This window comes from Castanea sativa, chromosome 2 (genome assembly GCF_040712315.1).
Source record: "Castanea sativa cultivar Marrone di Chiusa Pesio chromosome 2, ASM4071231v1".
Lineage (NCBI taxonomy): Eukaryota > Viridiplantae > Streptophyta > Magnoliopsida > Fagales > Fagaceae > Castanea > Castanea sativa.
Window position 1 is genome coordinate 36573447 of NC_134014.1, and position 144179 is coordinate 36717625.

The 144179-nt window shown below is 36.9% G+C and overlaps 6 protein-coding genes and 1 long non-coding RNA gene across 16 annotated transcripts; 1 reads left to right on the plus strand and 6 right to left on the minus strand.

Moving 5' to 3' along the window:
- Nucleotides 1–26674: 26674 nt before the first annotated feature.
- Nucleotides 26675–31169, plus strand: LOC142626098 (transcription factor bHLH110-like). Of its 6 annotated transcripts, none has more exons than XR_012842451.1 (7): nt 26675–27093; nt 27700–28354; nt 29263–29388; nt 29492–29557; nt 29757–29797; nt 30133–30192; nt 30558–30635. XR_012842451.1 is itself a non-coding variant. In XM_075799876.1 (7 exons), exons 1-7 carry the CDS (start codon nt 26969–26971, stop codon nt 30660–30662), a joined length of 1203 nt encoding a protein of 400 aa, XP_075655991.1. In that variant the 5' UTR covers nt 26679–26968; the 3' UTR covers nt 30663–31167. The 6 variants fall into 6 exon arrangements, 4 of the variants coding, with proteins under 4 accessions (XP_075655993.1, XP_075655994.1, XP_075655992.1 ...); XM_075799876.1 differs by having other exon boundaries at nt 26679–27093; nt 29732–29797; nt 30558–31167; XM_075799878.1 differs by lacking the exon at nt 29757–29797 and having other exon boundaries at nt 30558–31169.
- A 150-nt stretch (nt 31170–31319) lies between these two features.
- LOC142625812 (phosphatidylinositol/phosphatidylcholine transfer protein SFH12-like) lies at nt 31320–39718 on the minus strand. Of its 2 annotated transcripts, none has more exons than XM_075799537.1 (13): nt 39465–39718; nt 38913–39012; nt 38451–38717; nt 38077–38154; nt 37880–37981; nt 37752–37801; nt 37499–37598; nt 37284–37379; nt 36996–37100; nt 34373–34496; nt 33124–33518; nt 31654–31731; nt 31320–31553 (listed from the first exon to the last, which is right to left on the minus strand). In XM_075799537.1, exons 1-13 carry the CDS (start codon nt 39473–39475, stop codon nt 31542–31544), a joined length of 1518 nt encoding a protein of 505 aa, XP_075655652.1. In that variant the 5' UTR covers nt 39476–39718; the 3' UTR covers nt 31320–31541. The 2 variants fall into 2 exon arrangements, with proteins under 2 accessions (XP_075655652.1, XP_075655651.1); XM_075799536.1 differs by having other exon boundaries at nt 33124–33521.
- Nucleotides 39719–46720: 7002 nt separating this feature from the next.
- Nucleotides 46721–51800, minus strand: LOC142624511 (thioredoxin domain-containing protein PLP3B-like). Its single transcript, XM_075798097.1, has 9 exons — nt 51580–51800; nt 51294–51415; nt 48262–48336; nt 48131–48178; nt 47884–48026; nt 47689–47761; nt 47458–47519; nt 47082–47179; nt 46721–47011 (listed from the first exon to the last, which is right to left on the minus strand). The coding sequence occupies exons 2-9, from the start codon at nt 51375–51377 to the stop codon at nt 46902–46904; spliced, it is 693 nt and encodes a 230-aa protein (XP_075654212.1). The 5' UTR covers nt 51378–51415; nt 51580–51800; the 3' UTR covers nt 46721–46901.
- Nucleotides 51801–55845: 4045 nt separating this feature from the next.
- Nucleotides 55846–61118, minus strand: LOC142624510 (disease resistance RPP13-like protein 4). 3 transcript variants are annotated; one of them, XM_075798095.1, is made up of 3 exons: nt 61046–61118; nt 60883–60955; nt 55846–58540 (listed from the first exon to the last, which is right to left on the minus strand). In XM_075798095.1, exon 3 carries the CDS (start codon nt 58530–58532, stop codon nt 55989–55991), a length of 2544 nt encoding a protein of 847 aa, XP_075654210.1. In that variant the 5' UTR covers nt 58533–58540; nt 60883–60955; nt 61046–61118; the 3' UTR covers nt 55846–55988. The 3 variants fall into 3 exon arrangements, with proteins under 3 accessions (XP_075654210.1, XP_075654209.1, XP_075654211.1); XM_075798094.1 differs by having other exon boundaries at nt 61054–61117; XM_075798096.1 differs by having other exon boundaries at nt 55846–58535; nt 61046–61085.
- Nucleotides 61119–67005: 5887 nt separating this feature from the next.
- Nucleotides 67006–69267, minus strand: LOC142626397 (uncharacterized). The gene is made up of 3 exons (XR_012842499.1): nt 69141–69267; nt 68142–68209; nt 67006–67301 (listed from the first exon to the last, which is right to left on the minus strand). It is a non-coding gene; the product is annotated as an uncharacterized LOC142626397 (long non-coding RNA).
- Nucleotides 69268–85759: 16492 nt separating this feature from the next.
- Nucleotides 85760–90590, minus strand: LOC142624471 (AAA-ATPase At2g18193-like). The gene is made up of 2 exons (XM_075798042.1): nt 89482–90590; nt 85760–86397 (listed from the first exon to the last, which is right to left on the minus strand). Exons 1-2 carry the CDS (start codon nt 90454–90456, stop codon nt 85843–85845), a joined length of 1530 nt encoding a protein of 509 aa, XP_075654157.1. The 5' UTR covers nt 90457–90590; the 3' UTR covers nt 85760–85842.
- Nucleotides 90591–126383: 35793 nt separating this feature from the next.
- Nucleotides 126384–130748, minus strand: LOC142624472 (AAA-ATPase At5g17760-like). Of its 2 annotated transcripts, none has more exons than XM_075798044.1 (3): nt 130578–130748; nt 129370–130418; nt 126384–127067 (listed from the first exon to the last, which is right to left on the minus strand). In XM_075798044.1, the coding sequence occupies exons 2-3, from the start codon at nt 130348–130350 to the stop codon at nt 126564–126566; spliced, it is 1485 nt and encodes a 494-aa protein (XP_075654159.1). In that variant the 5' UTR covers nt 130351–130418; nt 130578–130748; the 3' UTR covers nt 126384–126563. The 2 variants fall into 2 exon arrangements, with proteins under 2 accessions (XP_075654159.1, XP_075654158.1); XM_075798043.1 differs by having other exon boundaries at nt 126384–127058; nt 130578–130717.
- Nucleotides 130749–144179: the final 13431 nt, after the last annotated feature.

Sequence of the window (144179 nt, forward strand, 5' to 3'; positions counted from 1 at the left end):
ATATTATTTCACTCACTTGACACTTCAAACTTTGATTTGCTTGACCAAGATCTTCACAACAACAAACTTTTAGCTGTTTCTTCATTGGTAATGGTGACTCAAATGATTACAACTCAAAAGAACAAGATACATGGAAATTGATACGATTACAATTTAAACTTTGACAAGAAATTTGCCAACACTAAAATAAACCTTACAAAAATTAAAGTTATTGATGTTAAATTCAAATTAATATGGTCTTTGGGATTAAAAATCATTTCTGCAAAAGTTTGGGAGGAAGAGTTTTGTTTTAGAAACTTTGAGGAAGGTTTGTATAATTTACTGTAAAATTATTTAAGCAACTTAATCAATAGAGCTTATGCATAAGTTAAGATCATTCAAGAAATTAACAAACTAAGCTTGAACCTAAGAATTGTGTGGGTTTTTAAGTAAAAACTAGATTAAGTTAAGTTAATCAACCACCTTAGTTGGATCCTTTTTCCTTTTTAAAAAAATCATCTTAATAGGGTTTGTGAATAAGCTTGAGCATATTTGGAATTCAATTAACAAAGTTTGATTGTTTCTCCAAAAAAAAAAAAAAAGTTTGATCAAAATGACTAAGCTCCATCTTGAGCTTGAGAACTCAAGATAGATTGCAAAGTAATAACAAAAGTAAACAAATCAAGTTTGAACACGTTAATGCTTTATCTGACCTTATTTGACTTATTTATAACCCTACAATTATGGAATATGTAATTCTTTTATAAGTAAATAGTGAGGGAAGAGGGAGGTGAGATTCGAATCACAAACATCAAACACCACGTAGATGGAGAACCAAATACTACTAAGTTATTACTATTAAATGATCAATTTAATAAGGTTAGAGCTTGATTATGAATTTTACTATTAATGATCAATTTACTCTTTGGTGTCATTTAATATGACATATTTTTGGCCATATTTTATTTTCTATTTTTTATTTTTTCCATTTGAAATTAAATTAAATTAATTGGGGTATTTGATATTCATTATTATTATTATTATTATCCTATGGGATAAACTTTGATAGTTAATTTGATGTCTTCATATCATACTCGGGAATGATCATGAATGAGTTAAAAATAATAAGTCAATATAGAGGGACATAATTTTTATCATAATGTTTTTTACAATTTGATGAAGTGAATGATTTTGAGTGGTAGACAATATTTTTATAAGTACCCACCACTTAAAATTAAAATCAGTCACTTCAATAAATTGAGAAAAGAGTTACCTTGTTGCTACTATAAATATATATTTTTAAATAAGTTGTGTTGTGTTAAAGAAAAGGAGGACAAATGGATGCGTGGATGAGCATTAATCCATGGGTGGAGCTAGCTAAAGTTTGGCAGCAAGAAGATGAGACAGTGTGGGCAAAACAGATGGATTGGAATTGGAATATAACCTAAGAAGACAGCATATGCTTTGACAAAATAAGCCTTTGCTTGTCATTCAATCCATTCAACCCTCCTTGATCTCGTACGTGAATGTGTCAAAGTGGAGACATTCGATCTGTACGCACTTTTCCGCCACAAGCAAGCGGCGCACCACGTAGTTGAGGCCGGTTACTTTTGTTTCCTTGCCTCATCACTCACGATTCATGAGTTTCCTATTTTTTTATTCTTGCAACTGTGGATATATAATTGTTGTTCACAACTTGTTCTCCTAACTAAGTCTTGACTTATATGAAATAAAAATAAAAAAGTAAAAAAAAGTTTTGACTAATGTTCTATTATGGAGATAAGGAGAAAAAATATAAAAAATTCATATATCATGTCAAGGTAAGGTTCCTGTTTGCTTAGGTATTTTAATTAACAAATCTTCTTTTTATCATATGTGTACTATTTGTAATTGTTTTCATCATTTATTCCTTAAAATTGTACAAAATAAAAGTTACGAAAAAAAAAATTAAGTGGAGTAATACTTAACTTTTTAATGTTTTTAATAAAGACGTATCAGATTCAAATTCTCTGTCTCTCTCTTCTAAAAAAAAAAAAAATCTCCATCTCCCAATTATCATATTACCATAAAGAAGATCTAAATTTATTATATTTAATGGCAGCTTTTAGGGTTACTTCAAATAATGTGAGAATTGGGAATTATATATGTGTCACTAACAAGACTTATGAATATAAATCACTGAATCTCTTAGCTAGCTTGAGTGGTGTGCTATTTCAATTCAATCTTCTTCTTACGAGAGAGCTTGAGTTCAAATTTCTTTTTCTCTCCTAATAATTGCGCTGTATAGAAAATAATATAAGTAAATAAGTAATACTGTAATACTTAGTGGAAAACATAAATGTTTGGAATTCCAGCTCATCATTTCCTTTTCATTCTATTTTTAGAATACATTGTTGCAGGAAAACCCTTTCTTTTTTGTATATATCACATGGGAAGTATGGATATTCTTGTATATATATATATATATATATCACACGGAAAGTATGCAAAATGACATACAATTGACCATGACTTATAAGAATATTGTTTTAAACAAGTTGTATATATGTGCATGCATTACATAAGTATGAGAAGTTTGTGCCTCGTGTCTAAAACTCCAAATTTTGCAAAGTTTAGAAAATGTAATTGGTGGTCAGCCTTACTATAATGTGCTTATATAAGAATATTTGTTTAAACTAATCAAATTACAAATGGCACTTTTCAATATATTATGATTATAATCCAAATGATAAAAAGTAACTTATTTTTCTTAAAACCTAAAATCATTTACTTATTTTATTGACACGTGAGCATGATTTTGATTGCAATATTGAAAATAATAAGAAGAATACACAGTATATATTAGGAGCTCTCTTGTACTCATCTGTAGTCTGTAGATGTGTGGTCTACACTTACATTTCTTAAAATAGTATAACTTATAGCTGAATAATTAAGTTTAAATCATTACATTAATTGTTTTTTGTAGGATTAAATCATTGTATTTATATAATTGAAATAGGATTCTTCTGTCCACTTTTCACCATTTGCTAAATTGTCATTATTATTGTTCTGTCCACTTTTCACTATTTGCTAAATTACGGTAACTTTTGAAACTCTTTCGCATCTAAACAATTAATTATTTTGAAGCAATGATGGTTTGTGTATAAGTTTTTTGTATTTTTTGAGAAGATGGTCTGTGTATAAATTTTTTTTTTTGAAAGAGAGCTTCAATCTATATGGCGTCTGCTTCTGATGATAGTTCTTTATCATTAGATCAAGACACCAGTTAATTTTTTATGTAGACGGGAATTGAACCCAAATTTCTTATTCAAAATATCAAAGACTTTACCAGTTGAGTTAATTAAAATCCACAAGTTGATATCTCTTCTTAAGTTCATTGATGCCTTTAATATAGTAACAAAACTTTAGTTTAGGTATTTATTAATTAGAAGATATTTTCTTTCGTATTTTATGGGAGGCCATAGGTGTGATCTAATTGGTTTTTTTTTTTTTTTATAAATTTTTTTTAACATTTCTTTAGACCAAAATTTTTTTTGAGAAGATCTTTAGACCAACTTAATTCTTGAAAGGAAGCTAACTGTAGCATTTCTTAATTTAAACTTTTAATCTTTATTCTATATATATATACACACATACATATTACCATTTTAAAAAAATCATTATAAATAATATTTTTAAAAAAATATGAAGGCAGGGGGACCAACTTTAAATTTTTGTTATCTATACCATAAAAAAATTATAAAATACTTAAAAAAGAAAAGAGAAAAAAGAAGAAGAAAAAAGGCCAGGGGACCATACCGATCCATAATCGCTCGTATTAACCATGGATAATAATGAAAGTTGCGAGCCCAATCTATGAATAGTTTCCGTTAACCAAATAGATAGATCATTAACGCCGCTCAGGCAATCATCTGACTTTTGTAGTTAAATTATCAGATGTGGTTGTTTTGATTTTTGATACGAATCTTATCACCAATCAAAAAAAGAAAAAAAAAAAAAAGGGGAAGGAAAGTCAAAGATATGGCGTTAAACGAACTTTTAAGTTGTAGGACAATAATTAATACCTACCTATGGCTATACAGCAATTACATTTCACTTTACGCAAACTTAAACAAATTTTTAAATTTTTTTTTAAACTTGACGCTGAACTAGGAGATATTGTTCACATGGCAGTGGACGAGAAGCAAGCCATAATGAAGTCTTTATTGACTGAGCCGTTACGATTGGACAAAGTAAAGAGAGTAATGGCTCAGAGACCTCCATATCTTGGCATTAAGTGTCAGAGGCGTTACCCAGATAGAGAATTAAACCACCATTAATGGTGATTCCAACAGCTAAGAGAGCGGAAGCCTATATAAGGCACATCCAGCCAAATGTAAGGGACATCATTAGAATAATACTCCCATTAGCAAGAATTTTCCATTATTTCTCTCTCATTCTAACTTAACCATCGGAGGCTTGCTGGCTGGCACCACGCCGATGACCTATCTATTACATTTTCTTATTGCCTTACAGGTTATGTCGGAATCATTTGGACAATCCTAAACTACTGATGATTTTGGTATCATCAATTTGGCGTCATCTATGAGGACAACTATCTTTTTCCTAATCCTAAGGACAGATACTTTGCCCTACCTTTGTTGTCACCCAGATGGAGTCCAGTATGTAACTAGAGTCAGCCACCTTGGCACTGCAAGTCCAAGCTCTCATGGCCAGTGTAGAAGAACTAACGAAACAAAACCAGGAGATGAGACAACGTTTGCAACAGAAAGAAAACCTCTCACCAAGAAGAATAAAAAACAATAGGAACGAGGATGAAGCGCAAGACCCAAAAGGAAGCCAAGGGAGAGTCGGCTTGAGGAGAACAGAGTGGTCCGACAAGGCAAGCAACGACCTCCTGAGGAACATGAGGAAAGAGATGGACAAGATCAAGAATGCAATGAAAGGGAAAATGACAAAGAATTTAGATGGGATGGTGAGAAGAACAGATTCCTCGTTAAAGTCGTCCAATGTCCCCTCCCACCAAAATTTCGGCTTCCACAACTAGAATTGTATGATGGGTTGAAGGACCCACTTGAGCACATCACCACCTTTAAGATGACCTTGAGCCTACAACAAACCCCGGATGAAATAGTGTGTCAATCCTTCCCAACCACCCTCAAGGGAGCAGCCTGGGTGTGGTTCAGTAAGTTGGCACAATCTTCTATTGATGATTTTGATAAGCTTAGTAGCCTATTCGTGTGTCACTTCGTAGGGGAGGGGCAGCGCCAGAAAAGATCAGCAGGTCATGTATTGACGATTAGACAAGGAGAAGGAGAATCCTTGAAATTATACGTGAAGCGGTTTAACAGAGAAGTGCTGGAAGTGGACGAAGCCGAGGACCAGGTACAATTAATGACGTTCAAGGTTGGGCTAAGATCTAAAGAGTTCATCGTGGCACTTGCTAAGAGTCCTCTAGCATCAATGACGGATTTGCTTATTGATGTAGGACACAATTTACTGTTTATTTATTGTAATTTATTATTTTTGGTATTTTTATGTAAAAACGTTATTTTAGATTTAGGTGATTTATTTCCTTGTTTTTAGGTGCATATAATGCTTTTTAGGTCAAATTTGATTCTTGATATGGCAAGGTATCAATTAGAAGTTATTTTAGAATATATTTTCTTGTCTGTCAAGTTTTATGGAGTCCTTAAATAGACTCTGAAGACTGTAAACGTTTTTCATCATATTATTGAATAAAAATCGGAAAAGGTGAGGTTTTGCTCTTCTTTTGGTTCTTCAAGAACTGTGAACTTATCAGGGATTCTTCCTTGTGGCGTTCAAACTTTATACCTTCGGTTCGTGATTCTTTATAATCATTGGGTCAAGGTCAACTTATACCTTTGGTTCGCGTTTCGATTATAAACGTTGGGTCAGGGTCTCTATCAAAAATCTGAATTTTAGCTTTCTTGGGCAAGTATTCCAATATTTTTGTTGGGTCTCAAAGCGTGTCGATTGAGGTTCGCATCATTTATAAAATCTCAGAAGTACATGAATGCGAAGGACGTTTTGACAGCGATAGAGGTGGGAGGACCTCGGACATCCAAGGCAGGCTCTCAAGATGACTAGAAAGGGCAGAAGAGGGAAAGGAAAGATCACCCGCCCAACAATGACAAGGGTAAGCGAGGGATGACAAGGCTCGAAAAATGTTAAACTTCACAACCTTGGTAATGCCCATTGACCAAATCTTGAAGCAGATTAAGGATAACCATTAACTCAGGTGGCTGAAGCCATTGAGTTGATCATCCAATGCCCGAAACAAGATAAAATTGCCACTTCTACCGAGACCACAGACATTACACTGACGAGTGCAGAGACCTTAAAGAACAGATAGAAGAGTTGATCCAAAAAGGAAAATTGCAAAAGTTCATCAAGAAAAACACATATGGACGACCAAAGCAGGAAGACTGAACCAAGTCAGAAAAAAGCCCAAAGACAATGATAAGTCACGAAAGCAACCAAAAAGTGCCATAGGAGAGATAAGGATGATCAACGGTGGTTCGACGACGGGGGTTGTTTCAAATCCCTCAAGAAGTCATAGCAAAGAAAGGTCAACAACGTCCACATGATACCCCGACGATACACTGGAAAAGAGAAGCAATAGACATGATTTTCTCAAAAGAAGAGGCCAGAGGGGTGAAGCAACCGCATGACGACCCCTTGATCATTATGCTAATGATAGAAGGATTTAACACTAGAAGAATTTTAGTAGACAATGGAAGTTTCGCCGACATCATTTACCTGACCGCCTTCCAACAGTTGAAAGTAGACCCAAGCAGGCTTTGTCCATTCAAATCTCCACTCGTTAGTTTGAATGGGGATATGGTTTAACCAAAAGGAATAGTAACCTTGATAGTCACAGTAGGCACGTACCCTAGAAAATAACGAGCCAACTCAATTTCCTGGTGGTAGATTATCCCTCGTCCTACAATGTCATCATTGGACGACCAACTCTTAACCGTTGGAAAGCTGCGACCTCAACATACTATTTAAAGGTAAAATTCCCTACAGAAAATGGGGTAGGAGTGATCAAAGGGGACCAAGTTCTGGCTCGTGAATGTTATCAAGAAGTATTGGCATAAAAAGAGAACAACACGTGGATGATTGAAAAAAAGAGCCCAGAGACGGTGGAAACATTTGAGACAGTTGAACTGGTGGAAGGGGAGCCTACGAAGGTGACAAACATAGGACCCAACCTTGATCTTGATATGAAAAAAGGTATAGTGGAGTTCCTAAAAAGAAACCTAGATGTGTTCGCGTGGAGCCATGAGGACATGCTCGGCATTTTAGAGGACGTCATTCAACACCGGCTAAATGTGGATCCAAAGAAAAAGCTCATCCAGCAAAGAAGAAGAGTCTTTGTGCCCGAGAGGAACAAGGTCATCATGGACGAAGTCAATAAGCTCTTGGTTGCCAAATTCATCTGAAATGTGTATTGCTCGGAGTGGCTGGCCAATGTCGTCATGGTAAAGAAAGCCAACGGGAAATGGAAGATGTGTGTGGATTTCACGGGTCTGAACCAGGCCTGCCCAAAGGACAGTTTCCCCTTGCCATGAATTGACTAGCTTGTTGATTCTATAGCGGGACACAAGCTCCTAACATTTATGTATGCGTTATCAAGGTACAACCAGATCCAGATGTCAGAAGAAGATCAAGAGAAGACGCCCTTCATCACCAGTCAAGGACTCTACTATTACAGGGTCATGCCATTCAGATTGAAGAACGTAAGAGCTATTTATCAAAGGTTGGTGAACCAAATGTTTAGTAAACAAATTGGGAGAAACATGGAGGTGTACGTGGATGATATGTTCGTCAAGAGCAAGGAAGCAGAAAGTTATTTAGACGACCTCGAGGAAACCTTCAAAACCTTAAGACGATACCAAATGAGGTTGAACCCAAAAAAATGTGCATTTGAAGTTTCTTCAGGAAAGTTCCTCGGCTTCATGGTGTCACAAAGAGGAATAGAAGCTAACTTGGAGAAAGTGAAAGCCATACTAGAAATGACCTCACCTAAAAACGTCAAGGAGGTACAAAAGTTGACAGGGAGAGTGGCGGCCTTCAATCGTTTCGTTTCAAGAGCGATGGACAAATGTCTCCCCTTCTTCAAAACTTTGAAACAGGCCTTCACATGGACCGACGAACGCGAGGTGGCATTTTAGAAGCTAAAGCGTTATCTGAGTAACCTGCCACTGTTAAGCTCGTCTAAAGAAGGCAACGAACTATTCCTATACTTGATCTTCTCTGCCACAACAGTGAGCGCGACCCTAATTTGGGAGGAATCAAGGATCCAACGCCTCGTATACTACGTTAGCCAAGCTTTCTAGGGAGTAGAGGGTAAATATCCACGCATTGAGAACATTACTTTCGCTCTAATTGTTGCTTCTCGGAAGCTGTGTCCTTACTTCCAGGAAAATCCAATCCTCATTGTGACGGACCAACCCATCAATAAAGCGATGAACAAACCAGAAGCAGCGGGCCGAATGATACAATGGGCGGGCCAACTAAGCCAATTCGACATCAAATACAGACCCCGAACGGCCATAAAAGCCTAGGTTTTAGTGGACTTCATTGCCGAGTTCACTATGCCTGAGGAGACGAGCAAGTCGGAGTTATGGATGGTATAAAGTGACAGATCATCGACAAAAGGAATGGGCGAAGTCGGAGTCGTCATAACCTTGTCTGAAGGGGACATCCTGAAGTATGGGGTCCAACTCCAGTTCTCGATCACCAACAACAATGCAGAGTAAGAAGCCATACTGACAAGGCTCAGGTTAGCCAAAAATATGGAAGCCATAAGCGTGAGTGACTCCAAGTTAGTAATTGGACAAATCAAAGTGGATTATGAAGTGAAGGAGCAGAGAATGCAAAATTACTTGAAGCTGACGAAAAAACTTACCAGGGACATAGAACAGGTAGAATTTGCACAACTCCCACGAAGTTTAAACATAGAAGCGGATGAAGTAGCGAGACAGGCATCGTCAGAAGCCGGAGACAATCCGCTGGGAATAATAATAGAGGTACATAAATTCCCTAGCATCGAGGAATTCCATACGTTTGCAATACAAGGGGGCACGAGCTGGACAACACCCATCGCGTCTTACTTGAATGACGGTCACCTGCCTTTAGATCCGGACGAGGCAAGAAGGGTAAAGAAGTAGGCTACCAGATTCACACTACTCAATGACGTGCTTTACAAAAGGGGATTCTCCCTCCCTTACTTAAGGTGCGTTGACCAGAATGAAGCAAGATACATCTTAGAAGAAGTCCATGAAGGTATTTGCGGAGATTACTCAGGGTCGAGGTCCTTGATATCGAAGATCACTAGGGCAGACTATTTTTGGCCAACAATGCAGAAGGAAGCAAAGTACTTCATTAAAAAATGTGACAAATGCCAAAGGTATGAGAATGTCCAGAGAACTCCAGGAGAGAAGATGACGGTCATAACCTCCTTATGGCCATTTGCACAATGGGGAATCGACATAATGGGTCTCTTACTCCAAGGTAAAAAATTGGTAAAATTTTTACTTGTAGTAATTGATTACTTTACAAAATGGGTGGAGGCAGAGGCTCTAGCAACAATGCAAAAGGAAGCGAAGGACTTAGTCAAGAAATGTGACAAATGCTAAAGGTATGGGAATGTCCAGAGAACTCTAGGAGAGAAGATGATGGTCATAACCTCCTAATGGCCATTTGCATAATGGGGAATTGACATAATGGGTCCCCTACCCCAAGGTAAAAAATAGGTAAAATTTTTACTTGTAGTAATTGATTACTTTACAAAATGGGTGGAGGCAGAGGCTCTAGCAACAATCACAGAGGCAAAGATACAGAACTTCGTGTGGAAGAACATTGTTTGCAGGTTCTACATACCAAGGACGATCATATTAGATAATGGCAGGCAGTTTGACAGCTAGGCGTTCTGATCCTTCTACTTAGGACTAGGAATCAGAAACCACTTCTCATCACTTGGGAACCCCTAGGCTAACAGATAGATAGAAGTAACCAATTGAACCTTGCTCAAAACCATCAAAGTTTGACTGAAGGGGGCAAAGGGTGCATGGCTTGAAGAATTAGAAAGTGTCTTTTAGGCCTACAGAACCACGACCAGAACTCCAACAGGAAAAACGCCATTCAACCTTACCTACGGTACGGAAGTTGTGATCCTTGTCGAGGTTGGAATCACCAGCATAAGGAGGGAGTTTTTCAACGAAGAAACCAATGATGATCAATTGAGGATGAATCTAGATTGCCTGGACGAGATCAGAGATGAAGCGTCCAAGAGAATGGCGACATACCAACGAAAGATGGCGGGGTACTATGACCAGAGAGTAAAACTCAAGAGATTCAACATAAGAGACCTCGTCTTACGAAAATTTATGCCCGCGACAAGGAATCCAACTCATTGAAAGTTGGGGCCAACTTGAGAAGGCCCTTATAAAGTCACTCACTACTCAAGACAAGGAAGCTCCCACTTGGAATCCATGGACGACAACAAATTACTGCGGCCATGGAATGTAGAACACCTTAAGAGGTATCATCAGTAGGAGTGTATTCATTTGTAATCATTGACAAGTTCTTGTTTCGCTTTAAAAGCAGTTCAATAAAGGAATTATTCAAGTCATAAGCTTCCACAAGAGCACTAACAACTGACGAGGCTAGTGATATAAATCCTTTAAAGGATATAAGTTACATGACGAGATCGGTGATATAAATCCTTCAAAGGATATAAATCACATGATGAAGCCGGTGATATAAATCCATCCAAGGATATAAATCACATGACGAGCCCAGTGATGTAAATCCTTTAAAGGATATAAATTACACGACGAGGCCAGTGATGTAAATCCTTCAAAGGATATGGATCACATGACAAGGCCAGTAATACCAATCCTTCAAAGGGTGTAAATCACGTGAGAAGTGCAAAGCAAACACACATCGCGAAATCTAGATAGTATGTAGATAGCACAATAAACTACGAGCCTAACAGCCACTCAAGCATTAAAATTCTCTTTTAAAAGGAAAACGACTAGCGAAATCGAGAGAAACAGAATGTGCCATTACTTAGTTACCTGAACAAATAAAAAGCAATGTTCAAAACAAGAAGCATGCATGAAGATAGTGTTCAGAAGCACAAAGCCCCAAAACAAATAGGGCACCCAAAGCATAAACTGTTTAGAAACAAAAGCATAAAGCCTTAAAACAGATAGGGCACCAAAAAAAAAAAAAAAGAGGAAAAAGAGAAATTTTTAACAAGTCTTGCAGAAAATTTAAGCAACAGTGTCGTTCGAACAATCACCAGCTCCCCTGTCCATGTCACCTTCGGGAACAGCCTTTCTAACAATATTTGCTTCTTCAGCCTCCATTTCCTTGTCCACAGCTTCAAAGTCCAGATTTTCTAAGTCTACTCCAGGATTGTGCCAGATAGCTCCTCAGCAACTTAAAACCCTTGAAGTACCAGCTAAGAAGGACGCCGTTGTACTCGTCAATGAGTTGGAAAGCTTGCACTGCCTCATCTCCAGCTATAGAAGCCTCACACTTGGCCACTTGGAGTTGCTTGTCTTTTTGTTTTGTCAGCAACTTCTCCACCTTAAGATTGTTAGTCAAAGTTTTAATCTGCTCCTTCATTTGGTTCTCACTGTCCATTGTCGCTATCAACTTCTTCCTCAGCGTGGAACTTTCAGCTTCCAAAATGTCAACCTTAGAGTTGGCCATAACGACCCTCTCCTCGGTGGTCAGATACTCAGTGGTAAGGTGGATTGCCTATCCCAAGACCTAAAAAAAAAAGGATGAGCAGAATAGGAATTGTTTCAAGAAACCAAGAAAACTGTGACGAGAACAAGTTTGGGTAGAAAAGTACCTGGACGAGTTTATGAATGTGACGACTCACCATCTTGTGAGAGGGAAAAACACTCAAACTCTTCAACTTGTCAGGGTTGACGACATTGTGGGCCCTCCCCATGGTAGTGGCAGCGTCGTTCCAAACGTTGGAATCAATCTTACTCTTTCCTTTATCGCTGCCATGAGCTCTCTTTGGATGAGGAGTAATCTCCTCAATAGAAACAGCAAGTGAAGCAGCCTTGGGGTCAGGCACAATGGGAGTGGACACTGTAGTCTCGACGACCTCCTTCGTCACCTGGGGTCGCTTCTGGTCGATGCTAGATAGGGGCTCATTCTTCCTAGCCCTCAGCTTGGCGTATAGTTCTTGGTTGAACTTTTTCGTCATCTCTGCAAGGAACTCCATAAATAGGATGTTAGCAATAAATTCAAAAAAAAAAAAGGGGTATGCCAACACCAAAAACTTACTTTTCTTTTCATTGGCTATTGCTCGCAAGATGTAAGGAGAAGGTTCAGGACCCAAGAAATGATAGGCCAAAGTCCTAGGATCGATCAGTTCGTTGAAATCGTCAATGGTCCTTGTGTACTCTGAAGCGTTCTTGATGCGAATTTCTTACCTACTCTTGGCTGCGAAGAAAGGAAAAGAATATGCGTTAAGATTAGACGAAACAAAGGTAAGCCATTTCAAAAAAAGAAATGAAAGAATACGCACCAAGCTTGGGTGTCCCTCACCTATGCAGCAATCTAGGGACGTCTCCTCAAAGATCGTTCGAGAGGATCTCCCAACCATCCGTAGATATGAAGAAGTATCAAAACTTCCAATAATGAAATGATGAGGGGAGACTAGTGATAAGATGGGCCTTCCTATCCCAAGGCACTAGTTTGTAGTATCAAAACTCTTTTGACTCTTTTAAACTGTACAAATACAGAACTTCGTCCATCCAAATCATATCTCCCTCTATTAATATCATTTAGATCTCCATGCAACTAATAACGATCCTCCAGGAGTTCGGCATAAATTTCCCAGGCACTATGCCTAGGTAGTGAAGGAGCTCCATTACAAAGGGATGGACGGGGAATATGAGGCCACTCAAAAAGGCAGCCTCATAAAAACACATCTCCCCAAGATTGAAAGCACAAGCCTTTTTGCTTGAACAAGGAAGATGAATCCTGGTCTCGTCAGGGATTTGAAATCTATCCCTAAACCTGAAAAGAGTGTCCTCGTCCAAAGAGCACACCTCCTTAAGGGCATGAAAAGCCCTCAACACAGGGTGGCTTGAGCTTGGAGAGAGGAGGAAGCACAAAAATGAAGAAAACGTAGAAATGAGGAAGAAAACAAAAGTAAAGGAAGGGGAAGAAAGAGAAAAACATTTAAAGGCTTCTCCAAAAACAGAGACGCGGGAAAACCAAATGCCTCGTCGAGGAATGTGCCCACGTCCAGCCAATCAAAATGCGACACGTGGCCACCAAGCGTGCAGCGTTGTCACGTCATCATAAATGCAATTGAAACGGAACCCAAGGGCGACCTTTCATATTCCTTAGATCGTCAAGAGGCCTAACGACCATGGAATGGGGGGCAACTAATGAACCAGGTGGTATTGTTCGTCCAGACATGGCAATGGACGAGGAGCAAGCCATAAATGAAGCCTTTATTGACTGAGCCATTACGATTGGACGAAGTAAATAGGGTAACAGCTCAGAGGTCTCCATATCTCGGCATTAAGTGTCGGAGGCGTTACCTAGACAGGGAATTAAACCACCATTAGTGATGATTCCAATGGCTAGGAAGCCTATATAAGGCACATCCAAACAAAGGTAAGGGCCATCATTAAAAATAATACTCCCATCAGCAAGAATTTTCCATTATTTCTCTCTCATTCTAACTTTACCATCGAAGGCTCACCGGCTTGCACCACTCTGGTGACCTATCTATTACATTTTCTTATTACCTTGCAGGTTACGCCGGAATCATTGGGACGATCCTAAACTATTGACAAATTTTGGCATCATCACTTGATAAATCTAATAATATAATATGAGAATTTAAATCTTAAACTTTTTCATTGAAAATACTTGAAATGCAAAATGTAAGACCAGCTGCAAATCTCTTGGGCTCGACATGAAATTCTATAGTCATGTGTATAAAGTGAAAACAGAAATATTATAACATACCTAGTTAAAGGCCTGTGTGTTGCACGGTTTTATCATAAACTTGTAGAATATATATTTTCATATATAGGAAATGTTTTATTTATTTATTATTATTTAGCTAAATGCTAATTTCTTGAGATTTAGGGGAAGGAGTAGCACATATCTTCAGGGTAGGGTGCATCCTGTGAAACTTCAATCATAAAACACCAGGTCCCTGTAATATAAGTATGCAATCCATAACAGTTCTCAAAGCTAAAAAAAGTACTATTATTAAATTTAATGATATACAAAATAATAGAAAATTTAATGATTGCTAAAAAAAATCAAATTGTTATGAACAATTTATCATCAAATTTATATTAAGATGTGCTTAATAATAAGCTAAAAAAAAGATTCTTCTCTAAATCAAAATTGTGAGGATGAAAGCAACATTTCACTATTGAACCCTTGTCATAACATGTACAAAAAAAGAAAAAAAAAGAAAAAAAAAATCATGTCTAAGCATATTTAATGATTGATTCTCAAATCATAACTATATAAATTGGATAAAACTAAAGGAAATTAGGTTAAAGAAAAAACAAAAATACATAAAACATATTCAATTTGAAGGAAAAAAATAGATTAAACAGATGATTCACTCATCCAAATTTGTTCTTTTAAAAGTATTAATTAATAGTATGTTACTATTTTAAGTCTTAAGTTACACCTAAATCATCATTTTTTATGAGTAATAAACTTTATTAATAATGTAGATTATTAATAACTAAACTAAATACAAAAGATTATTGACAAAATGGAAGTGATTCCATAAAATCTGTAAGGGAAAAATTACAACTTACTCACTTGTAGTTTGACTGAAATTTAAATTTCCTACCTGTACTTTAAAATTTGGCACTTTACTCATTTGAGGTTTAACCGAAATTTAAGTTGCCTATTTGTGGTTTAAAATCCCATGATACAAGTATTCTGCTAAATTCTCTTTGATCTTATTTGATATTGTATTTTTATGTTTTTTGTGTTTTGGGAGGAAAGAGACATAAAAGTGGAGCAAAATTACATATTTAGCCATGTTTTTAACAAAGGTGAGTTACGAAACTTTAATTGAGCTAATCTTAGGTGGGTAAAGTGTCAAATTTAAAACCATATGTGGGTAAGTTGTACTTTTCCCAATCTATAAGGAGTGTTGCTATTTGTAAGACCCCACACAATGGGACCTATGTTATGAACCATAAAAATATGACCCAGACACAACTATACATTGTGTGGGTCTTTTTTGAAAATGTTGGGCTTGGCCGCCTGCTGCTGCACTAGGCCCAAAATTTTCTAGATTAGGGAATTGGGACCGGTCCAATAGCAACCCTCCTTGGTCCGGCTTGTGTGCAAACGATGCCCCTGTTAACTAGGCTTTGATCACATGCCCATGATAGGCAAAACTGTTACATTAACTACGGCAGATAGATACAATAAAGACAATAATGGAAATTCTTTTGCGATTCAGACAAAAGTGAGTAAGAGCATCTGTAGCAGATGTTGCAAAAAAAATGTCATTTTGACACACCAAAAGCTTACTTTATTATTTTATCACATCATTTTACAATATTCCATTTATCAGATGTTCTATATTTTTACCACTTCATTTAAATATTATTTCTTAATTCTTTTTAATTCTTATTTTATTCTTTCTTTATTATTTGTTCCTAATGGTAATATTTGTTCATTAACAGTCATATTTTCAAAAATTCTTATTCTATAACGGTAACATTTTCAAACAATCCTCTTAATTCAACTGTCATATATATATATATATATATATATCCATATTTTCTTAAGCATTTAAAAAAAAAAAAAACCTCAGAACTTGGGGACTTCAAAACAAAAAACCTTGAAACCTGTCACCTTAAACAAAAAAAAAAAAAAAAAAAAAATTATAAAGGTAAGTGCTACTCTTCTTTTTTTCTTTTTTCTTTTTTGTGGAAGACAAACAAAAATTTATAAAAAGAAAGGGAAAAAAAGTCTGACAAATGTCTAGAACAACAACCTAATTTGCAGATGATAGTTTCCAAATCCCATTAAGTCTTAGATTGCCGCATATAGGGTCCGTTTGGATAGAACTTATTGCTGAAAACTGAAAACTGAAAACACTGTAGTAAAATAATTTTAAAATATGTGAATAGTACCGCGGGACCCATTTTTAATGAAAAAGTGGCTGAAAAGTGAAATTTGTGGGTCCGTGAACAGTGCACGGATGCACTGTTCACGGATGACTGGTCAACATCTGCGGCTTGAAAAAAAAAAAAAAAAAAAAAAAGCTTGAAACGCAAAACGCAAAACGCAGCCCTGAATCCAAACGCCCTCATAGAGGCAGTGCACACAAAATGAATCTATAAAGCCTAGTCTATATTGTAACCAATTAAAGAGATCAAAGGTTTGAAGCAGGTGCATGTATATAACCTTCCATACCAAAACCCACGCCCAATTTACATTGTAATAACCTTCCATACCACTCTTCCATAACTGCATAATATTTAATGACCTGCCTGGATATCTCACCATGCAATACCCACATTCTTAACAGAGGATCCAAGTTATGCTTATAAACAAATGTATTATATCCACAACAAAAGTAGAAAACATCTGAAGCTGGAATTAACATTTTACTGGAAGCACACATGCTAAAATTGTTGTATGCAGGCACAATTCACAACTCTATACCCCTAAAGCTCTAGCTCTTATAAAAAACGAAATCAAACTTTCCCCCAAATGCTCCATTACATTCAAAAGAGAGAGAAAAGAGAGAGAAAAAAAAATCCTCATAAATACTTAACAAATTGGAAACTAACCCATTTCCCCCAAAACAAATTCCTTCCTTTTCCTCAAACTTTCCTTAAACCAAACAAAAACCTTATATCATAATAGAAGTAGAGACAAATACATAACACAGCACACAGGACACAATACCTAGAGAATCACAGAGAAGACGGAGAACTTACCTGGAATTTGTGATAGAACAGAGAGGAGAAAGCGAACAAAAGGCCCACGCAATCGCTGTACGAGATAGAACAGAGAGGAGAGAGCGAACAAAAGGGGAAAAAATGGGTGAAGGAGATTTTATAGCTCAGAGGTATTGGAATTTGTGAGATGGTAGAGAGTTTTTCGGTGGTGGCTCATGATTTATGAATGGGAAGTGAATAGAGCAAAAGGGAAGAGGGAAGAAGAAACAATATGGGAGAGTGGAGATGGAGGTGGTGAATCTATGGCTGAAGGAGAAGATGAAAGAGATATTTTAATTGGGATGAGAGAGAAGATGAATAAAAATAATAATAAACCATATGCCATTGTTTGTCTGTACAGTGGTAAAATTGTGAGGGTACTGTAGCATGTTGTAAAAATTTGAGACATTTAGCACATTTGATAAATGAAGTTTTTTGGTGTTTGGTGTGCCAAATGTGCCAAATATTTGGCATTTGGCACATTTGGCACATCTGCTGTGGATGCTCTAATGGGTTTTGATAAGGAATGCCCGTTTTATGAAACAGCAACAAAGGGTAGGTATTGAATGAACAACAATAAGTTTATTAAAAGAAATAAATGCCAGTCTGCCATATCGAGTTACGTTGCCGAATCTAAGTCAAGAAGGGGAATCACCTCTTCAACACGACTAATCTCTCTAAAAAGAGAAATTAACTGCTTTGAATGAGTGGGCCTGAATGACTTGTGTTTAGAGAGGTCTTTCGTCGTTACCAGAGAACATGGGTCGGAGAGGGAGAGGGAGATCAACCTACTCGGTGCATGCCTACTACTCTATTCTCTCTGTTTTTTACTCTTCTTTCTATTCCTTAGTTCTTTCCTTCCTTTCTCTTCGTTTTTTACTCTTCTTTCTATTCTCTCTAATTCTTTTTTTCCTTTTTCTTGGTTTTTTAACTCTTAGTGTTTTTTCTTAGTTCTAGTGATTATCCTCCCCCTCGAGGTTTTCCTTTGCTGTGCATAGCGAGGGCTCTTTATATAGTGCTAGTCGTGCCTAGCTTTTACCATTTTTGCCCTTAACCGTTTTTTGTCTGGTGCGGGTGTCCTTACTAACCATTATTGATTAGTCAGTCACCCAACCAGCGCTGGCCGCGCCACTCCACCTCACTAGATAAAGAAAACTCTTTTGTTTGTTTGCTTGCCGTGGCACCCCTACCTGCCACGGTGTAAGTACTCTCTTCCTCTTTGTCCCTCATGACATGCACCTAGTGGGTCCAACTCAACTTTGCCTCTTTTGGGTGGTATGTCATCCCAGCAGGACACTGCCTCCAAAAAAGCTTGAGCAAGAAACAGAAAAATGAGTTTTTCCCCCTCCCCACTGCCAAATCATGCCCTTTTACCTCTGACACATGACCCACCATTTTCTGTATTGGCTAGGTACAGGCTGGTGGTATCTGGGCTTTGTGCGTGCCTTACTTCCATGCTCGTCCAAATTTTGCCCACTGCTCATGTGTTTGCCGCGGTCTGAAGGCCCATATGCCCATTTTGCCCGTTTGTCTTTGGCTTTTTATGGCATGGGCTGCTTCCTCTGACTTTTCATTTATGGCTTGCCTTTTTAGGGGCTGGGTCTTGCCCGATTGTGGGCTGTTCCGTGCTTTTATTCTTAGCCTTGTTATTTGCTTTTTGCCACATCATTTATGCCTGCCGTGAAGTTTGCTTGACTAAGGACTGCTGGGCCTCTTCAGGCTTTATTGTTCATTCCTTCTCTGATGGCCCAATAAACTCATTGGGCCCCTTTACTACTTGCGGGCTCCTTCGTCCCGCCTACTTCCCTTTGGGCATCCTTGGTCCTTTTACTTTCTTGGGACATCCTCGGCCCTTTCCAATTCTATGCTTCCCATGAGCCTTTACTAACTCTTTGGGCTTCCTCGGCCCAAGTGCTTCATACTTCATCTTTGGAGCTCATGAATTCTTCATTGCCTCTTACTCTCTTTACTTACATTGTTTTGGGCCTGCTGTGACAGCTATGACACATTCTCACTTTTTGACATCCATACTGTCCATGAGTTTGCTATTTCTTTCTTCCGGGCATTCTTAGGCCCATTAACTTTTTTAAGGTCCATTTGTTTGCTTTATGGACCCATGATCTATTATTCCTGCCACTTGGGCCTAATGAAATTTCCATCCTACTCTTTTCTGCCTATGTCATTGGGCTTTCCCTCTTGCTGGGCTTCTAAAAGAAAAATGAGCATCTACATACATCAATTCTTAAAACACACATGTTTATCAATTAATGACTTTAAATACAAGATTAGTCCGTAAATTTTAGTGCGATGACGTGGTCAAACTAAAAATGTTCCGTAAGGACTAAAAAAAAATCGTGATAATATCAATTACTTTTTAAGTTTTTAGGGACTACAAACGATAGTTTTAAACTTTAGAGAAGTACTAAAATCACTTTGGCCTAAATAAAAAAGATACTTTTAAAAGTATGAAAATAAATAAATAAATGAAGCCTAGGCAATCACACTCTTATTGAACGCAATATATTTGAACACAATATATTTGAATTTTGACAGAACTATAAATAAATAAACATTCATCAGTCAATTTTTTTTTTCCTTTTTTGGCTTTAAAAAAAATGACCGAGAAGAAAGATTAAGAAATTAAATAAGAAAATAAAAATAATAAATTTAGCATGAAGGAAGAAAATTACAATTTATTGATAGTAGGCATAAGTTGAGCTCTCCAATCATCGTTTGTTGGTGCAGTGGGTTCAGTTTTTATAGCTTTTTTGTGACCAATATTCTCCTCCATCATTCTAAACCACTAAAAACAACCATAGCTATCTTTTAAAAGAAGAGTTTTCAAGACAGAAAAAGAAAAACCAGAATAGTAATAAAGACCTAATGTGTTATGGAAGAATCCAAAAATCGCCAGGGAATACACAGAAACCTTGCTTACAGCTTTCTTTAGATTTTCGCCCTGTAATTTTTCTTATGTTCTTCGACCGAAATGGGGTTTGACCCCTTTCTTCTTGTTGTTGTTCTGGAAAGAGATAGAGAGGAAGTTGAAGAGTTCACGGTATTGGAATAAGATTATGAAAATGCTATTTGAATGTTTTGAGGTTTGGCACTTTGCTTTTGTGTTGAAACTAAAATTATATTACACTACACCTGCGTTGCTGCAATTTAAAATGCATTAGACATTTTTTTAGTGTAATAATTAAAAAATAAGAAGAATTAGATTACACTATGTCTACGTTGCTGCAGTTCAAGGTGCATTATACCTCTCTTTTTTAGTGTATTATATGTTGTTGCAATTTAAGATAGATTAGATTTTTTTTTTAGATGAAGAATTTGGATTGTAATCAAATTAAGATTTTTATCAACATAGAAATTATAAGAGAAGAAAAATTATATATATAATTTTAAATCTAAAAATCTAATTTTTTTTTTGCAATATGGTAAAGTTATTTAGCGTAACCATAATGTCTAAGCTTAACTTTTATTATATAGTATAAATAATATATTAAACAATAACCTTGGTACTTTCGGTAACTTTTGTGTGCAGGGAATATAATATGGAACACGTGTACCGTATGTCTCATTCTACATGTGGATTCCTTTGTCAATTCAGTTTTTCCATCCTCCAAATGAAATAAAATGTTAATTTTTTTGATAAATTGTAAGTGGGAACAGGGAATTCAAACCTTCAATGTCTTAATTAAAAATATTGAAGCTTGTCATTTTACTTAGAGGTCATTGACATGAAATAAAATATTATAACTCCATTATAATAGTTCAAAAAGCTAGCTCTTACTAGAAGATGATGTTTGTAAAAATATTGTCTTAAATCTTGAATGTTTTCTCAAATATGATTATTCATTATAATATTAATGGTTTAGATTTATGTTTAGAACTAAAAGTTTTATTTATTTATTATTTTTTAAGTTTTACAAGTTTAATAAAACACTTCAATTAACATATTAAATTATGAAAAATATATTATTTGTGGGGAGTAAAGGACCCAAGCAGACATTTGGGCCTTTGGGCTCTAGCAAGGAGAGCCGAACTGCTCTTGAGCTAAGGATTTGTTAGTACTGCGAATCGGCCCATACGCCAAGGGTCCGAGGATACAGCCGATGGTGAGTTCCTCCTCGGACAAATCCAAGAGAAGTCGGAGATTTACTACGAAGGTCAAGGCAGAATTCTGGAAAGACTGTTGGTTAGAAGGGGGAAACCCTGAACCTTCTAGATACACCGGTGTTAGAAAAATACCAAGAGCAAAGGCTGCCACCTCCACATTAAAGACTCTGCACCTACCTCCCTGGCCGCATTAATGGGGAAGTGACCCCTGAACAGTAGAACTGAAACTTCTGGTCACTATTCAAAGGCACTAAGAAAAGAAATATCTAGAGGAGGTTTGAGCAACATGTGGATAAAGTATCAGAAAAAAAAGTATTTAAGGGGGGTGAATGTTAAAGAAAATGGGGGTCGGTAACTAAGAAAGAAAGGGAATTGTAACATTTAAGAAAGAAAGGGAAATAATACAGAAATAATCCTCGGCTCACGTCCGAGGAGGTCCATTGGCAATTATCATTCGTTATTTACAAGTGTTTGCACACCAAAGCCTGTCATCAAGTTCTCAGTACCTTTAATCTAGATTTCAAGCCCACGCTCTACAATTTTATTGTTTAAGGCTCATTGGGCCCGAGCTCCTAAATTTATTTGGGTCCAGGTGCAATTATGAACTTATATTATTATTTTACAAAATCTATATAAAAGTTTTGTAATTTTATTAACATTACTTATTACAGCTGTTTTTGCAACATTTTTCTAAAAATTAAAATTGATAAAATCCCACTTACAATTGATTATGTTACAAGAAAAATTATATGGATTAGTGATATTATCAATTGAAAATGAAAAGTTAAAAAACTATAATTCAAAAATTAATCCATAATTTTAATATGAAAAGCGAGAAGAATGAATTTTCATATTAAAAAAGATTAAAAACAATAATCCAACCTAAACCGTTGGACTCTTTGCAATATACACAATAAACTTCGGAACATTGCAATTAATATTTTACTTCAATGTTAAATTGCAATGTTCATCTAACATCTAAAATAGTGTACAAATTGATAATTTATTGGGCGATTATCCAACATAAATTGTAAGAACCTTAGAAATGTGCACATAAATAATGAGAGTATTCGCAAAGTCTAAAGACTCTAAACTATAAGAGCATTTACATTGTACACAACAATTAAAATCTGATATTTCAGATTTTAATTTGGATGGTTGTGGATATAGTAATTATTCTCAAATTAATATGTTATTTGATAGGATATTAGAAACCTTTATTCAATGACTTAATGAGAGCACATCATTAGAGCAAGAAATCAAGGGTTTTCTCCAACCACAATGTTTGCCCAAACAACATGCATTCCTATTGAGATTTGATCAATTGTAATGGGTTGGGTTGGTTTCTATATATGTAATCGGTTGAGTTGGGTTGTAATTTCTCAACCTTGGGTTGAAAAAACTTTCTAACCCAACTCAACCCTATCTATGCACATCTTCACCATCTATAAGTAAGTAGTATCTAGATAAACCATACATATCCATTTGAAGTAGCGTTTGATCAGCTATGAATTCCTATCCGAAAGTTAAAGTTTCTGATCAATCAATCTCTTAATGTCCCTCAAACTCTAAATAAATCCTTAGTATTACAATTGCTGTCAAAGTAAGAGCAAATTAATGCGCTCAAGAAGAAGAAAAAGCTGATGAGACATTTTTAGTTACATCTTGAGCTTTTTTTGAGGAGTTGCATCTTGAATCTTGAGCTTGGTTGCAATGATTGAAGCAGATAATAATTCCTCCCTATCAACCTAAAATTTTAATAATGTACTACATGTTTAAAGCTGTCGAATCATATATATATATATAATGCATCCATCGTGGATCCAAATCGTCGCTATGTATATATGCAAGTGGATTAGATAGAACAAGAGACTTTCACTTTGTAATTTTAAATTCTCTGCAACTTATAACATGTGTGCAAATGGCATCTTGGGATCCCAATGTTGTTGCAATAATTACGTAATTTAGCACATTTTAAATTTATAACTAGATAGAGAAAACCATATATTATTTGCTCCACGGCATAAGAACTGAAGTACGAAAACTTGAACCAATACCAACACCAGTACCCAACTATATTGGTATCCCATTCATCTGATAGAAAATGTGCTTAGAATAAACACATAAATTGTAAACAAAGAGTAGTCAGACTTTATTAAACAAGTGTTATCTTTAGAATAAAAATGGAGGGAGAGAAAAAGGTCGGCAAAATCAGCAAGCTGGATGAATAAAAACAGGCTGAAAAGAAACATCGATTTGAACTCTGGAGGTGGCGACAAAATTGCCCATAATCTTTATTGCACTTTCTCCCATAATTTTTATTCTCTGATGTTAAGTTTTGTGGGGCTGATGTGATTATAATAAGTCTTTCTATAATTAGTGAAAGACAGCTCGGTCTATATAATTAATCAAATGTAATAATAATTCAGCACTATCTCTCACTCATATTAAAACTTATGGCGCTGACTGGTGTCTTCCTCGTATACCATATATATACTATTCTTTTGGATGCATTATAAGATAACGATTTGTGTCAATGGTGAATCCACTTTGCTCCACAATGCTAAGCCCCTAAATTCAGAAAGTCATAGAATTCGATTCATGTATGCTAAAAAAGAATTTGCATGTCAACAAATGTGCTTCCAAATAGGTCAGAGTCAATTGAATTTACGTAAGATTCATATTACTTTATTTCAAATTCATTATACTAAGAACTTGTATGGAATTTTCACGAATTTCTAAACCTGTGAGAAACGAAAAATAGAGAAAACACACGTCAAAAAAAAAATAATCACACGCATAAGACAGTATCTACGTAGTTCTGTAATTTGCCTACGTCCACGGAGTTGCAGAGATTTCACTATTATCAGGGAAAAATACAAAGTGAGGCTACAATCTTTTTTTTCCCTCTCTCTCATGCACATTGACAACAACAAACCCTGATCACAAAAACAACGTTTTCTACATCTTGCGCACAGAATTCACAATGAGCTACAAAATAGACCAAAAAATTTACTGCCCAAGCCTCCGCTCCATGGATTAAGCTTCAGAAAATCTTCTATTAAAAACCACGCAACATTATTTGGTTCGGGTTGGATCGTCAACCAGATTAACACACAACTAGGCTCCACAAAACCCAACAGAACTATAATCTTGTTTATACTATAGTGCAAGTGATCCTACTTAGTAGTGTAAGTAACCCTATAGTCCCTAACTATGTTACAAATATCCCTAATTATACGATCTAAGTAATATAACTCAAGGGTGAATCTAGGTCTAGTTCAATGCATATAAGGTTAAATGGGTTTATTGCAATTAATAGTAGTTTAATACATAAAGAATTCAAAAGTAAAGATGTAGTTGTTTGGAGTTCTCTATGATCATGAGTATATACCTTTAAGATTGAACACATTAATTATTTTGTATTCCTGATTTTCTTTTTTCTTTTTGTCTTTACTTAAGCATAATATTTCCTTATTGTAAAATGATATCAAAACTGTATCTCGCTTTACCTCTATGACCATCTTTAATCCCTAGATCTAGCTCTCTACTCTCATCATCCCTATCAACCACTATTATAGGCTTAATCTTGATTTATTGCTTGTCATGGATGACATCCTAAAAAGCTTGTTTAGACCTTTTAGTTAATTATTCAGTGGGTTATTTAAGTATTTACCAAATTAGCCAATTGTGTGCTTACAGTTAGCCACAACCACAACAAAAACCAAGTTTGAAAAAATAAAGTAATAAACGATAGGAGCATGCAAATTTAGTGACAAAGTGTAAAACAATGGAAGATGACTCTGAAAAAAAAAATCCGAGAGTAACCTACCTCAATAATGGTAATTCTCTAGAGGAAAAAAAGTTGCAATTTTAGTTCAAATCCTTTGATCTTAGACACTACCCAGTAGTGGAACTTACTGCTATGACCTACAACAGTTTTAAAACTTCTGAACTCTTCATATATGTTCATGAGAAGAACTTCTATGGACTCCAAGTACTCTTCTTGAAGATTTGAATACCACAGTGACACTAGTATTTAAAGGGAGAGATTTCCTCCTACTCTTTTAAGAAAAAGAACTGAAGTCCTACTTCAAATAGAGAAAGAAAAACAGATTAACTAGGGAAAGAAAAATAACAAAAAATCATAATTCAACTAAGAAAAACAACATAAACTAACAAAATTTTGTCATAACTGATCTACATATCACCGCTATTGTCTTTCTTTTAGGTAGTGGTTTGAGGTTTTCTGCAGTGGATGTAATTTTGTTGTGTTCTTTCATAGAATCAAAAGTATACCTCGTATTTTCTAATTGCTTAAATGGGTTCTTTAGAAGGGGATATGGCACTCATACAACTGAATTCTAATCTTTATGAATCAATGCGTTAGATATATAGAACCAGGTTTGGTAGGACAGTTTTTGTAATCCTACGTACTTGGTGTTTGCATTTAGAGAAAATAATATCTGATCCTCTAATTAATCTGTTTATGGAATTTCCCGCTTAACATTATTTAAGTATTAATCATCTTACTAGAATTGGCATTAACAAATCGAATTCAGTGGGAATGCTTGTATTTCTATTTACATGGCATACCTTCAATATAACAGGTATCGCTATAAATGCAACATCCATTCCAGAAAAAGATTAATATATGTATGACCCCCTTCCTTGATTTAGGAGCAAACCTTTTCTGTATGATGATGCTCCTAAATCTAGGTTAGGTAGTTCGTACAAGTTCCCAAATGATGTTTTGAGATGGGCAAAGCACGTGTATCCACTTCATGTGTAATCCACACCCAATGGCTAAGAAATATCTTATTTAGACCCTATAAATGCTTATGAGGCGGATTAATATGATTAATTCAACAAGTTATTCCACATAGATATTCGAACACAATAATTAATTTAACCACAGTAATCTATAACATAACCAAAAGCAAAAATAGTAAAAACAGTAAATATGCACTTAGATTTTGATGACAAAGTGAATCCAATTCCTTAGAGAATTTACTAAAAGAAACTGTTACAATAATCTACTTACAAAACTTTTGAACCTAGACTCATAATTATAATCTCTACAAATGTTGCCTCTCCACCTTAGTGATTTTAGAATCTTTAGAATTATTCTTCATGAATCTCCTCCACAAAACAAACCTTGCTCACAATCTAGATTTCAATTATCTCGCTTGAGCGGAGTGTCACATGAACTTTAATATTTCCTTAGACCGAAATTATGCTATTCTTCAGATACTTCAATCAGCTTGTAGATACTTCTAACCTAACTCAAATGCATCAATTTCAACCCTCTTTGACACTAGTTTTATCAAATTGATGTTGCCAACATTTAAAACCTAACAGGCTCTAGCTAGTACTAAATGTACGGCCCTTTAAAAATGTGAGGGAGAATAAGTGAATAACCTTGTTCACCGTAATTGTTTTTCTTTTACTTTGGGCCTCTATTCTGAAATATATAATGTATATGTCACGGAGGAATTAACAACTTATACTAACTTTTGTGGCAGAGTGCGCAAAACCCATCCTCCAATATAATGTGAAAGATTTAGGGTTTCAAGAACAAGTTAAACTGCGTAAAGTTTCCTATACATAAGAAGAGAGTCTCTTATCGAGAGAGAGAGAGAGAGAGAGAGAGAGAGAGAGAGGCGTTTATCTTTGTTCTCCTTTATTTGGAAAGCAACTTTAAGCTTAGAAGAGTAGAGAGAATATTATCAAGTGATAGTTGATAACGCTAAAAGCGAGTGTGGATACCAAGAGCTGCAGTTTTTCACTAGAGCTAGTTTTTCCATATACTCATCTTGGGAATTTCAAGTCTTAAATACTAAAATATAATGGACTCTGCAAATTTTCATCATCAGCATCAGCTCCAAGAACAGTTGGCTGAGTATTTTACTTCAGCAGCCCAATCTGGCTATAAAGCTTCTACAACCCATGACTGGATCCCAAGCATCGTTTTGTAAGTACCTCTATCTCTATATCTTCAATGCGTGGTTTAACTTCTCCTGAAATAAATCCATGCAGATTTAAGTGTCCAAACTTTATACTATATTCGTCCTGACCATACAAGTGGTCTTGGTTTTTCTTACCACTAGGGAGAAAAAGAAGAAAAAGAAAAGAAAAGAAAGCAGTCAATCTTTTCTGATGTGTTCAGTATTACCTAAAAGAAGTATATATGATGATTACTCGTGGCAATATATATATATATATACACACACACACATATATAACTGGTTGCTGAAAATAGTGATCGAAGGAAGAAGATGAAATTGGTGTTGAATAGTTATAGTAATTAGACCTTTTCTTATGATAAAGAAAAAACTACTTCTCAATAAAGTTAATTCCTTAAGAATATGTGAGTCAATATGTGTACGATTTTCAAAATTCAATTTATTGGTTTCTTCTTAGCTTAGGCACTTTGCTAGACAAAGTTGGTTGCATGGGGTCTGGGAGTTTATCTTGGTTTGAAATTCTTGAGTCCTTGGATTAATATGAAGATGTTGCTCTTCAAAAATTCTCTATAATTACAGTCACTAGTTCCTTACTTTCTTAAATAATTGTGCAGAAATAATGGTAGTAACTACAACAGCTATCTAACTGAAAGCATCCCAAATTCACGGGAAATGTGGCCTAAGTGTACCATCAATGAGCAGCTTCTTAGACCTAGCATGAATGAAGACTCAAGTTTTTCTAATGCAAGAAGTACCCAACAATCAGCCGATGAATTTCTCTTTGCAAAAATCAAAGAGGAGACGCCAGACACTTTCCCCAAATTGAGTGAAATGATATGCAATCCCTCTAGTTCAGAAGAATCACATTCACTCTCCATAAGAAATGAGTTGCAATGTTCTCCTAATAATCTATGGCTCAGCAACTTCTCCTCTGGTCGCCAAATTATTGGACAACCTTCTGCAGGAGATTTGTACTCTAATACTCAGAACCCTGCAAGTTTTGGAGGTGTAGCTGGATCCAGCAGATGTAACTTCAGCCATGTTTTTCCAAGTACTAATTCATCACTCTCAGATTTGTCATCTTCATTAATTTCATCAAGTTCTTTGGGCTTGAGCCTGCAGACTTTGGATCTTTTGACATCTACCAATTATGGTGGGAGTTTTAGCCAATCTTCACATGATATTTTTGGCATTCGTCGAGATAGGATGTCTCTTAGCCCTGATCACATGCAAGAACTTGCGGATAGTCCATCAAACAGCTACAACAAAGTGAGTATCTTATTCTTCTTGGTGGGGAATCGGTTCTTTTCTTTTAACTTTCTAGCTTATTTGCTTATTTATGAATTTTTAAAACTTCATTTTTTTTTCTAGATTAACTATACTTTAACAAACTTTTCACAAAAAAGCTACATGTGATTTTTTGCTTATGTGAGTAAAATTTTCATAATCTTCTTCACAATTGCACAATAGAAAAATAAGGAAATAATAATGGACTAGAGGTTTAGATCCTAAAGAGAGAATGCATTTGAGTGAAGTTGGAAATTTCTTGCAGTATATCTTGAAATGTCTTATAGATTTTCACTCTCAATTGTTGATGAATTTATTGTGTCATTTTTTTTTCTATTGAAACATGACATTTTCGTAGCAAAAGCTTACTATTATAGCGTATAGTTACTAAATCCAATATAGATATAATCAACAATGTTAGTATTACCAAAAACCTTATTTTAAGGAAATCAATTAATAGAGTACCCTAAGAAATTTAGAGGATTTGAATCCTTATAATTTAATTGGTTAACATTTCATTGTGTGCCCATGACATCTAGGATTCAAATTCCACTTGTAATTATTATATAGTTTGGAAAAAATATATACTTAGCAAAGAACTTGAAATGTTGTTTTGATTTCATTTCTCATCCATTAAAAAAGGAAAAAAAAAAAGACACTTGGTGAAGAAAATTTGGAAGGAGAGATAGATGGTGATAACGATTTTGTATCATTTGATTAGCGGGAGGGACTCTGCAACTTTTTTTGTGTTCAGTTTTTTACTTTTCTTTCCCCTTAATTTTCTACACGTGGAAGATTCTTTTCAGCTTTATATATACATTCTAGACTTCAACAGCATTATTCTCATTGCCATGATCCAAAAATTAAACTTTTCTCTTCAATTTTAAAAGACAACAGCTTTCATGAATGGAGTTACAAGAAAGAAGAGGGCTAGTAGTGTTTCTGAGGCAAAAGAGTCGCATGCAGTAGCTAAGAAGTCGCAGTCAGGATCACGATGCTCATGCCCACCACTGAAGGTGAATAATATTTTATAACATACCCATCAAATCTTCAGGTTATTAAAGTTTGCTCCATTTTATAATCTTGTGCTATCGTGGAATTGGCTTTGCCTTGCATTAGGTACGAAAGGAGAAACTAGGAGACAGAATTGCAGCTCTTCAGAGATTGGTAGCACCTTTTGGCAAGGTACTATATATATATATTTCTCTTCATCAGAAAGGTACTATATATATTCTAAGTTCATTCTTCATCAGAACCCACTAATGTATTTATAAATATAAAGAAACACAATATAATATCTTTTCGGCCATGCTTTCTATAAACTGTTTTTAACATTTTGAATCGATATGGAGGTTGCAGACTGATACAGCCTCTGTATTAACAGAAGCTATTGGGTACATTCAATTCCTTCATGACCAAGTCCAGGTGATTACTTTTTCACTTCCCAACGTTTGATCTCTTCTGAATCATTTATATGATCTTGTCAAGGAGAAAGTAATGGGGTTGGAAAGGCTAGGGTTGTGTGGTGTCTAGGGTTACACTACAAATGCAGCTATATAAAGAAACAAAGGTGGGAATAGAATACCCATGAATCTAGGTTAAAGCCCTATAAAAGAGTGTTACCCTTTTAGCCAATTTTTTTTTTTACCCTTTTACTACAATAAAGTACTTACACATAATAAAAAAATGCACACACACACAAGCTGCATTAAAGAACATGCTGGTCTTCTTGGAACTCAAATAAGTTTTAATCTCTGCAGACATTGAGCATGCCTTATATGAAAATATCGCACAGCAAGCCCAATAGAGCCATGCAAACGGTAAGATATTCTTGTGGCCACACACACACACACATATATACACACACAGCCCCCCCCCCCCCGTGATAGACCAGCAGATTCTGTATTTAAATGTTATTTCCACACTTTAGCCCTTGAACAAGGACGCTAAAATGAATAAGAGCTTATAGGATTCTAATAAGGCTCACATCATTTACAATTTCCATAAAAGAATAATGTTTGTTACACATGTACTATTGTTACACACAAAGTTACATTTGTAAATTTTTCAAAAATTGAAATCATGACACGATTTCAATTTTAAAAACTATTCAATAGCTTGTGTACACTGGTCATTTTCCTTTGAAAAATCAATTAGCATAATTTATAATTGTTAATGATGACAGGGTTTGAGCGATAAGGATGGAACAGAATTAGAGCGAGATCTTAAAAGTAGAGGACTGTGCCTTTTGCCCCTATCTTATGCATCATATGTTAGTGGTTATGAGTAAAAGGCTTTGGACACCACGTTCATTGATAAAGGAGATAGTTTGAATTGAAGGTTGTGATTCAAGAAGAATAATAATGAAATTATGAGACATGCTTAACATAAGCTCAAGTAATTATTCAGTACTTTAGGAGTATGATATGATACTCTTTTCTTTCACATAATAAGGAGCTTCACTAATTAAATTCATAATGAGATTTACCCTTTATGTGAACGGAAAGAGTACTACATCACTATACCTTCGAAGTACTTAATAATTTTCTCATAAGCGTGTACCTACAGGCTAGTGTCATGGACCAAATGCTCACCAGCGTTTTTTTGGAACTCCACTAGTGACGTTTTTGGCTCCATTCATTGCGCACTAGTCAACCTTCATAAATGAGAAAATGTTTCCTTTATCCTTTTATTTTATTTTTAATGTCAACCTCCATATATGAGAAATGTTCATGTTTAGTGGAGTGGAATTGCTCTTCTTGTTAAACACCACACTCTCTCTGTGTTTTGCTATTCCGAAATCTTAAATCTTCGTCACTGCTTCTTGGCTCCTTATTACGGAGCATAGGCATTGAGAGGAACACTTGTGATAGGCTCAAGTGACCTACCTGAGCGATTCTCTCTTTGGTCGTCCTACACACCTATGGACAATATATTAAAAATTGAAGTTCAAATGGTTGTTTCACAATTAAAGTATAATAATGGGACACACAAATTTGTTTAAAATATATATGATCGTGATAGGACTAGGATGGAAGTTTATACATGAAAGCTTTTGATAAATTATATATTTTGTAATAGAATATTAAGAGTATATTTGGTTTGGGTGGCTCTGGAGAACTGAACATCACCCATCTTGAGCACCTTTAGGCATCCAGCATTTCTTCCTTCACCACCCGAACTGCATTACATGCCAGAGTTTGAAAATTAGGTAACTCCATCTTAAACTTAATGCCGATGAACAAAATTAAAATACCAATGTTATGGTCTTCTTAACATACCAAATTCTTCTTCTTCTTCTTCTTCTTGTCAAGATAAGCTTGAAGCTCTTCTTGTTGGGCAAGTGACTGCTCTAAAGCCTGAAAAACCAATAATCATCAATATGGAATGGAAACCCTCAACATTATTAGGTATTATTTAGTATCAATTGCCTAGCATCATCATGGCCATAGTTAGGATACATTAATTAATAGAGAAACTTAGGTACAATTCCTTAAGTATTGTACATTGATTCTCCAATTAAACTCAAACATATAGCTGCATTAATGACCAACAAAGCACAAACATTATGTTATCTATTTCAAGAACAATTAAATTCAATGCAATTATGTATCTACCCGTACTTTTTAATAATATGAATAATTTGTAAAAGTTATTGAAAAGAGGGACATTATTTACACACAACATTCATATTTTTTATTTATTGATGTGCACATTTAAAACATGAAATGAGTGATGAGTATAGACAACATACAATAAGGAGAGTGTAAGAATCAATTCCCTTAAAACAACCAGCAAGCATGCCATCCAAAGAAAGAGACAGTCAATACATGTGACTACCAAGTGTTAGACCATTAATACCTTAGATACATGATATGCTGAACAAAATATTCCTTGATGTTCAGTTTGGGAGCGTTGTCACACAAGATGTATGGCATGAGAAAGAAGCAAATGAAAACTAAAAACAAATCAATTTAATCCTGGCTGCTAGAACTTGTCGTGTACTCATGTTGCAATATTTTTTTACAAACTCCATTGTTTTGGCAAGCATTCCCCAAACAGATATAACTCACCTTCTAAACAAATTAATTTGTCAACTTGGTGGCAGCAATAAATTTTCATGTAGGAATATTTTTAAATAACGCCTATGACTACTAAAACAAAAAGAAAACTGTGTCTTACTTGTATTCACTCCTGAAAAGTCTTGAAGAGGTGGAATTTTTTTTTTTAAAAACCATTTTGGCAACTCTTTCAATGCCCAAATGATAGGGTGCAGTTTATATTGAGAAGGATGAATAAAGATTAAAAAACGACTTAAGCACCATTTGGTCAGTGCCACAAAAAGTACTTAATTGCTTTTAAAATACGAAAATTAGAATCATATGAGATTGTTTGGTTGTGCACTAACGAGATATTATTTTGAACCTGGACATCAAAAAGATTGATTTCAAGCTAAACAAAAACTATTTGTTTTGAAAAGGAAAACACATACCATCTTAAGCTTTTACATGATGACCCTTGATCCAGCAACCACTACTAAAGTTACCACCCATACTTTTAACTGTTTTTACTTTATAGAAAAAAGGAAGAAGATGCCCCTTTTGAAAGGTCAATACACCAAAAGCCTAAGCATAGAGAACATGATTATCATGCAGCTTAAAGCTTATATTTTCCCCCATTTTAGGCTAGCTTTTACTGCTGTTTTTAATTATTTAATAGCAAGGAAATTCACAGAAACCAACAATGTGTACCTTCCTGGTTGCCCCAAGCTCTTGCTCCAATGCATCAACCCGGCATATAGCAGCATTCAGCATTTCTTCCTTCTCTGCTGGCATGGCAGCAGGTTTCATGCTCAAAACATTCGCTTTCTCTTCCAATTCAGCCATGCGTTTCAAGACAGACATGAAATCAGAGACAGAGATGGCAGGCTCAGGAAGCTGGTGCGAAGGCGCCTGGCCTTTAAACATTGTGTCGACACAGTACATAGGACTGTAGTAGATAGTGGCATCAGTGAGCTTCTTTGGCATGTTACGTGTCATTCTAACCATGGTGAAAATGCCCAAGACAATGGCCATTAGACCAGCAAAAAATTTAGAGACGAACCCTTCAGTACCCTTGCAAGCATCATGCATGGCAAAACAATCTGCTGCTGAAGTTGCAGGAAATTTATCATATATATTATTTTTATTTAAACATAATATAACACGTATTAATTGGACTTAAAAAGTGAAAGAAAAAGAATAGATTTAAGCTAGCTAGACATTGTTTCTTTCATAAGGTAAGCATATGACCCTAAAAAATTAATACAATCATGGATATAATCTATCAGACAATGGTACATGGATATACAATTGTAACATACCACTTATAGAGGAAATCCCTATCAGGAAAAACCTTCATATTGTGACTTCTTAAGAAAAAAACGATAGAATGTTAATAAAGCATTGGTAAGATTATATTAGCAACATCATCCTTTTTTTCCTTTTATCAAGCAATTGGACAAAATGGTTGTACAGAATTATAATGCTCTTCCTGACCATTATTAGGCTGATTAGTGGAACAAAACAATTGCAACATAATCCAATGCTTCTTCTAAGCCTCAATTCTTAGATTGTATGTACTTCTTAGCTAAAATATTGTAACATACTGTAAAACCATCCAATATGCAGATACTAGATCAGTTCACAACATTGTAAATACTCAAGTTAGAAGGAGGAGGATGCTGAACACACCAAGTCCAGCTGCACCCTCCCCCTTCCTTCTTAAATGATCCCAGAAGCAATTCACGTCTCCATATAGATGTAGGGAATTGATTTGCCATTCCTTTTTTTATTTCTTATTGCAATTCTAGAACTAACCATGTCAGGTAAATAAAAAAGGCAAGCCTAATAGTAATTTTCAGATATCTGCAATTACTTCAGCACCCTTCATGACATAGATTAGAGCCAGTAAATATTATAAACAACAGTATGTATGCAACTATAAATGTAGGTGATGTACCTTTTGAGAGGGAAACTCTGTCATTATCTACCATCTTTTGCCAAGTCGAATCCACACCTTTATCAACCATTGGGGCTAAGTCTTCCAACATGTAGGCTTCTTGGTAATTTTTTGTAATGGAAAGCTGTGGTGTGTATTGTACAAAAAGTTAAAACTGTCACATTGACAAAAGAGAGGGATACAAAGGAACAAGGAAAAAGAAAGGAGAAAAAGGAGGGGAGGAGGGGGGAAGTAAGTATAATTTTTAAAAACAGAAGCTAATGGTCCGTTTGGATTGAAGGGAAGGAAGGGGGAGTAGAGTAGAGTTGGCCCAAAATTAGCTTATTTTCAACCAACTCTACTCTACTCCCCCTCCTTTCCCCTCAATCCAAACAAGCCTTAAGAGAATGTTCGACTTTCAAAACCTTATAGTGTCTCATGTTGCACGAAGTGCCATAGCTAAATTTACAGAAAATTTTGTCCAACAACTAAAAGACTTCTCAATGAAAAAAAAAAAAAAAAAATTGGATAATGGGTACAACTTAATAACCTATCACAGAAATCCTTAAGATAAGTTGTTGGATGAGTTTTGGCTCTAAGAAAATTGAGTTCATTAGAAACTCTTCTATTTAAGAATGCAACCTTGAGATGACCATAAATAAGTGCCATCAATGAAAGGAGAGAGCAATGCAATGGTAATTACAATAATGAGAAGATATAAAGCAAATTTATCTCGTGCAATGAAAATCTGGAATTCTATTGGTGCTAATATCCAAGACAACTTCAAAAACTAGAAGTTGGAATGCTCAAAATCTCTCTAAATATCAGTGTGTTCTAAAATTGCAAAAGAACAAATCCATTTGCAGATTACATAAAAGGAAAATTATACAAATTACCAACAAAGATGTCATCTTTGGAAAAATATTGAAGGAAAGGAGCTGGGGATGCTTGCAGCTATAGATCTAAGTGCTAAGGCTTTGAATTACAATCATGTACAAATAATGTGCTTTTTTATTTTTTCATAGTTACCCGTCTTGAGAATCTTAAGAATTATATTTACTTTATGTTTTTTTTTTTTTGAGAAGACTTATTTTATGTAAGCGTAAGCAATGCAGTAGTTTCCTCTGTTTCTTAGTGATATTAATTAGGTGTAAAATATATTGTTTATGAACAACTTTACTTGACTATCTTTAGTTGTATTCATTATTTGGTTGATTATAATAAATATAGTAGATACATTTCAGTTGTAAATAAAACCCATAGATTAATTGATAATATCATTAGGGAGCTACTAAAAGGAGAATTAGCAGGATTATTTGAATTTTTGATAGGCAAGCCTTTGTTTTGCTGCAACATTTAACCAAATGCAAAGGTAGCTACTAATTAAACGCACTATAAGGGCATAGATTACATTGTTTTTTTATAATATATATATATATATATATATATATATATATATATATATATATATATATATATAAACACTTGATTTGGTTTACAGTTTGGTACTAATGGGCTCTATTTATCTAAGCAGGTTCTCCTTAAAAATTAGTGGAGACAGTGAAGATTCAACATTAAAAGAGGACAGAAGGAAGAAAAGTCATACAGGCGATTTCTAAAAAAGAAGAGCAGTAGTTCAAGAAAAGTTTCAGGATAAAATTGAGATGTGGATTCTTTTTCATGAAATAGATTTAAGAGAACTTGGTTGTAGCGATCTTGTGGGGGAAAATGTTGCTGATTAATAACATGGTTATGCTTTTCTAAGTATTTTTTTCCCTAAATTTTATTCAAATGTCTTATAGCTGCTGTAATGCAGGTTGTGAAAATGTTGATAATTGTAACTCATTTTCATCTTAAACGATGGTTTTTTCATAGATCATTTTCATTTTGAAAAATTACATGAAATTAGCTACAAGATCCAATCAAGTTTCCATCTGACATGGCAGCACAGGAAATGTAACTAAAAGATTAGTATAAAATTAATTACAATGAAAGTAAATTAAATAAAAGAACTTGCGCATAAAGCAGGTTATAGTCTAGTTATTAAATTGAAGGTACTTAGTGGGGCCTCTGTGCTTTGGAACTTCCTATACATCTGTAACCCATAGATAAAAACTTTAGAGTGCATGTGCATCAAAACACAAATAAAATGAAGTGAAATTTCATTCATTTCAGATCCCCCAACACCTAGGTATGAAGACAAACAACAGATTCCACTGGGTGAGTGGCATTTTGAGTCTAGTGTCATAACAGGAACAAAAGGAGTACTGGCCTTCTCTGGGCCATGCATCCATGTAGAAAAAGTGGTGTGAAAAAACCTGCCATTAGAGAATCCAACTTGGACCTCACACTACCAATATAAACTCCTCGCTTCTACATTTAGCCTCACTGGCATCATCAAACAAATGTATGCCAGTGGCAGAAAAACTGTTTGCCAGATGCCTTAAGCCACTCTTGCTCTAGCTGCTGACACAGACAATTTTTTTTACTGACATTATTTTTGTTTTGTAACGTGAACTGAGGGGGAAGGGGGGGGGGGGGGTGTTGAACCTCAGTTCCCAGGCACCACAAGTGGTGTTAGAACCACTGTTTTATCCCTCAAACCCCTATTTACAAGATTAAACAAGAAATCTGCTATACTTACTTTTTTATGGCTAAGAGAGATATGCTCCGTTGAAAGTCTAGAAGGGAAAGATCGCATGTCATGTACATCTTGAGCTGCGTCCATGCCAGAAGAAAAGTTAAGTCCCTGAAAATGATATATAAAATAAATTAGGGAGTTATCATTGACGAGAAGGACCAAAAGCCATTGGAAAGCTAAAATACTTCAGAGAACAGAGATAATCTAGCACCAATAATATGATAATTATAGAGGCCTATCAACAAAGAAAAAAGAAGAACAAAAGAATTATGTTAAAAGATCAAGAAAGACCTTAAGGTACACTGTCTCATCCTCAGAAATTGTCTTCTCATCAGCAAATTGATTGTCAAGTTTCGTTGTACATTTGTGATCACCATTTTGAACCATCTGCAAGTCCATATTTTGAAAAAAAGAAAAGGGTTACTAATTCCATTGTAAACTATACAAAGAAATTAATCAAATTGTAAGTAACAGGAAAAAATGAAAAAGAGATTTTTGTTGGTCACCCTCAAGATCTCTGGGTCCTTCCATGGGCCCTTATCAGAACGCATGCAGCCACCTTTATCAGCACAGGTACAAGTGCCTCCTAGAAACTCAGGCAACTCACTGATGCAACAAAACAAATAAATTATTTCTAGTACAAAAAGGAAACCCAAAAAAAAAAAGAATCAAAGAAATATTCACTCAATTAGAATAAGAGTAAAATCAGGAAACAAGATGAGATAGAAGTGCAAAATAGATTACCCATTAAAAACTTACCTAGCATCAATTATTTCAAGCAACTTGCTCTGGAATTTATTGCCTAGAACCTGGTGGATAGTACCATTTACTGATTAGTATATTCCCTAGATCAAAACAAGCAGATTAAGCATATGATGTATCCTTACATGGATCTTGGCTGTAGTCTGAGGATCAAGGAACGACTTTACAGTGCTCCACAACATTCTAAATCCAGCACCAGCATTGATGATGAACATGCGATTCAAGGTCTGCAGTGAGGACAACAACTCACATGGCATCAAGATTCGTGCCATCCACAGTATAAAGACAAGATTTATAGACAAACAAATCAGAAAGAAATTACCTCAGGATAATTGTCACCATCAATCTTCTGAAGGCTCATAAGAAGTTCCCTGGCAGCTTTGTTTAAATTTTTCAGTCCCTGTGGCATTGATACAAAACTAATATAGTTTCTGTAAAATTTTCTATATCTCATTATTTTTGCTTTACGAGATTGGGTTTGTTGGGGGAGGAGGGGGCACCCAAAGCAATTCAAATTCACTAAAAGACTTTCTAGCACACTATGTGCAGTGTGAACACTTTCAACTTTTGGCACCTTTTAAAGAGTGACATAGTCATTTTTCCAAAGATCCATGATGATTACATTTTAGTTTATATTTTTATGCAAGATTACAGTTATCTAATTTTCCCATAGTAGTGATTATTGCTCTCACATACCACTCCTTGCACATCCAGGATGGTTGTACTTTGATCAATGTGCTTCTTTGCTGCAATTGAACAAGCTGGGAATTTTTCGGCAAATGTCTTCTCAAACTCCTTTACGTGGTATTTCAAATATCGTTCCATGGTTGTGACTTGCAGCAGCTTGGTAGGATCTACTTGGCCCAATCTCTCGATGTAAACAGGTCGTCCTTCCTTATCCACTCCATGATTCCCATGCGGATAGTATTCCAGGACTTCATTGACTTCCTTAAATTCAAATTCCTTTAAAAAAAGGAGCAAGAAGAAAAAAGAAAAAGAAAAGAAGGAAAAGCAGCTAAGCAAGAGGGGCACACTGTTGGGAAATTAAAATCCTTCAAAGACAAAAGGAAAGAATAATAGAGAAAAAGGGAAAGCAAAGAAATAATATGAAATTTTAAAGCATTTCTAGCCCCGGCCACCCATTTCTGCAATAAATACCTCCATAATAGTGTCAGCACCATATTCCTTCCTCCACTGGAGCATGTCGGACCACATTTGCTTTGTTTTCTCCACGTCAAATTTCCTGGCCTTCAAGAATCTGTAGTATCAAAGGAAAAGTTTTCAAATTACTTGACAAAATAATAAAATGAAAATTTTGTAGTTTACTAAAAAAGAAGTACAGTAATTATGTTCATATCCTCTTTCACAGAATCAATCTTCATAAACTGTGCAACACATGCTACTACCCAAATTACCATCAGTTGTACTCAAACATTAACTAAAGTTTTTAATCTTCTAGCAACAGTTTCAATTAATTTCAGGGCATTAACGTAAGTGTGAGCTTAAAAAGAAAAAGACATAAGGAAACTTTTCTAATCTGATAGAAATACACACACACACACACACACACAATCTGTATGACTGTATCCTACTTTTCCATTAAGAGAACAGTTTCCCTTTTTCTATGCTTTTTTATAAACAGGTTAATTTATCCAAGGCCAATTTCATCCACAAAATGGAAAGAAGAGGAAAAAAAAAAAGAAAAGTAACCTGAGCATCATATGATAATCATCGTGCTTTGCAGGCAGTAGCTCCTCCAATATAAGTGCTTGACGGAAAGCATCCACGGACTGCAACTCCTCTGCATCATGTACGTCCTCAATTTCAACAGATATCACTTTGCTACTTCTCCTACCCTTTCTTGTCAAAGAATTCCTGAACTTGGCAGAGGCGTTGATTGCTTTCTTCTTCAAAGCCGCAATTCTATTCTTCTTCTCATGGTCCAAGTTCTCAGCATCAGATCTTTCAATGGCTGTATGTAAACAAGTGATCATGATATATATATATATATATAAACATCACATATGACTTAGCATAAAGTGTAAAAAAATAAAATAAAATAAAAGGGTTTTCCTATCATTGCTATTTTCATTGGGAGCATACCAAAGCATATTAATCTAACATGTTTTTGTGCAAATTTATTAGAATTTCATATACTCATTACTATTCTTCAGCAGATACATACCCGTTTTTTTTTTACAATAAGTCTAGAGACAATATTTTTCACAATTGACGACATGACCTTGATAAAATTATTGATTGTTCCCAAAGTTTAAACTATTAAAAAATGATGAATTTAATAATTTAAATTCCTCTTAGTAAATGGTACCCAACACATAGGAATTTTTTTAAAACAGGAGGTAAGAAGAAGACATGGTTTCAACCTAGGATCTCCTACCCTAATACAATAATAAATTACTAATTGTTTCAAAAGTTTAAACTATTAAAATAGGTCACATCAACAATTGTGAAAAATATTATATTCGCAACATTTATTTATTTAAGGTCAATAATGTGCAATCATGGGAACTAGACAAAGTATTAACGCTAAAAAAGACTGAGATACATATGTAAAGATTGAATAGAATTGGATAACCTGGTTTGGGAGAAATTGTTCCAGACATGGTGACACTCATTTTGGTAATTTGTGTGATCGGCTTTGATAGATGGCAAAAAAAAAAAAATAATAATAATAAATAAAAAAAACAAAAACAAATCAACCGCTCATGCCAGAACACCTAAGCTTCTCGCCAAAATGCCTGCACATTTTAGATTTTACACATTTCCAAACCCATAATTTTTATCAGCAAAAAATAAATACCAAAAAGAGAGAAGTTAAAATCCGAAACCCAAAATTTACAGGGAGAGAGAGAAAAAATAATTTACCTTTGAATAAGGAAAGGGAGGGTTTGTGGGGGAAGGGAAAAATAAGTAAAAAAGCGTAAAAGAAGAGAAGTAATTGTGAGGATGTGAACGTCCATAGAAATTTGCGGAGAGAAAGAGAGAGAGAGGGAGAATATGCTCTCTCGACCGAGTCTCAACTTCAACGCCATTTGGTTGTAATCTAAAAATTGGTATGAGATATACAGAGAGAGAAGTACCGACATGCGAGGCCGTTCCATTCAAATCCTAACGGATCTAACAGCCCCTTCAACGTCTCTATTCTGTTTCCCGCCCAAATTCTGTCTCTTCTGTTATTATATTTCTTTTAATTGAATTATTAGAAAGTTTATATTATGAGAATTCACAAAATTAATTATACTTTAAAAATGTCAAAAATACCTCTAATTTAATTTAATAATTCTTATTCTTAAATATAAAAAATAGGATTAAAATTGTTATCCAACAAAATTCAAAAAAAAAAAAAAACTAAGAAACTTTTATCCTGAAAATTAGCATACTCTCTATTTATATATATTTCACACACATTTAACACTTTTTTTTCCTTAAAAACTAGCACACACTAAACTTGGCATTTTACTCCATTTTAGTTTCTTAAAAATTTTATCTAATATAACCTCACTAATAATAGATAAATTAAAATTGAAGAATTATATTAAACTCAAATTAAAATAAAAAGAGCTTCATTGCACGTGCAAAGTGTGTATGATGAGACTAGTATGTATTATGTATTATTTAGTAAGTTACAAAACTCATTAAAAATGTCATGTGACTATAAGTATATGTGTATGAATTTTTTTTAACCACCATATAGTGGGATACAGGGACGGAGTTAGAATTTTGAGTTAAGGGGAGCGGTTTTACTATTGGTTGTGTACAACGATTTCAACTTTTGACTCTGCTACTACTTAGTTGTTGAGATTTTTTTTTTTTTTTGTTGGTTAGAACAAAATTATTTTTGTTTAGAATTTTTTAAAGGGCAGGGTTGTTTATTTTAAATAAAATTGGTTAATTGAGCTTAATTTTTTTTTTTTAGTTTTACTATTTGTATTTTTTGTTATTGAGCTTTTTTTTTTTTTTTTGGGCTTGTATGTTTTGTTTTAGATTTTAGATCTATAAATTTTTTTTTCATGGTCACTAAAATAAGAAAAATATTAGCGCTACAAATTTTTTTTTTTAAATTATTGATGTGATAAGTAGTTACTAGTACGTAAAAAAATGATGTGAGTGGTAAGTCCATGTGCGAACCAAAAAGAATTTGATACCAAAACAGTTAAATGTTGTAAAAAAGTTTGTGAGTATAGCATTACTCTTAAAAAAATCAATGATATTGTTTTAGGAAAAAAATGTAATTTTATAGAACAAAATTGTCAAAATTAATACACATATATATAATAATATATTTATAAAAAAATTGGGGGGGGGGGGGGGGGGGAATGCCAAAGGTAGCTATGTCCCTGGTAGGTTACATAAAAATTCTTGTAATTCAAGTCGGCATAAAAACCTTTTCCTAATTGAATTAAGGGTAAATTTTGGATATTTTTTAATTTTACATTTTGAGGATAAAAAGAAGATATATTAACCTAAAAATAAGCTTTTCCTTTTTAGGTATGATTTTATATTAAAAGTGACTTTTTGTTTTTGTTTAATTTAGATTATATACTTAATACTTAAAATAACATTTTCAATTTTCATATAATTCTTGGTTATATAGTAAAAGAAGGTCGGATCACTAAAAAATTACTTCGGATTTTGTGAATGTTTGTAGAATATTTTTTCTATTTTGGTTGTAATTTAAATATATTTGATTTGAATGGTTGTAAATTAACTTTTTCTATAGGTTGTGTTAAATTGCACTAATTTGGGCATAAAATATAGTGGCTAGCTAGTTTTAAATTTGGATAATTTTTATTCTAAACTGAGTATGATCTAGAATCGAACTCAACTCAACTCATTGTCAAGTAAGACACTTTTTAACATATTTAATTCTTGTTTAGTCATCTCACATATTACCAATATTTGCGTTGTCAATTTGTCATGCCATTAGTTATAGACTTCATCATGATTCTAACATGATGAGTTAAAGCACTAGTATTGGTGATGCTAAAAAGCTATATTGCTATTTTTAGCTTATAGCACCACCAAATACAAAAATCAAGCTCCATTGATGGAGCTATAGCCAAAATTTCTGCCTTCTTTGCTACGGTGCACAACTATCTTTAGTTGTGCACTGTAGCTCAAAAATTTTTTTTTTAAATTTTTTTTTATTTCGCATTCACATTGCTTTAATTATTTTAGAGCATCTACATTGATAGAGCTAAAAATTTAGCTATTTGGCATCTACAAAAGTCATTTTATTTATTTTACCTCTTCACACTTAACGTCAATAGATCTATATTTTTAGCTATTTGATTAAAATAATATAAATAACTCATTAGAATAATAATAAAAACATCTGCCACAAACTTCAATAACCAACCATGCACAACTACCTCCACCATCAGCCACCACCACACCCACAACAACCACCACCACCACCAGTCCATAGCAAGAAAAAAACAACAACCAAGTAGCCTGATCTACCCACACAACCACCACCACCACAACCACAGCAGCCTAAAGCAGAGGAAAAAAAAAGGGGGTAATTACACATAACCCACCTGTGGTTTGGGCGAAAATCACTTTGCCTAGCTGTGGTTTGAAAAGTGTTACTTAACTCACCTGAATTTGGAATTGAGCTCGAGAACTAATTCTTTGAAATTTTGAGGGTTTGTAAGTAAGGGAGTGACCAAGTAGTGTAAGTGAGTGAACCTGAGTAACCCGCTGAGTCAAGAGTGATCTCGGTGACTCGAAATGAGCCGGAGACAACTCGATCACATTTGGAACCGCACTTGAAGTGGTTGTTAAAGATGTGGTCACATGGGTCCAATGAAAAGTCTCGTGAACTTAGATAAGAACCAGGTACAATGGACTTTGGGTTGAGACCATTTTTCAAATCTTTGAGAACCTTAATATTTGCTGGGTCTGTTGTTGAATCTAAAAGGAAGAAACGTTGGGAAAAAGCTAACATTAGAAGAAATAATGAGAGATCATAGATAGCACCATTGCACATGGCCATAGCTTTTTTGAGCTTTGAAGATGTTTGTAGATCTGAGTGTTGAAGAAGAGAGAGAGAAGTATAAAGGAAGAGAGATTGAGATTGATTGTATTTGTACGGTGAGGTTGATAGATTTTTCAGGATATAAACAAGTTATGAGGGAGGTGGATTTTTCTTTTTTTGAAAGATCCAGGGAAGGTTTCAAAACCCTCCCTTTTTGATCTTGTCTCTCTTGCATTTTTGTGCTATTTTTTGTTTTGGAAGGAGAGGAACATAAAATTTGAGCAAAAATACTTATTTACCCCTAATTTGAACAGAGGTGGGTTACAAAAAACAAACGAAACATATCTCAGGTGGGCTAAGTAACACTTTTCAAATCACGAGTAGGCAAAGTGATTTCGGGCCAAACCACAAGTGAGTTTAGTGTAATTACCACAAAAAAAAAACCAAGCAGCCTGAGATGGGTCTACGGCATGGGTTGGCAGCATGGGCAAGATAGGTTTGCGGCGTGGGTCAGCGGCGTGGGCGAGATGGGTTAGAGCTGTCGTTACCGTTGACAAGAAGTAGGATCCGCTGGTGTAGGTGTTGTTGTTCCGTACGTCGCCAAGCGGAGTTGCCAGAATGTCGAAGACTTAGTCGTTTGCCGTTGTGTCGAGTCTCAAGTTGCTCATTCATCGAGTCGTCCATGTTTGTGCCTCCACCGAAAAGAATTTGAGGGAAAAGTAAGAGAGAAAGCTCTGAGAAAAGAAAAGAGCAAAGAAAATGAAAGAGTAGAGAAAATGAGAGAGACAAATGAACAAATATGAAAGGAAAGGAAGAGAAAAAAAATAAAGAAAAGAAATCGTTAATATAATTAAAGTAGTGTGAACGCAGAATAAATTATTTATTTATTTATTTTATTTTACCTTTAAGATATAGCGCACAATTATCTTCCTTTGAGCTACAGTGCACAGCTATCTTTAGCACTGTAGCAAAGAAGCCAAAGAATTTGGCTATAGCTCCACTAATGGAGCTTTATTTTTGCATTTGGTGGTGCTAAAAATAGCAATAGAGCTTTATAGCACTACCAATGCTAGTGCTCTTAGTGATTTTTTTTTTCTTTCTTCTTTTCTTTATCTTTTTCTCTTTCTTTCCTTTCATCGCTGTTGATCCGTCTCCCTCATTTTCTCTACTCTTTCATTTTCTTTGCTCTTTTCTTTTCTCAAAACTTTCTCTCTTTCTTCTCAAAATTTTCCCTTAAATTCTTTTCGGTGGAGGCACAGACATGGACGACGTGGTGAATGAGCAACCCGAGACTCGACACGATAGCAAACAACTAAGTCCTCGACATTCCAATGACTCCACCTGGTGACGTATGGAACAACAATGCCTACATCGGCAGATCCTACTTCTCGTTGACGGTAATGATGGCTTTGACCTATCTTGCCTACGCTGCCGACCCATGCCGAAGACCCATCTCGGTTTTTTTTTTTTTTTTTTTTTCCTACTGTGGGCTACTATGGTGGCGGTGGTGGTAGTTGTGTGGGTAGATCGGGCTGCTTGGTTGCTTTTATTTTATTTTATTTTATTTTATTTTAATTTTTTTTTTCCTATTGTGGATTGGTGGTGTTGGTTGTGGCTTGATGGTGGAGGTGGTTATGGTTGGTTACTGAAGTTTGTAGTGGATGTTTTTATTATTATTCTAATAAGTTATTTGTATTATTTTAATCAAATAGCTAAAAATATAGATCCATTAATGTTGGGTGTGAAGAAGTAAAATAGATAAAGTAACTTTTGTAGGTGCCAAATAGCTAAATTTTTAACTCCACCAAAGTAGATGCTCTTATAAACTCAATTCTAACATGAAAAGGATACTAAGTAAGGCACAAAGTTGATCAAATTGAGTCCTACCGATGATTGATGGAAAGGTTTTATGGGTTAAATCAAGGATAGTAAAATCCTGTTTTTAAATGAAGAGAAAAGAAAAAAAAATGATAGGGAATTTCTATTAGGGATGCATAGATTGGATTGGATCGAAATGAGGAATTCTTTCAACTCAACCCACCATGGTGGGTTAAAAAAAACTCCAACCAAACCCACATGGATCGAGTTGGACCCATACAAGTTGGACAAATTATTTATTTTAATTACTATTACTAATATTAAATGAAGAATTAGAACACCACTACAAATAAGTGCAACTTTATAACCAAATAATCCAAAGCATAATACCAAATCAACACAAATTATATGAGGAAAACTTAGGGTTTGAATTTTATTTAGGAAGAGAGGTAAAAAAGTAAATAACAAAATTGTATAATATTTTTTTAAATTTTAAATATATATTAAATATACGTGAGTTAGGTCAGGTTAGATGGATTTACGAGTCTTATGACCTAAACCTAACCTGACCTATTGTAAAAACAAATTTCACAACCCAACCTAACCCACCAACCCCTAAAACCTGACCTAACCCAATGTTTTGGGTTGGATCAGGTATGTTTTGATAGGTGGGCTATACACCCCTAATTTCTATGCTAAATAATCATTAGATTCCAAAGAAAGTGATTCCGAGTTTCTTGCTACTCGAATGAGATTCTAATTGTTTCGGGAAAGTTCTCATAGGATTGTGCGATCCTACAATTTGGACTGCAGTTTTAAGTTTGAACAACTGTGGCATGCGTAGAGAAAATAAGGTAGTCTAGATAGGAATCTCAATCAATTCATCAATAGAACCATAATAATTAGAATCTATCACCAATAAACTTATTCCTGTCTTGGGGGGACTCTCAAACCATCAATATGGGCTTTAGATAAAGTTGCATTACTTGCCATCGAGTTGTTTAGTCAGTCAGACAAACAAGGCATTTCTGGAATGGTAACCTAGGGTTTGATTCCAGATATTTGGTTTTGTGCAAAATTGGTGCCTCATTTCTCCATAGGGGCTCAACAATTGATATAAATGGCCAAAGTGCCTAGTGAGTAATCATTGTGCAAAAAGAACATGCTGGAATAAATTCACATGAAGCGGAAGTGAATACAACAACACAAGCATGCATTTAAAAAGCATCTCAAATTCTCTCAATATCTAGGATCCTTCCCCCACCCCAGGCCTTCCCAAGTGACTTGAACTAAGAATCCAGATAGAAAATTTGCAGTTCTTCCATTTTTCAGTCAGAATCAGAATCAGGATTCAAAGAGGATCTCACTGTCCTGCGCCTATTTTCATGATTACCATCATCCTCCGCATCTGCATCTTCTTTCTTCTCAATAAGAATACCTGTACAATGATAGTTGAGAGAATATTGTGACAAGCTAAGAAATGCAAAACACACTGGACAAAGCATTACCTTTCTTTATTAGTAGGGCCTCAAGCGTCTTTGTGGAAAAATCATCTTTTCCTCCCAGATCTTGAAACCCAACCAGCCTATCTACTGCAATTCCTTTTCTGAAAGTAAACATTGTGACAATAATCAAATGATGCAAAAAAAATGCAGCATAATCTAAAGGTCATGAAATAAACATGAGGCATATCAGCACTGATAACCTTAGGCTAATGATCAAGTTATGCTTGTCTGGGCTACATCCAGGCAAATACCACCAATTATATGTCATTATCATTATAAAATTAAAAAACAAAAGAAGTCCAGAATCTTATGAGAGCTCTCTTTTCACAACTTCCAACTTCTTTTGGTAACAATTAAAGGACAACAAATATGGCCTTACCTGAAAAGAATGACACATGGCAAAGTCTTGACTCCTAGTTTAGCAACAAAGAAGGGTGCATTCTGCATTTCATTTTCAATAATGCTTTCAATTTCATCTTGAATGATCAAAGTTTAGCAATAAATGAATCCCCAAATTCTGATATTGAAATCAGATATGCTCAAATTGAGTAAAATACCAAAAGATTTATCTATTGAATCATATTAACTGAAAAAACTCATGTATACTGACCTCCGCATCCAACTTGATGAACTTTGTATCAACATGCCTTAGTGCAAGGGTTTTCAAATGCTTATCCACAATCCTAACAAAATCCATTTGACATTAACACCAAAAATTTGGTAATTCAGACATTCATGTGTGTACATGAGAGAGAGAGAGAGAGAGAGAGAGAGAGAGAGAATAAGATTAAAGTAAATGCTTTACTTGCAGCGATAAAACTCCTGATGGTAGAAATGACAAATCACTTTTTCACTACCAGTAACTTCACCCAAGAAATCCCCCTCAGTAACCTCCCTGTATTCTCCATGCCCTTGCTTCTTTAATGCTTCTCGCTTCTCAGCTTCTTTCTATTCAAATAAATCCTATCATAAATATAGAATGCTTACTCCAAATCTATACATCATAATGCATCTAGGTCAGTTTAGGGGGAAAATAAATTCAACATTCTAACCTTGAGAGATGCAATCCTATCAGCATGCAATTTTTCCAGCTCGGGATCCTAATATCACCCAATACAAGTACACCTTTAAATAGAAACAATTGCATTAATATGCTAAATGCATGAATTACTATATAACTTACGTCCATCAGCTCATCAAGGTCGACCTCCTGGTTGACAGAACTTGATGCCTGTGACTTCCCTTGAGCAAGCAATTCCTGTAAGATTATTTAAGTACACATGAGACAACATAACAATTGGCAACCGAAGCTATGTTGCTCGCTAACTGTAAGAATCAAACACTACATTCTTAAATCATGTTATTAGTCATTCTAAATCACAAGGAAAGTATTATTTAACCTGGCAAACACATTTTTTAGATTAACTAAACTACTTATAGCCCACTTCAACCAGAAACAATGATAGCACATTGAAATGTTAAAAAACCCGAATGGATAGATATACTTCTTGACTTATGAGGACCGCATAAAGATCTTTACATTCTGCTAAGCAACGGTATAATATAGGGTGACATACAAAAAGTCCAAAGGAATCAATTTTTCAAAAAAAAAAAAAAAAGTGGGCATTTTATTTAAAGACTAAAATCTAACATTGCAATCGGAAACAGACGCTTAGAAAGAAAAGTAGCATTCTTGTGTTTCCAATGGAGCATCAAGGATTCACTTGCTTCTTAAATTCTAGATTGAAAAGCTATTAACAGAGAATTGGTGAGCTAGACAGGGAAAGCTAAGATTTTTATACAACTCCCTTAATCGCTTGAGAGTAGTTTTAGATCAATTGATTTCTGAGAATCAAAATAGCTTTGTGGGTGGAAGACAAATCCTTGACTCGGTTCTCATTGCGAATGAGTGTGTGGATAGTCGTGGGAAGAGTAGGGTCCCTGGAGTCATTTGTAAGCTCGATATGGAGAAAGCCTACGATCATGTGAATTGGGAGGCTTTGTTGTATTTGCTGAACAGGATGGGTTTTGGAGTGAAGTGGTGTAAGTGGATCCGTTCTTGTATATCCACAATTCAGTTCTCTGTTTTGATTAATGGGTCCCCAGCTGATTTCTTTGGTAGCTCAAGGGGTTTAAGACAGGGGGATCCGCTATCTCCTATGCTATTTTTGATCTTGATGGAGGTGCTTAGTAGGATGTTGAGAAGAATGGAGGGAGCTGGCTTGATCCGTGGTTTTAATTTTGAGGGTAGGAGGGATGGTGGGGAACGTGTTTCACATCTATTATTTGCAGATGATACTATACTCTTTTGTGATGCAAATGTGGAGCAAATTCTTCATATTCGGTTGTTGCTCCTTAGTTTTCAGGCGGTAACAGGTTTGAAGGTCAATGTGCATAAGAGCGAAATGGTTCCTATAGGGGAGGTTGGTGATGTGCATGCTCTGGCAGATATATTGGGCTGCAGAGTTGGATCTTTACCTATGTTGTATCTTGGCATGCCGCTGGGGGCTCCTCACAACTCCCCTTCAATTTGGAACACAATTTTGGAAAGTATTAACCGGAAATTATCTGGATGGAAGAAGTTGTACTTGTCTAAGGGGGGTCGTTTGATATTACTCAAGAGTACGCTTTCTAGTCTTCCGACTTACTTTCTATCGTTGTTCTCTATTCCTACTCATGTGGCTAATAAAATTGAAAAGATGCAAAGGGATTTCCTGTGGGGAGATAGCAAGATTCACTTGGTAGGATGGGACAAAGTTTGTGCGCCTATAGCCAATGGTGGCTTAGGGATAAGGAAACTCACTACCTTTAATAAGGCTCTATTGGGGAAATGGTTGTGGCGGTTTGGTAAGGAAGAGGGTCGTTTATGGAGGCGGGTAGTAGCTTCAAAATATGGGGAAGAGTGGGGGGGATGGACCTCAAGCTTGGGTAGGAGCTCATGGGTGTGGTTTGTGGAGAAGCATCCGTATGGGTTGGGAGGATTTCAGGTAAATTGTCAATTTGTGGTTGGGTTGGGGAATAGGGTGAGGTTTTGGCGGGATGGGTGATATGGGGATCAACCTTTTCGAGTTGGCTTTTCCTAGGCTGTATGGCATTGCCATTGATAAGGAGGCTTCTGTTGAAGCTTCTTTGCATAGGCAGGGGGCGGAGGATAGAAGATCTTGGAATGTTCGGTTTAGTAGATTTTTTAATGATTGGGAGATGGATGAAGGGCTGCAGTTTCTTCGTATGTTGGGTGCTATAATCCCTCCTATGGATGTTGGTGACCGGATGAGCTGGAAATTGAAGCGTAATGGGGCTTTTGACATCCGGTCGTACTATTACAAATTAAGAAATTCTCCTTCAACTATCTTTCCTTGGAAAGCTATTTGGAGAGTTAAGGCCCTAGGCAAGTTTCTTTTTTTGTTTGGTGCATAACTTGGAATAAGATCCTAACGGGTGACAATCTGAGATTGAGGAGATTGGTTTTTGTGGATTGGTGCATTATGTGCCGCCATGGTGGAGAGACGGTAGATCACCTTCTTCTTCATTGTGAGGTGGCCTATCGGTTATGGAGCTTTGTTTTTATAACTTTTGGCTTGGCTTGGGTTGGGTTATGCCTAGTTCGGTTCCAGACTTGCTTTTTGGATGGTGGAATTGGTTGGGGAAGCATTCGTCTCAGATCTGGAATTTAGTCCCGTTGTGCATCCTTTGGTGTATTTGGAAGGAGCGGAACCGGAGAACTTTTGAGGATTTAGATAGCTCTAGGGATCAGTTGCTTGCTTCTTTTTGTGGAACTCTATTTGATTGGTCTCGGGCATGGAGACTCACGTCTAGTGATTCCCTCCCTTCTTTTCTTTGTTCCCTTCTCTTTTTGTAATTTCTCTGTTGTTTGGTTTTCTCTCTTGTTTCTCTTTGTTTTCTTTTTCTTGTATTTTTGGGTTGCTATGTGTTTTTCAGGCATAGAGTAACCTTCGTATATATATCATTCTTACTTATCAAAAAAAATTATTTTGGGAACTTTAAGTTCTAACAGACTTAATTCCCATAATTGTAAAACAATAAAGATACCTGATGCTTTTACTTAATTATGAGAATTCAAAAATTTCTAGCCTGATGAAATAAATCTGTCCCAAAAAAGTACAAATACAAATACAACAATAACAGAACAAAGATGGATCTGATGATAAAAAAAATTGCAAGGTGAATTGAAGAGGAGAACACACACACACACACCTTTTGGTAATCACGAGCAGCGGCGGCCATAACATTTCCAAATGCTAAGTTACTCAGAGTCGATTTCACTGCATCCGGATCCATCTCGCTAATTTTTTATTTTTCTCTCTCTCTCTCTCTTTCTGAAAGATTTTTAAAAAGCATATCAGAATTGAGATCAGAGAAGTATGAGATCTTAGCATTATAAACATATTTTTGGAAATTGTTTTGAACGGAACTATATGAAATTAAAATTAAAAAAAAAAAAAGTTAAGAACTTTAGAGATCTGGAAATGGAAGACTCTACCTTTTAGAGTTGGTGAAACGGTTTTTTTCTTTCTCCCAGGGGCTTCTTCTTCAGCTTCACTGCTTTCAAATTTCAAAGAAGAGAGAGAACTGAGAATTGGGAATTGGGAACCTGTAAACCACAACCACCCAAAAAACAAAACGGTGCGTTTTTTTTTTTTTTTTTTTTTGTGGAGAAATTTCGGTATACTGACTGAGGGGGGAATTGAGAAAAACAAAACCTGGGTCTGGGCCGAAGTTTGAACCATTTCAACATAATGTAAAGGCCGAGGATCAGGCCTAGGGTTTCCCTATCTTGGATTTGGAAAATTTTATTTAGAGAGAAAATAATGAAATAATAAAGTCAAGTGACACAACATATTTCACAATAGATTTGCAAGATTGTTTGAGCTCTTTAAGGTGGTAATTTGTTAAGGGTAGATAATAAAGTAGTTTTAGTGGCGGGTTCATATTATAATCAATGATAATTTGTCAACTCAGCATTTGTGAAATTTATTATAAATGGTTCTGCCAAAGTTGTTCATATACAGAAACCAAGAACCGAGCCTTATACTTGTTAAGCACAACATCCCACAAACAATCTTGGTACGATTGATGGAAATAGAATCTGTGAGGCAATTCACAATTTGCTCCAATACTAATGGGCTTGGTCTGCGATCAAATGCTATAAAAGATTTGTGCCCCCTCATCCTTCATCAATTAGTTGTTGGATGGATTGGTAAGGCACGAGGTCCGACAAGCGGTATTAGAGCCCGGTCATAGATTCGAGTCATTGGAGCCGCATTGTGAGGGAGGGATTGTGAGGCAATTCACAATTTGCTCCAATACTAATGGGCTTGGTCTGCGATCAAATGCTATAAAAGATTTGTGCCCCCTCATCCTTCACCAATTGGTCGTTGGATGAATTGGTAAGGCACACGGTTCAACAAATCAATGTAGAAGATTAATAGGTTATAGACTAAAAGTAAGGTAGAACTGAAAATTATAAACTCAAAGGTGATGATGGAATTATATTTATATCATCCAAGAAGTTTAAAAATGGTCATGAAATGATGTGGGATTCCTTAATCCTCATTGTGAGACCGAAAATGCAAGAAATACAAGTCATACAACACTCTGGGAGTACAATAATAACATTCTTTCTTCTATCATATAATAATAGATCACATTAACAATAAAACTCATCATCCATTTGAGAGAAAGGAGTACAACATTATTGTACTTTGAAACTATGCAATAATTTTCCAAGAATCCATATTTGATCACGCATATCAAGCCATTGAGAGTAACCATTAATCAACTACCTCATTGAATACCATTAGCCCAGACAAATAGTCGGCCTTACCAATATCCATTAACACAATTTCCTTGTTAAATAGAAACAGCCTGAGAGCAGTTTGAGAGCAGTTTAATGCCTACATAAGCCAATGTCATTATTTATTTATGATAGGAAGACTCTTTCTAGCTTAACGATTAGTATGTAAGTAATGTAACTTCACAAGAAAGAACACATTTGTGCTGCCATGATTTATTTGTAACAATATATAGAAACTAAGAGTCTTTATTGAATGGCATCAATTACTGAATATATATAATTTCCATGTTTATATATAACTGTTAGGATTTGTGCCCTTAAATTCTATTGTATGATGCTATGTATAACATTATGTATGACTTAATGTCGTGTTTAATAAAGTTGTTTTATTATTATCTAAAATAATGGTAACATGAATATTAGGACATTATTATATAGTCCATGAGATGCATAGTATGTGATTTATGTGAAAAGTCACAAAGATATAAATCACAAGTTCTTTGTAAACTCAGAATTTATAGTTCGTAATCGGTGATGAAATTGGGCATTTCATTTGCGAAGACTATAACGTATCAACTAAGATGATTTGTCTTGATCATGGAAGTGGAGAATTCTAGTTGATATGTTAATATGTTTTAAGAGTTAAGACATATTGAACTGGACCGCTGTGAGATTTATTATTTTCCTAACGACTGTCAAATGAATAATAAATCTCACGACTTTTATTTGCATAAACTCTTAATCCTGAGAGAATAATGGACCTGATTATGAGGTGTAAGTTGCTTTGATATATTAGGAGTGAGATCTAAAGTAACGGTCAAAACCTCAGTATGTTGGGTAGCCACATTTAGTTTTGATGGGATATATATTCTCAAGATGGAATTCATAATCTCTTAACAGAGATATAAAATATTCTTTTGAGATAAGTTTAATGGGTTCAGTTATTCAGAGTGTTAGGCCTAACCACTTTGGTAAGAAATTACTAAAGTATATATTTATGAAATTGGATTTCATAAATATATAATGAATAACTTTAAAAGGATTAAACCGGGTACTCAAGGATAAGATGCAGTAATTTAAAAAGTGGCAGTCTACATTTATGACTTTGTATTACTACGAATATTTTATGAAGGGGTTGCATGTATAATAAAGTCTTGGGATATAATTTATTAATAAGGTCTATAATGCAATTATATTTATATAATGGTATCAAATATAATTAATGGTAACTTTGGACTTGTCAAGAGTTGACAGAAAAGCCCAAGGCCCATTGGAGCTAGTGTCTTATTGGTCCTTTTTAGTCCTACTCCAAGCTACACACTAAAACCCAATTAGAAAGGCTCAATAGGCCAGTCCAATTAAATAATCAGTTAGTTATAAAGGGAGAAACATATAAAATTTTTATAAAGGATATAAAAAACGGTGTGTATGTGAGAGTGAGACATACTTTCATTCTCCCTTTAAAAACTGATTGAGAGACCACACATCTTGGGCGTAAAGTGGAATTGGAATGAAGATTAAAAGTGTTCCCAAGTGCTTCTAATCTTTATTTTGAATTTCTCCACATCAAGATACGCTATATTGTTCTTAAATTCTGAAATTTACATAGTACACGTTATCAATCATGAATGAAATAGATCCTTATTTGTTACTTTTGCTATGTGTTTTGTATGAGATACAAAGCCAGTTTTTCCAATAATAACTAGCCGCAAACTTATGCGTTGCGCATGATAATTATTTTTATGGTGATTTTATTAAATTTTTTTAGACAATTTAAACTAATTTAATAAAGAGTAATGTATTTTGTAATTATATTTTCATTTATTATAAGAATAATCATAAATGTAATATAGGAACAATTATAAATCATAAATTTAATAATTTTTGTTGTACTAAAATTAAAAAAATACAATTTTTCTCAGAAATTCAAAAAGCAAGTGAATGAAAATATTTATTTTTTAATAAAATTTATTTATAACATTTTGTGAATCATTAAAAAGAATATAAAATTTGAAAATTATTATTTTTAGTTTTAAATAAACTTTCTCAAACTTATTTTTTCTGCATAATCTATATATGCATTGTTATAAAATAATAATAATAATAATTAAAGTAGATAATTTTTGTTTAACCAACTTTTACTTTTCTCTAAATAAATAACATTATAGAGTGATTCTAATACAATTATTAAGAGTACTTTGTCCATCACAAATAATTAAAAAATAAACAAAAATTATTTAAGTCTCATAGTTTAACATCTAAATTGAGCACTATAAAAATCATGCTATCAAATTACAATAACTACTAAATTAAATTATCAAAATCATGCTATGTAGTAGAATTATATTATATTTTTATATGCTATATTTAATCCTTTAAAACGCAATAGGATAACATTTAACAATTAAAGAGAGAGGGAAAAAAAAAACAACAATTAAAAAAAAAAAAAACTATGTCACATTAACCTAAAGTAGATTAAAGAATATACAAAATTATCAACCTAAAACGAAGATGCAAGAAAAATAAAAAATAAAAATCGACCCAAAAATTGTGTGTGTGTGTGTGAGAGAGAGAGAGAGAGAGAGAGAGAGAGAGAGAGAACCTTTTTTTTGTAAGGGAAAACTATGCATAGAATGAAAGTGATAGTGATAAATTTATAATAACAGGGTGTGGATAAGAAGAAACAAAAATAGAGAAAAATGAAGGGAAAGATGAAGAATGATATTAATGTAGAGGATAGTGGGGAGATGAGAAGGTGAGGGAAGAAGAAAAGTTGGAGAAGTAATGGGGAGATGAAAAGGTAAAGGAAGGAGAAAGGTTGGAGAATTATATATATGAAATAAAAAAAAATATTAAAAATAATTATAAGAGAAAATGAAAAGAAAAAAGATAATGACGTGGATGCTGACATGTCTCAACGTGAACGTAACAGCATTAAACGCTCTACGTTTCAGCTTTTAGTAGTAATATAGAATATAAATATAGATAAGAAACAAGAATTTTACAATGGCATGAGAAACAAGAATTTTACGATGGCATGATAAATAATAAGAAAAATTACATCAAATTTATTCCTCCTCGCGTTTGTCATTGTTTTAGTTTTTGTGCTCCTCTTCCTTCCAAACACCCCCTCTAAACCCAAAATCATCAACCGGGAAAGATCCCAACTCCGGACACCAACTCACATTCACAACTCTTAAAGAAGGCGTAACTTGTTGCAGCTTCGACCATTCCACTGCCAAATTTGAGAGAGATTCCAACATCAAAGCCTCAATCTTCCAGACAGTATTATCATCCCCCCAAAATCTCCGATTCATCTCTGCAATATCACCAGAGGAGATTGAAAGAAACTTTAAGAAAGGAAGTGATATGGGGTTGAGCCACATTGGACTCATCCTTCCTGGATAGAATTTGAGACACAGCTCATGGAGTTGCTGTGGAGGAAAGAGTTTATCGACCTTGGTAATCAGGTCACTACCATGATTATCAAAGCAACTCATTGACAAATATTGCAGTTCTTGGAGATTTATCAATGCATTGACCTCATTGTCTCCAATCTCATCAGCCCGAGTTACTTGTAAACCCAATGTCCTGAGTTTAGTCAAATTTCTTAATTCACCAATGCGACAACCTTCTAATTTACTTGATCTGGCAGGTCTAAAGCCCAACAATACCTCAAGGTTTGAAAGCCTTCCCAAGCCTTTGGGCAAGAATTCAAGTGAACCGCAATGGCTTACATCTAAAACCTTGAGCTTCTTAAAAGTCACAACATAAGATGGAAGCATTTTCAAATTTTGACAATAACTCACATCCAAAATTTGAAGGTGGCTGATCTTCTCAAGTGAAGGTGGGAGTTGAATCAGTGGATGAGTGTTGCTTAAACTGAGGTAGGTTAGGTGCTGAAGGGAACCAATCTGATTCAATGTACCTGAGAGAGATGCTTCAAAGATTGATCTGGAAACATCCAATACCCGCAAGTACCGAGACTCGTGAACTTTTTTGGCCATGCTTGATGCAACCTTGTTTACTTCAGCAGTCTTATTTGTGGACAACAATGCCCGCAACTTTTGATTGGCAATGAGGTGCTTTGGGCCTAAATCGTTTTTGATCCCCAAATGACGACAACTTGAACCATTTTCATTATAGAATGCATCATCTTCTGCAACTTTTAGCACCAAATCACGAACCATATCATGAATTGTGCAATTATATATAGTCCCATTGTAAGTCTTATCAACAACCTCAATCAAACAACGATTTGTTAAACCTGAGAAACAATCTTCCCCTGCTTCAGTTGTTGATCTGCCACCCCTCGATGGGACAAAACCTTCTCCAATCCACCAACGGACTAATTGATCTTTGCCTATGACACAATCCTCTGGGAAAATAGAGAAACAAAGGAAGCATGACTTCAGATAAGATGGGAGCTCATCATAGCTCAATTGTAGTGTAGCCCTCAATCCACTCTCAGAATCATCTTCAGCTAATTCATTGCGGAAATGGTCTGAAATCCGCTTCCAATCAAAATATCGATGCGGTTTACAAAGCATCATTCCTCCAACTACCTTAATTGCTAATGGAAGACCCTTGCACTTCACTACAATCTCCTTCCCAATATTCTCTAGCTCGGGGATACATTCACCACCACTGGCTGCAAATGCAATCTTTCGAAAGAGCAACCAGCTATGAGACTCACTAAGGCATGTAGGCCTATGAATTTTGTCCTCCTTTACTCCCATCTTTCGTACGACTTTCTCATTTCTTGAAGTAATAATAACAGTGCTTCCATTTCCTTTAGGTAATCCTTCCAAAATTCTTTGCCACCAAGCAACATCCTCGCTCCACACATCATCCATCACAATCAAATATCTCTTCCCTATGAGATATTGGTTTATTTTTCTCAGCAATTCACCTCGATCATCTCCCAAACTTGCATCTCCCAGGTTCCTCAACATGCTTCTCATAATTTGTTCTTCAGTAAAAGTTTGGGAAACAGAAACCCACATTCTTCTTTCAAAGTGCGCCTCTACTTCTCGATCATTGTAAACTTCATGAGCAATGGTGGTTTTTCCCAGTCCACCCATACCAACCACTCCAATTCCCAGTATGCCGTCATCTGCATTAAATACCCAATCTTTTATCTTTCTTTTGTCACCTTCCAAACCTACCACTTGTGTATGATCATACACAGGAGAGCTCCATCTGGGAAACAAGTCATTTTGGTCTGGTTGGTTCAAAATTGATGGTCCAAGATAGGTTACAATGTCTTTCTTGATTTCGATAATTTTCTCATTGATTTCTTTAAGGCGCTTTCCAGTCTGATACTGGAATGGCAGTTTTTTAGGATAGATGCACATAAACCAACCAGTGGAAAAGGGGTCATTATCCCCCAACTGAAGTTGGCAATCTGCTAGTATGTCTTCAGCTTCAAAAATCAGTTCTCGCAAATGGACCATGATAGAACGAAGGACTTGCTTCTTCCTTTTGAGCCTGTCAGCATCTTTGAGGAAGCTTTGCATTGATATGAGTTCACTCTGTAATTTTTCAAACTGATCTCTGAATTCAACCAAAACGCGGCTCTCTTCTGAAAGAGCTTTAAGCAGGTTATCCAAGAAAACGGATACTACTGCATCCACCATATCCTTGCCTTGAAAATATTTTGAAGAAAATTAATTAGGAAGAAAAAAAGAACTCTTCAATATTTAACAAAAATACTATTGCGAGAATCATTAAAGAATGAAGAAATCAAGAAATGCAATCATGACTACTAAGAAAATTGCCTCACATGGGAGCCCTTTCCTATAGGAAACAATGATAGAGTCAAGATTTTCTCCCTATGTCTGTAATTAAATATATTGATTTTATTTTATTTTGAATATAGAATTTCATATTACAAACCAATACCTTGTTACAAACTTTCTTGACAAATTTGTATATTTTGAAACCAGTGTATCATCCCCCATCATCAATACCATCATAAACAATAAATTTAATCACAAACACTTTGAAACATAAACCCATACTTTTACTAAAGAGACAACTTAATATGAATTTCCTACTAATTAATAAACACTATAATTAGACTTGTCACTATTTAAACCTATAAAATCTAAAAATTTCATTATTTAAAATTAATTAATAGAGGTCCTAGAATAATCACTTTTTAGGAACTAAATAAAGTATGAGACAAAACCTCTTAATTATAATTTTTTGTCAAACTAGCAAACAAATTCAACCCAATAAGTTTCTCGAAAAAAAAAAAAATTCAACCCAATACAAGATTTAAGGTTTAAATCATTTTTCACCTAGCTCCACAGTCTTTTCTTTTTCCACTTATTCTCTCTCTCTCTCTCTCTCTCTCTCTCCAACAGATGAACTGTAGAAGGGTGTGAGAATAAGCCGACAGGGTGTCTTAAGTAATAAGTAATGGGGAAAGTGGTTATTTGTTTGAACAACAAGGTTCAAGAGAAGTTTTTTTTTTTTTTTTTTTAATTTAAAAAAAGAATCATTTGTTTTGTTTTAGGGACCACTTTTGCTATATAAAAACATGTTCTTCATTATTCTTTTTTATTTGATCAGTCTATAGATTCTTAAAATTGCAAGGAGTTCTTTCTTCTTTTTTTTTTTTTTAAATTGCTTTTGTAATTGACACAATAATTTCTCAACAAGTGCAATTGAAAAAAAAAAAGAAGATAAAAAGAAGGAAACAATTACTCCCTAATACTTTACATATACCTCAGAACTTTTTAAAATTTCAACTTGCAACTATGTCACTCTGCCTCTGCTGGAAAATATTGACAATATATTGAAATGTTATTAGATAACCATTGCCTAAAGCTGAATGGTTGAAGCTGATACAGCATCCAGGAGCTACTCCAAAGCATATTTCATAATTCGGCTAAATTCCAAAAACAAATTCTCAATAAAGGGTAGATTACTTAAATGGGATTATAGGATGTCCCTAATCCATTTTGTAGAAGAATTTTGGAAAGCAGGAATTACTTGTTTTACGATAGCAGCTTTTCTAAAATAAATTGGAAGCAAGTAATAGAGTTATGCTTAATTAGAAGGCACATGGATGTGGAGTTACAACGGACTACTACAAACTCAAAGGGCATGCGATAAATTAGCACTTGTTCAGAAAAGCGTATGTTGATGGTAAAGAGAATTTTAATTAACTCCAATCACAGAATCACTATCCTAATGGTATGAATTTACAGCGTACAGGCTGTTTAAGTGAAGCTAGTAAGGACCATAATGTTAGGTATACACATGTGAGTAAGGTCCCACAATAAATAATGATGAGAAGAATGAGCAGTTAATATAACATAATTGAGCTAGGAGGTGGCAATTGAGCTAAATGAGTAGTTAAACCTTAGGTATCTCTATTAGAAACACTAGGAGATGTCAATTGAGCTGAATTGTATTACTTGATTAGTTTATATATTCTGCTGTAATTTAGGCGGCTAAGCTGCTGGTGTTCTGTAAGTAGTGATCCTCGTTTGAATAAATTTTAAAGCATTTTTGCACCAGAGCTTATGTCTAAGAAGTAAATGGTTGAGCTAGCTTCTATTGTTACTCCTAAATACTCTTTTGTGCTGTGGAATCTCTATTTTACTTGAAACGGTTTCATGGATAAGATTTTATTTTCTGGATTCAACAGTTTATAGACTACCATGTCATTTAATATCCAATAAGAACCATGAAATGGATACATTTCCCCGAACAAACCGATGTGCACTAAGAATCTTCTTTCCTATTAACAAATTGCCCGAACCCAATAGCCAAGACTCAAAAATAACTAGACAAATAATTTAAAGTCTTCATGCCATATGTATAGATCTGAGTTTCTAAATCAGTAACCGCAATTCATACAAATGAAATGAAACCGTAAAAATACAAGTTGGTAGAGACTATTAAACATTTAACTAAGAAAACAACAAAAAGGAAAAGAATGAAGCTCAAGTAATTGGGTATGTTAAAACTTACAATTGGTTTGTTCACAGGTTAAATTCTTCTACAATGATGCAGCCCAGTGTTGATGAAACCAAGTGAGTTTATCCTGCAAGAGTTGGAACCAAGCAATCGGAATGAATCAGAATAAACCATAATCTATCATTTATAACATATCTGAAATTTATGAGACACTTACAAATGAACCTTGTAAGAGAAGATCAGACAAGTTTTTCCTATTTCTCTTGAAGAAGTCCAGGAACTCTCAATTTGGTTAAAGACAAAGTCATATGAAAATTTTATGGAACAATTTGGGAGCTGAATTTACGTAAACATCCTTCTATTATGTGATCCAATGATAATGCTACCACTTGACAACATAAGGACATTTAAGGAAATATGTTCGTCAACTCCACGGTCGGTCAACTATAAGCATTTAAAAAATATATATATATAAATATATAAAAAGGTGGTGCTTTTTTTCCACGCGGTTTGATAGCCCAGAAGGATGGAAACTTCGTTGAGTACTATACTTTTTTCTGGTCAGTCTCTTCCACTCGTTCTTCGAAATTGCTAAAGCCATTTCATCGATAAATTCTCATCCGGGGCAGACAATTTTCCTTTCTTTACATACGACTTCTCATCAACCAAACACGGCTGACACTAAATTTAACTCTTCAAAGTAAAAATTAAAAAAAAAAAAAAATACTTACATAAAGAAGTAGATGTTTGGTAAAAATGATGTAACTGTAAATAGAGGCCACGTCGTCATGTCTTGTGATGGAAATATTACACAAAATAATAAAAGAAGGACAAGTTTAACACAAAAGATAAATAGAAAATAGATAATTGGATGCACAAAATTGTTATCCTTAGACAATATTTAACTCCACACTATAGTTGCTGCAGGATTATCACAAACTCCTTTCCAAAATACAATTAAGTTGTTGGGTTTTATAAATAGCAACTTTGGAGAACACCAAAGAACACCCATAGAATTTCTTATGTTTCTTAGAAACTAACTTTTTTAGGAGAGAAAAGAGGAAGTAGTGATTATCAAGTGAATATAAGCCATTATTTAATACCCATAGAGTTATATATCATCAAAAAACACATATGGAGAGTTAAAACATTTCATAAAACCGTTCACAATGCTTGAAATATTTTCAAATATTCAAAACAGTTACCAGAAAATTTTACAGAAATTTTAGTTTTACGAGTCTCGACTAATCAAGAGGAATCGAGAATCGATCGAAGGCCTTTTTTTTCAATCGATCGAATAGGAATCAAACAACAATTGAGTCAGGCAAAAGCTCCAAGATCATTTTCCTTATCACTTCAATTGATCGAGCAAAAGTTTCAATCAATCGAATATATTGAATTTCGAATTTTCACTTAGAAAATTCCAGGACTTGAATTATACTTTGTCAACTTTATGAAACAATATTCTTCAAAAATCAAAAATCATAATTACAATCTATCCATGAATATACTTATATACTAGGTTGTAATAATATATGTCTCACTTGATTGATATTCTATCGTGCATAAATAAAGATGTCTTTCCACTTAAACATTTCCTTAGTGTAATTGTCTCAAGAAATCAACAGAGTTATGGTGGCTTGGTGCGTAAACCTTAACTTTTATGTGTAGAAATTAGAAACAACACACACATGAGAATATTCACAACACATTTAGAAGTTCACCGTTGTTAGTAGTATTATGGCATTGTGCTCTTCCCGATTTAGTGAACATTTACAAGAGAAAGCCATTTTACTCTTACTAGAAGCAACACCACTTCTATGTTCACAAATGTGAAATTCCTTCTTATGTCTCTGTGTGGGTTCTTTATTTTTTATTTTTAAAACAGCACACAGACCCAAGTAGAAATAAAGATCCTAGGCCTAATGCTTAAGTTTAAGGGACTGGGCTTGGTTCACCGTAGCTAAGTTGGGCTGATTTCGAACCAAGTTGTGCACAAAACGTGGATCCTACAATATATACATATTAACACATAGAAAATATATACATATTGCATGGTAAGGAACAGTAAAGAATGATATAAGTAAAAAAGTAATGAAATAAAACGTTAGGGATTCTCAGGATAAAAAATGCTTCATTATTTTCTTAAGTTAATACATTATGCTCTTATTGTGCTAGTATATGCTACAAAGGTTCAAATAAGTTCAAGAATCACAGACTTAGATAGCTTTTTAGGCTTCTAAGACTTGTGAAATTTGAATCCCTTTGAATCTAAGTGTATTCTCTAGTGGCTGTTTCGGGATCCTGGACGGTGTTTTTCGTCTCTTCTCCCCTTTTGAATTCTAAAGAAGTTTTCTAAAGGATCTTTTCCCTCTAATTCATTATTGCTGAATGATTTTCACTATTGGCTCCCCCTCTTTTTATAGTGCCATCTTAGGGTTTTTAGTGTACCATTGATTTCCTCCATTTGTTGCCTTGGATACCAAAACTAATGTTGCGTTAGCAACATTGGTGGCTGATCCCTTCCTTATTTTTTCACTATTTTCCTCTTTTGAGATTCCCTCTCCAAAAGCCCCTAGCTGACTTTCTTGTTCTGAGAAGTCCTAAAAGGTTAACTTCTAATCTTTCTTTTCCCAAAACTTCTAGATACCACTTTTCAAGCCCATTTTTTGGCTGTACCTTTGGTCATTTTCTCTAAATAGGTAGATTCCTTTCTATCAGGTCGAAAGATCCTTAGCCACGTTCCCTCATGGTCCATCTCCCTAGGTTCCTTGAGGTACCAGACTTTTTTTCATGAGTTGCTAGTTCCCAAGTCTTCTACCCCTTTTTTGCATCATGGGGTGGCTAATAGGACACATCTGCTCTCGTTCTTTGTGTTCTTGGGCATGCTCCCTTGAGCTGTCTTAATTCCAACCTGGCCCTGCTGCATATCCTAAGAATCCCAGGCTTCTAGGAATCCCCAGGTATCCTAGTTTAGCTTTCTCTCTAGGTTCTCTAGCGATTTTCTCCTTTAAGGGTTGGGCTAAGCTTTTTTTTTTTTTTGACCCCCTTTCTACTGACTTTTAATAAATTTTGGGCCTTACCCTTTCCTTCAAAGCCCAAATGGTTCTTAGATTTTTATTTTTGTATTGCTTTGGGCTTTGATACAATATTGTGATATTTTGAACCTCAACATTTAACCCCCGAGCTTGTGGGTTGCCTGCAGCCCACGCGTGAGTAGACGAGACTCTTCATTTTTGCAAGGATCTCCACTTGTTGTCCCAGTCAACTTTGGGATCCCTTCTCTTCGCCTCTTAGGATCCTGCTCCTTCACGTTATCCTCTAGTGACTTGATTTTTCATGTATCCGACTTCTTTTGTAACTCCCAATTTTTCCACAGAATGTGGCAATTAAGTGTCTGGGTAAACTTCCTCTTCCACTTTTTACGTTTCCCATAACTACCATTAATAACTAACAATAATTTTTTTCTTATAAAATTGAATATTGGCAATTGGCGCGTCTTTCTATACTTCATCTTCTTTAAATTTTCTCTAAACCATTATTGCAGTCACTTCAAGCTATCCTTACACTTCTAGAGATATTTCCCCACTCACTATTTTCTTGCTACTCTTTCCTTTGTCACCCTTTTCTATTCTACACTCCCTTAACCTTTTTGTTACACCATCTTTCCATGGCTTTTTCCTCTTCCTCACGAAAAGAGAGAGCGTTCTCCCATTCCTTCTGAAGGCGAGGGTTCTTCAGCAGGGTCGGCGCAGGGCGAGGTACAGGAATTTGTGGATCGCCCAGCCTTCCCTTTACGGGATCCCTAGTACACTCCTAGTCTATTTTTTCCTCAAGTGTCCCATGGTGAGGCTCCTCCTTCCCCATATACCTGGGTGTTTTCTGGTCAGCTTGGGTTTGCTAGTTCTGCTTAGATTCCAAATCCAAGGAAGATTTTGGACCTTTAAATCAAGCAAGGATCTCGCGAGGCAATTCCTATCTTTTCGATTTTGTCCAGGGGAAGATTATTGGTTGGTCCAGTTAAGTGAATAAAGAACTTTCTGATAGTGAATTTGTTAGCTGTTTTGAGCGCACCAAGATCTTGAAGTCAGTAGCGATTTCTGTGAATCTTGAAGGTTCAGGGACGCTAAAGGCCTTAGACATTTGGTGCGTCGTTGGTGTCCCTCTCTTCACACGTTCTTCTTTTTCGTTGGTGAGCTCACCATTACTTTGGAAGATGTGGTTAATAACTTTCTCCTCCCAGTGTTTGGCGATGAAAATCCCTTTGATATCAGCCTCTCTGGTGAGAATCTCAAGGTTGAGGATAAGCTTTTCAGTCATTTTGGTGGACGTACTATTTCTTCTGGGGGCAAACTACCTAGAATGGGCAAGTGGGTAGGAACCCTTTCTCAAGAAAAGGACAAGATGGTTAGGCAAGTCGGGTTCCTAACGTTGTGGCTCAGTAAGTTTCTTTTCAGCGAGTTTCCTGGATATGGGATTAAGTCCACCATTTTCCCTCTTGTTATTAGGTTGGCCAGGGGGTCCAGTATCCTCTAGCCCTCATGTTTTTAGGCCACTTCTACTCTCAGTTGGACTTGCTTCATGGTGACGAGGTTGAAAGGAATTCCTGTTACACCATTGCTTCATCCTTGCACTGTGCTATTCTTTAGGTGTTTATGTAGGACCACTATTCTGTCACTTTGGCGAAATGCAGGGACTTGAAGTATGTGAAAGATAGGTTTTAGAGATCCCCGAACATGATCAAGGGTCTGTGTGGCAGCTTTACTGATAGCCACCCTATCATCTTTTGCTGGTCCAACCTGAAAGGTGGTACCCTTAATCTGGTAGAACTGTTTGACCAGGCGGGTTATTTGAGTTGGCGTTCCCCCTGGGAGTTTAGTCCCAGGTTTGCATGTGATTCCATTCTGTCTTCCTTCCTTAACTCTCCAGGGCATACTTTTGACCTTCGTCGGGGAGATGAATGCACTTTGATGTACTTGGCCTGTATCGGCCCCTTATGGCTTCTAGTACCTTCATCAAGCAGTCTTAAGGATACTCACTATTCTGCACACAAGGTACTTAGACAGTTCGGCTTTGATCAGGATATCCCACCAATATTCAAGGAGGTGGTGCCTTCTCTCCCCTCTTTGGATCCATTTATAAGGCTTCGAGCCTTTTTTTATTAGTCACGGAGGAGCCCCTAATTCGTGGTACCGAGTTCTCAGTGGGGAATTTTTGCTTCTAGCGGTTTTGCTGGTTACTAGAAGAGGGTTCTTTCTTAGACTTTGTTGGCTCAGGTAAGATTAGGAGGGTTCTCGACCCTGGTTTCTTCTCTACTCCCTCTTATAATAGACGTTTAACCTTTCCTACTGCTGGCATTGTATTTGCTGCAATAAGCAGCAAAACAAGATTTGCAAAATGGCATGCCTCTAGAGGTGGTTGGGTGTGCTATGCCAATGACTTCCTTGATGCTTGGTCAGGTGTAACCCCATTGTGGGCTTTTCCTCTAGTATGCTTAAAAAAGGAGTGGTAGAGGCAATTGGTGCTGCAACCCCTGTAGGCAAGGGCAAGGAAAAGAAAATCAAGCAGAAGGCTGTTAAGAAATCTGAAATTAAGGAGAGTGCCAAGGGTACTAAGGTTGGCCATGGAACCAAGAGGAGGAAAACTGCTAAAGCTCGCAAGCAACTTGTTATTTCTGAGGGTTTTGAGGGAGTAGACCCTTCTATTGTTGGAAAGGAGGTCAACCATCCTCCCATCCCAAAGATTAAAGTGAAGACTAGGTAGAATCTTTTGTCCTTCAAATCCCTGTGGGTTCCCTCAATTAAAGGAACATCTTCAGATGCTGTCACTTCCTCAGCCTATGGTTTTTGGGGTCCCTTGACATTATCCTCCAATCTCCCCAGGGACCCTCTAGGCCTACCCGTAGTAGGGAAAAGACTGTTGAAGAATCTGCAGAGAGAGAGAGAGAAGGGCAAGGAGAGAGAGAGAAGGGCAAGGTGTCATGACCCAAACCTGTATTTCAGAATTTAGAGCATGACCGGCATGTTAATATCAAGTTTACCTCAATACTAACACGAACCAACCTAAACTAAAGGTGCTTAACAAGAATTGTTTCCTAAATACCTGCTTATTTTCTTGCATAAAACCCATAATATACAAAAATGATAAAAATCTTGAAAATTCATTTCATTTGAACTTTGCAAGATTACCACTTGGCTGAAACTTTAGGTATTCATGTAAATATTACATAGTTAAATATTTAGCAAAAGTTCTTATTTACAAACCTAACCCCAAATACATACAACTGGGGTTTAAAACAAACTAAGATTCCGAATTACATTTGTGCTCAAAGGATCAAGTACATCTTGATTCTTCCTATATAACAAAAGAGCTAAACTACTATACAACAAAAAAAGACTATACAATCTAACAAAACAGAATCACAGAATCTTGCCACCTCTAATACTCTCGCTGTGTCTAGGAGAACCTGTGCACTGAAATATAATAGGTTGAGCTGCGAAGCCCAGTAAGGTTTTTAAGCTCCATGGTTCTTTGATAAGAATGCATGTAAATCAAATATTTTATGGATATGCCAACTTTGATAAAATAGCCTTCATACTATTCATATTGCTCTTAAATTAACTTATAAACTTTCAAATGAAAATACTTCATTTTCCTTTCATATAATAATAAAAGGACTTAAACATAATTTAATGTACTTTTCTTATCATCATACTTTTCTTATAACTTCCAAATAGCTTAATAGCTCATTTTTAATACATATTAGTTAGTCCAATTGTAAGTCTGTCACAACTTTGAGAGGCTTCCGGCACTTAGTACCAGGCATCCAGCATTCCCCACAATGCTAGGTTATTCTGGAATCATATCATAATACATACTTTCAATCATGGGGGTAGTTTGACATCCTCCACAAGTTGACAGTTACCAACAAGGGCGGGTACAACAGAGCTAGTCCCACTTTTAATGGCCAAACTGAATCTCCATGGAAATACCAGTACTATAACCCCTATTGGCTGAGTTCAGATCATGACAATGGAATAACTAAAAATTATATTTTTCAGATACTATACTTTTACAAAACTATTTTATAACAGTAGCATATCCTATTCTTTCTTTAAATATTATGTTTATGATATGAGTAATAGCATCAATATGCTAAAATTATCATATATATGAGATTCAATAAGTCACGAACATAAATCTTTACTTAAATCATGCTTATATGTAATATCTCTAATTAAAAGGTTTTAATGTATTATTATTTTCTAAATTGTCGTTATACTTATCAAACGCACATGTCACAAATTCCTTACCTAAAAATAGAAGACGCAAGAGATTTGTACTAGAGGAGCTCAAGTGTCCGTGTTCTTGTTCTCGTCACCTAAATGAAAAACCAAAAATTATTACTAACAACTCTTCCTAAAAATATAAACTTATATTTTCAAACACAACCTAACTCCCAAACTTAGTAAAATCTTAATTCCCATAACATTGTGTTTCCCCAAACAAGGTACAATCATCAAACGCATTACATACCAAAATACAGAGAAATCAAGGCATAAAAATTCATATATGATCTAAACATACCAAAAGATACGTATAATAAATTATAGCTCAAAACATTCAACCTAACTTCAAAATTAAATCCACAAAGTCAAGAGTTATTCTACACTGTTTACTGCTCAAAACAGCAGCAAAATCCCCATTTGTAAAATACAAATGGGCTATCTAAACACATAAAAATGTCATGAAACTTTACAGAACTACTCCCCTGTATGTCTAGTATATACCGTAAAAATTTCAAAGCCAAAGCATAAACCATGATTCATTAAAAATCGTACAAGGCAACTTGCTCAATTCTGTCCTGACAGATTTCATGCAACTTAGAAATTAAACAATTATTTTTGTATTAATCCAAATGCAGTGAGATCACTTCCATAACAACCATATGTGTCTTAGGATTCATAACTACTCCTAGCATCCTAATTCACAACAAATGATTTAATACTTATTTTTCTTATGATAAACATCAAATCTGTCACAATGACAGTTTTAGCACATATGTTCTTATAAAATCATCAACTAAATGCAATCGGTCTTCATTTCATTTGGACATTTTTATAGCAATACTATAAACATTAAAATATATCATTAAGCATCCGATGGATCATAACACCATCAATATTTCAACTTACAAAAACAGAATCACAAGTTCAGCCCCTGAAATCATATTTGAGAACAAAGAAGAGAAAATGAACAAAATAATCATACTATCCACATACCCAAAATCAAATGAGGTTTTGATTACTTACCCACAACCTTTGAAGCTGAAACTTTAGTGTTAGGCTCTTAATTTCTTCTTTAGAGTGTGATTTATTGTTTTGGTGAGAGAGGGAGAGAGAGATGTCGTCATGTGAAAGCAAAGGGAGAAGAAAAACAAAGAAACAAGGAAATGATGACCCAAGGCTGTTCTGAAGCAGCAAAAGAAAGATGAGAGATTGACTTTGAGGTGGGGTACGTGCATGGCAAAGGGAAATTGTGGGTTGGTGGCTCACCTAACAATTTTTTTAAAATTTCCTTTCTACCCCTTAAAAGCTTATATTTCCAGAAAATCCCAAAGAACAAGTTAACTTTTCATATATACCCATAACTTTATAAAACTTCTTTCCATAGCATTAAAAGAGCATATATCTTCTATAATATCACAATATCAAATCTTTATGCACTTAAATTTATTAAGGTAACAACAAACATATAAACTCATAAATTTAATTATGCAATTAGGTTGAGGGTGTTACACAAGGCCTCATTCCTTCTTCTTCTTTTTTTCTTGACATTTCCTTACTTATATCTGGTTTGTCGTTCTATTGTGTTCCCTTTCTTCCTTTTTTTTTCCCTACTGATGAGTGGTCTCTCTTCCTTTTTGTAGTCTAAGCACAAGTCAGACCCTAAGGGAGCAAAGAGTCATTCTTCTGGTGATGATGTGGTATCACTCTGTTTCATTATTCACTTGTTCCCCTTCACTCTCTCCTTTATCTCTCTTTTAGGACTTGTAAATTTCTCCTGCTGGCTTGTCAATTGTTTCTTCCTGCCTCCTTTTTCTGCAGGTAAAGGTGCCTCCTCTTGTGACTGGTGGTGCCTTGGTGAAAGGAGTGGTGGTAGCTTAGCCCCCAGATGCCTTAGGCATGGAAAAGGAGCCCCTTAGTGGTGACGTGGCAGGGGAGGCCAAGCAAGTAGTCAAGGATGTCAAGCCTATACCATCTTCTACTTTTTTCGTTATTTAGAATCCTGAAGCCTTTCGATCTCCTTTCCCCTAGGATCCCAATCCTGCACAGACTCTTAGCCCAACCAAAACTGTAACAATTGAGCAAACTGCTGAACTTGTGTTGGTTAAAGAGTCTTTAGGGGGTGCATCCTCATCTACACGAACAGGTAAACCCTATCTTGTCCTTTATTAGTGCCTAGGTGTGTACTGCTTGTTGTTATTGCCTTTTTTTATTTATTTTATTTTTTTTAATTTCATATCTTCTCCCTTCTTTTTTCCATTCTACTTCCTCTCCTTTTTATGGGGAAGCCTTCGGCGTCCCTCCCTTCCTTTAGCAATTTTGCCAAGATTTCTTCACCATTCTTTCAATGTGCATTATGTTCTTTTTATAGAGTCCTTTGAAGGGTCAGAAGGACAGGAGGATGAACCTCCCAGGATGGCTGAAGTGGTTACCCAGGCTGAGGAAGCTATACCGCAAGGGGTTGGTACCTGTTCTTTACTCTTCCCTTTCTTTTTTCTTTTTTTTTGTCTATTCTATACCTTGCCATAACTCTGTCTACTCTTGCTAGTGTTGACGCAGGTACCAGGGAATCTAAGCTTGCGATTGCTGAGGAAGCCAAAGGGCCTACTCCCGGTGTCCAAACTATTGAAGCTCAACCAGGGATCCCCTAGACCACCCAAAAACCTGAAAGTCCTCCAATTCTTGATGGTGGAGACACAACAATGAGGGAAGCCCCAAAGATGACTATCTCAGATCCTAGCTCAGGGCTCCGTACTTTCTTGACCCGTTTTAATTCTTTGGAGTTAGATAGCCTCCCTGCGAGCCACTTTCACCATTTTGGGCCACCCTTTGCCAGCTTCTTGTGATTCTAAGTGCCTGGTAAGGGCTTGCCACTCTTGGAAGGACTATTCAAAGCTCATAGGGACTTCACCAGTTGATTCAGGGGAGGCATATTTTTGGGCAACATTTTGATGGAGCTCCTCTGTGCTGTGTTGATTTCTCTAAAGGATTCCTCTCTTGACTCTTTATCCGAGGGGAGGCTTTTGGAGTGAAAGGGAGTGGTGCAAGACCTTATAGAAGCTAAGTTCAATTTGTCCATTTTATTGGAATATCTGCGGTCTTTATCCCACACATTATTTCAAAGGAAAGCTTCCAAGGATCTCGATGTTGAGATTGTTGCTGCTGAGGAAGCTTTGGCTCGTGCTCACAAGGTACTGCAAGATTTGAAGATCAAAAGGCAGCAGGTTCTTTCTTTCGTGACTATTCCTGTAGTTCCCTCAGAAGGCTCTCTGTTGGCTGGCCTTATATCTTAGTTTCTCATTTTTTTATTCTTCTTCTCTCTCTTCAGAAAATTCAGGATGTATAAGTTTATTTCTCTACTTTTTAAAAAAAAAACAATTCAAGATGTATAAGTTTATTTATTTATTTTTTTAAGTACTCCTGACTGCCTCTCTTTCTGTGATATATAAATCTTAGTAATTTGATGTGCTTATGCATTTCTTGTTATATTTTTCTTTTGTCTCTTTCCTTTTTTTTTTATCTTTTTTTTTTATTATCTACGTCCTGGACCATGGCTCCTATGAATTTTTGTGGTACGTCTTGGACCAGGTACTCTAGTGATTATGTTCCTGCACAAGTGCTAAGCTAAGTACATTGGATATTTTTTTTCTTATCCAAGTCCTAGGTCATGAACCAGATGGACCTATTTTGTGGCAAGTACTAGGCTGTGTACTTCGGGTACTTATCCCTACCCCAAGTCCCAGACCATGTACTTGGACTGATTCTGGTGTAAGTCCTAGGCCATGTGCTAAAAATTTCATTTTTCATTTTTTTTTATTTTTTTTAATTTTTTTTAATTTTTTTTTAACGTTGGCCTAGGAACCCAACCCAGATTTGGCCAAACTTGGGCTGTGTCATACAATGTTATCTAAATGCAATTGTACATCTTACTCAAGACTTCCTTTTTTTGAAAAAAGAAGAAGAAGATTCTATCGAAATTCATCATAACAACTAGGAGAAGAAACATAGGATGGTGACAAAAGATAGGAATGTTCCCAAAATAGAGTGGCCTTCTACCATAGATTCTTAAAGAAAATTGCTAAATAAAGTTCTTGGTAAAAAAAAAATGGCAAAAAACATAAAGAGTGACGGGACACTTAACAGAGTGGAGAGTGACAAAAAAGGGTCCTTGATGTACTAGAACCTCTTCCTTTTCACGCATAGTACTGCTTCAGCCATTTTTCGTTTATGGGATCTATTAAGGCACTCCTATCTTCCTTCACGAGTTATTAATATCCGCTGTTGTGGACTTCCCTAATGATGTAGGGTCCTTCCCACTTTGGAGCAAACTTGGATGGTCCTGGGATGTTCTTCCTTACATGTTTCGCTGCTTTTAATACTAGCTGCCCTTTTGCAATGACTCTTGGGTGCACTATCTGCCCATATGCCTTAAACATTCTTTGCTGGTACCTCTGGCTCCTCCTTCTTGCCATTTCTCGCTTCTCTTCTAGCCCTTCTAGATCTGACAATCGTCCTTCGTTACTTGTGCTATTCGTATCCTCTTGAATTTCTTCAAGTACTACTCTTGGTGTGGGGATGACTAACTCTACTGGACTGATGGCTTCAGTCCCATAAATAAGGGAAAATGATGAAAATTATGTGGCTATCTTTAAGGAGTTCCTGCATGCCCAGAGTACATCTATCAGGTGGGCACTCCACTTCCCTCCATACTTATGTTTCATCTTCTTGAGGATTTTCAGTATCATTCTATTAGTAGCCTCGACTTGACCATTTTCTTGCGGGTAGTATGGTGTGGACCTCCTGTGTTTGATGTGATATGCCTCCATGAGGTTCTTCATGTCCTTATTTATAAACAGGATACCATTGTCATTGATCAACCTCTTGAGGATCCCAAATTGTTTGATGATGTGTTCCTGAATGAAATTTGAAACGGCTACTCCAGTGGCCTTCTTCAAGGGGATGACTTCTACCCATTTTGTAAAATGCTTGGTGGCTGCTAGGATCCATATGTGGCAATTGAAGGGTGGGTTTATGGGTCCTATAAGGTTAAGCCCCCAAGTATGGAAAGGTCATGGTATGGTCATATCTTGCAACACATTTGGATAAGTATGAATTGCATCTCCTAGTATTTGGTATGCATGACATGTCTTAACCAACTCCTCGGAATCGTTTTTCATTGTGGGCCAATAATATCCCAATTGAAATAGTTACCGGTGGAGCCTTCTCTTCCCGGGTGACTTCCATAGTCACCAGAATGAACTTCTCTTACTACTTCCCTAGCTTCCCTAGGCCCCAAGCATCTTAAAGGATCCCCATTATACCCCTTTTTGAACAGTATCCCGTTCTGCCAAAAGTACCAGCCAATGAGCTTCTTGAGCTGATGAGCTAGCTTCCTAACAGCGAGTAGGATCCCTTGAGCCAGGTATCCCACAAATGGGGTTCTCCAATCTTCTGTCATGAGCACAACATAGCTTTCTTCTTTGTCCACTAAGAGCCAAAAATTTTGACATTTTTCCTGCACATTTGTAGCTACTTTGCTTATATCTAGCCAGTAGTACCCTATGCGCTGCACCTTCCTATATAGGCTGATTTTTTCTATGACCCCACAGACTTGGTTGTGTAATTCTTCTAACCTCAATTTCCCTTCCCTTTCATTGATACATTTGGACAAGATTCCTTCGGGTAGCCTTTTGTACAGTTCTCCCTCTATCAAGGTGTAATCTTTCAATTCTCTAATACTTTCACCATGCTCCAACTTTCTTATTATTCTTATTTTTTATTTCATCTCTCCAATCTTTCTTCTCTGGCTCTTCTAGGAACATCCTTTTGAGGGTCTCTATGATGGAGTTTTGCTGCTTGCTTAGTCTTATCAAAGTACTCTTTCCCTTAAAGGGAATCTGGGATCTTAGTGTAGCCAGTGCGTCAGCAAACCAGTTTTCATTGGTCTCTATATCTTTTAAGGTTATACTTACATAATAAATGGGTTGCATATTTCCTTCATCATCTTTCTACACTAGTAGAGCGCCTATAGCCTGAGAATTTGATGTTAAGTATAGCAACAGAGGTCGCCCATGTACTGGCGCCTGCAAGGTAGACAGATGATTCATGATCTATTAGATCCTCTAAAAGGCTTCCCGTTGTTTAGTCCCCCAAGTGAACATAGCTCTCTTTTTCAACAGTTTGGATAACTCACTTGTGACCAAAGCTAGTCCTGGCACAAACCTTCTAATGTAAAAGACCCTTCCTAAGAAACTTTTGAGCCCTTTGACCGTCGTAGGCCTTTCCATGGTTGCAATGGCCGTGGCCTTGGCTGGATCCACACTTATGCCTCTGTGTTGCACTAGGAACCCAAGGAAATTTCCAATAGACACCCTAAAGGCCCACTTCATGGGGTTCATGCATAGCTTGTACATCTTGCACCTTTCAAAGACTTGTTCAAGTACTTGGAAGTGTCCTGCCCTGGTCTTTGACTTTACCACGATGTTGTCTACATAATCTTCCATTTCCTTGTGCATCATATCATGGAAGATGGCCATCATGGTACGCTGGTACATGGCTCTTGCGTTTTTAAGGCCGAAAGGCAACACGGTGTAATAAAAGTTTCCAATCAGGGTCTTGAATGCTATCTTTTCTATATCCTTGGCAGCTATCCAAATTTGGTTATATCCATTATATCCATCCATAAACGAGAACATGGATTTACCCATAGCTAAATCCACAAGGAGATCAATATTGGGTAGGGGAAACTCATCCTTTGGGCATGCCTTATTTAAGTTGCGAAAATTCACACAACATCAGATTGACCATTCTTTTTCTTCACGGGTGCTATATTAGAGAGCCATTTAGGATGCTAGATTGGCTTGATGAACCTTGCTACTAGCAGTTTCTTGACTTCTTGAGTTATTTGAGCTTCCACCTCAGTGTGAAAGACCTTGGCTAGTTGAACTGCTGGCTTAACTCCCGGGTCTACATTAAGAGAATGAACTACTGGTACGGGGTCCAAGCCCGGCATCTCATCATATGTCCATGAAAACAAATCCACATATCTCTTGAGTAATCCCACTAACTGCTCTTTTTCTTGTGCTATTAACTGACTGCTGAAAAAAAGGCTTTGGGGATCCCAAGTCAGCCCCCAAGTTTACTTCTTCCAGTTCCTCTTCAGGCTGGATCTATGCTACTTTTTCAGGATCCTCTAAGATCTCTTCTTGAGCCATCATACAATCTGAGGGTCCGGGACCTTCCTGCACACCGAATTTGGGTCCCGCGCACCTTCATAAGCGGTATATTAACCTTCCCCCGGGCTCCCGGACTACTATGCATTCTTGGGATCTTAAGGAGCTGGCTTCCTTCTTTTTCCTTTTTTTGTCTAGGAGGTTCATTAGATCGCGAGTACCCCTTCCTTCTTCTTCTTCTAAGACAAGTGCGCTTGGGGTCCCTGGTGTGGGACTCTCGTCATCTGGCATTAACTCGTCATAAAAATTGTCTCTACAAAGTTTACTTCTCCTTGGTTGAATGGGTTCAGGTTGATAAGGATTCTAATGGGCCTCCCATTCAGTCTCCCTTTGACATATTGATCGAACGTGGAAGGAATGAAGCAGTGCTTATGAAGCCAGGGGCGTCCCAACAGAATATGGTAAGAAACTTCAGAGTTGATCACATGGAACCTAGTCAGGGCTACTATTGGGCCTACCCTTAAGGCCAACTGCACATACCCTTCAATTGACTCTACTACTTCTCCAAATCCTGTTATTTTTATAGGAGCCCCTAGTATCCTTTTGCCAGCTATGTTCATGGCTTCTAGGGTACTTAGGGCAATGAGGTTGAGTGAAGCCTCCATGTCTATTAATGCTATCCTGTTTTGGACACCATTTATGGTAGCCATTAAGTAAAGCGGTCTATGATGTTTTGAGTACTCAACCCCCATATCTTCGTCTTTGAAGGTTATTGCATTGGTTGTTTCCAAGTAAGCTTCATTGGCGTGCGATTCCGCCATGAAACACTCTACCCCTAAATCTGCTACTATTCTCATGAGGGATTTTGTGGAAATCCTCCTTGCTTCTGGCCCAAATCCTAGTTGGTTAAATAGTGATCTAAACTTGGGGCTCTTTTGAAGGGTCTTGACTATGCTTGGATGGAAGGATCCTTCAGATTCTTTTACCCCTGCTTCAGCCAGGTTCTTATGGATCACCACAGCCACCACCCCTTTTCCTTTGTGGTTGGGTAAGGGGGTTCCTCTGCAATTGAGGTTCCCATTGGGTGAGCTCCAAGGTCCCCTCCCTAAACTTTTTGTGAAAAAGCCTTCGGAAGGTCCAAGGTTCCCATACAGTGAATGGCCTGACAATTCCATCTCTAATCTATTTATCCAGAACATGATTTAATTCTCCCACAGTACATGGGGTCACAAGTGGTTCCTTCGGCACTTTTCCTTTAGGTCTCTTTCTCTTTTCTCCTACTAAAATTGTCATGGCCTGGGGATACTGGTACCCTCTTTGTCTTTATGGTTAACGTCGTTCTCCTGGTTCTTTACAACAAGTCAGTGAACTGAGTTATGCATAAATTTTCGAAATTAAGCTTGTAATCAAAGACCATGTTGGATATGAAAGCCTCCACGAGTTCTTTTTCTTCGTGATCTCCATAACAGTCGAGGGAAACATCCTTAAATCTTTTGATAAACTGGACAGAATCTTCCCCAAGCCTTTGCTTTACCATCTGAAGGCTCTAGAAAGTGACTTTATCTTTGCTTGGATAATACTTTGCACAAAATCTCTTCATCATTTCATCCTAAGTCTTGATAGACCCAGGCCTCAAGGTAGTGTACCACGTGTATGCTCTGTCTACTAGGGACTTAGCGAATTCTCTTAGGCATAACTCCTTATCTCCTGCATAAGGGCTCATGGTGTGAATAAATCTACTCACGTGTTTCACAGCACTTCCATACCTCCCATCAAAAGGGTGGAGCTTTAGGGTTTCATATCCTTTGGGGTAGGGCCTGCCAAGGAGTTCTAGCGTAAATGGGGGATCTTGAGAGAATTTCTTGGGGACCCCGAGAGCTTTTCCCTTTTCTGTTCAAGAAGGGCATTGACATCTGCTAACATGAGATATTGGGGGTTGGCTTCCCCTTCTATTGCTGACCCTTCCTCCGACTGGGCCCTTTCTTTGTTGACCAAATGAGGAGCGTTAGCCCTAATTTTAGGGTTCTTCCTTCTTTGAGGAGGCAGATTTCCTGTTGAAGGTCCTTCATCATCTCTCCCATTAGGGCCATGAGGTCTAGCTGTTGCACCTCACTCCTTTGTCCTAAGACGACCTAATGCTTTACCAGAGGTATTTCATTCCTCTGCCTGAAGGCTAATTTATTCTCTCCCACGGGCTCAGATGCCGCAGGTGGCACGTTGATACCTTTATTGTTCCTTGGTCTTGGAGTCATGCTTTGCGAAGGGACTGCTTCTTCCCTCTTCTTTGCCTAGTCCCCAGTGGAGTCGCCTTAAAATGTGGGTTATTTTTTTTATTATTAAAAAAAATAGCACACAGGCCCAAGTAGAAACAAGGATCTTGGGCCTAATGCTAAAAGTTTAAGGGACAAGGCTTGGTTCACCATAGCTAAGTTGGGCTGATTTCGAACCAAGTTGTGCAAAAAACGTGAATCCTACAATACATACATACTAACACATAGAAAATACGTACGTAACATTGGTGGCTGGTCCCTTTCTTATTTTTTCACTATTTTCTTCTTTTGAGGTTCCCTTTCCAAAAGCCCCTAGCTAACTTTCCTGTTTTGGGAGGTCTTAAAGGGCTAACTTCTAATCTTTCTTTTCCTAAAACTTCTAGATACCACTTTTCAGGGCCATTTTTTGGCTGCTTTACCTGTTTTCACTTTCTCGAAATAGGCAAATTCCTTTCTATTAGGCTGAAAGATCCCTAACCACCTTCCCTTATGGTCTATCTCCTTGGGTTCCCCGGGTACTAGACATTTTTTCATGAGTTGCTGGTTCCCCAGTCTTCTGCCCCTTTTCTGCATCATTGGGTGGCTAATGGGACACATCTGCTCTCGTTCTTTGTGTCCCTGAGCATGCTCCCTTGAGTTATCTCAATTCCAACCTGGCTCTGCTGCATATCCTGAGGATCCTAGGATCCTAAGTTTCTCTCTAGGTTTCCCAACGATTTTCTCCCTTAAGGGCTGGGCTAAGCTTTTTTTTTCTTTGTGTCGTAAGGCCCAAAGCTTGCCAATTCATAGGTTTAGGCCCCTTCCTACTGACTTTTAATGAATTTTGGGCCTTACCCTTTCCTTGAAAGCCCAAATGGTTCTTAGATTTCAAATTTTGTATTGCTTTGGGTTTTGATACAATATTGTGATATTTTGGACCTCAACACTCTGTTACACAAACATTTATACTTTATGGACTTTATTAAGAGTGCAAAACTCATCCTCTATTTCATTGTAACAGACTGCACTAATCCATATTGAATGAGACATAAATTTAGTGCTTTTACTAACCACGTAGCAACAACTTGTTGTTACCCTTTAAACCTCTTAGATTAAATCAATTCAAGGCTGGGTTCCCACTATTGGTGATTCTCTTTAAAAAAAAAAAAAAGGTTTTAGTCTTATTCCAATGGATGTTGCCCTAACCAAATCTCGAGACAACACTTTGGTTAAAGGGTCTGCCAAATTATTATTTGACCTTACATAAACAATTGAAATGGTACTAGCTTCAATTAATTGTCTTATGTAATCATGTCTTAGACCTATATGTTTAGATTTTCCATTATACATTTTACTGTATGCTCTACCCAAGGTGGCTTCACTATTGCAGTACACCGAAATGGCTAATATTGTTTGTGGCCGCAACTTTATGTCTAATAACATATTTCTTAGCCATTCTGCTTCTTTGCCTATTGTCACCAAGACTATAAATTCTAATTCTATGGTGGAGTGAGAAATACAGGTTTTTTTCTTTGATACCCAAGAGATAACACCTCCACCAAGAGTGAATATCCAACTAGACATGGATTTATTATCACTCACACTAGTAATCCAACTGGCATCCAAATAACCTTCCAACACAGCTGGAAACTCAGAATAAAAGAGTCTCAAACTTATGGTTTTCTTTAAATAACCAAGAACTCTAGTAATTGCTTTCCAATGATCCACACTTAGATTACTTGTAAATTTAGAAAGTTTGCCCACTGTAAAAGATTTGTTTGGCCTTGTACAATGCATAGCATACACCATTCTACCTATAGCACTAGCATACTCGAACTGTGTAATTCTTCTTCCAGTGTTTTCACCCCAATTTTATTCCGATCAAAAGGTGTTTTTGCTTCCTTTATATTAAGATGTTCAAATCTTTGAAGTACTTTCTCAACATAATGAGATTGACATAGTGCAAAACCTCCCCTATGTTTTTTTTTTTTTTCCAAAATAGGATCCACTTTGTCTAAATCTTTTATTTTAAACACAAAAAATAGATACTCTTTGGTTTCACACATACCTTTCATATTTGTACCCAATATGAGCATATCATCCACTTAAAGGCATACAATAACTCCATATTCCTTTGTAAATTTGGAATACATACATTTGTTGGCACCATTGTGCACAAAACCATCTGACAAAATCACGAAGTCAAACTTCTCATGCCATTGTTTTGGAACTTGTTTCAAGCCATACAAAGACTTGACTAATTTGCATTTTTTCTTATTTCTAGGAACTACAAAACCCTCAGGTTGTCCCATGTAAACTTCCTCATCAAGACCACCATTTAGGAAAGCCACCTTTACATCCATTTGATGTACAATCAATTTGTATATGGATGCAAGTGGTAACAACACTCGAATAGACTTGATCCTAGCCACTAGTGCATAGGTATGAAAATAGTCTATTCTTTCCCTTTCTTTAAAGTATTTTGCCACCAATCTTGCTTTAAAGGTTTGAATTGACCTTTCAGTATTATATCTTCTCCTAAATACCCGTTTACAACCAATTGGTTTTGAACTAGTAGGTAGATCTACTAGGATTCAAGTATTATTAAATAATATTGAGTCCATCTCATCATTCATGGCTTCTATCCAAAAAGTATCTAGAAGCCATAACTTCCTTCAATGTTTTAGGATCATCCTTTGTATTAAACACTATGGCCATATTATTTAGGACCACTTGTCTATTACCTTCAACAAGATATAATTGAGCTTGATAAGAAATGAAATCTAAACCAAAGTCCTTTTCTTTTTTTACTCTTTAACTCTTTCTTTGTTCACTTGGAGAACCACATTTAATCCTTTTTGTACTACCCAAGGTAGTATTAGGATTAGAGTCATCTCCTTGTATTTGAGTGGGTATCAACACATTCATGGAATCTTTAATGAATTTATCCTCAATAAATTCAACATCTCTTAATTCCGCCATCGTATTAGAGCTTAAGTCTAATAATCTATATGCCTTTGAATTTTCAACATAACCCACAAAGACACTTTTCATAACTCTTGGTCCTAACTTTGTTCTTTTTGGGTCAACAACTCTATAAAAGGCTAAACACCCCCACACTCTTTGATAAAATCAAGGTTTGGTTTCCTTCTAAGTCATAACTCATATGGAGATACTTTAATCTTCTTAGAAGATACTTTATTGTACATATGACATGCAGTAAGCAATGCCTCTTCCCACAAATTAAATGGAAGCTTTGCACTTAAAATCATGGCATTTACCATGTCTACAAGGGTCCTATTTTTTATTTTAGCTAAACCATTTTGCTGGGGTGTATAAGGGATTGAACTTTGGTGTATTATACCATGTTCCTCATAAAATGTACAAAACTCATTAGAAAAATAATCATCACTTCTATCATTACGTAGTATCTTTATTTTCCCATCCTTTTGATTTTCTACTTTAGTTTTATATCGTTTGGACATGTCAATGATTCATCTTTGTTTCTCATCAAATATACATATGTAAATCTAGAGAAATCATCAATGAATGTAATGAAGTATCTTTTACCTCCTCTAGTTAATGAAGTATACATCAAATATACATATGTAATGAAGTATCTTTAACCTCCTCTAGTTAATACGCCTAGTTAATATGTCATTCAACTCACATTCATTTGAATATACAATTTCAAGCATAATATAATTTCTATTTGACTTAGAAAATGGTTTCTTTGTCATATTTGCTTGAATACATTTTTAACATTTCTTTTCAACATCATGCATATATGGAATCATATCATGCTTTGACATAAACTTCAAGTATTTGAAATTTAAATGTTCTAATCTAGCATGCCATAAATAAGATGAATCAACAATATAAGCCCAACCAAAAACCTCTTTATTAATAATATTTAGATTGTACATGATATCAGTAGCATATCCCTTTCATATGAATATCCCATTCTTGGACAAGATTAACTTATTCGATTCAAGTATAGCTTTTACACCACTCTTACATAACAAATTGATAGATACAAGATTTTTCTTAATATCGGGTACATGAATAACATTGGTCAAGATCAGCATCTTGCTGGAAGTTATTTTGACTTCACTGATGCCCTTTTTATGAACCTTTTCTTTGTCGTGGTTGCCCATCAGCACTTATTGTTCTATGGAAGACTCCTCATAAGTCTTAAATAGTTCCTTGTTTTTGCACACATGCACCATTGCACCTGAATCAAACCACCATTCAAAAGAATTTGTAATTATAGCCATATGAACTTCAGTGATCATGTCAATATGTATAGCACTTACCATAGCAATAATGTCCTCAATGACATTTGTTTCATTGGTATTGCCTTCTTCATCATTTTTCTTGTTCTTTAAGAGTTTACATTTGCGACTATAATGACATTTCTTTTCACAATGGAAAGAAGTCCGGTTCTTCTTGTCTTTGCTAGGATTCTTGGAGTTGTTCTTCTTGAAACTACTCTCACTTTTGTTCACTTTTAAGTGCTTATTGGTCTTGCTTGAATTCCCACTTTAAACATTGCTCACATTGTTCACATTCACTTTAGAGTCGGTATTAGTCCCATCTCTAATCAGAATTGTTCTAAAGTGAGATCTTCTGACATATGTAGAAGGTTCTTCCTAAAATTATTTCAACTTGGAGGGAGTTTTGCAATAATTGCATCCACTTGGAATGATTCAGGAATATTGATTGAAAAATCATAGGGTTTATTGACCAAAATTTGTGATTCATGCACTTGATCTAAAACTGAAATATTATCTAGCATTTCATAATTAAAGTACATTTGAATAATAAACTTATTCGTACCTATTTTCTCAGTTTTGTACTTTGCCTCCAAAGTATTCCAAATCTCCTTTAGTGACTTCATTAAAGTGTAGAGATCATAGAGACAATCCGAAAGAGTATTAAGAATGTGTCCTCTACATATTAATTTGACTTCCTCCCCATTTCTTTCTTTGTGTCTTTATCTCATCAGTATCTTCATCACTCGCAATAGGAAAATGCATCAAATTTGGGTCAAAGATATAGAAAAGTCTTAGTGCAATGAGTATGAATTTCATCTTGCTTTTCCACCGAGAGAAATTGGTTCCATCAAAGCGATCCAATTTCACCAACTCATGATTCAACATCTTCAATGTTGGAACATCACTTGCTCCTTCCATTATACAAATATTGTCGAAGATTGTTGGAAATATTACACAAAGTAATAAAGGAAGAACAATTTTAACTCAAAAGACAAATAGAAAATACATAACTTGAAAGCACAAAATTGTTATCCTTAGACAATATTTTTTCCCACACAATAGTTGTTATAGGGTTATAACAAATTTGTCCCCAGGATACAACCAAGTTGTTGGGTTTTACAGATAGTAATTTTAGAGAACACTGACATGATTTCTTGTGTTTCTTAGAAACTAAGGTTATGTTTGGTAATAGTTTTTATTTTATATTTCAAAAACTTATTTTTGGGAATATAAAGAAAAAACAATTTTCTTGTATTTTTGAAATAAAAAACATGTTTAGTTAATTGAAATTAAAAAGATAGTTTTTTGAAGAAAAAAATAGAAAATACTAAAATATGTTGTTACTAGGATTTTATTTTTAATGCTAAATTATTAAATGAGATAGATTCATTAAATTATATGTTTTTTCCATTGACTTTTTAAAAATTAGAAACTGAAAACAGTATTTTGCATATTTTTAATTTCCTTTACAAATTGAGTTTTGAGAACAGTTTTTATTTTTTGTTCATTTTGGGTTACCAAATAAGTTTTTTAGTTTCCAAAATAGAAAATTGTTTTAGAAACAGAAAATAATCAAGAAAAAAAAGTTACCAAACATATCCTAACTTTTTTGGGAGAGAAAAGAAGAAGAAGTAGTGGTTATCAAGTAAACATAAGCCACTAGTTATACCCATAGGGTTATATTTTATCAAAGGGCACATATGGAGAGTTAAAACATTTCATAAAACCATTCACAATACTTGAAACCTTTTCAAACATTCAAAATAGTTATTGGAAAATTCTAAAAAATATTCAGTTTTACGGGTCTTGACCGATTGAGAGGAATCGATAATCAATCGAAGGTTTTTTTCGATCAATCGAATGAGAATCGAAAAAAAATCGAGTCAAGCAGAAGCTACAAGATCATTTTCCTTATCACTTCAATCAATTGAGCAAAAGTTTTAACTGATCGAGCATACAAAATTTTAAATTTTTACTTAAAAATTTTAGGACTAGAAATTTACTTTATCAACTTTATGAAACAATATTCTTCAAAAATCAAACATTATTATTGCAACATATTTTATTAAAGGGAAGCAAAGTATAATTTTATATAACAAAATTGCTAAAATTAGTACCAAATCCCTACATAAACTAATAATTTTTTAAAAAAAAATTTAGGGTGGCTATTGCCTCCCAAGTCAAAGTATGTCCCCATCCTTGGTCATATTATTTATTTTTATGGATCATGTTAACGGGTGTGTTTAGAATAATTGTTAATAAATCATACAAAAAAAAGTTTGACACAACTTTCATGAGAAATATAAAAATTATTTAAAAAAATTATTTACTTTGTCATTTTTTTCAATAAATTATTTTAAAAAAAAAAATTTATAAACCAATACCTTTAAAACAAATAACCTTTACTTATTTTTATTAGCAAATGATATGGATGTCTTACGCCATATTAAAGACAAACCAAACCCTTATCTCTTTGCCTCCATTAGACGAGGAGAAATATCTCAACTTTATCGACAGATGGAACGATGAATATTGAAACGATGAAATAATTATCCAAGAAGTTTGATGAATGCCGGCAAATAGCAAAAAAGCAGAGTGTCGGCGTAGGGTTTTTTTTTTCTTTTCTTTTTTGTTGGTAAAAAGCTGCGAGTCTTTTGGCTAAAAATTGTAAAAAACGGAGTTTATTATTATTATAGGTACTGTTCAAAGTTATTTGGTAAAATGAGGAGAGAGACTGTGTCAGGGGAGAGAGGAAAATTGAATTTCGGTAATGAGATTGCCGAAATTCTTGTCCTGCCCTTACTCTCAAGCCTACCCGTGAAGTGCCCAAAATGCTGAAATGAAAAACCAATTGTGGCAATGGCATTGCCAAAAATGAGAGGGAAAAAAAAAAGAATTGTGGCAACCAAGTTGCCGAAAATGGAGGGGAAAAAAAAAGATTCTACGTCCACAACATTTTTCACAACAAATTACAGGTGGTTAGTTGTTATTGGTTCAAATTTGAACCTAACACTAAGATAACTTTTTTGCTCCAATAATAACAATAAGTAACAACTTGTCATTTATGATTTGTTGTAAAAATACTGTGAAAATGTTGTGGACGTATCATTTCTAAAAAAAATTGTGGAGCCGAAAAGAAAAAAAAAAAGAAAAAAGTGGCAATGTGGCAATGGCATTGCCGAAATAGAGGGAAAAAAATCAATTTTTTTCCCTCTATTTCGGCAATGCTATTGCCACATTGCCACTTTTTTTTTTCTTTTCTTTTCCTTCTATTTTGGCTCCACAATTTTTTTTAGAAATGATACGTCTACAACATTTTCACAGTATTTTTACAACAAATCATAAATGACAAATTGTTACTTATTGGAGCAAAAAAGTTATCTTAGTGTTAGGTTCAAATTTGAACCAATAACAACTAACTACCTGTAATTTGTTATGAAAAATGTTGTGGACGTAGAATCTTTTTTTTTTTTTCCTTCCATTTTCGGCAACTTGGTTGCCACAAAATTTGTTTTTTTTTTTCCTCCCATTTTCGGCAATGCCATTGCCACAATTAGTTTTCCATTTCAGCATTTTGGGCATTTCACGGGCAGGTATGACAGGACAAGAATTTCGCTAATCTCATTACCGAAATTCAATTTTCTCTCTCCCCTGACACATTCTACTTTTTCTTGCAATTTTGGCAATACCGTTGCTGAAATTCAGTCTCTCTCCTCGCCAAATAATTTTGAACAGTACCTATAACAATAATAAACTTCGTTTTTTGTAATGTTTAGCCAAAAGACTCAAAAAGCTGCTTTAGTAAAATTAGGACAACAATGTACTAGTCCATGTCTACTTCAAAAAAGTGACAACAACGGAACCATGTACTTGTCCTGATCTTTCTTTCTAGCTTTTAGTGCCATCTTCCTTTACTACAATTCCTATTGTAACTTGCAAGATCAACGAATGTAAGATAACTTTTATTCTAAATAGGTAAAGTGTGAGCGTATCCTCTTATTGACAAACGTACGTGCACTAATATTTTACACTAGTCAAATATACTATGTATACATTTTGCACCCCTTGTGGCTGATCGCAGGCTTCTTCCTCCTCTTACACCTCTTCTCCTACCGTTTCTAAAAATTCTCTCATCAGTTTTCAACCTATTTTTAACAATTCTCTTCACATTTTCATCAGTTTTCAACCTCTTTGCTTCTTGATCTTCATCTTTAATTTCATTGCTTTCAACCTGCTTACGTTTGAGGAAATTGGCAAGCTCTTGAAGAGCAACATTGGCATCTTCGCTCTTCATTAGTTCCTCGGCAACCTCTGCTGGGGTGACCTTTGTGCTGTCTATTAGGCCTTCAATTTCTCCGTAGAGGTGGTGGGATTTTCCATGATGAATGCCAAGGTAATTAGAGGCCAAGAGTTTGAAGCCACGACTAGTGCAATATGACATGTTAATATGCATGTCCATTCGACCGGGACGCAGCAAGGCAGGGTCAAGCCGGTCCTTGTGGTTGGTAGTGAACACAATAATTCGCTCGTCGCCGCAACTGGACCACAAGCCGTCAACGAAGTTTAATAGACCCGACAGAGTCAACTGCGAACAAAAACAGATTATTATATTAAGAAAATATTCTCTTATACTCATTTTAATTACATCTACTGTTTTAAACAATGTTTATAATTGATTTGTTAGAGTACATATATTAAAAGATGAAAAAGAAATGTCCACTTGTAAAATATGAAAAATCAATTTGTGGTTATGAAAGTATCATTATTCTGTTAAATTAGCATATATAATCAGTATTGATTCATTAATATATGGATTAAATGTGTTCCCAAAATTTGAACCCACCCCAAAGTCTGGAAACGTGAGAAGTGTGAATAAAAAAGATTTTAAACTCTAAAATTTTACCAATTTATTTTTGAACTTCTCAACTTAATCTAAGCAAGCAATACATACATACATATGCGTAAAATTCCCTCTTCAAAATTTAAATCTCAATCTTTGCTTCTCATCACACTTACAAATATTTATATTTAAAGAGAGAACACCGTACTAAAAGCGCACGGTGGTCTCAGACACTCGTGATTAATTTCACAAAGCTATTGCACTTATTAATCTTTAGTGCGTTTGGTCGAGCTAAAAGCAACCAGATCAGTTGCTCTATTTTACACATATATTCTTATACTAAAAACTTACTTTTTTTATTTTACACATCTATTTTTACAAAACACTCACATTAGTTCATCTAATCTATCACCTTTTTTAATTAAATAATCAATTTCCTCAAAATTTTTATTATTTCTCTAACTACCCGGATATATATACGCACCTCTCTATCTCTCTTCCCATTTATGTTTGTTGCTCTCTCTCTCTCTCTCTCTCTCTGATCCACGAGCTCAAATCAATTCTCCCTCTCCAATCCATGAGCTTAAATCAACTCTCCCTCTCTAATCCACAAGCTCCGATTCACAATCCGCGAGCTTCGATCCATGATCCGCGAGCTCTGATCACAATCCACGAGCTCCATCCACGATCCGCGAGCTTCGATCCATAGGCAAGACCCACGAGCTCTGATCTAGTCAAGCACCGATCGTTCCATAAGCATCGATCATTCCGATCAAGCACCGATCTGTGTTTGTGTATCTTTGTGTTTTTTTTTTGAGTAAGTGTATCTCTGTGTTGATTTGTCTGTGTGGATGTGTTTGTGTATAGGTGTGTTTGTGTGCATATGAGGAAAAAGAAGTAGATGAGGAGAGAACTGAGTTTGTTGAGCACGGACAAGAGAGAGAAAAAAAAGGAGCGAATGGGAAAACAATAAAATATTGAATGAACAAGCTACAGTAGCCATGTATATTCACATAGTTACTGTAGCTCGTGGATGGATTTGCAAGATTTTACACAGTTTTACACTCACTGATGTGAGAGTTTTTTTGACCAAAATGTGTAAAATTAAGTATTTTTTGTATTATAAAAGATTATATAAGAACTGGTGTGAATGCTCTAAGGCCCAATAGTACTGATACCTTTTCAGGGGAAAAAAAAAAAGTACCAAAATGAATGCTTTTTAGCTTTTAGTTTTTTTTTTTTTTTTTTTGGAAGTATAGTTTTTAGTTTTTACCAGGTGAATGAAGTACCAAATCCAACCAAACTAAACTCGGGTCATGTGAGGTGTGGGCGCTGTGGGGTTCTGATTCTATTGCGAAAGTGAAGTTATGTAATGCGTATATATTAAATTAGTTTTTCATATAAATATTTATTTATTTATCTAAAAGTTAGTAAATGACAAAGACATAATTGTATTTAGAAAATCAATTTTAAAAAAATTACATAAATTAATTAGTGTGTTTACACATCGTTATGTATAGAGTATATGTAATATGTGCCACAAGGCCAAAATCAGTTAGATGCTATGTATTTATATGTGAACAACTAGCTTTGTGCAGCAAGCATTAACAAATTAATAAATTAATGAAAAAGATCTAATCCAAAGCACCAAGAACAAATGCGATGTTGAACTTGGAATTCCCGTTTATGTTTACCTACGGGCTACCAACGTCCCCAAAACGTTGTGCGAATTTTTTTTTTTTTTTTGTCTTTTACTCTTTTTCCAATTTTTTGGTGAAAAAGTAAGCAAGAGAAAGGGATAGAAAAGGGTGTGCAAGTTGCAAATGAAATAATTTCACAATAAGTTTGGGGCCCATGGGCGATGTCGGCTAAGGTTGTCTGATGTTGGTCTTCAACCCCATGATCATGTCGACGATAATACAAGAAAGCAAATTAAGACATTTTTTCGAAGTACATTACATAGAAACAATATATATATATATATATATATATATATGTGTGTGTGTGTGTGTGTGTGTGTGTGTGTGTGTGTGTGTTTTCTTGTTTTAGTAATTAACCTAGCTAGCGGCTTTTTTTTGGGGGGGGGGGGGGGGGTGGGGGTTTAATTAATCCGTGACCATAATGATGTTTGGGTTAACAAGTTCTCCAAGACCAACAACTAGTGTTTTAGTTGAATTATGGACATTTAGAGATGGTCTTCAACTTGAGATATCACTCGAGTCGAGTCCACTCATTTGATAGTCAAACTTGATCCTAAACTGTTTCTACATAACTATCATATTGCCATGCTGTGAGATGCTAGGACTCAATACCTAAAGTGGTGGTCATTCATTACTTTATTCATCGTGAACTCCACATCCCATCTAAGCTAACTTATTCCTATTGTGAAAGGAATCAAGTGACTGATTTCTTACCAAAGCTTTAGCCGCACTAGGAATTTGTTACTCATAGCATTAGCATGATTGAGATTCAGTGCAATTAATTATATTTCCTTCACAAAAAGTTTTATATTCTTTACCTTATACTTCTTTTAATTTTTATTTATTTATTTATTTATTTAATAATTGAGATTGAAAGTTGATTTTCCAACTCTCAATTCCAACCATTCATTACAATTGAATAACATGATCTCAATCCGCATTAACATCCATCAAAACTGCTAAGATTTTTGTTAGATTTTGATAGGTCAAAACTCATATTTCACTTGCCATGTAAATAGCTGTAATAACTCTTTTTCTTAGTCTATTAACATCATCTATCCATGTTTAAACCTATTTTTATTATTCAAAAAAAAACAAAAAACAAAAAAACAAGAAACACTATACTAACCTTGGAATGAGAAGGTTCATACTGATCTTGATTTTGCCGATCATTCATCTCTACACTGCAATCGATATCCTCAATCACCAAAATAGACCTATTTGTAGTGGACAACAAAATCCTTCTTAGATCAGAATTGCCGTAAATGCTGGTGAGCTCCAAATCATAGATATCAAACTTGAGGTAATTAGCCATGGCAGCAATCAAGCTAGATTTACCAGTACCAGGAGGACCATACAACAAATACCCTCTTTTCCAAGCCCTGCCTACTCTCTTATAGAATTCTTTCCTCCTCACAAACCTATCCAAATCACTAATAATAGATTTCTTAAGCTCCGGATCCATAGCCAAAGTATCAAACGTAGCTGGATGCTCGAGATTAATCGAACCCCACATACCTCCACCACCACCTCCCTCCTCGTCACTGAAGGGACACTCACGGTTATACAGCTTCACCACCTTCTCTTCTTGTTTGATAGAGTTAGCCCTCACCAAAATGTAGGGCAGGTAAGATTCAAACACCTTGTCTTTGAATTTCTTATCGAAAGTGAGCTCGAAGCAACGCTTTTCAATGGCGTGTGCGTTCTTGGGTTCTGTGCAAACAAAGCACCACTTGAGTTGAACATTGTCGAACCTGTCGACAACCTCGTCACCCTTCTCGATTGCCACAGCGAAGTGTTTCTGACGCGAGCTCTTGCTGACTCGAAGTCGATCTGTTGTGGGGCTTATCTTGGTGCGGAGGTACTCCTCTGCGGAGTCAAAGACTTGGTTTCGAGCCATGCCACAGTACTCGTCGATAACAAGTGTGAGTGTGGAAGAGAGTGGAGTGAAGAGGTAGTGGAAAGCGGAGTAGAGATAAGAGCGGAGCTCATGGGGAATCACCTCGTTGGCCATGGATCGAATCATCATCATGGAGGCAGCGAAGGAAGCGTAAGCAGAGAACAATGTGGAGGCTTTGGATGGCATTTCTTTCAGGGAAAACATTTTCACTGTTGAAGCAAGAAAACCTTGAGCAGCTTAGAAATCAATCTGATTTTTGGACTTTTTTTGTTGATATGTTTTTGCTTTTTTAGTGTTGCCTGTGCTTATTACTGTTATTGGGCAAGCAGGGTTTGTTTATATTTATTTATAACATGGGGTCCTACTTTATTGAAGTACTCCACTTGATTAAGAAAAAGCGAAAGGTGTTTGCTTACTTTTCAAGTATTCTGTCTCATTGTATTATCACCACGTGGATAAAACAATCTGGAAAGAATTTCTTTTTTTGTTCATACCAGATGTACATGTTAATAAATTTGGGACATTATTAGAGGACAGAATTACGTGCATCACGCTTCACCAATAGCTTTCTCAAGAGCATAATAATATACGAACGAACCTTTTTACTTTCGGCAATCAAAAAGTTTGCTATCACACCACATTCCACAATTTTTATTAGAGTTATAAGCGGTGAATTCATATAAGTCCATAACTTCACTGCTTACAAATTATAACTGTGGAGAGTAAAAAGACCCTGATGAGGATGTGGGCCTTTGAGCCATGCTAGGGAAGGCCAACCTGCTCTTGGGTTTAGAACTTGTTAGTACTACAGGTCGGCCTATACGCCGAGGATCCGATGATCCAGCCGAGGGTGAATTTCTCTTCGGACGGACACCGGAGAACCCGAGACTTCATGATAAAGGTTAGGGAATGACACGGTCAAGACCGATGGTTAAAGGGGGGAAACCCTTGAATGCCCTAGAAGCACCGATGTTAAGGAAATACCAAAGATAAAGGCTGTCACCTCTACATTAAAGACCCTGCACCTACCACCCTGGCCGCATTAATGGGGAAGTGACACCTGAACAGTGGAAGGGAAACTTCTGGTTACTATTCAAAGGCACTGAGAAAAGAAATATCTAGGCTAAGGGGAAGTTGGGGCAACACGTGTACAAAGTATCAAAAAGAAGAGTATTTAAGGAGCAACCTAGAACAGAAATAGGGGATCCCTTCTTTGTAATCTAAAAAAGAAAAAGAAAAAAGAGAAAGAGATAATATAAGAACTGTTCTCGGCTTACGTCCGAGCAGGTTGATTTACAATATTCCTTGTTGTTTTCAAGTGTTTACAATCTTTGGCTTGTCATTTAATCCTCAAACACTTCTAACATGGGTTTCAAGCCCACACTCTACAAATTATATTGTTTAAGGCTCATTGGGCTTGAGCCCGTAACTGTTCTTGGGGCCAGGTGCAATTGTGCACTTACAATAACGTATCACATAAATAAGCTTTTATTATATTTTGTAGAAATAATTTTATCAAACTTTTATTTATTTTTATGTAGTTCCAATTAATTTTTTTTTTTTTATCTATTATTAACACTCTTCTATACTGAAGTAATTATGAAAATTTTTGCCAATTTTTTTATTTTTCATTTTTACCTACACTTTTTCAAGTTTACACTTTTCCGTATTGATTGATGATGGGATTGAGCTTTGACTGGGGATTTCATATCATTTGGGAATTGAGACTCAGAATGCGTTTGGATAGGAGGCTGCGTCCACGTCTGGCCAGTTTTTTTTTTTTTTTTTTTTTTTCCACGCGCATGTGTCACTGTTCATTGGTCATGAACAGTAATTTTAGGCCAATGAACAGTACTTTTGGGATGAACAGTAATTTTTACACATTAAAAAATTATTTTTGTACAGTATTTTCAGTTTTCAGTTTTCAGTTTTCAGCAATAAGTTTTATCCAAACGGACTCTCAGGTTTGTTGTTTCAGCATTGAAGTTTGAACCCTTCTCTCTTTACTTTCCATTTTTTTTTTAAGTTCCAATGAAAGTGTGATATACAATTTTGAGAAGTGAAAAAGTAGGAGATATAAAATATTTAATTTTTTTTTTGTATAATTGGTTGGAGGGTAAAAAAGTGAGAGAGTAAAAAGAAATTTTGTTTGGTTTAAGAGAAAAAGGGAATAATGAAAAATGTAATTTATATAAATTGACTATTATACCCCTATTATATAATAGGTAAAAAATAAAGTGAGGACAGGTGAAAGGGTATTTGTGTAAAATGTATTTCTTAGCCATTTTCCCTCCTCATTTTCCTCCCAATTTGGGAGGATAAAAAAAGTAAACCCAAGAGAAAAAACTTTCTCTCATATTTTTTATTTCTCCTATTTTTCTTCCTCAACCAAACAATAAAAAACATTATTTTTTATCTTATTTTTCTCTCTCTATTTTCAATCCTCTTGTTTTCACTCCAACCAAACATTACTAAATGTTTTTTTTTCCCTTGCCAATAAGACTCACAAGCCACTGAACGTGGGGCACGTACGTTTATGACGGTCATAGGAGACGAGTGCATCACTTGAATCTGATTACATAATAACATTGCCCATCCCAACTTGGGCTCCAAGTTTAATGAACGCCGACTAGATTCTCTGTCAAATTTTTCCGAATATAAAAAAAAAATCACTATCAAATATATTCGGGAGGATAAGAGCAGTGCAATTCTGCCTACTCATCATATTCTTGCCAATATTCCACTGGTTGTTCTTTTATTGTTTTTTTCTTCTTAACACTAGTTTTTCCTCCTTTTAATCTATTCATTTTATTAGAACTCAAATTAGCAATAGATATAAATTGAATTATAATTTTTGAAGTCCATTTAAATTTCTTTTAGAATTGATTTAGGTTTGAATTAAAATATATTAGTGAATTTGGTTATCTTTCTGTTTGAAATCAATTTATATTTAAAATAAATTTGGGTTCATTTTGTTTTAAATATTAATGAAACCAAAATCATCAGTTGGGTCACTCGTCCAATCTAAAACTTTTGATGGGCTTTTGAGATCTGCAAGAGAAATAAAGTTGGTGAGTCCCAGTGGGGGAGCCTCCGATGCTTGAGTTAGTATCTGCCCATATTTTGTATATAAATAGCATTTTGTAGTCTTTTTTACATGCCTTAACAAGTAGACAGATTTTCCCTTTTATAGGTAGCTTAGGTGGCTGTTGCGCTCATAAATTCTTCATGTACATAATTGCAGGTAATTATTTTCCAGTGTGTAACGGTCTTTGTCTTAATGAGAGTTTAAGGTTGATGAGTAACGATCGTCATTAATGTGTTGAATGTACTTGAGCAGTTACATCTTTTTCCATGATGGTCTACTAATGATGCAAGGTCATCCATATTAATGGACGACCTTAATGATTTTTCTACATTCATCAAATATGATTAATTGGATTAAAATTTCAAATTCAATTAAGTATGTTATGTCAAAATGAATTGAAAACTGATTCTCAATTCAATTTTGTTTTTCTTCTCAAAAAAAAAAAAAAAATCAATTTTGCTTGCTCTAGACAGTACTTGAATTATATCATTTGTTGTGTGTAGGTAATTTAGAAATGTTATCTTTAGAATTTGATTATCACTGGCCAACCGGTGGGGGTTGACCAAGGAAACTCCGGTAGTTAAGTTAGCTTAGAAAATTAATAGTGTATAATGATAAAGTAATAGATGAGAATTGTGGAATGGGGTATTTATAGGAAAGAGAGACTTGGATTGGCAGGAACTATTTCCTAAAATCAAGTTTTAGGGTTCGTTTGGTTGGAGAGACAGAAAAGTGTCAAGTTAGAAAATGGAGAGAGGATGAAAAAGTAGGAAGATAGAAGAGATTTTAGTTTCCCTCATTTTTGTTTGGTTGGAGTTGTAGAAAAGTGGAGGGATGGAAAACTTTTTTATTTGGTTGAGAAGAAAAATGGGAAAATAGAAAATGTAATTTGTATAAATTTACAATCATGTTCCCATTAGATAAAATAAAAAATAAAATTGTTTTTACATTTTTATTAAAAAATATATATGAATAGTGTGGGGAGTAAAGGACCCAAGCAGGCATTTGGGCCTCTGGGCTCTAGCAAGGAGAGCCGAACTGCTCTTGAGCTAAGGATTTGTTAGTACTGCGAATCGGCCCATACGCTGAGGGTCCGAGGATACAGCCAAGGGTGAGTTTCTCCTCGGACAGATCTAAGAGAACTCGGAGATTCACTACGAAGGTCAAGGTAGAATTCTAGAAAGACTGTTGGATAAAAGGGTGAAACCCTGAACCTTCTAGATACACCGGTATTAGAAAAATACCAAGAGCAAAGGCTGCCACCTCCACATTAAAGACTCTGCACCTACCTCCCTGGCCGCATTAATGGGGAAGTGACCCTTGAACAGTAGAACTGAAACTTCTAGTCACTATTCAAAGGCACTAAAAAAAGAAATATCTAGAAGGGGTTTGAGCAACACATGGATAAAGCATCAGGAAAGGAAGTATTTAAGGGGGGTGAAGGCCAAAGAAGAAGGGGCTGGGAAAAAAAGAAAGAAATTAAGAATTGTAATCTTTAAGAAAGAAAGAGAAATAATACGGAGTTAGTCCTCGGCTTACGTCCGAGGAGGACTTTTTGCAATTATCATTTGTTATTTACAAGTGTTTGCACGCCAAAGCCTGTTATCAAGTTCTCAGTACCTTTAGTCTAGATTTCAAGCCCACACTCTAAAAATTTCATTGATTAAGGCTCATTAGGCCTGAGCCCATAATTTTCTTTGGGTCCAGGTGCAATTATGCACTTACAAATAGGCACTTCATTTTTTTTTAAAGAGCACAAGAAATTCAAGAATCCAAAATTGTTTTCTAAAACAAATTAAAAAAAATGATGAAAAAAAAAATTGCAAACAAATAGCTAATAAAAAACAAAACAAAAGCCAAAAAAAAAAAAAAAAAGGAAAAGGAAGCAACACAACAGAAACGTTGGTAGAACGCATTTTAGTCCCAAATTTTGCACTCCGTTTTAGGGAGATTGAGTTTGGTGGGCCTAGAGAGAAAATAGTTAGACCCATCATTTTTCTCTCCCCCTCCCCGCCCCCTCTCCTTCTCAACCAAATGCTCCTCCCACTCATTTTCTCTCATATTTTCCATCATTCCCAAAATCTACCCAACCAAACACAACCGTAGGTTTGTTCAAGTGATTATAAGTGCATTTTTCATATAAGGGGGGGGGGGGGGGGGGGAGGAGCAAGTTCAATCATATTAAATATGGTAGAATGTTGGAGAGACACGTATGATAAATTTTGATATGAGGTGCATCAGTGGCATTTAGATCTCTTTTGTGGAGAAAGTTATCGACCAACTGATTAAAGAGAAGAAGCTCCTAGGAAATACTAAATAATTTTTACCACCAGACCATATGTTTATAATTCATGTCAAAACATAAGGAAATGCTAAATATACTATAGGTTTCAATACAAAAGGTTTGGAAACTGACATGACAAAAAATGTGATTAGTACTACAACAATAAAATAAAAGTTAAGACGTCAATTAGTAAAGTCTATGTAGTAAAATTTGGAGTACCCCGAACCATAGCATTTCTCCATAACATGATCTAATCAAGATACAAATGTTGTTCTTAAATTATTATTTTTCTTTGTAGTTAAAGTTGCTTATTGTCATGCTCGAAATCCAACTATATGAGTTAGGGACGTGACAAAGACCACACACCTATAAAGCTTCATCTTACAGATGTGAAACGCCTTACTTAGAGGAAATAAATATTCTCCTAAAATTATCAAATAACAAATAAAATATTTAAAAAATGCTCTCTAAGAAAAATTTGATTATCAATAAAATATCAATAACTAATATAAAAATAATTCATAATTTGAATCCTCCTAGAAATATCTATCACAACTAAAATAAAACTATATTACAAGACATCCAAGAGTCACATTAACAATATTTTTTTATTACTTTTTAGGGCAAATCACAACTTACCCACTTGTGGTTTGACTGAAATTTAAGTTGCTTACCTACAGTTTAAAATTTGACACTTTACCCATCTGACGTTTGACCGAAATTTAAGTTGCCTACCTGTAGTTTGAAATCTCATGATGCAAGTGTTCCGTTTGATTCTTTTTGAACTGATTTGATCTTGTATTTTTTATGTTTTTTGTATTTTTGGAGGAGAGAAACATAAAGGTGAAGCAAAATCACATATTTAACCATGTTTTTAACATATTTGGGTTAAGGAAATTTAACTAAACTAACCTCAAGTAGGTAAAGTATCAAATTTTAAACCACAGGTAAGCAATTTAAATTTCGGCCAAACCATAGGCGAGTAAGTTGAAATTTGCCCTACTTTTTAATATAATCATAATTTCTTCTCACCTACCATTGCAACAAGATTCCAATCTACTTCTAATTCCTCACTATTTGAAATTTGAAATGACAATGGTGAACTCAACAACGATTATTATTATTATTATTATTATTATTATTATTATTATTATTATTATTATTATTATTATTATTATTATTATTATTATAGTCAATATCATCATTGTCAATTCAAGAATAAAACTTATATTTTAAGGTTGCTTAAAAATTAAAATTTTTTTGCCAAGAGCCATGTAATTCAATTGATACCTTCTAATGTTTTTAACGAAGAAAACCAAGGCCTAAATCCTCCCACCATCCATTATAACTGTCAAATTATTTTTAGAAAAGTTTAAAAATTTCTCAATGATCCTAGTTTAACTACTAATTAACTTTTTAACTCTATATAGTGAACTGAAACTTTGAATTTTTGTTGATTTTTAAAATTTTTGACATATAAGCTTTGCAAGCCTCGATTTACACCTCATTATATATATATATCTATATATATATATATATATATATATATATATATATATATAATTATAAAAATTTGACAACTTAAGTTATCAAAAACTCCATGTTATACTCGGAATTCCGTTATGTACATGTACACCATGGCAATTGTTAATGTTGTAGACGACTAAATTCTTAATTTGAAATAAATCAAACAAGTAAAATAGTTTCACAAATGCGAATTTGTATTGATGAATGTGTGGTACAGTTCTCTGAAATTATAAGAGAGTGATCTTCTGATTCGATCTCCTTGAGAGATTTGTTGATTGGAATTATGGTAATGTGATTTTGATCCAAACACAAAATATATTTCAATTTGGCTGAGGAATGGATTAAAGATCTTTGAAACGGAATTACAATGAATCTTTGGCTATGAGCTTATTAGAAAACTTTTGTTCTTCGCGTTCTTCGTGTTCTTCGTGCATTCTTCGTCTTTGAAGGTTTGTATTAGAAATTCTTTGGGGCTTTAGAGGCTTGAATCCGTAGAGCTTCATTGATTTGTGATTTGTGAGATTTCTGGAGGCTTTTTGAGCTTGATTCCGATGACCTTTGAGATCTAGGCGGGTAGTTTGAATGGTTTTGCTTCGAATGTTCTTTGTATTCGAGGTTGAAGTTCTTGAAGTTCTTGGAGGCTTTAGGGCTTGGTTCCAGCAGAGCTTCAATACTTCTGAATCTTCTTTGATGCTGCTTGTGCTCTAGATGGCTTGGTGTCCTCAAATGCCTTAGGAAGGCTTCTATTTATAGGAGTTTGGAGGTAGGTGAGCAATACGTGGCGGAGTTTGATTGGCGACACATGTCACAACCTGATTGGTCTGCTTGGGTCATCGCTTACACGCGCTGGATCGCTTGGGTCATTGCTTACACGCGCTAGCTTGCTTGTGTCACCGCTTACACGCACCTACGTGTGATTAGCATTTTGCATGTTTTTCATGTTTTTTTACCTTAATAAAATTTGGCAAATTTCTAGTAACAGTACAAGATGCTTTGTAATTAGCCATACTTTGTGGACTTGGTGGCATGATGTGTCAGCTTGTGATAGGCTAGGAATTTTTCCTCTCTACAAATGTCCCCTCGAGACTCGTTCACGTACACAGCTTCAGAGTGTGGTGAGGGAATGAGTCTCGAAAAGAATGGATTTTGACACTCAACTCTTCAAATGTAGTGGTTGAAGGTGGTGAAGCTTTTAGGAGGATGATGTAATTTTAGAAGAGTAGACCCACCCATATGAAAGGCTTTGATGAAGCCGAAAAGAGGTCTGCGAGTATTTGAATGTACTCACATGACCGGGCCTTCTCAACAGAGGTTAAGTTGAAGTAATTTCAAAAGAGTGTTCCATGGTATTTGAAATGGGTCAGTGGGGCAAAAAGTCATTTGCAAGTAGCTGGATGTATATTGCGATCGAATCATATTGGTAGAGATTAAGCTGAGGTAATTTCAGAGGAGTATTTTGGATCGTTGGTGGCGATCACAGGGTGTTGCAGATGGAGAAGAAGTGAGAATGTTGGCTGGGTACAGCATACAAAGCTATTGGGCTAGCCTCCCATTTTTAAGAACTTCTAGTGAAGTTATATCTGAAGGATATACTTCAGATTACGAAGAGAACATGTGGGAAAGTGGTTGAATGTGCATTTGTTATTATATCACTCATGTTAAGTTGAGGTAATTTCAGAAGCTTATGGATTTTGGGTCTGCTGGTGGTGGTGGTGAAGAAGATGGCGATGAAGCAAAGTGAATGGGTGAGACACACGCCATCGTGGTGCTGGCCCTATATGCTAAATGAGGTCCGGCAGCATGTCATTGAATGCGCCTGTGTAACTGGACTATGCTGACGGACATTAAGTTGAAGTAATTTCATAAATATATTTTCTGAAATTCTTCAAGCTGATCTTAAGTTGGAGTAATTCCAGAAAGTGTATTTTGAGGTACCAGAAACGATGACCTTTGAGCCCCGCGCTGGTAGGAACATGGAATGAGATTTTGGCGACCATCTACCGGTACCAAAGGTTGATTTCTGATGAGCTGGTACCTTGGAGGTCATTGTAAGTGTTGGATGGGAGACAATTTGTAGGATACCCCAACACCTTTTACCACCTTCACTTAATGCCACTTGTTGGGAAAGCACAACAAAATGAAAGGTGGAGCTAACTTGCGATCCTGGTTTTAGGAACCAGCCAAGTTGCTGTTTGTTCCGAACCGGTGCTTCTGATGGGAGACCAAGCAGTTGGAGAGAGACTACGGGAGTCCTGATCTTAAGAACAGGTGTCTCTGCTGGACTTAGATTTCCTGGCCAACCAAGTCTAAGGAAGCATGGATCAACGATACAGACCTTGTTATGAATAAATTTATAGACAAATGAGGTCGTTAAGTGGGGAAACAAAATTTGTTTGGATCCTAAAACAACGATGATGTTGTGAGAAGGGTTTCTATTGAACCGTGAAAGGGTTGATTTCAAACTAATTATGAAGCGATTTTGGTTGCTAGGTGTTGAGAATGATGAGGCCATAGTAAGAAATGATTGTGAGAAGGAGGAATTGAAAATTTGAAAGAAGCAAATCTTCATTTCATGATTCAGTGTGTTTTTCTCGATGAGCTTCAATGTATCCGACCCTTCTATTTATAGTGGAAAGATGAAGAACGGCAGCTGGGTAGCTGAGAATGGTTGATGCGAATTTTTTGGTAAGAATGGTGGATGAGAACGGTAGGCACCGAAGGGGAATGGTAGGTTGGAGACTGGTAGGCACCACCGAAAATAGTAGGTTGAAGTAGTGACCCAATGTAATTTCAATTTTGAGACATACTTGTGAGAGTTCATCTGTTCTTTGAAAAGGGGAGCCTTGGTCAAGTCTAGAGGAATATCAAATTTTGATCTTGGGAGCTTAAATTTTGGACGTCGCTAGTACTTTGGAGAAGTGGATCAGATTGGTGGTTTCCAAGTCCAAAAAAAATACGCAGATTTCAAAATCAGAATCTTTGTGAAAATTTGAATAGGATAAGCTTTGGTCAAAGTTCACATCGAAGCTAACAGCTGTAGAATCACACTATTTAAGCAATTTTGGATTCTCAAATGAATAAATAAACCCCAAAATTGGAACGTACGCGAAAAAATCAGGCAAGACAGGTCCTTCTTGAAAATTTTGACTTTTGGTCAAGATTTGTGCAAAAGTCAACTTTCTAGAAATTGGACCGTTATGCAATTTTCAAGTCTCAGTTGAAGAAACGGATCCCGAAATTGGAATGTACTTGAAAAATTGAGTGGGATAGGTCCGTTTTGAAAATTTTGACTTTTTGGTCAAAGTCAAAGGTCCAACTTGGTCAAAGCACTTCTTAATCTTTTTTTTTTTTTTTTTTTTTTAATTTCAGGCGGTCCGGATCCGGGTCAGATGAACGGGTCAAACCGGGTCGGATCTGGACAGGCATGTCTAACCGAGTCTGGTGATGTCATTGATGACGTCATGAAACAGAGGCGCGTGGGAGCGCGTGTCACTGAGGGAGGCGCGTGGAGGTGCATGTCATTGAGGAAGCGTTCGTCTGAGCTTCTAGAGGCACGTGGCAGCGCGTGGGGTTGAATTTGGATCCGAAATTTTTAGGTTTTGCGCATTGGGGCCTTCTGGATCGACTGGTAATGCCACTTCTTTGAAATGAAGTATGTATTTGTAGGAATATGAAGGAATATGCTGCAGTCCTCTGAAGCTTTTGGCGGCGCGTGGAGGAGCGTGTTTTCCTTGGCAATATTGAGCTTTCTTGGGTTTTGTCGATTTTTGTTGGTTTAAGATCTCTATGGATTCAGTTTTGTGAAATAAGGTCTGGATTTCAACGAGTCTGAAAGAGAAGTCCACTGGCATTGTTGGACCTGCAATCTTCTTAGTCTATTTTGGCGGTGGCCATTCTGATAGCATGTGGCAACTCAGGCAGGACGTAGGTTCAGGGTAAACTATTGAGTGCCTCTACTGTTCTCAAGGGTTGGTGGCACAATTTCTTTGAACAATATGGTACTTTTTGCTGGCCTAGATCTTCCTTCAAGGACTAATGCAACAGTTTCTTCCAGATAATGTGTTATTTTTTGCAAACATATAAGTCCTCTCTGAGTTTTAGTGAGGTAATTTCTTCCTGACAACATGCTTCTTCCATAGGAACTTACCCCTTTCTTTTTTAAGGTTTGGTGCAGTCTTCTTTGACTTTGAATGCATTTGAGTTTGCACAATCTGAATTTGAGCTCCAATTGTTTTCACACTTTTCTTGTCCGTTATCTCATAATTTTTCCATATAAAGGCATGCTATTGCCTTCATCACATGCTCAGCCTTCAACCTTCTTCTCCTGCTGTCAAGTTTTTTTTTTTGCTATGAGATCTTTTATCTTGACAATTTTTTTTGTTTCTTGTTTTTGTTTTGCAGCACAGTTTCCTTGATCTTTGGATTTTGACATCAAACTTCACACTGACGTTCTCATAGAAGTGTTTGCCTTCATTTGGTGGCTTTGTATTTCATTGATAGTAACGTTCTTGCTGTGACGTGTGCCTTCATGTTGTCACATTCTTTCCCTTGACAATGAAGCTGCATCCATATTTTTGTTTGCATCAAAATCGTATCACCACTTATCTTTGTCTACTGAAGCAATATTTGCACTTGCATCTGCTATGAAATCGCATCATCATTTGTCTTTGTAATAAAGCCGCATTAGCACTCTTCTTTTTCCATAAAGCTGCTTCGACATTTTATTTGCATTGAAGTCATGTCAATATTTATCTCTACCATGAAGCCACACCAACACTTCATTCGCATCGAAGCCGTGCCAACATTCATCTTTGTGATGCCAACACTTATCTTAGCCATGAAGCCACATCAACACTTCATTCGCACCGAAGCCGTGCCAACATTCATCTTTGCAATGCCAACACTTATCTTAGCCATGAAGCCGCATTAACACTTCATTCGCACTGAAGCCGTGCCAACATTCATCTTTACAATGCCAACACTTATCTTAGCCATGAAGCCATGTCAACAGTTGATTCGCACCGAAGTCATGCCAACATCTATTTTTGCCATGAAACCATGTCAACAGTTCATTCGCACCAAAGTCGTGCCAACATCCATTTTTGCCATGAAGCTACATCAACACCTTATTCGTACTGAACCCGTGCCAACACTCGCATTAGCACTTGCACTCGCATTGAAGTTGCACCAATATTGGCCTTTATAATAAAGCCACAACAGCACCAATTTCTAGAGGCAACATAGCCCAGACATGGAGGGTGCATAGCACTGTAGCCAGACATCAAGATTTCAGAGATGCCAACAAGACGTTGAAGATGCAAGGAGTCCCTATCAAGACTTTGAAGATGCAAGGAAATGCCCACAAAACCTTAAAGATGCAGGAAAAAAAATGACACCAATACTTTGAAGATGCTACAGCATGCTGCCAAGACTTTGAAGATTTCAAAACGTGCCCATAAAGGGGAGATGATGCAACACCGACTTCATATATATGATCTAATATCATTCTGGAGGAAGTTGACGTCGTCCAGATTTTAGAGACATGATGTGAAGCGACACCACTCACAAGGGAGATGATGTGGTTCAAATTTCAGAGCTATGAAGTGGCACAACCTAGAAGATAAATGATGTAGCTTAGACTTGCAAGGTATAGAAAGATGCCCCCAGGAGATAAGTGATGCAAAGCATATTTCATAAACGTGGGAGAATGTCCATAGAAGATGGGGAATGCCATACAGACTTCATTTAGTCTTCATTTGCTACTACAATGATCTTTGAAAAACTCCTCAAGCTAGACCGGCAATTCTTCTTCTTTTAATGTGACTAAACTTAGTGAAAAGTACTAAGCTGCCTACATACCCCGGAGAGGGATCAAGTCATTACGTAGTTCAACAGATTTTTTTTTTGATGATTTTTTTTGTTTTTGTTTTTTTGTTTTTGTTTTTTACAAAAAGGGATGGCTCACGTGTGTAATCCTCGCCCCACACCCCACGGTGTTTCATGGGTACCAATTGCGCAATAGTGGGTATCACCACTAATCGAACCCGAGACCTCGGGCTCAAAGGCGACATGGGCATCCAGCCACTACGCCACACTCGCAAATGGTGACATAGAGTGGGATTAATTTTTCTTTATTTGTACACTTTCAAAGGTAATGGGAAGACAAAATGTACCCTTATAGCGCTGCAATGGGTAGTTTAAGCTCTTACCGAGGAGAAATCCTCAGTTTTCAAGCATAGAAGCATTTGAGGAACTTCCCATTGAGGGGTCTGATCCTTATGCCATCATTGTCAAACAATTTGTAAGCTTCATTGGTGTTTGCCCCCTACCTAAGTGTTGGAAGTACATCACAAGCAATGGTCACATAGTTTGACGCAACATCTTCATCAAAGTCTAGATCAATCTTGTTTTCTTTGGCAAGCTTCATGATTTGTTCTTTGAAGACAAAACATTTTTGGATTGGGTGGCCAATGATGCGATGATATTTGCAGTAGTTAGGGTCATCAACTTTCCCCATGTCTTCTGGTCGCTTGCATTCTGGCAATTCAATCAGCTCAATTGCAATAGTTGTTCTAAGATGTTTGGCACATCTTCATCAAGGAACGAATATGCTTTTTTCTCATGTTCCTTAAAGGTCAAACGACGCACTTCGTTCTTTTGCCAGCCTTCAAGCTGTTTTTCATTTGCCTTTGCTCCTCTTCTTGGAACCTTAACTACGGCAGTGTTAACAGCCACTAGGTCTTTGAGATTGCTTTTTGCATTCCTGTCATTCATTTTTACTTCCTTTCTCCTTTCCTCAGGTATGGGAGGGTTTGTATTCCCATGACTAGCAATGCTCAATTCCATGTCATGCGCACGAGTTGCTAACTCTTCAAATGTTCGGGGCTTTATCCCTTGAAGGATGTAAAGAAGTCCCCAATGCATGCCTTGGATGCACATCTCTACAGCAGAAATTTCAGAAAGTCTATCCTTGCAATCCAAAATCAAAGAACGCCATCGATTGATATAATCGACCACTGGCTCATTTTCCCATTGCCTGGTATTAGTAAGCTCCATCATGCTCACCGTGCGACACGTGCTATAGAATCGGTCAAGAAACCCTCTTTCAAGTTGTTCCCAACTATCGATTGACTCGGGTTCTAAGTCTGTATACCAATCAAAGGCATTCCCCTTGAGTGAATGGACAAACTGCTTTACAAGGAGGCCTCCTTGAGTCCCTGCATTCTCACAAGTTCCTACAAAGTGAGCAACGTGTTGCTTAGGGTTTCCTTTGCCATCAAATTGCAAGAACTTGGGGGGTTGATACCCATTTGGCATTCTCATGTTGTCGATGCGTTTTGTATAGGGTTTTGAATATGTGAGAGAACTTGTAGAAGAACCTCCATATTGTGCTCGGATGGTATTTGTTATCATGTCTTATAATTGTTGAACTGATAACGAAGCAACCGAAGTAGATTGTTCCTGTTGAGGAGTGTCTTGATTATCTTTCCCTTTGTCATCTTTTGTAGAAGTGAAGCCAAATGGGAACTTAGGATCATGGTTTGATTTACCAAGATCTTGTATTTCAAGTTTATTCATTAGAGTTGCAATTTGGAGGTCCTTATCTTCAAGTGTTTTTGTGAGAAGGATGACCCTTTGCTCTATTTCAGCCATCTTGTCTTCCATGGTAGAGGTGTTAGTCATCATGACTGACACAACTTCCCAAGATGATGGAGAAGGAAGTGAATTGGAGTGAGCAGGTGAAATCTCATTTTTTAGGTTCCCTTTGATGGGAGAGAAATCCCGTGACCAACTTCTTGTGAAGGAAGAAGGGGATTTGCCTCTATACTTGAGGTGTTCCAAGGTGGAGATGTCCTTGTTGATGACATTGTTTCTTGTAAGAGGGTATAAGGAGATGATTGTTTGGACCTTGGCTTCCTTGGTTGATTGAGATTGAAGCTGATTATGAGCTTTAGGTTGGCTACAATTGATTGCACCAATGCAGTTGTTGGTGGTAGACATACCAAATCTAACTGAAGTAGCTATTGTTGAAGCTTGAATGTTCTTGCTAGAGGCCATTGAAGTTGGTAGCAAGATGATGAAAATTTCTTTCTTTGAAGGAGAATGAGATGAGAGGCAGAGATGTCCCACCGGGCGTGCCAGACTTTGTGGACGACTAAATTTCTTAGTTCGAAATAAATCAAACAAGTAAAATAGTTTCACAAATGCGAATTTGTATTGATGAATGTGTGGTACAATTCTCTGAAATTATAAGAGAGTGATCCTTTGATTCGATCTCCTTAAGAGATTTGTTGATTGGAATTGTGGTAATGTAATTTTGATTCGAACACAAAATATCTTTCAATTTGGCTGAGGAATGGATTGAAGATCTTTGAAATGGAATTACAATGAATCTCTGGCTATGAGCTTGTTAGAAATCCTTTGTTCTTCGCGTTCTTCGTGCGTTCTTCATCTTCGAAGGTTTGTAGTAGAAGTTCTTCGGGGCTTGAGAGGCTTGAATCCGTAGAGCTTCACTGATTTGTGGTTTGTGAGGTTTCTAGAGGCCTTTTGAGCTTGATTCTAATGGCCTTTGAGATCTAGGCAGGTAGTTTGGATGGTTTTGCTTCGAATGTTCTTCGTATTTGAGGTTGAAGTTTTTGAAGTTCCTGGAGGCTTTAGGGCTTGGTTTCAGCAGAGCTTCAATACTTCTGAATCTTTTTTGATGCTGCTTGTGCTCTAGATGGCTTGGTATCCTCAAATGCCTTAGGAAGGCTTCTATTTATAGGAGTTTGGGGGTAGGTGAGCAATACGTGGCGGAGTCTGATTGGTGACACATGTCACAACCTGATTGGTCTGCTTGGGTCATTGCTTACACGCGCCAAATCGCTTGGGTCATCGCTTACACGCGCCGGCTTGCTTGTGTCATTACTTACACGCGCCTACGTGTGATTAGCATTTTGCATGTTTTTCATGTTTTTTTACCTTAATGAAATTTGGCAAATTTCTAGTAACAGTACATGATGCTTTGTAATTAGCCATACTTTGTGGACTTGGTGGCATGATGTGTCAGCTTGTAATAGGCCAGGAATTTTCCCTCTCTACAAATGTTTAAGACAAAGAAATATTTATATTTGCTTTGGCCTTTGAAATTAGACACACTAAAATTGGTGTGGTTGTTGCTAACATACGTGTCAAAAGCTCAAGCAAGATCATCCAACATGGCTCCAACCATATCGTACCTATAATTTATTTTTTAATTATAAAAATTTGACAAAGTTCTATAAGGACTCAAGATCCTTGCCAACTTAAATTATTTAAAACTACATGTTATACTGAGAATTCCATTATGTGTACACCACGTCAATTGTTAATGTTTAAGACAAAGAAATTTTTTATATTTGCTTTGGCCGCTACTTAAAGAATTAGACACACACTAAAATTGGTGTGACTATTGCTAATATATGTGTCAAGCAGGATCATCCAACATGACTCTAACCATATCGTACCTATAATTTATTTTTTAATTATAAAAATTTGACAAGGTTCTATAAGGACTCAAGATCCTTGCCAACTTAAATTATCAAAGACTCCATATTACACTTAGAATTCCATTGTGTGTACACCACATAAATTGTTAATTTTTAATATAGAAATTTTTTATATTTTCTATAAGGACTAAAAATCCTTGGAATTCCAAATAGAAGAGTTTTGTATTTTTATGATTTCCTCTATCGATCAAAATATTATTGTATTAACATTTTAATTGTTAGAATTACTTGAAACCAATTAGAACTGTTGTTTCCATATAATAAATAAAATAAAATCTCACGCTGCACTTATTATTTGGTTTTTTTTTAATAGGTTCAACATAGGAGTTCTTTTTTCTAATCTTTTACTAAAAAAAAAAAAAACAGTTCATCAATTTTGTATTCACTCCATCTATCATGTCCTATGTTTTTTGTTTGAATAATAACCTTAGATGCCAATAATTAGTAATAATTTAGATCAATGAAATACTTCATACTATTTATAACCACTATTAACTATTTAGTGCATCGCATAATGAAATACTTCATACTATTTTCAACTTTTATTAACTATTTAATACTTCGCATGAGTTAGCGACTAGTATATATATAAAAGCTAAATAAGGAATAGCATGCGATAAGGGTATTTTGACTAAGGTTCAATAATCCTAGCCACACCATGCAAGGAAACTGACAGCGCCTACGGTTCTGTCTGTCTCACAGAAGTAGACGAAGGATCTAGAACGACGACGTGAGAAGTGATGAAGCCACACCGAAACCAGACGGGATGAAAGACCGATGGGGTAAACGGAAGGCTGATGGGGTGAATGAAAAAGCTAACGGGTCCAGCATGGCCTTGCTTGGTCCTCACGAATTTTCATATAAGAAAACATCTCGCACATCATGCAAGATGAATTTAATACTGACTTATGTCTCCCTCATATGGAAAGACACCTACAATCTCGGAAACCCTAGCATCAGATCTTCTCCATAAGGAAAACTCCTCATTCTCAAGGGATCTTGATTCACCATTCACCACTACATAAGCACCCTAGCTCTGTCCCTATAGAGTCTTAGAGATTTCTCATTTACTAACTTAACCTTCGGAGGGTCTTTGACCGGTACCACATCGGTGCCTTCTGTTTGGCCCTTCTGTTCTTATTTCGCAGGTACTCATTGGTGTGATTTGGAGCCCACAACTCACTAAAGATTTTAGATCATCATCAGTTGGCGTCATCTATGGGGAAGCAACAAATGTGATTGACCATATCACCGCTTCTGATACAAAATAGTTGCATGGTCCAAACACGTTCAATGGCTACCATCAACTAGGAAAGAGGAAACCCCTCCAACGCCTTGGAGAGACGGATGCAAACCCTGGCTGCAGCGGCAGAATGGCTCACCCAGTGATGTGCATGAAATATATACAATAAAGTACTCACATATTTACATATTTAGCCTTACTTTTATATTATTTTGTTACTGATTATATAATATCTTTGTGTTGTAGGTAACAAGAGCTTTACATGCAAAGTGGGGCTAAGCCAATTGAATCAAGCCAACTTTCATCTAGCCAGGCATGAATTCAAGATAAGACCAACCCAATTAAATTTAAGTCCAAGTGGAGCAAGGAATCAAAGGAAATTTGCACCAAATCCAAGTTCAATTCAGATTAGGATTCCAGCCTGCACATCAGTAGTATTTTTGGCATAAATTTTGGCTCAGATATCCAATCTAGATGATTCAAGTTGGGCTGAAAAGTTAACTTAAAGGGATACAACTTTGTAGTTTACCAAAAGTCCAAATTCTGACGATAAATGGGCCAAAATCGTCGGTTAAGTGAAGCCTAAAAATCTAGGATTTTCTCCAAATGGGAATAGAATTCCTTGACTTATTTAAAGGCTCTTTAGGGAAAAAAGAAAGAAGACCAGAGAGGAAAAGGGGGCGCCACATAGAAGAACTTGTTTTGGAAGTCATTATGAAGAGGAGGATCTGAGGACAAAGGCGAGAACTTCATGTTGATCAACCAATTCAGATGAAAAACATAAGTTTTATTTGTTTTCTTTTCAATTTTATTATGAACTAAATTTATTTTCTAGAGCGTTGATGTAGTCTAGCAATGAACACACAATTTATATTCTGAGTTATTTTATTTTTAATATTTCCATGATTGAGTGTTTAATTCTTATTCTTAATGCTTACTAATTTTTTACGAATTATTGTTTGATCAATTGAATTACAATGAGACCGAGAGGTGATTTGTTATTTTAGTTCTAGAATTAAACATCATTAGTTGAGCGAAAGTAGAGATGCTTTACCGCGATTAGTGTGATTTTTCAGAAAAGTTAAAGTACGTAATGAGTCTCCAATTAATTAAATTCACATAGAGATATGGAATTGTTAGTTGAAGATATTTTATGATATTATTCGAGAGAAGATATTGAATACTTAAGGAATTTTTAATCATCAACGGGAGGTTATTAGAATTTAATAATTAGGAAGAATAAATTGTGTGGGATTTGTTAGGTGAAATCAACCGCTTTAAATCCATTCTTATCATATCTTTACACTTTTAGATTTTTGCATTTTGTTAATCTTTTATTCGTAGATTTATTTATATTAAATAGTTTAATTTAATCCAGATAGTAGAACGTTCCATTTATTTTTGATTTTCTGAATAGTAATTAATTTAGTGAATTTCGGTATTCAATAATATAGTTAATCCCTGTGGGTTCAACATTCGTTTTCTAAAAACACTTTACTACTTGTTACGATTTTGTGCACTTGCAGATTATTTTACGCGAACACCCAGCGCAACCAGGGGTTGGAGCAATAGCTAAACCAAAGGAACGAACTATGCCAGGAAGGCCCACGCGACGAGCAAGATGTTGACGAGCAGAATGGTAGTCACCTACCAATGGGGATAGAAAAGATAGGGAAGACCAGGAAGAAAGCAACATCCCTAGCAGAAGGGACGATACAGAGGATACTAGCGGCCCCTATGAAATGGAAGTTAGTGCAATGCGCATGGCCCGAGATATACAGATGATGAAGGAGAAGATAGACATGATGATGAATGCCATGAGGGGACGAGTATCTACCAATTTGGATGAGGTAGTCCATCGGACAGACTCCCTATTCACTGCCTACGTGACTTCCTTCCCCCTTCAAGCGAAGGTTCGAATGCCACAACTGGAAGCATATGAAGGATCAAGGGACCCGCTTGACCTTCTAGAGTCATTCAAAATCCTCATGCACTTGCAAGGAGTTCCAGAAGAAATCATGTGCAGGGCCTTCCCTACCACACCGAAGGGGCCAACAAGGGTATGGTTCAGCAAGCTTACCTCGAACATAGTTTCCACCTTCAAAGAGTTTACTGGACACTTTGTCACACACTTTATTGGAGGGCAGAGACATAAAAGATACTCTGCAGCCATACTAAACATTAAGCAACGGGAAGACAAAAACCTAAGGTCATATGTGACTCGTTTCAACAAAGAGGCTCTCTTGATAGTCAAAGCTGACAACAAAGTCCTCGTCACTGCCTTCACTAATGGGTTGCAGCCAGGGGAGTTTCTCTTCTCCATCTACAAAAACGACCCAAAGACAATGGCCGAAATGATATACAAGGCCATGAAATATATGAACGCTGAAGATGCAATGATTGCCCGAAGGGGCAAACTGAGAAAAAGGAATAGGTAGGATGACCATCGTTTGGACTTAGGAAGAAAGTTAGCTCGAACGAGTGATCAAAGGGACGATAGGAGATCAAAACCCCAGTCGAGAAGGATGACAAATTTCACCCCCTTGAATACCCCGTTGGATCAAGTCCTCATGCAGATAAGGGACGACGCGACATTAACTTGGCTAGACAAACTGAAGGGCAACCTGAACAAGAGGCCCAAGAATAAGTATTTTCACTTCCACCGGAACAATGGACATGATACTTCCAAATGCTACGACCTCAAGTAACAAATCGAAGCCCTCATCAAGCAAAGGAAGTTGCAGTGGTTCATTAGAAGTGGAGAAAACTTGTCGAGGGACCCCGAGCCTAGTCAGTGAGCCGAGGAGAGACCTAAAGCCCCGCTCAGAGAGATAAGGGTAATCGTGGGAGGAAACACTATGGCAGAGTCATCTAAAAAGGCAGGGAAGGCGTACTTACGTATGGTGCAGAGCATCAAGATTTCCGGACGACCTCCTAAAGCAACCAAGGTTGACAACCTTGCCATCAACTTTACAGAAGAAGATGCTAGACAAATACACCACCCTCATGACGGCGCCTTGGAAATTTGCTTGTCAATTGCAAATTTCAATACCCGACGTGTGCTAGTAGATAACAAGAGCTTAGCAAATATCCTCTACTACCCTGCACTCTAGTAGATGAGGATCGATAAAGAGCGTCTCCTACCCGCGAACACACTGTTAGTTGGATTCGATGGCACCAAGGTCTTCCCTGTGGGATTTATCACCTTTCCAGTTACTATTGGGGCGTATCCTCAACAGCTCACTAAGGAAGTCAACTTTCTGGCGATTGATTGCTCCTCTGCCTACAACGCCATCATTGGCCAACCTACGCTTAATGCATAAAGGACAGTCATGTCTACATACCACCTACTAGTGAAGTTTCCAACGGAGTACGAGATAGGAGAAGCGGGAGGGGACCAGATGGCTACCCATGAATGCTACATCGCCATGCTAGAAATGGATAATCACATACAAGCTTTGAACATTGAGGAAAGGAGGGTTGCAATAGAGCCAACAGAAAACCTGGAAGAAATCTCCTTGGAAGACAACATCCTGGGCCGAGTCACCCGTATTGGCACGCAAGCTAACCCTTCAGTTCGCAAAGGGCTTGCCCTCTTCCTAGAAGACAATCGAGATGTCTTCACTTGGAGCCATGAGGACATGTCAGGGATTAATCCAAATACCATGGTCCACAAGCTCAAGGTATGCCCATCCTTCCCTCTAGTCTGAAAGAAGAAGAGGGTCTTCGCCTAGGTTAGGGGCAAGGCTATAGCCAAAGAAGTACGTAAACTACTGGAGGCAGATTTCATCCGGGAACTCTACTACCTTGAATGGTTGGCCAACGTAGTCATGGTCAAAAAAGCGAATGGTAAGTGGAGAATGTGTGTAGATTTCACCGACCTGAACAGAGCATGCCCCAAGGATTGGTACATGCTCTTGCGCATCGACCTGCTCGTAGACTTTACGGCTGGCCACCAACTTCTAAGTTTCATGGACGCTTCTTTGGGCACAACTACATCAAATTGAATGAAGCAGACCAAGAAAAGACCTCATTTTTCACGAGCCAAGGACTCTTCTACTAAAAAGTCATGCTATTCGGACTAAAGAATGTGGGGGCAACCTACTAAAGGCTCGTAAACAAGATGTCTGCCTAACAGATAGGGCGAAACATGGAAATGTACGTAGACAACATGCTTGTGAAAAGCGCATAGGAAGTTAACCACTTAGACGACCTTCAAGAAACATTCGATACCCTTCGCCTCTACGATATAAAGCCCAACCCCAGTAAGTGTGTGTTCGGTGTGGCGTTAGGGAAATTCCTGGGGTTTATGGTATAACAACAGAGTGTGGAAGCTAATCCCAAAAAAAAATCGGCAATAATGGAGATGGATTCTCTAAAAAACGTTAAGGAAGTGCAAAGCGTAAATGGTAGGGTTGCAGATTTTAACACGTTCGTCTCTAGGGTAACGGATAAGTGTCTACCCTTCTTCAAGTTGCTAAGGAAGGCTTTCAAGTGGATTGACGAGTGCCAGAGGGCTTTTGAGGAACTAAAGACATACCTTGCGTCCCTACTATTGTTCAGTCGATCCAAACCCGGAGAAGAACTGTCCTTCTACTTAGCCATGTCTGCAATGAACGTCAGCTCCGCTCTTATACGGGAGGAAGATTGAGAGTAGTTGCCCATTTACTACACCAGCCGAGTGCTTTGAGGAGCTGAAGGAAGATATCCCCAAATGGAGAAGCTGGCATTCGCACTGATCATAGTTACTCGAAAACTCAGGTCGTACTTCCAAGCACACACCATAGTGGTCCAAACGGACAAGCTGCTGCGGAAGACAATAAACAACTCGGAGTCAGCATGACAACTAGTTCTATGGGCGATAGAACTCGGAGAGTTCGACATCCAATATCGGCCCAGGATTGCGATCAAGGCATAGGCTTTATCTGACTTCATTGTTGAGTTCACAACAAAAAAAGACAAGGAGGTGGAACCGATGGAATGGATGGTAGGGACGGTTCATCTAATCAACGAGCCAGATGAGCTGGGGTCCTGCTACAGTCGCTAGAAGGAGATACAATAGAGTGTACGGTTCACCTCAAATTCTTAACAAAGAACAATGAGGCAGAGTATGAAGCGATCCTCTTGGGCCTCGACTTGGCTAAAGCAGCAGGGGCCGTATCAGCGGTCATACATTGCGATTCGCAGGTTGTTGTTAGGCACATCAAAGGCAAAGGCAAAGGCAACTAAGAGGAAAAAGGGGAACGGATGAAAGAATATTTAAGCATGGTCAAAGGAAAGATAAGCAAGGGATTCTCAACCAAGTTTGTGCAGATCTCAAGAGAAGAGAACGAGCAGGCAGACCAATTAGCCAAAGCTACATTCGCAGAGTATATAGACGTCACTGATCAGGTACTATCCTTTGTCCAATATTCCCTTGTCATTGACAAAGTAGAAGTACAGGTTATCCCCCTGGAACTGACTGGACGATGCCAATCGTATCCTACCTCAGGAATGAGACATTGCCAAAAGACTGTAACGGTTCTCGTAGATTGAAGGTACAATTCTCACATTTCGTAATGATTGTGGATGTCCTTTACAAAAGGGGTTTCTTCTGTTCGTATTTGTGGTGCCTAACCCCTGACGAAGCAGACTACGTCATAAGAGAAGTGCACGAAGGGGTATACGGGAACCATACTTACTGGTTCATAAGTTGATACGGGCCGGATACTACTAGCCCACTATGCAAAAGGACGCTCAGTCCTACATGAAGGTGTGTGACAAGTGCTAACACTTCAGCAGCATCATACGACAGCCATCAGGGGAACTTACACCAATGAGCACCCCTAGCCGTTCGCCTAATGGGGATTGGATATAGTAGGACCCTTCCCTATTGCAATACGGTAGATCAAGTTCCACAATTTAGGAATCAACTACTTCACCAAATGGATCGAAGCGAAACCATTGGCCGCTATCATAGAGAAAAAGGTCAGAAGTTTCGTTTGGAAAAGTATCATTTGCCGCTTTGGAATCCCCAAGGTCTTCGTCTCTAACAATGGAAAGCAATTTGATAATGAAGCATTTAGGGATTTTTGCCAACAGTTAGAAATCAAGTACCATTACTCCTTTCTCACTCACCTCTAGGCCAATGGACAAGTTGAAGTCATGAACCGATCCCTACTCAAAATGATCAAGATTCGGCTTAAGGGGGAAAATGGTATACGGTCAAATGAGCTACCAGGTGTCTTGTGGGCATATAGGACGATGGCCGTACACTTACAGGAGAGACACATTTCCGCCTCGCATTCGAGAATGAATCTGTCATCCTTGCGGAAGTTGGACTGACTAGCTATTGTGTGTCCCACTATAATGAAGAAAATATGAAGAAGGGATACGCATACAGTTAGACCTTCTTGACGAAGTCGGAGCAATGGTAGAATAGAGAATGGCTTGTTATTAAGATCTGATGGCAAAGCACTACAACACCAAGGTAAGGCCTTGTTATTTTCAGGTCGGGGACTTGGTCCTAAGGAAGGTAACAATAGCTACCAGAGATCCCGAACAGGGTAAGTAGAGCCCCAATTAGGAGGGACCCTACAAGATCGTCGACAACCATAGAAAGAGGACCTACTACCTGAGAACCCTCAACGGACAAAGGCCCCATCACCTATGGAATACTGAGCACTTGAGGAATTACTACCAATAGTAGAAAAATGCAGCTTATTTTATCGCTTTCTTTTATTTTCATGTCAGAATTGAGTATTGAGAGATATTGAAATTTTAAGGATGTTAAGTTTTTTTTTTTTTTTAGCTCTTTTATTATTAATAAGACTTGGATGGATTATTAGAAATGTTGTTCTACTCTCTACCCTTCTGTGAATCAATTATATTCCTACCTATAGGGTGGACGGACGACCAAGGATACCGGCGTGTACTTGGTCTCAAGTTAGGCTAAGTTCTACCTACGGGGTGGACAGACGACCAAGGATACTGATGGGTACCTGGTCTCAAGTTATGCTATGTCCTACCTATGGGGTGGATGAACGACCAAGGATACCGACAGGCACCTGGTCTCAAGTTATGTTGATAGGCCAAGAATGTATTGACCCTTTATGATGAATTAACCAATTAATTAGCCAAGTAAATTAATTAGGTTCAATTACATGCAACAAGCATGGCAGCACAAACAAATCACCAATTAACTAAGTATGTAGTGGAAATTAAATGACACAGAGATTTTTTTACGAATGGAGAAAACCTACACGGCAAAAACCCTACTTGGTGATTTTAAGGTCACCACTCCCAAGAATCCACTATTATCAAAACAAGCGGTTACAAGAAAAGGAATCCCAATACCTTATACCAACCTATAGTTGAACCCTTACCCCAATACCTAATTGGACTTGTTCTGTAGTAACAATTTCTCCTTTGTATTGCACGACTCCTAGTACATGACTAACCAATAGATGCGCAGATCCCAGTACTTGACTCGATCACCAACTTAAGAAGAATGTTGATTACAAAGTTCTTCTATTCTTTAACACACGAAGATCACGAAGTTGCTTGGTCACAAAACCCTACGGTGTACAAACATAGCAGATTCTTCAAGAACTAGGGCAAACTAGGTTTTCGGTTACACTTGAGAAATTATGCTCTTGTGCTCTTGTGCAATTGTGCTCTTGGTTGTGCAACCTGATACGACCCTTAAAATAATCCTTATATATGTTTAAGGTTGTGAGAAAAGAAAGCCCAAACACATAATCATGGATTGGATGAAAATCAGTCTTGAAAAACTAAGTTTCATAAACCTTGATAAATACCATAGCTGTCAAGCCTTGGGCTTAAACAGCTCTTTTAAACCTTGATAGATGCTAGCTGTCGAGCTTTAATGAACAACACTTATTCACTTATTTCTTGGACAGACTTGCATGACTTTAACACTTGAACTTGAAACCTTGTTTCTTGAAGTATTAAACACATACTAGATCTACCTAATTACAAGTAAAATGCGTTTTATTAAAGGATTAGACAATAAATAAAATATTGACATATGTTCCTAAAATCCAATCATATATGTCCTAACATACGTTAAGTCCTACCTACAGGGTAAATAGACAACCAAGGATACCGACGGGTACCTGGTCTAAAGAGAATCGCAAAGTAAAACACGCAAAAATTGTTGCGATATAGATGGATAAAATAGAATGTCGATGAGGGCATACACAATTATAATAATAAAAATGAAAAAAGTATAAAGGCAGTAATGTAAACACTCAATTTTGCACCCATAATTTAATCTTGAAAGATGACTAGAGTGAACATTTATATACCCAAAATTTAGAGTTGCTTTACATGCATTAATTCATTCATGATATATTATAAAAATGATCTTGAAGTTCTAACGGTCACAATAGTGTGTCCGATTTCCAAATCGGACCGTCGGATTGAAAGATATCACATTATCAAGTTTGCATGGTCTGCATGTATTTTGTTTGGGTGGAACCGACCATGCATGATTAATTTAAATTAATTCTGATTGGTTAGACAATTAAAATTTATTAAATAATTTTGTGATTGGTTGTTAGTTAATGTTAAAAATAGACTTGCTTGCATGGGAATAAAGTGGATAATTAGCTAACAAAGGAATTGTGGATAATCAAGACTTATTGTGATATTTATCTACAAGATAATAATCACTTTAAAGACCATGAATATCCAGAAAAGGGGATTGATTTTTAGAATACGGATTAAAAATGCGTCTAAGTACAATTCTCGGCTAAAAATCCTCAAAAAAAGGAGTCCAAATCGGACCAAAATTCAAACGTGGGTTCAGCACCCTAGAGGGCCATTCGGCCTCCCCAAGTTCTTGGCTCGGCTCGAGGACTCCTAGATTGAAATAAACCTTACCCTTTTCAATTTTTTTGAGATAAGGATGCTTCCTAATTCATATCTAATCATTCAGCTAATTTTTTGAAGCATTCCAACCTCTATAAATAGGGGATGCCTCTCAAAATTCAGCACACTTTTGGACCCCCCTCTTTATGGCTCTTCTTTTCTGAATTTTCAATCCCCCTTATGTTAAAGACGTTCTGGAGGCTTTTGCTTTAGGACTTTCTTTTTTGTAAGTAAAGTATTTTAGGCTTCAAAGAGGTGAATAAACTTCTTTTAATTCTAAAATATTCTTTCATTAAAAGAGCACGCTCATGCAAGAGGTATTCTATTTATTTTTTTCTTTTCTTCTCCATTAATTTTTGTTGATGATGCATGAATATGTTCAGCATGTTCTATTATTTCTTGTTCTTGATATATAATTACCATGTTCTGCTTGAATTTTTCTTTAACATGTTCTTAGATGATTGTATATTGTGATTCTCTTTCTTAAATTTCAAAATCTGTTAATGACTATCAAAGGTTTCTTTAAACTCAAAAACTAATTTGAATTTTTTAGATCTGATTTTTCTTAAATTCAAAAACTAATTTGAATTTTTCAGATCTGATTTTTCTAAACTAAAAACTGATCTGTATTTTTTAGATCTGATTTTTCTAAACTCAAAACTAATCTGTATTTTTCAGATCTGATTTTTCTAAACTAAATACAGATCTGAATTTTTCAAATCTTTTTTCTAAAGCACAAAACTGGTTTATATTTTCATTAAATACAAATCTGATTTTTTAAGGAAATGTATTCTTTGTTACAAAATTGTAGATTTTGAAATTTAAAAGAAAGGATTGAAAGTTAGGTTGATTTTTTTAATATGTGATGCATGCATAATGAATTTATCTCATGAATGTAAATCCTCTTTTAAAAGAATTTTTATTTGTTTCCAACAACAGATATGATTTTTTTATACAAGCCAAAAATCTTTTTTTTTTTTCTAACTTTACACAAAACATATCTGATTCTTTTTAACAAAATCTCATTCTTTTTCTTTTCTAAAAATAAATCTGATTTTTTTTAACAAACCAAGTCTTATTTTTTTTAATTATCAAAACAAATTTGAGTTTTTTTTTTTATAAAAAAGAGGACATATTCATGAGGCAAATTTATTTAGATTAATTTTGGTCAAGCGTCTGTCATGTATATTCAACATATCATTCAACATCATGCAAAAAATGGAATATTGGTCATTAGAGTCTAGAAGACCAGACTCTGTCTGAGCGGAATGGGTGCCTAACATCTTCCCATTCCGTAATTTAGTCTCTGAGCTTAGGAATTTTTGGATAGGTATATTAGTGCTTTGTTTTTTGTTTTGTTTTATTTTTTTGTTTTTGTTTTGTTTTTTTAAATTTGGTAGATTGTAACTAGGACCAATGCTTTGTATTTTTTCGCATAGATTGTAACTAGGACCCAAAGCCTTATAAGGTTAATTTACCAAAATTTTACTTTTCTTTATTCAATCAATAACATTCAAAGTATTTTGAATATGTAATTTGTATTTATTTTTTTATTTTTTTTATATAAAAAAATAAGTGACGACTCCACACTATTACCCAAAAGAGAGGTGCCATTCACAAGCACCCTAATCTGTTTTTGAGAGGCCCTAAATTTTTGCGATCCCTCACAAGTAAATTAACATCTAGAAAGGAAATTTTTTTACATAAAGGCCCAAAAGAAGGGGCATCCACTATTGTCTTAGAAACAAACTTATGAAAAGAAAGAAGGTTCAAATACAACTTAAAAAGAAAAGGGAAAAATCAGGATGGGGGAACACTAGACATGTCATCCGTTGTAGTCAAGTCCGCAGTAGACAAAACCACAGGAGCTTCCGGACCTTCGAGGGCAGGCTGAACGACAACCTCGGCATCAGTATCCTTCACTTCTTGCTCAACAGTGTGGACAAAGTCATCTTTCTCGTCACTAGCGGTGTCATCTCCTCCAGAGGTCGGCATGATGGTGTCATCTATGGCAATTTGGGACATGTCCAGATCAGGGTAGACGGCTCCAACTTGTTTTAAGCAATTTTCAAACCTGTCACCATCAAAGATGCCGTACACGTCAGAAAAGGGCTGAGAAACCCAAAACTCCTCCACAACGTCAGCCTTGGCCTTGTGCATTTGCTCGTAAAGAGCAGCCAGCTCCGTCGTCAGGTTGGTCTTCGCTTTATTAACCTCCTCACAATGACGGGTCTCCTCCACAAGCAAGGCAAGCTTGGCCATCAGCTCTTTGTTAAGGGTACGGATAGCCTCCTTGTACTGGTCCTGTTCTTTGTTCTCAATCTCCTAACGCTTACAGAACCGTCAGATCACCCCCTCGTTGGCCACATACCTGTCCTACAAGGCCTTTATCTGTACCAATGCCTGAAATAAAATTGACAGTTAGAACGAGAATACAAAAATCACGAAGCACCATAAGTAATAGAGGCATACCCTGGACAGGTCGTAAAGACCAGAAGCCCCCAAGTCCTCTGAGGAATGCTCACCGCAAGGATCCAAGTCCGTCTCCTTGATGATCGAATTGACCATCTCGATGGTGTATTCCTTTTAAGTGACCAGCCTCTGAACAGGGTCAGAGATGATGACCTCTTTTCCATCATTAGGCCCTTCCCAACCCTATGATGGGGGGGAATGAGACTTTTGATGTTTTTCCCTAGCAGATGGGTCTGGCGCCTTCTTGGATGGACGATCGTCCTTGGCAATGTTTTTTCTTTTTAGGGCAGCTTTAGGGGCCACCTTGGGAGTCAACCTCGAAGCCTGCCCTTGCTGTTTGCGTGCGGCGATGGACTACCTCACTAAAGTCCTTTGTCTGCCTGCATCCATTTCTACAAAAAAGATGATGGAATGGTTTTAGATAATGGTATATATACTAGAAAAGGGTAAGTAAACCTAAAACTTATGGTGACGGGTGTAAGCGTGCAACCGACGGGCTATTGGCGTAGGCACCGGACCACCACAGAAGGCGTGGAGAGTATCAAGGGTCACCAGATCTTTCCACTTCCTCTACTTAAAGGGAATCTCCAAGACGCGTCTGATAAAGCTCTCCTACTCATCAGTAATCTGCGGACGGACCTGGGCTGAAAGCAAAAACAAGAGAAGTGTTAGATGCATAACATAAATGGACAAGGTGAAGATAAGGAATTGTTGACGGCACACCTAACTCCCTCACAATACCCCAAGTATTATCAAACATTTCGGGCATGCTATCCTACTCCTCGGGTCTACACACCCAATTCGTCCCTTGAACAAAAAAATGTTCATTCTTCCAGTTTCTATTTGAATCAGGCATATTCGATACCGGCCTAAGTGACATCGTCCTTGCTAAGAAGTGATAAATACCTTTGACGAGGAGATCTTCTGAGACTTATAATAGTAGAAGAACTCGTCAAGGGTAATGCAACGATTGCCACCACTTAGCTGACCCCATATCACTTCAGCCCCAAGGAATATCCTCCATGCATTAGGAGCTATCTGGCTGACAGATAACCTAAGATAATTGGTCAGCTGATGGTGTAGCTCTGTCAGCGGCAACCTCAGACCCGCAGTAAACATGGCATCATACATGCCAACGTCTACTATTTTTCCCAAGTAACACTTCTCAAATTTCCTTAGTAGACGGATGGGAATGTTATTAGGAATTTGGAAATGGTCACGAAGTTTGTTGAAGACATTAGGGGACATGGTCGGGTAGAAATCATTCATCGTCCATATAAGAGGAAGGATGAAGACCCTAGGGCCATCGTCGTCCACTCGGCATACCACCTCTTGTTCACCCTCTCTTCTATCACTTTCCTCATCATTTTCCTCCCTTTCTCCCTCTTCCTCTCCTTCCTCATCCTCATCACCCCCTATATCCCCCTTATCTTCTTCATACTCCTCATCTTCCTCCTCGATAGGGGAGTGAGTAGACGGTTCTTTTTTTGGAGACCAAGTTACATCCTCTTCAGGCCCGCGCTCAAATGAATAGATGTCATTGTAGCCCACACCCTCACGGACTGACGAAGATTGTTCACTCATCTCTTCTCTATCACCTGGCATCTATTCACCTACAAATGACGGAGGTATTCTAAGAACCTATTTGATGGTTCTCTATATAGGTGACGACTAGCTAGAAAAATGAATAAATAAAAAAGAGAAAGAAAAGGGCAGGGAACTTACAAGAAAAGTGGATGGCCCCTTGAAGTGAGGGTTCCCTCGAGAATGACAGAGTGAATGTAGAGGATAAATGCTGTTAGATGACGAATTGACGCAAATGCTTTGGTCTCAAAGATCTTAAGGGATGAAAGTAAAGTAAAGAGAATGACTAAAAGGGGAGGCACTATTTATAAAGAAAAAGGGCACGATATACGAAGCGACGCTCATGATTGGAAACGAGGCCAACCAATGAGTGCCACATGTCACCTCGCATATTAACCAAGGGATACCTACGCCATTTAATGACACTCTCTTCAATGAAGTTCTAATTAATGATCATAAATACTCAAATTACTCCACAGCCTGTCAACTAAAACCAACAGTACCATGGAGTAGGGGCAGCTGATAGGGGTATTTTTTACTTAGGTTCAATAATCCTAGGCACGCCATGCAAGGAAACTGATGGCACCTACTAGTCCATCAGTCTCACAGAAGCAGACGGAGGATCTAGAACAACGATGTGAGAAGTGACGAAGCCACACAGAAACCTGACGGGATGAAAGACCAACGGGGTAAACGGAAGGGCAACGGGGTGAATGAAAAAGCCGACGAGTCCAATGTGGCCTTGCTTGGTCCTCACGAATTTTTATATAAGGAAACATCTCGCACTTCACGCAAGATGAACCTACTACTGACTCATGTCTCCCTCATATGGAAAGACACCCTACAATCTCGGAAACCCTAGTACCAGATCTTCTCCATAAGAAAAAACTGCACTCTCAAGGGATCTTGATTCACCACTCACCACTTTATAAGTATCAGACCCCCTCTTTTCCCAAGTACGTAGGAAATCCCTAACTCTCTCATTATAGAGTTCTTAGAAATTTCTCATTTACTAACTTGACCTTCAAAGGGTCTTTGGCCAGTACCACACCAGTACCTTCTGTTCTTATTCTATAGTCTTATTCCACAGGTACCCATTAGTGTGATTTGGAGCCCACAACTCACTAAAGATTTTAGATCATCATCAGTATGCTTTAATTTGAATTATATGGATGGGTTGAAACGACAAGGGGCTTAGAAAATATACATTAGGAGCAGTTGTAGGAGTTGGAGCCCTCGTATAAGATTATTAATCCTCATACTTGAGAGTTGAGACTAATTTATACATTACTATATGAGCATATAGCCTAAGTCATCTCTTGGGGCCAGCCGGCTAGGGCGATTTCGTGGAGCAATTCTATTCAGAATCAGTCTGGTTAATTTCTTGCTACACTCCCTCGAACGAATGCATCGAAACATATATTTGACAAGCTTTTAAAATCGCATACAGAAAGAAGTATTATATATATATATATATATATATATATATATATATATATATATATATATATATATATAGAGAGAGAGAGAGAGAGAGAGAGAGTTACATATAAAAGATGATAGCCCAGTAATATTCCTTTGTTAGAGCATCCACAGCAGTGGAGCTAAAAATTTAGCTTTTTAGCTCCACAAAAAATTACTTTATCTATATTACCTACTCACTTTACAAAACATGCTGCAGCAGTAAATCTATTTTAGCTTTTAACACAATAAAATAATATAAACATCACAATAAAATAATATATCTACTACAATAAAATAATATATCCAATACAATAAAATAATATATCCACTACAATAAACAACAATCACAACCACCCGCAACCGCAACTGCAATCGCTGCCACTACCGCCGCCGCCACCACAATTGCTACCACCGCCACTACCACTGCCGTCGCCGCCACCGCCGCCGCCACAACAATCTTTATTTTTTCTTCTTCTTCTATTCATTCTCAAGAATTATATTTTTCAAAAAAAAATGTTACATCCACAATATTTTTTACAATACTTTCATGAGAATCATAACAAAATCTTATATGGAAAATTGTTACTAATTCTAATTTGATCCCGCTACTAAAATTATATTTTTACTCACCAATATTAGCTAATTACTTAAAATTTATTGTGAAAATATTTTTAAATTGTCATTTCTTATTCTTTGCTTTTCTTTCATCCATACGTTTCTTTCTTTCTTTTTTTTTTTTTCTTTTTTCTCTTGCATTCTGTCCACCACACATGTAGATAGGATTCCATCCACTCTTTTTTTTTTCTTTACTTTCCCCTTTCTCCAAAACCACCCTCACTCTTTCTTTCTGCCTGCAGCTCTCTCGTTTTCTCCTCGCTTTTTTTTTTTTTTTTTTTTTTCCATAAATTCTCTAGCTCTTTTTGTGGTTTGGGTTCGTGTGTTTGGGTCCATGGATTTGGTTCGTGGAAAGGGTCTAGGTCCGTGTAGATCGGTAGTGGTGGTGGGTTTGCTCATCGGTGGTTTTTTTTTTCCCCTTCTATTTTTGAGATGGGTTTGGTGATTGGTGGTAGTAGGTTGATGGTGTTGGTTTTGGTTTTGGTTGTGTTGATGGTGGTGTGGATTTAATGGGTTTTGGGGTTATTTTGGTTGTTGTTGGTGGTGGTTCATGGGGAATTTATGGGTTTAGTGGTGGTGGATTTATGGGTTTTTGTGTGTTGGAGGTGGTGGAGGTGTGTGTATGGTGTTGGAGAGGTTGCTGATTTTTTTTTTTCTTTTGGTGATTGTTGGGGTGTGTGTGGTGGTGAGGTGGTGGAAGAGACAGTGTCGGCGTGGGTTTGAGGCGGAAGAGATGTGGGTCTGAGGCGGATGGGTCTGATCGGCATCTGGTGAGCATTGAGATGGAGGACTGGGCGGAGGAAGCTTGGGGCTTGGGTCAATGACGTTGAGGCCGGCGGCTTGGGGCTTGGGTCGGCTTTGGCCGGTGACGTTGAGGCCGGCAGAGGTGTGGGTCGGAGACTTTGAGACAGAGAGGTGGGAGGGACTGAGAGAGAGAGAGGCACAGAGTGACTGAGAGAGAGAGAGAGAGAGAGAGAGAGAGAGAGAGAGAGAGAGGCACCATTTTTATTATTTTACTCCGGCCGGGAATAAAATATTGTTTTTTTTGTTTAGCTCTTATGAACAGTGCACATCTATCCATAGATGTGCATTGTAGCAATCAGCTAAAAAAAAATAGCTTTAGCTCCACTGCTGGAGCATGCTTTTTGGTGTTGGAGGAGCAAAAAAATACCAATATACCTATTTAGCTCCACTGCTGTGGATGCTCTTATACGTGGCTGAATGTTTACCTTTCGTATTAAAACCAAAGAAGTACGGCAAGGTCGTGCTTGAGCTTTATCCACATTTTGCTACTTACTTCCTCTCATTGAGAATAATTGACATTTTCCATCAAAGAAATAAAAAAGGAATAATTGACATTTTTGGCTAATAACGTATCCAATTATTTGGAATGGATTGTATAAGAAAGTCTTCTAATGTTTCTGTCTTATCCTTTTCTAGTCCTATTTTGTCCATCTAACGCTCTAATTTCTCCTAGTGCATATCTCAAGGTAGCCCTCAGTCGAGGTCAGGGCAGCTCTAGGCTTACCTAATAAAAAAAACATAGCTCTAGGTCTAGGCCTAGGCCTAATAGCTAATACCCCACCTATCTCAATTTTATTTATTTATTATTTTGATAGTACCTATCCCAAAAATTTATAAATGGTCCCAAGGTCCCCAAAGTTATAGAATGATAGACGATATTATTTTTTAAAGAACATGTGCTGGTTTGGATCCAGCTTATTAGTGTTGCGTCTGCGTTTTGCTTTTTTTTTTTTTTTTTTTTTACCCAGCCGCAAGGTTGGACTTTTCAGCCATGAACAGTGCACAAATGCACTGTTCATGGGTCCCACAAATTTTACTTTTCAGCAACTTTTTCATTAAAAATAGGTTTCACGGTACTATTCACATATTTAAAAATTATTTTGCTACAGTGTTTTCAGTTTTCAGTTTTCAATTTCAGCAAAATAAGTTCTATTCAAACGGACCCTATATATATATATATATAAAGTGAGCTTAGCATTTTTTCTCCACCACTAAAAAATCCAAATGAATTTAAACCCAATTGACATTGGAGTAAAATAGCAGCTACAAATATGGTGGCATGAGGAATATTAGTATAAGTCTATAGTCTAATCTAATTAGTTTCTTAAGTCCAACCATGTTAATTTTCAAGCTCAGCAAATAAAGCCATTATTTGCCCAACAATTCAAAAGATATTTGAAGTAACTTTCTCCAAGAAGTCAAAAGAGTATTTAATATTGGTTTCTTAGGAAATATTCAGCCATTATATTTTATTCCTCCTAAAACTGGAGTGTCCCAAGTTCCAGCCGGAGTGTCCCAATATCCTGCAAGCCTGATCTAATGTCAGTCTGGCATAAAAACTTTCTTTGAAGATTAGAATAACACCCCATTTTTTAAAAACCTTTTTTATTATTAATTAAGTCAAATAGTCTTTATTTAATGTCTCCTAGGATGAATCAAACTTTACTTTATGTTTTATTCCTCCTATGCAGACAAGTACTTAATTGTGTTTCTAAGTTCCTAAGAGTCATATCTGACTTTGGTTAGGTTAAGTAAATGTATTTATTATTATTATTATTATTATTATTATTATTATTATTATTGTTTTCCTATGCTTTGGGAGTTGTTTTAAGCTCTATTTAAGTTTTTGGCTAAATCAAATAAAAATCAAAGTGTATTTTCAAATTAAAAAATCTTGTGTTTTTCAAAGGATGGATTTATTCTAAATTATCTCTTATCCCTTGGGTGGATTCCTTTGGATGACGAGTATCGGTTTTTGTATCTCTTGGGTAGTGTTAATCTATATCTCATAGATTGGTGAGTCAATCTAGTTCTGTATCCTTAGTTAAATTCTTTTGGGTGGTGTTATCTGTATTCCTTTGGATTTACTTTAGTGGTGAACTTATCTATCATTTAAATTATTGAGTATTTTTATCATCCCATAAATCAGAACATATAAAATATATTCATCTAGCTTATTTCCATTTATCATATCATTTAAGTTTGGGTTGTCCCTTATGAATTTGGTTTCACCAACCATTTTACTAAAAACAATTTTACAAGCGTGCTGACTAATTAATTATTTACAATTAGTTTTCCTAACAATTCTTAAAAGAGATGTTAATAAAACTTAAATATAAAAATTTATTAGCCAATAAGTGGGCTTGGCATTTTTTCTCCACCTCCAAGAATGCCCCAAAAATATTAAGCTAATAAAAATCTAACCGAATTTAAACCCAACTATTTCACTAAAAATAATGTTATGAGTGTGCCAATTAATTATTGACAATCAATTGTCTTAACATGTTTTTAAAAAAAGATGTTTTTTTTTTTGTTGAGAAAGATTAAAAAAGATGTTAATAAAACCTAAATATAAAAACTTATTAGCAATTTTACCTCTTAAACAACAAGAACCATTTTAAGCCAAAAATATGTATATAATATAAAAAGTTGAATTAAAAAACAATTAATTGATATTTAAATATGATAAAAAGCCACTAAAATCCATGGCCTTAAATTACATCTCAAAACTATTGAACCGGCCTGATCGAGAAGAGTAGTAGAATTACTCACAAGTCTAAGCATTAGTGATAATTTTACAATGACATTAGACAATCAGCTTCTTCCTGATTACAAGAATTTTCTAATTCTTCTGTTGCTCTTTGTTACAATGTTCCTCCCAGATCTTCTTGGTTTGTTTCCCAATTTCTGCCTTTTCGCCTTTTGAATTGCAGCCTTGTTCTGATCAGCAACATCTTCAACTTCATCGCCTTCCATTTTCTTACGCTTAAGGAGCTTAATAACTCCTTGGAGTGCAACATCAGCATCCTCGCTCCTCATCAACTCTTCAGCAATTTGTGCTGGAGTTACCTGTGTCTCTCCCATTAATCCTTCAATCTCTCCAAAGAGGTGGTGGTGGCCACGGATGTCCAAGTAAGTTGAGACCAATTGCTTGAATCCGTGTGAGTTGCAATAGGACATGTTAATGTGCATGTCCATGCGTCCAGGACGCAACAGAGCAGAGTCTAACCTGTCCTTGTGGTTGGTGGTGAATACGATAATTCTCTCGTCTCCACAACTAGACCATAAGCCGTCTATGAAGTTCAGTAGTCCAGATAGTGTCAACTGCACATACTAAGAATAGTAAAAAAAATTTAGTATAATGGTGTTCATTGAATTTCATTTATGTTTGAAAACAAATTAAGTTAGGCCTTATACAGTAATTTAAGCTTTTAAATAGAGACCTATGATAGTTTATCAGAGTATCAGCCTCTAAGATCAAACCCTATCTCTATTTACGTCTTATTAAAAAAGTTCTGAACATTACTCCCAGTTATTGTGGAAAAATGCTGTGAAATCATTACTAAGCGATGTGCCTTATTTGTCCTATCCATATGTGTGATTAGGTTTCCCTTGTATGCATAAATTACTTTTTTATATGTTGTGATGCTCTTCCTTGATCGAACAGTCTAGAGTCTATAGACCCTCTTGGTCATATCCCAGTAAGGGGGACCTACGACAATGACAAAACCCGAATAATTGGTGTAGAAAGCCCAACACAAGCTAACATGAGTGGCTTGCATGGCATTGAAAATGGAAGCACTATTCAATTGTTACTAATAATTGTACTGTTTAGTTTCTTCTTTAATGCAATGCATCTCCTTTTTCACCAAAAAAGAGGAGTATGAGGACAGAAACAGAAATAGAAACAAGATAACTACTACTTTTAACTTCAGTATTAGCTCTGAGCTGTCCAACAATTATACATGGCTTGGGAGGCAATTTGTGACAGTGTGGGTTTGGGTTTTGGACTTTGGAATCAAATAAAAACAAGGCAATTGTTGCTGAACCATTGTCCATTGTTCAATGCATATAAGAGAAAATAAATCTAAAACCTGAAATCGACACTTTGATTGAAATACATAACTTTACACAAATGAAGACCCATTTGTTACCCACTACAGCTCAAAAGACTTTCCTACCTAACAATTGAAATTACAGTCGGTGGTGGTCCTAGATGGTTTTCATAAAAAACAGGGGGTTCTGGCGTGGCTTTGATAGTGAAAGGATGATGTATATATTGGACATGAGGTGGTGGGGACTAATGGTGGGCTGAACTGTTTCATTAAAAATACACAGTATACACTGCTTACTAACCAATGAGTCAATGACATTCTTAAATGTAATCCAAAGTAAGATGCGCTAAATCAAAAAAGATCAAATGGGTCTCCTTTCTGATTAATTTTTCTTCTAAAAAGACACTCATCTCCATTATGTTCTAATTATTTTATTATCATCTTTCTATTTAAAAAAAGAAAAAGAAAAAGAAAAAGAAAAGAAAGACAAAGCAAAACAAATTTATGAGACTTTGGAAAAAGAGTGCATATGTTTGACTGACAGAAAAGAAAAAGATAGGGGTGGTGGAGTGCATGTGAAAAAAGTATTAACACTTGAAAATGCAACTTGTCATTGTTAGAAAACAGGTCAAAAATTAAAATATAATTAAATGGGACGAGCCACACAAATTTATTCAGAGGAGGAATTTCCAAATTATGATTCCCTTCTTAATTATTCCATAGATTACATTTCCCTGTCACATAATTAAATCTTATTATTAATGGTATGTTCATGAGATATATGGATTAATTAAAAATTTATGAAAAAGATTACAAATATATATATATATATATTTATTGGTAGAAATGGATTACATTGTATTAAATTAAAATAAAAGAGTTAAGACATAGCCTCCCATAATACATATTAATAGAATCACAATATATCAACATAATAGTATCTGATAGCTAGGGAAATTAGCAAAAATCCTAAAATCTTGCTTCGTGTTGGTCCGAAGAAAAATTTTAGGATTTTTGTAGGTCATGTAAAACCAATGACTATATCCATGAATATTATCTACCATCATAATATCTTTATATAATGGTCTACTTGGGGCATGAATAGTATTTAATGTGCAAATATTATTATATTAAAATAAAGATTTATATGATCCATGATCAATATAATTAAAATAAATATTAGGTTTTATTTTAAAATTTTTGAAAATTTTTATAATAGAATTTTAGTTGAACTAGAATTTAAATGTCTTAAAACTTAAATAAAAGAGATTTACCTTTATTAAATCTAATAATTAATAGGATTTATAGAATGTTAGTGGGAGCAGCATTTTTAATTTATAAAATTTAATTTAATAATTAGTGGGAGCATTGTGACATTGACACAAAGTGTGTTGAATACTTTCACTCAATCTTGGGCAAATTTTCATTCTCATAAAAAATAATCTTGGGCAAATTTTCAGCAATTAGTCAGCACCCATGTTAAGACTACTCAAATTACTTTAGTAGTAACTTTATTTAAAAGAAAATAACTATGAAAATTGGAAAAAAGTTTGGAAAATTATTAGTGTAATATTACGAACCTGTGCGTCATGTTGCTTACGTCCATCTCCATGGCGACGATCTGGAAGATCCACACTGCAATCAATGTCTTCAATCACAAGTATTGATCGATTTGCAGTAGCCAGCAACAATCTTCTCAGGTCTGAATCACGTAATATATTTGCAAGCTGCAAATCATACACGTCAAACTTCAAATAATTAGCCATGGCTGCAATCAAGCTCGATTTTCCAGTGCCTGGTGGTCCATACAGCAAGTAACCACGTTTCCATGCCCTCCCAACTCTCTTATAGAAATCTTTCCTCCTCACAAACCTATCCAGATCCTCTATAACAGCGTTTCTCAGTTCTGGGTCCATAGCCAATGTCTCAAACGTAGCTGGGTGTTCAAGATTTATGGACTCCCACTTGACACCATTGTAACAGTACGAATTGTTAAGCGTGTGCATCTTCAAAACCCTTTCTTCATCTTTGATGGCCTTGGCTCTCTCAAGTACAAACTGTATATAAGAGCCCACGATCTTGTCTTTGTGTTTTTTGAGGAAAGTTAGCTCAAAGTATCGCTTTTCTGATCTTTGACTATTGTTATGATCATTGGGGTTGTTCCTCTCTGTTTCAGCACAGACAAATCTCCACATAAGCTCAATTCCTTCGTGGAAATCAACTAGCTTCTCTCCCTTTTCAAGTCGAATTGTTAAATTTTTCTCCTTTGGGCTTTTGCTGATCTTGAGCCTTTCGGTGTTGGGGCTAATCTTGGTGCACAAGTAAATCTCTGCAGCATCGAAGACTTGGTTGCGGGACATACCACAGTTTTCTTCGATAACTAGGGTGAGCTGAGGAGAGCGAGGCTTGAAATAGTAGCGCAGAGTGGAGAGGAGATAGCCACGAATTGGGTGGGGAATGAGATCGTTGGCCATTGAACGTACAAGCATAATTGAGGCGGCCATGGAAGCATAGGCCGAGAACAATGATGATGGTGAAGGCATGTCTCTAGTGGGAAACATGATTGCAAGCTTTTCAGCTCCCAAGTTTCTTAGTGATTCAGATGGCCGATATTATTTATGGCTCACACCTGTGAATTAAGAAAATCCATTGAGAATTTTAACCAATCTCCAAAAATTTAAAACACAAAATTGAAAACCTTTTATTTTATTTGTAAAGGGAAAAACCACATGATCAATTCCAAATAAATTTGCTACTATAAAAATCAATTATTAACTACACCAAATACCTGTGATCTTCGCTAATATTGAATACAGCAATTCTTAAATCTCTCCCTTGAAAAACCTCAAAATTTTCTGAACTTACTCTCACACTCAAACACTGCACTCTTTTTCTTCTTCTTTCTTCTCCCCTTTTCCCCTAGCGGCACTCACTGTCTGGTGTGCTCTTTTCTTTTGTTCTCTCTCTTTTTTTATTACAGAGTCCTACACGCACACCTTTTATAAGGAACTCACGCCGCCTTGTTTTGCCATGTGAGTGGAATCCTACCATACTCCAATATTCGTACCCTCCTTTCTTTCTTGTGATGCAAGTTACTCGTCTAAAGTGGTACGTCCCTATTTTTTCATAAATAAAATAAAATAAGTGAAAATATAATTTTAGCCTTTACCTTACTTTTTATTAAAAAAAAATTTATTACTTTACCTTTTAGGATCACACTCATTGAAACTCTATTACCTAAAATATAACATTACAAAATTATAACTCATGTATATATAGTCACACCCTCATTAAAACTATACTATCAAATATATCTTGCGCCAAAATCATATGTGAAATTTCAACATAAACGAAAATTTTGACTGTCCAAATGTTGTATTAAGCTTGCATGGTCATATTCATCTAAACACAAAAAGTTTTATTACAAGAATTAAAATGGGGAAGACAATAAATTAAACATAGTTCAAGAATTTAAATGGAAAAGACTTTAAACATAACATACTAAGTAATATCCATGTTAACATGTATGAATATAATATGGTCACGTGATTATGAAATTTAACATGCTAGCATTAACTTGTTATAGGGAAAGGTTTTGCTGCATAATGTGACAGTAAAAAGAAAGTAACATGTGTTTAAGGGTCATGTGCAATACATACGATCAAGCGGGCCCTTAAACACTTGTCATTTTCTTTTTGTAGCCATACAAACCACTATGCAACAAAACTTTTCCCAACTTAAAAAATGACTTCAGTGCAATAAGCATGTAAATAATCACATATAAATCATTCAAGCATTTCCACAAGATAATCACATAAGCATGGCAATTATTGAAGCAACCGAAGCATAACAACTAATAAGTATAAGGGATTTTTGAGAGATTACCTTAAGGGATTTTGAGATTATAGAAAGATTGATTTTTTTTTTTTTTTTGTGTGGAGGGATTAGGATAGTATTTGGGTATTCTCCTTTTGGATTTTATTGTTTGAAAATTGAGTGGGAGGAGAATTGAATTTATAGAGAGGCTTATAACTAATAGGCTCACACTATTGTGAGCTAGAAGCATATTGCGCATAAATAGTGTGAGTTAGGGAGTATGTCTCATATATTGTGATACACCAAATGGTATACTGTCTCAATATCCCAAATTAATGTGTCAATTTTATATATTTTTATTTTATTTAATTCTTCTACAATACTATATATTCTTTATGGTTTCGTTTTGTTTTTTGCAATACACACACAATCGAAAATTGAAAAAATAAACATTGATATTCTTAAGTTGATTTTAAAATAAAAATATCATACAATTTGACAATAATGATAAAACAAACTACTTTAACAAAATGCCCAAAAACAATTTATAACCTACATTTACATTATATTTTCTATTTTAATCAAAATTTTATAATTATCACTTGTCCCTCTACGCTAAAATCTAGACTCCGCCGTTGACTTTAATGATGGAAACAATCTTGTATAAAATCCACAAATAAAGGAAGAGTTGCAAATAGTCCCGACTCTCAAAATCTTTGTAGTCTAGATTTTCTATGAAACCTCTATAAATGTTTTACTTGCCTACTGCACTAGTCCTAAAACCTCTAAAAATTTTATGCAGTAATTTCCTCCACTAACTCCTTGCTTGCATCAGCGGTTCTGGCTCTCCAAGGAACCTTCTTAAAAGCTTACAACAATTAATGAATCTCATTGGAATAATGCTTTGTAGTTTAAATCTCACAAATACTTTCTTTGGGATGGAAAGATGAGTGGGCAAAAATAAAATGGATGTTATAAGTGCACAATTTGTATCCGGACCCAAACGAGTGATGAGCTCAGGCTCAAAGAACCTTATACAATGAAATTTGTAGAGTATGAGTTTGAAACCTAGGTTAGGGATATTGGAAAGTTGATAAACAGGCTAGAATGCCGCAATATGCAAGTAATAGATGAATATGACAAAAGAAACCCTCCTCGAACGTAAGCCGAGGACAATTTGTATAGCCTAGGACAATTTGTATAGCCTTTCTTTCTCTAAGCAAAAGATTACTATTTTTTAGCTTCCAAAGGAGAGATCCCCTTCTTTTTTCCTCTCTCGTCTTCTTATATCCTTCTTCTTTTTCCCTGTTTCATCCACGTGTAACACAGATCTTCCTCTTAGATACTTGTCACATCCATCACCTTCTTAAAGTCTTCCAATAATAGCTGGAAGGCTGAATACTATTGTTCAGAGGTCATTTCTCCATTAATGCGGCCAGGGAGGTAGATGCAGGTCCTTTAATACGGTGGTAGCAGCTTTTTCCTCAGATATTTCTCACACGTTCCTGCTTCTAACGGGTGCTTGGATCACGCCTTTACCCAGCAGATCTTCCAGAATTCTGTCTTTAAATCCTTTAACGAGTCCCATGACCTCTTCTGGGCCTGTCCGAGGAGATACTCCTCCTCGGACAACTCCTTGGTCCCTTGTAGTGCGGACTGTCCCGTGGGCCGAGAAGACTCTGATTGAACAAATTTATACCCACTAACCAGGCCCAAGGCCTAAACGTGCATTTAAGAATTTTTTTACCCCTCACAATAGCCCCTCAAAACTTCATTTTCCCCCCATCCGAGGAGAGAAATGGAGTTTTGAACCAACAGCACACCCTCCACACACTTTGCAAACCGCCACACGTGTAGGGGTCCTTTCGTTCCTCTAAAACTGCCTCTGACGCTTCGAAACCCGGAACACTTGCATTAATGACTGCAAGTTACGTCATGTTCCTCACGTTCAACGGTGAGATACGTATCCAACGGTCCCAGTTCGTTCTAAAAAATTGGGCGGGATAATTCTGATTTGAGGCCGCCTCCCACACGCTAAAACACCTAGGAAACCGTATCTCCATCCAACCTTTCAGAAATCAATCAAATCCAAGAGTTAATCACAATCTTTTCTCTCAAGAAGCTCGTGAATAATTGCCTAATTATTTCCCGTAAGTTTTCAACTCCCTTTACTCATTTCTTCTCGGTTCTGTCCTCGGCCAACATCTAGACCCCTCCCCTTCTCTAAACTTTCATTCTCACTCCCACCAAATGGGTAGATTTAAGTGTTTAGTAGATACTGACGGTGGTATGGAGGGTTTCTGGGCCAAATATCAAATTCCCCAAGATGTAGGCTTAAGATACTGTCCTGTAGAAGCCATAGGTAACGCTAGGAGAGAGGGAGAAGTCATCATCCCCATCATCGCCTTCCTAGAAGGTGGGATGACCCTTCCTATGAAAAACATAACCAGCGAATACCTTCGTAACCATAAGTTATGCCCAGATCAGTGCACGCCAAATGTATTTAGAGTCTTAGGTTGTGTCGATGCTTTAAACGAGCAAATGGGTCTGAACCTCACATGGCACGATGTCGTTTACATGTATGAGTGCCATAAGCTTAAAAGCGTAGGATACTACCTTAAATCCAGGTCTAGCATTGTTAGGCTCATATCCTGTCTTCCCAAGTCCAACAAAGGCATGAAAGACGACTATCTCATCGCCTAGGGAAACTGGTCTGACGGTCCTCACTGCCCAGTCGAATGGGGAGACCCAGGTGTGACTCCATAGGAGTTAGATTCCCCAACCCATGACTTAATCCCATTATCTTTACCGTTTTTTATTACATTGCATATTATTGCACTTTCCTTTGATATTTATCACTAATCTAACCATGCTCGTCTCCTCGGATGTTTTTCATAGATAAACAACATGTACGTCAGCGTCTAAGCCTTTGCAACGTCCCAGACCTCAATCGCGTTCTTTGCTCCGAAGTCTTCGTTAGCAAAGACCTACAAGTGAGAGCAGCCCACCTGATATTAGGATACGATCCTTTGTCAGACAACTTCCAGGAGATTGACAACGCGATCACCGCGGGAGACAAACGACGCAGAAGGATAGATGTTTCTCGACGAGGCTTCCTTTCTAACCAGGTCTCCCAGATGACCCCTCCATCATTCTATACTCTCGCCCCATCGCAGCAATTCCTCTCTCGGCACATTCCCAAACAACAGCCGTTCGAGAAGAACCTGCGTCCTTGCAACAATCGTTGGACGAGGAGATTGACCAGTTTCGCCTCGAAGAAGCTGAGAGACCTTGAAAGGATCAACTAGTCATCCTCTCAGATGAAGAGCACTTACTAGCAGAAACTTCGGGCATAAAAGGTATGATAATTGCACAGCCCGACTCTAGCTCCGAAGAAGACGATATGTCCACTCTTAGGAAGCTGATGTCAAAGAGGGGCTTGAAAGCCTCTCAAAAGGATGTGGGTGAGTCCTAGATCCCTCCATCTTTGCCACCACCCCCTCCTCCCTTCGATCCTAAGCTTCCCATTCTAAAGCCTAAGAAGAAGAGAAAAAATGAGGCCGAGGAGGCAGATGTGGAGAGGCAGAAGAAACTAAAACAACAACAACAGAAAGCTGGCAAAGGTAAGGGACGTGCCTCTTCAGTGGAAAGTAGGAAGAACCGTGACCTGGCCGAGGTACGCTGTACACAGGCCAACTGGTCTCTCGAACTGAAGCTGGATGGGGCACCAATTTCTTGCCAATCCAGCATCAGGGCATTCCAGCAAGGTCACACCCACCACCTTGCTAAGGCTTTGGAACGGCCTCTTCTTCTACCAAAGGACATGGACGCCCTGGACAAGATGAACCAACCGCATCTTTTTCTCTCGCTCAAGAGGGACTTAGCTTTAGTGAATGTCTCGCGTTTACCCCCACCTTACTGCTTTCACTACACTTTAACAATAAAATCGTTCTCATGTACTTTGAATTTGCTTTAACAATAATGCATTTATTTTAATATTTTAACGCAGGCCATTCAAGAAGTCTTTGCTGCCGAGAAGTGGGTAGAAGACTCTTGGAAGAAAGCTGCAGCTGAACATGAGGTCAGGCAGGAGACCAAGAAGTCCCTAGGCTAAGCTCTTGCGCAGAACGAGAACCTAACCAAGCAACTGGCAGAGCAGAAAAGGGAGAGGGACGGTGCCGAGGCCAGCCTGAAGACGATGAGAACCCAGGTGGAGGGGCAACGCAAGCTTCTGCGCCAAAAGGACGAGGACATGTCCAAAGTCTAGCAAGAAAACTCCGACCTGAAGAAGGAGCTTGCTAGAATGAGGGAGGAGGCTTATACCTTCAAAGAAAGCATGGAGGCCGCGAAGAAGGCTGCTTACAAAGAAGGGGTGGAGGCGACAAAGAACCAACTGACAGAGGAGTTCGTCGAACTATGCCGGGAGTACTGCCAACAAGTGTGGGCAGAAGCTCTAAATGTGGTAGGGATTCCCGCAATTTCCGAGTTGAGGAAGCTTGAGAATATTTGGCTTCCTCAGGACATCCAGGTGCTCGAAGAGCTTCCTCCTGTCACACCTACCCCCGAGACGGTGCCTTCAACGCATCCATCCATGATTCCGCTGCCCATTCCAACTCCTAAAGAACCTGCTGGTTCTGACAAAGAGAATGAACAAGGTGATGGAGACGAGAAGCCTACGAGTCAGAATGCCAAGCCCAATGTCCCTCCACCAGTGGCAAGAGACAAAGGGAAGCAAGTCCAAACCTTATTCGAAGCAAAGCTGAAACAAACAGAGGAGGACAACAAGTCAAAAGGGGCTGCCAGCACTTCCAAGCAGGATCCCCCTACCAAGGCTTAAGGCTCAGGCCACTTAGGACCCCCCTCTTTTTTGTGATGAGTTTTTTTTGTATTAGGACTTTCATTTTAACTTTTTTTTTTTAATTTCAAAATTTTATCTCCAATGTATCCATTGACAACAATTAATGAGAAATTTGAAAGATTTGATTTTCCCCCAACTTTCAACCTTCAGTACAACTATACTAATTCACTTCTTCTTAGCGTAAAATTACCTCAGTACAACTATACTAAGTCTTTACCACATTTCGATTAGCAGTAGCTTCAAATAAAAGTACATACACTTAGCGTATATATGTAAATCATGCCTTAAGACCATAACACATGTAGTACAACAATACACAATCTAAAACTGAATTTAGCATTTAGTTTGGGGAATAAAGCAATCCATCAAACTTACCGTGGCTCATCAACACATCAATTTCCACGAGGTATGTGGTCCGAGGACCATGCATGACCAAGCTTCTATTTGATATTTAGAAATAATGAATTGAAGTGTTAATTTTCCCCCAACTTTCAACCTTCAGTACAACTATACTAATTCACTTCTTCTTAGCGTAAAATTACCTCGGTACAACTATACTAAGTCTTTACCACATTTCGATTAGCAGTAGCTTCAAATAAAAGTACATACACTTAGCGTATATATGTAAATCATGCCTTAAGACCATAACACATGTAGTACAACAATACACAATCTAAAACTGAATTTAGCATTTAGTTTGGGGAATAAAGCAATCCATCAAACTTACCGTGGCTCATCAACACATCAATTTCCACGAGGTATGTGGTCCGAGGACCATGCATGACCAAGCTTCTATTTGATATTTAGAAATAATGAATTAAAGTGTTAATTTCCCCAAAGTAGAAGTTCTAAGGACCCGACATAACTAAGGTTCTGTTTAACAATCAACAGGATATTAATTTCCACAAGGTATGTGGTCCGAGGACCATACATGACCAAGTTTCTGTTTGATATTTAGAAATAGTGAGTTGAAATGTTAATTTCCCCAAAGTAGAAGGTCTGAGGACCCGACATAACTAAGGTTCTGTTTAACAATCAACAAGATATCAATTTCCACAAGGTATGTGGTTTGAGGACCATACATGACCAAGTTTCTGTTTGATATTTAGAAATAGTGAATTGAAGTGTTAATTTTCCCAAAGTAGAAGGTCTGAGGACCCGACATAACTAAGGCTCTGTTTAACAATCAACAGGATATCAATTTCCACATGATATGTGGTCCGAGGACCATACATGACCAAGTTTCTATTTGATATTTAGAAATAGTGAATTAAAGTGTTAATTTTCCCAAAGTAGAAGGTCTGAGGACCCGACATAACTAAGGTTCTGTTTAACAATCAACAGGATATCAATTTCCACAAGGTATGTGGTCCGAGGACCATACATGACCAAGTTTCTGTTTAATATTTAGAAATAGTGAATTGAACTGCATAAGGATAATTTGAACAACGAACAACAAAAATGCTTTTTATTAATAATAATACCTTCGTAGGTTGTTTACATTCTAAGGGCGTTGTACAAGTTTTTCATCTAGATCAGCTAAGCGATATGACCATATGCCCGCTACAGAAATGATCCGAAATGGTCCTTCCCAATTTGGTGCTAGCTTTCCCCACGCTGGATTTTTGGAAGTATCCATGACTTTCCTCAACACCAAATCCCTGGCGCTAGTGGCCTTAGCTTCACATGAGCATCATATCCTCATGTGAGCTTCTGTTGATAATAAGCCATTTGGACCATGGCGGTCTCTCGTCGTTCCTCAACCAGATCCAAGCTTCTTTCCAGGAGGCCATTGTTATTTCTCGGGCTGAAAGAACTCATCCTTAATGTGGGAAACCTAGATTCCAAAGGTATCACCGCCTCGGCCTCGTAGGTCATGGAGAAGGGTGTTTTTCTCGTGGATCTTCGCGGCGTAGTCTGATATGTCCACAACATGTGTGGCGATTCCTCTACCCATCTACCCCTTGCGTCATCCAGCCTCTTCTTAAGTCCACTGACTATAACTTTGTTAACAGCCTCGGCCTGCCCATTTCCCTAAGAATAAGCGGGAGTGGAGTATCTATTTGTGATGCCCAAGTCATTACAATATTTCTTGAAAGTTTTACTATTGAATTGCACGCCATTATCTGAAATAAGTGTGTGAGGTATCCTAAATCTAGTGATAATGTTCTTCCAGATAAATTTCTTGGAGTCCACATCCCTAATATTTGATAAAGGCTCAGGTTCGACCCACTTGGTGAAATAATCGGTTCCCACGAGTAGCCACCTTTTGTTTCCCACGATCCTCAGAAAAGGCCCAACTATATCCAGTCCCCATTGAGCAAATGGCCAAGGACTAGACAAAGGATTAAGGACACCACCAGGCTGATGAATATTGGGAGCAAACCTCTGGTATTGGTCACATTTTCTTACGTAGTCCTGAGCCTCTCTCTACATATTGGGCCACCAATATCCCTGAGTCAGAGCTCTATGGGCTAAGGATCTCCCCCTAGTATGGCTTCCACAAATTCCCTCGTGTAATTCTTCCAAAAGTGCCTCTGTCGCTTCAGGATGTACGCACAGTAGGTACGGTCCTGAAAATGAGCGTTTATATAACTTCTGATTCTTGGACAACCAGAATTGAAGTGCCTTTCAACGAATTTTATCTGCTTCAGACTTCTCTGGCAGAATATCGCTTTTTAGAAAAGAAACCATGGGGTCCATCCAACTAGGTCTGGGCCTTATCAGATGGATATGGGCGGCACCTGTGGTAGTTAAAGTCAGTTTCAACAAGTCTTCAACGAGGATAATCCTAGGCAAACACTGAGCCGAGGACGTCGCCAAAGTGTCCAACGAGTCCGCATGCATGTTTCCACTTCTAGAAACATGCAAAAGGATGAAAGAATCAAACTCGGATTGTAAACATTTGACCTGGGTCAGGTACTCTTGCATTCTTGGATCCCTAGCCTCCATGGTCCCCGTCACTTGGCCCACAACTAATTGAGAATCTAAGAACATATGAACTACCTTTCCCCCCCATTCTCCGTACCATGTCCATACCAACCAAGACAGCTTCGTACTCAACCTCGTTATTAGTGGCCGAGAATGCTAATCTCAATGATTTCTCAAAGGTAATTCCTTCAGGGGATGCCAAAACAAGTCCAACGCCAGATCCCCTCTGGTTTGCTGCCCCATTAACATACGCTCTCCAAATCGGAGGCCCTTTGCCTGTGATCACACCAACTAATTTTTCATCCATGTGCGATTCCTTCGCAATTTCTTCTAACAATGGTTCGACGAATTCTACCACCAAATCAGCGAGAACCTGGCCCTTCACCGAGGTGCGCGGTATATATTTGATATCGAAAGCTTCCAGAATAGTTCCCCACTTGGCCACCCTCTCCAAGTAGTCAGCACTTCGCAATACTGACTTGAGAGGCAGTTGAGTCAAAACCATGACGATGTGGGATTGGAAGTGGTAAGGAAGCTTCGTGTGGCATGGACTACGGTCAGAATTGCCTTATCCAAAGGCAAATAACGCACCTCAGCTTCATTCAAAAATTTGCTAACATAATAAACCAGTCTTTATACCCCACCGTCGTCCCTTATCAGAACCAGGCTGATTGCATGGATAACTATAACTAGGTACGCAAACAGGATTTCATCGACCACTGGCCGAGACATGATGGGTGGCCGGGAAAGATATTCCTTAAGTTGCTGAAAAGCTAAAGCGCACTCCCCGGACCATTGGAATCCTTTCCATTTATTTAACAGTTGGAAAAAAGGTCTACACCTATCAGCGGACCGAGAAATAAATCTGCTGAGAGCAGCAGTTATCCCGGTCAATTTCTGAACTTCCTTTGGATTCCGAGGTGGTTGCAAGCCCTGAATGGCTTTGACCTGTACCGAATTTACCTCTATTCCTCTATGAGTCACCATGTAGCCTAGGAATTTTCCGGAGCCTACCCCAAAATAACACTTTGAGGCGTTAAGGCGCAGCTTGTACTTCCTAAGTGTTTGAAAGGTGTCGTCCAAATCTTTCACATGCATTGGTACTGTCTTACTCTTCACTACCATATCATCCACATATACCTCAATGGTCTTCCCAAGTTATGATTCGAACATCCTGGTCATTATCCTTTGGTAAGTAGCCCCTGCATTTTTCAAACCGAATGGCATCACTTTATAATGATAATTCCCCGTAGGAGTAATGAAGGCAGTCTTCTCCTAATCGCCCAACGCCAATGGTATTTGGTGATAACCCTAGAAGGCATCTAAAAAACTCATCCGAGGATGCTCGACCGTAGTGTCCACTAGCTGATCGATACGAGGTATCGGGAACGAGTCTTTTGGGCAGACTTTGTTTAGGTCTGTGAAGTCCACACAAACTCTCCACTTTTCGCTCTTCATTTTTACAACGACTGTGTGTGCCAACCATTTTGGGTAGAAAACTTCTTTAATAGCCCCAGCCCTTTTGAGCTTGAGCACCTCTTCCTTGACGGCCTCGGCATGCTCTTTCGAAGAACGCCGAGGTGGCTGCCTCTTGGGAGCAACGGCAGGGTTGACGTTCAAATGATGGCAAATGAAACTTGGGTCAACCCCCGAAGCCTCATAGGGATCCCAGGCAAAAACATCGATATTGTTTTTCAAAAACATCGATATTGTTTTTCAAAAACATCGATATTGTTTTTCAAAAACATCACCAATTCCATCTTCTCTTGGTGTGGTAGTTGTATCCCAACTTGAAAGAACCTTTCGGGGTCATCATTTATGAGAAATCTTTCCAAATCTTCACATGTGGCCTCCTCTACTGTCACCGCACCGGGCACATCCAGAGTTGTTAATTCCTATAAGTCTTTCACAGCCGAGGCCGAGGATTCTAATTTAGCTTAATGCAGCAATGCGGTTGATATGCATTGCCTTGCTATTGATTGGCTACCAAGAATTTCTTCAATCAATCCACCCGAGGGAAATTTTACTTTAACATGTAAGGTCGAGGAGACAGCACCCAGAGCATGCAACCAAGGCCTGGCGACGATGGCCGTGTATGGAGAATATGCGTCAACCACAATGAAATCTACATCGACTGTTTTCGAGCCAGACTATACGGGCAATCGAATCTATCCCTTTGGTATAACAACCTTCCCTTCAAAACTTATCAACGGCGAGTCATAGGGAGTGAGATCCTCCAGCCCTAACTGAAGCCCCTTAAATAAGTCAGGGTACATAATATCTGCACCATTACCTTGATCGACCATCACCCTCTTGACATCATAATTCCCTATCCTCAATCTGACCACCAGGGCATCATCATGTGGTTGAATAGTCCCAACCTTATCTTCATTGGAGAATCCCAAAATAGGCGTACTCCCCTTGATCCTCTTCGGCCTCGAGCCAAACTCTTCGTCCTGGGAATGTGACACCGCCATCACCCTTATAGGATAGGAACCGATTCTGCCAGGTGTAGTGAAGATGACATTAATCGTTCCCAAGGGCGACCGAGATGAGTTATTCTTCTGATTGTTTGAACCCGAATGATTTCCTTGTTCGTTGGGTTGATATAGGTGCTGCTTCAATTTTCCCTCGCTAACAAGCTACTCTAAATGGTTCCAAAGGGTCCGATAATTCTCGGTGGTATGACCCACATCTTGATGATACTAGCAAAAAAGGTTCTGATTCTGCTTCGTAAGGTCCCCCGCCATCTTACAAGGCCACTTGAAATAGGGTTCCTTACGAACTTTCTCTAGCAATTGGTGCACTAGTTCTCGGAATACGGTATTAACTACTTGAGGAGTGGCTGAACCAGATTGCCCAGAGAAATCTCTCCTCGGCTTATTGTTATGGTACATGTCTGACCTGAAATCCCTTCTCTCCTACGGGATAACCTCCGCCTTACCCTTACCTTGTTGTTGATCTTCCTCAACCCTTTTGTACTCGTTGATGTGATCCATGAGGCGACGTACACTTCGCACGGGCTTTTTAGTCAGAGATTTCCTTAAATCATGATCAGTTGGGAGGCCCACTTTGAAAGTGTTAATCGCCACTTCATCAAAATCTCCGTCGATTTCGTTAAACATCTCCCAGTACCTATCAGAATATGCTTTCAAAGTCTCACCCTCCTTAATGGCCATAGATAACAATGAGTCCAAAGGCCGAGGGACTTTTCTGCATGTAATGAATCGAGACGCGAATGTCCTAGTGAGTTCCATGAAAGAATCGACAGACCCCGGCTTTAGTTCGTTAAACCATCTCATAGCAACAGGTCCCAGGCTAGAGGGAAAGACTTTGCACATCAAGGCTTCGTTCTGAGAATGTACCGCCATCCTCTGATTAAAATGGCTCACGTGTTCGACTGGGTTTGTCCTGCCATTATAGATGGTGAAGGTGGGCTGAGTGAACCACCGTGGAAGCCTTCCCTTCTCAATCCTGTGTGAGAAGGGGGACTTGGAAAGTTGGTGCAACGTTCGGCTCATAGCATCATTCCCCAAGCCCCTAGAGAGAAACTTCTTATTCTTACGACTTGGAAGCTCATCCTTCTTGTAAAAGGAGGTTTCGCTAGAGGGAGTCTTGGACCTTGGACTGTAACTGCTTCCCCGTGACCCCCTAGAGGAAGGATTAGACGGAGGTGAAGCCCGCCTTCGTCTGACACGACGTAGCTTTTTCTTGAGGTGGTCAATCTCCCTCTGTATGGCCTCAGCATCATCCTCATGAGTGGCCCTGCTCCCACCACGCAAATGGCTTGCATCAGAGTGTGGTGTACGCACACTTCCCTCTCGATCCCTCCGACGCTCGAGACACTTAAAATGATCTTCGCGCTGGGACCCCTGAGACTCTGCATGACGCGAACCTAAGCCTGCCATCATGTTCCAATACCTTCAACACTCGATTTCCCACAGACGATGCCAATTGTAAGTGCACAATTTGTACCCGGACCCAAACGAGTGATGGGCTCAGGCCCAAAGAGCCTTATACAATGAAATTTGTAGAGTATGGGTTTGAAACGTAGGTTAGGGATATTGGAAAGTTGATAAATAGGCTAGGATGCCGTAGTATGCAAGTAATAGATGAATATGACAAAAAAAACCCTCCTTAGACGTAAGCCGAAGACAATTTGTATAGCCTTTCTTTCTCTAAGCAAAAGATTACAATTTTTTAGCTTCCAAAGGAGAGATCCCCTTCTTTTTTCCTCTCTCGTCTTCTTATATCCTTCTTCTTCTTCCCTGTTTCATCCACGTGTAACACAGATCTTTCTCTTAGATACTTGTCCCATCCATCACCTTCTTAAAGTCTTCCAATAATAGCTGGAAGGCTAAATACTACTGTTCAGAGGTCATTTTTCCATTAATGCGACCAGGGAGGTAGATGCAGGTCCTTTAATGCGGTGGTAGCAGCTTTTTTCTCAGATATTTCTCACACGTTCCTGCTTCTAACGGGTGCTTGGATCACACCTTTACCCAGCAGATCTTCCAAAATTCTATCTCTAAACCCTTTAGCGAGTCCCATGACCTCTTCTGGGCCTGTCCGAGGAGATACTCCTCCTCGGACAACTCCTCGGTCCCTTGTAGTGTGGACTGGCCCGTGGGCCAAGAAGACTCTGATTGAATAGATTTATACCCACTAACTAGATCCAAGGCCCAAACGTGCATTTAAGCATTTTTTTACCCCCCCCCCCAGATGTTTCTATATAACATTTATTATTTGTATTTTTTATTGCTTCATTTTTTTTATGAGATTTTA

Bases quoted from the DNA above. Each gene is read 5' to 3' on its own strand.
- LOC142626098 (XM_075799876.1), top strand. From the start codon at position 26,969: ATGGACTCTGCAAATTTTCATCATCAGCATCAGCTCCAAGAACAGTTG. The intron at 28,355-29,262 runs GTGAGTATCTTA...CAATTTTAAAAG, and splicing joins CATCAAACAGCTACAACAAA to ACAACAGCTTTCATGAATGG. The intron at 30,193-30,557 runs GTAAGATATTCT...TAATGATGACAG, and splicing joins CCAATAGAGCCATGCAAACG to GGTTTGAGCGATAAGGATGG.
- LOC142625812 (XM_075799536.1), bottom strand. The intron at 38,155-38,450 runs GTATGTGAGAGC...TCAATGCCACAG, and splicing joins TCCTGGATGTGCAAGGAGTG to GGACTGAAAAATTTAAACAA. The intron at 37,802-37,879 runs GTAAGGATACAT...ACTATCCACCAG, and splicing joins AGACTACAGCCAAGATCCAT to GTTCTAGGCAATAAATTCCA.
- LOC142624511 (XM_075798097.1), bottom strand. From the start codon at position 51,377: ATGGATCCGGATGCAGTGAAATCGACTCTGAGTAACTTAGCATTTGGA. The intron at 48,337-51,293 runs GTGTGTGTGTGT...ATAATCTTACAG, and splicing joins CTGCTCGTGATTACCAAAAG to GAATTGCTTGCTCAAGGGAA. The intron at 47,012-47,081 runs GTAATGCTTTGT...ATCATTGTACAG, and splicing joins GGCCCTACTAATAAAGAAAG to GTATTCTTATTGAGAAGAAA.
- LOC142624510 (XM_075798095.1), bottom strand. From the start codon at position 58,532: ATGGTGGATGCAGTAGTATCCGTTTTCTTGGATAACCTGCTTAAAGCT.
- LOC142624471 (XM_075798042.1), bottom strand. From the start codon at position 90,456: ATGTTTTCCCTGAAAGAAATGCCATCCAAAGCCTCCACATTGTTCTCT. The intron at 86,398-89,481 runs GTTAGTATAGTG...TTTTGTTCGCAG, and splicing joins ATGAACCTTCTCATTCCAAG to TTGACTCTGTCGGGTCTATT.
- LOC142624472 (XM_075798044.1), bottom strand. From the start codon at position 130,350: ATGTTTCCCACTAGAGACATGCCTTCACCATCATCATTGTTCTCGGCC. The intron at 127,068-129,369 runs GTTCGTAATATT...TACTATTCTTAG, and splicing joins GTAAGCAACATGACGCACAG to TATGTGCAGTTGACACTATC.